We start from the raw sequence: 109804 nt of genomic DNA, 5'->3' as shown, positions 1-109804 counted from the left end.
AAGCTGGTTTTCTCCAAACAGGAGTGACAGGAGGAATGTAAAACTCTGCTCTCGACAAAACTAACATTGCATGATTAAATACGTATTTGTCCAGACCTTGGACTTGCCTATGAATAGATAAAGAGAAATGACCACAAACTCTGGTGTAAAAATAGCAGATAAAACTTAGACTTACTGTACATTAAACGTGAGGCCTGAAATCTCTCAACAGCCCAGGAATAAAATTATGAGGGGCGTTCAAGTCAAAATCGGGACTTTTGATTGTGCAGAATAACAGAACACAGTTATCAGAGTAAAAACTCCCTTAATTCTGTTATATAATCCCCTGCCACGATAATGCACTAATCCCAGTCATTCACTAGTGCTTGGATAGAAAAGTGACTCTGCCTGCCTTATGTCTGTAACGCTGGCCTCCCAGGAACTCCTATAATGACCCAACCATATGGATGGGAAATAAAACAGCCTTAGGCCTTAGGATGTGTGAGTGTTAAGAAATGTTTGAATGGACCAACTACCGCTCCATTATAAGTCAGTTCGAAGCAGGTTTTGTGTTCACACCTTACTAAATTTAACATGATGAAATTTTCAAATTACAATGCAAACACAGTCAAGAAACATCAGGTTTAAGATACCATGGAGTATGTTTTAATGATGAGAACAAAACACCCTAGTTAGCATCAGGAGATTAACACCAGGAGTTTCTTATGTCGGAACCGTGATTAAGGAGGAATAGCACCATATCGGGACGTGTTCGATGAAATTTGAAATTGTTTAAGTTTCGGGTTATAGTAAGGGGAAACGAAAATATGACAAAAAAAAAAACAATCTATAAAAGGTATAAAATCTTTAAAGAATGATTTACACATAGTATACACAGTATTAGTATACAGTCCAGAGTTAGCAGTTTTAGCTTTGTATTTGCCTTAATGAAAATCAACAAAATGGTCACAATTTCTAAAACATATTTGCATGATCTCAGGTTGTGTTAATAATAATAATAATAAAATAAAATAAAAAATCACAAAAGACAGCAACAAATGTACACAACACCAAGTTTAGGTCTTTACAAATCAGGATAAAAACTTCCAAACCATAATATCAGTTTCGATTTGGTTATGACTGAACTTTTTCACAGATGGATGAATTCATTACTGAGGGGGTGCACTGGAAATACATCGTACGGGTTACAGATTACACACAGGGGAAAGTCATTTCCAGAATCATCAGTGTTGAAATTTTCATGGAATTTCTGTGGAAGCTGGCTTAGACATGTGTTGCGTAACTTTTTAATGTTTTCCAGCAGCTGTTGTAAGGTCCCGGTTGGTGTGTTTAAAAACAGGCTTGGGAAATTATTGATGTTTAATTCTGCTTTGTATCAGCCATGATGTAATGTGTGGAGCATGTGATAGATAGTCATGTGATAATGAGGTCAAGCTTCAGATTGTCATGTGTCCAAAGAGAAAAACAATCGGTTTCACTTACACGGACAGTTTTAGGTCAGCAATGTCCTTGCTGGATGACAAAACACACTCACGTACATTCATTTTTTTTGTCATTGTGAGGACCTTGCATTGATTAAATTAAATGCAGCTAACTAATGCCGTCCTTAGTGACCTTTAGTGTCAGTATACAAAAGAAACATTGGGCTCTTTTAGTTTTTTAAAATAATAAAAACTTCACGTGTCCCCACAAGGACAAAACAGATGGATAATCCTGTTCTTTTGGGGACATTGGGACCTCGCCAAAGTGTAAAAACTCCTCCCATGTCCAAAACACACACACACACACACACACAAAGCCACACATTCTCTCTCTCTCTCTATCTCACTCTCAAACACAATTTTATCAGAAATAAATAATGTCAGTTTTTAAATTTACTTTACATATCCAGTTTTGAAACACGACAATTCCGTACACTGTTAATTCTGATAACAACAAAAGACTTTGTACCGTGACCTTCGACAGAACGCAAAACAAACCAGAGTAAACTATCAGAGAAAAACTGGATTTCTAGCGAAACTAAAGAAATACCCACAGTTTTTTTTGTGTATTCCTGGAAAAGTTGTGTTTTTCCCTACATCAAAGTCCTCATGTGGTCATGCCACACGATCAGCAGTGTGTGTGAGGAGGGAACGAGCTCGAGCTTGCTCACATGAAACAACCACAGTGACGCTAACATTTTCAGACGTGCTCGAACACTTAGCGGGTTGGGATTGTTAGTGCCTTCCTACTGAAAAGTGCAACAAAAATAACATTCAGTGTAAACGTAAAGCGCTTAATCCGAAAATTGCAGTAAAGTACGTACTGAGCAGCGATAATGCAAAGCAACACTTATAGGCCACCCGAACGTTTTCATTTTTATTCCCCTGTGTTTATCTGAATTTAATGGAATTACAGAAGTCTGGGCTGGTCCCTAAAATGACTCTTTCTATGTGAAACAGGGGACCGGCTCAGTTCAGATAAGTCCAGGGTTTTTTTTCGTTTGTGATGTAACAGGTTGAGGTTTGCATGCACACAATTTGCAATTGCTGGTGTTAAACTGTTCCAGTTTCAACCTGCCGTTTAAACAGACAGGCCCACAAGGTGCTTTGCATCTACAGGTAATAAACGTTAGTGAAAAGAAAGGTCTGTCTACGTGCCATCCAGCACATCGCCAATACACTCCACCCTGGAGATATATGCATCGTTTTCCTGGCAGTTACTTCCTGGTTCGGGATTGTATCTGAGCACTTGTGGGGTGAAGCACCTTGCTCAAGGATCCAACAGAGGCGACCAGGTGGTGTCAGGTCTGGTACCAGAGACCTCCTGAGCATCCAACACCTTAACCCCCGATTGAGCTAACCCTGCCCCAGTAAACGCTGGTAAACGAATAAAAAAAAAAACATTTTTATAATATTTATGGCAGTACACATGGATGGATAGTCTGTTACCTCCATAGTGTTGTTTATATTTTCTACATATTAGATATAAGCCTAAGTAAAAAAAACTTTTATTGTAGAATCGGTATTAACTCGAGGCTCAGTGCAGGGTTACTTTAGATGTGATCTAATATTTAGTTAAAGGTGTTGGAAGTAATTATGCACAGTATGATACAGTATGTTCACAGGTTAATATATTTACATATACAGTACTGTGCAAAGTCTTATCTTTAGTACAAATGTTTGTTTTGTCTATCATGTCGCTATTATAATGTACAAAACTATTCACTATTTCTAAGAATACCTTAAAAATTTATAAAAACATTATTGAACAATATCTGTATGGCTATAATAAAGCAACATGTTATATGACAGATCAGTTTTCAAATAGAAACCAAAAGTAAAAATAATGCAGATTCCTGGGTTTTGCATGAAAATCGAAAGGAGTGAATGTGACAAATTCATCAGAAGAACTCCATATTCTCCATCACACTCAAACCTAACAGCTGTTTTACTTAAAGTACTGTGCAAAAGTTGTATGTCTTGGGAACGTCTTGGGAATGTTTTGGGAACATTTTTGTTTATTGCCTTTGATAATACATCAACATATTGAAAAGAAAATTCTATAAAGAGCACGAAAGAGTAATGAAATGAACACAGTCGATATTTGGTGTGAAAACTCTTTGCTTAAAAATAATCAGTAGTGTTAGAGATTTGTGCAGTTTTATAAGTACAACAGCTGTTAGGTTTTACGAGCTTGCTAGAGAACATGCCGCAGTTCTTCTGGTAACTTTGTTACACTCGCTTCTTTCTATTTTCATACAACAAAAAACACGATTCTGCATTTTTGTTTCCATCTGAAAACTGGTCTGCTTTACAGAAAGCAAATATTTTTTATGTATTGTTATTATTTCATACATTTATAAAGAATATTTGGAAATAGCGAATGGTTTTGTACATAATAATGCAGACATGATAAACATATATAACATTTGTATTACATATAATATGGTGCTTAAAACTTTTGCACAGTACTGTACATGTATAAAATAGTATTATGTTAAAATACTAATGTACTTTCAGCTCCTGTTTACAACTGCATAAACCAGTTGGATTAAACTGTTTCGATGAGTGAGTGCAAAAGTTTGCATCCCTTCGCTTCAAAAGTATTTAAGAATTGTTGCTGTTTTTAAATTCATATATTCCTTCATTATAAAAGTTTAGAAAAATGAAGAAGTAGGCTAATCCAAGACTTTTTGCAGGCTGCTGGTGTTTGTTTGTTTGTTTGTCTGAATGATGCCATTTCTAATCTTTCAAAATTTTCCATGTCTGTGAAAAACAAAATATGTTCTAGGTCTCCTAAAGGCTTTTAAAGTTGTTTCATCCTGCACTTGGGTGTCTGTGTCCTGCAAACTGCTAGAGTTTGTTTGTCTACAACTTAAAGTGCACAAATTAAAGTACACGCCTTAATTAATTATTAAGCAAATAAAATAAATTAAACAAAGACCATGCCAGAGCATGTAGATATGTTTTCTTTAAAAAATAAAAAATAAAAATAAGAGCTGGATCAAGTGTTATAACAGGATTTGAATTAAAACAAGATTAATTTAGCAAAGATTTTATCACAGTGGATAAAACCTAGGGATGTGCAAACTTGCGCACTCGACTGGATCTCAGGTGCTGGTGGTGGATTCTCTGTGCATTTAGGATGTTTTGCATGCGAGGCAAAAGTTTTGGCCCCCTGACAGATTGTTAGTGTACTGAACCCCGTGTGTGTGTGTGTGTGTGTGTGTGAGCATCAAGTCTGAGAAGTCTGAGATAACTCGCACGTGCACGATCACCCAAATAAGTTAGACTTGGGTCTGGATCTGAAGGGGCCAGAAGTCTGACCGGAAGTGGCTCCTTCGAGCCGATCAAAATGAGACGTGCTGTGAACAATCACAGGTGCTGTGATGCCCGCGCGTGCCTTATTTATCCTTGGTTTTAGCTTGTTAAACGACGACTTCCGGCGAAGTGGCTTGATCGCATCACTGTCCCGGTCGTCGTCCTCGCTCGCGCTGCGATTCAGCAACCGCAGGTTGGCGTGGAGAACCCGGGGCAGCTTCCAGCGCGCGGCCTCGTCTCCCCCCGCGAGCTCCGCGACAGGGTCGCGCGTCCTTTCTGCGTCGGCGCCGGCTATGTCGAGGACGTCTCGCGCGACGTCGTCACGCAGGTACTGGCTCGCCTTCTTGCCGCTGTAGTCGCGCGCCTCGACGTCGGCGTCGCACGCGCCCACCAGCATCTTGATCACCTCGACGTGGTTGTGCGCGGCGGCCAGGTGAAGCGGCGTATAGCCGGCGCTCGAGCGCGCGTTCACGTCGAGCGCGACGCCGCGCTGTCGCGCGAAGTTCACGATGTGGGCGAGCAGCTCGTGCTTACCCAGCTTGGCCGCCCAGTGCAGGCACGTGAAGCCGGTCACGAAATCCCGCTTGGACACCAGCCCGGGATCGGTGTCCAGCATTCTCCGCAGACTGTCCCACTCGCCGTCGCAGGCGCACATCATCCACGCGTGCTCCACGGGGTCGAGGGTCGCGGTCGCGCTCTCATCTTCACCCTGCGCGGTCGCGGTGCTCTCGCCGTCGCTCTTCGCCGAGTGTCGGCTGTGCCTGTGCACCACACTGCGTCGTACCTGCGGAGAGCCGATCACCGTGCTCCCACGAAAACTTTTCCGCCTGCCCCTGGGTGTGTGAGATTCCGAGCGTCCCTCATGCGTCCCGCCCTCACGCAAGTCTCGACAAAGCCCCGGTGATCCTCCACTCCTCCCGTTCTCGCGTTCTGATCTGCTCTCGGTCGGGGAATCGGCGTGCGTCGTCGGTAAATCCTGGCGATTTAAGACAGCCTTAGGTAAAGGAGACGGTTCGCTTACTGGAGTGCATTCTCCGGTGGTTTGTGCATCATCTTTATTGGTAGTAGTATTAGACCTGCTGCGATTCCCAGCGCCAGCGTTTCCCATTCTCGTCTTATCCTCGGGTTTGACATCCGGATTAGTTTGCGAAATATCCCAAGGTGTGCGCTCACCTGCGCTGGCGCCGCCCGAGACAGGTGGTATTTCTTGTTTTGCGTCTTTGTTCTCTGACGGGACGTCAAGCGCGTGCCTCTGAGACGCATCAGGTATAACCGGCGCGAGGCATGCATCCCTCCGGTTGCCATGGGTAACCTCAGCGCTGAGGCTGGTTTCCAGGACCACGGCGGCGGCGGCGCTGCTGCTGTTGTCCAGTCCATCCTTCTCCTCCTCCTCCTGTCGTTTGACCGACCCTCTGAACCTTTTCCTTAGACACACGTATTTCTCTCCGTTCTCCACTCTCACCACCGCCACCCGGTCCACGTAGCTCTTAATCTCCCCTTTAACCGCGGCTCTTCTCTCTGGGTCACAGGAAACAACGGATCGGAAATGGTCGATCAAATCTGTGTTCTTCACTCTCCCTCCTCTCTCCGTTAGAAAACATAAAACCGCTTCTTGCGTGCATTCCGTCGCCATCAGATCTCCGCACCGTCGAGCATAATTATTGTTTATCAGGGCTGTCTCTATATAGAGAGCTGAATAACGGATAGCTCTTTCTTTGTAGAGACCTGAATAACTGATATCTGTCTCTCTCTTTCGTAGAGATCTGAATAAACAAATCGCCCCGTCTCAGGACCTCTTGTGTCTGCTAATCCCTGGTACTGCCAGTAAGCGGAGCAAACACTTCTTCATTCATTACTCACAGCCAAGCCAAAACACTCCCGCCCCGCCCTTTAATTCCTCCTCAATGAAACTGTCCCCCTGTCGACGCCATTTTGGATCTCAACCTTATGAGCATCCCCACTATATGCGGTCCATACAGAGCCAAAATGGACGCCAGTTTCTCATTTCCAATAATGTTGCCTTTTCCAAGCGGTTATCCGTTTCAGGGCGTACCATTCATTGTACACAGAGGGGAAAACTGCAACAGAGATAACTCGCGATATAACATGGTCGCACGAATAACCAATAATTATAACAAACAAACGAAATTTATCGTAATTTCAATTATTTTGTTTAATGTTAGAGTCAGAGTCTTTTTTTTTTTATAGAGGTACTTTTATGTGCTCTACTTAGAGATGTCCCCTGTCCGGGAGAGCAGTGGTACAGTCCTGCTGCATTCCAATCGTTTCTCCTGCAAACTTTTTCAATTGGCTTCACCCGCCTCTTCCATGTCGGTACTTTTTAAAACATAAATAATACTAATATAATAAAAAGTAATTTAATTATAGAAAACACAAAACATGGCTTCGTCTGATGTTGCTCGACAGGGGGTAAGCTTCTTATATATTCCTGTTCTTTAGTAGGTTTTAATGTTTAGTTTAGCTAGGTGGGGAGAGGGCTAGTTAGCTAGCAAGGAGTTCACTAGCAATGAAGAAATCAAGACTTTTAACGTCTGAAGTGCCAAATGTTAGGTACAAATTAAATTAATGTCTATGTATTCATTGACTTGAATGTAATTTTAATAAAGAACAAAATAGCTTTTTTTGTTGTTATAAATTAGTTCACCCTTTCCTATATCCTTTATAAACCTTTATACATTCATCTTACTTTATCTGATTACATGACTTCTAATATCAACAATCTTATCGTTTAGTCTCATTGAATAATACACTTTTTGATGACTCAACCTGTACTAATCTTAAATTTATCCAATCGCATGCTTAGAATATAGTATAAGTCCCGCCCCTTGTCCTGCTCTGTATTTAAAGCTCCTGATTCCTAGATTCCATCCATCCATTTAGAAACCTCTGTAGTTCAACTAGTGACTGTGTACGCCAATAGTGATTACCGTTGTATTTATTCCCCTTTTCATGACCTCCCCTTTATGGCATTTTCACTCGCACACTACATACAATTTGGGAATACCAGTTAGTTTAATCTGCATGTCTTTGTACTGTTGGAGGAAACCCACCAATCACAGGGAGAACATGCAAACTCCATGCACACAGACCCCGAGGCGGTAATCGAATCCCAAACCCTCTGTGCTGATTCCATTTGTATTGCGATTCTTTAAGGGTCAAGATTTTATAAATCTCATGATTCAGTGTTAAATTTGTCTCAGATTTTGTTAAAATATCAAACAAATTTTGTAAATAATTGCTTTTAACAGCACAGGATGAAGTCCTGCCTGTACTTGCGTGAATAGTTTAGATCTCTTTAGTTAAAGCAGTGAACAGGTTTTGGTTCCGCACACCATTTCCTTTTCTAGTTGTCTCTTTAGTAAGAATTAATATGTCATATTGAATCATTTATAACATGGTTTGGATTTTCGCGGTTATGTGTCCGGTGCTTTTTAGAGGAGTGAAGCAGTATTTGGTGCAGTCTAAGACTAGATAAGGAGGAGATTTAGGGGCTTCTTGCTCCGTAAGAGCAATCTCAGTTTTTCACTTAAGGCACATAAGGCAGTATTTCAATTTTCATAAAAGATTTGCGGTATATATACCGTATGTATCCAAGACCCTGGAGCCAACAAATCTGTAGCATAACATTTAAAAAAAAAACATGCCATTTTTTTAATTCATCACGGTTGCAGCATTTCGCAAACTCTATTGGATGTTGTGCAGATCACTCATGTCGTCTCGCCGACTTCCTGTTTGAAACACTGCTCTCATGCCACGATTCCATCGGGACTGTAAAATCTTGGTTGCTCAGCCTTCTTACATTCCTGATTTGCTTAAAAAAAACAACAACGTCACCCGACGTCTCTGGAATGCAGGGTTAAGCATGTCGTCCTCTCAAATAGCGACAAGCCCCAGAGTGCTCTGGGGTGTGTGTGTATATGTATGTATGTGTGTGTGTATATATATATATATATATATATATATATATATATATATATAATGTATGTATATGTGTATAAACTTAAAGCACAAGAGAATAGGAATAATTTTTTAAAGCTTGGCTAAGATCTAATATTTTCCCCTTTTTTTCCCCCTACTCTTGTTCCCACATGTGCAATGCAAATGTTGGCTAACGCTTAGGATGAATGAAAATAATGCCTAAGATGTTCTTTCCAAAATGACAAGGAGCAAAAATTGTCAGATTGTAAGTGTTAGAGGCCGACAAGCGAGCTAAGATTTTAGCGACCATGCAACAAGCGATATTTCTTTAAAACTGATCAACAAATTCAAATGGTTTGGCCAAAATCCTTCCTTAGACCAGTCAGTTACAGGTTGAGGTACGAAAGTGTGAGAAACTGGTCACAGTGGCTTCATCTTGGTCCGTCATTTTATTAAATGTCTCTTAAAACAAAATAATGTTTGGAAATGAGCAGCAGTAATTGTAATTATGTTAATGAGGCACATTTTGCTTGCTTTGCTAATTAATACAAAGCAGAAAACATAGGTTAATGAAACTTCAATACATTTTACATAGACTAGACTAGTTAGTTATAGACCATTGTAGCTATTATGTTTTATCAGTAAAAAAACAAACGAAAAAAAAACTCTGGACATGAGCAACAATCGTGCGTCATTGCGCGAACAGGAAACATGAACGGCGTACTGCTTGTCCCGAGCACTCCAAATGCAAGCATAATGTTTACTTTATATATTTTTATTATTGTTGCATGAAATGTCACACAAAAGAATCATGATATGTACATTTTTTATTTTTTTTTGTTCCCCTCCCAAACTTTAGTGTGAATGTACAGCTACACTGCATTAATTAAACCAGGTTGTCTTGTTCCAGGATAAACTCTCATTTGAGTCCACTTTAATATATTTTTGTACAGTACCAGTCCAACGTTTGGACACGCCTCCTAATTCGCCTTCTTTTTTTTTTTTATCTACATATTAGAACAACACTGAAGATTATTGCATATTTCGGATGCCTTTAGCCTTTTGTTTTTACACTGTAGAAAGAGAGAGAAATCTGAAAATGCCATGGAATTAAAAGGTGTGTCCCGACTTCTGACTGGTAGCGTGTGTAGGTTAAAATTGTAAAATTGAGACTTTCCCATCCATTAGGGAGCAGAAACTTTCACACACCTTTTTTGTTCTATATATAAACTTTCACTTTTCTACTTTTCGTTCCTCATCCCTGTTTAACATGAGACTGAAAGCTGTGTTTGAACTGTGCGACTCTTTATTCAAGGGTGTTGTCTTTATGGACCGTGTCCCAAACACAATCCACAAAAAAAACAAAAAAACACTGTGGCTAAGCTTTCCAGATTGTGTCCTTATTTTTAGTCGTCAGTTTTGCCTTCACAGCTGTCGGCTTCTGCTTTCCTCCGTCCTTTATATCAGACTTTATGTCCTTTCACTCAGACTCAGGCAAAAGAGTTAGGACCAAATTTCCTAACCCCGCTCTTATACATAGGACATTTTAAGTCCTAGCAGTGTTTTGCAGGGTTTCAGTTCTGAGATGAAACGTTTCAGTTGTGGTTACGTTTCATATCGAAGGCTTTGACATGCTTGTTTGTTTTTGTTTCAACAGGAGAGAAACACTCGTCCCTTGTCTCTGTCCGGTCACGTCGGCTTTGACAGTTTACCTGATCAGCTGGTCAATAAATCAACCAATCAGGGCTTCTGCTTTAACATCCTCTGCATAGGTGACTCGCAAGGATGATTCCTTTGCGTATCTATGTATCTTCTAACACATTTAATCTTTCTAATGACATAGAAGAGAATCATATTCACTTCTTACTGTTACCTAGTCATACAGTACATACGTTTCTTCTTCTTCACGGATGTATGATTGCCTTCTCAGGTGAGACTGGTATTGGAAAGTCCACTTTGATGGACACGCTGTTCAACACCAACTTCGAGAACTTTGAGTCGTCTCACTTTGAGCCGCGCGTCAAGCTGCGCGCCCAGACGTACGACCTCCAGGAGAGCAACGTGCGTCTGAAGCTCACCATTGTCAACACGGTGGGGTTCGGAGATCAGATGAACAAACAAGACAGGTGAGGGGGACAGTCGCTAAGATGTTTATACAGACAAGTCAGGCAGACTTTAGACAATAATACGCTATATGGTGAATTGTTTGTGGACACCGTTTGACAACCGCACCCATACATACTTGTTGAGCATTCCAGTCCTGATTTACAAACATTCGAGTTATGAATTTCTGCAGATACAAACGGACTGCGTTTCTACTTCCGGTTCAATCGCAGAAGTAGCTCATGTGCATTGTACAAAAAATACTGCACCAGATACCAATATTTACAATTGTATAAAATATTATCAGTGTGTAAGTGAATGTATAAAATGTCCAAAGTTCGGTATATTGTATGCACGTGTGTGTGTGGGAGAAATGAGTTTCAGTAAATCGCTCCAGAAGCACAATGATAAATGTCTGTCCTGTAAAGCTGTCTTGATGGTGAATAATCCTAATTTCGATAAAAATCCGAGTTTACAGTCCCATACAGTGGAAAAAAGCTCTGAGGCAAAATGGCGTCTGGGATTCCCCTCAAGATTTAAAGGTGCAGAGACACCACTGTTACATTTCACTGAGAAATTAATTCCTTAGGTGCGATTGTTTTTTGGCCAGATAATAACATTTTGCGGGAACAGAGACAGAAATGTAGAAACTGTGTGTGTGTGTATACCTGTATATAAATATATACACACACACAGTCGCAGCCTCAGTTGCTCGCGGATTTTTCCTCAGAACCGAACTAATAATTGTTTGCGGAAACCACAAATATCTTTTTTGTGGCATTATATCATTTTCCATGTATTTTAACGCTAAATTATTAAGACTAGTTTACTAGATTTGTAACATTGATATTAACATAAATTCAGCTCATTTCCCAAATAAAATATAATACTGTATACATTTTTAAGTACTGCAGAGAGAACTCAAAGCAACCTTAGAGGAAGACGCATCTTGGGATGGTGAATTATTATTACCGTATTATTACTTACTCGACTTATACCAAAGAAAACAAGCTTGCAAGAATTACAGTACATATAGGGCTAACGTGTGTATTTTACTGTACATTCTAACACTGCAGGAGACACAGCAGTACAGTACTGTATAGTATACGGGTTTACCTTTACATAATTTCTTTTTTTTAATGTATTAAACCGGGTTTAAATTAAAGGCGTTTTGGGGGCATATTTAGGGTTTAAACTATAATAATAAGCATTTATAGGCTTTTTTTTTTGAACTACATCCAAAATTCATGTTTTTTTTTTTTCCACAGTCTGTGGGTTCTTGTGGAACGTAACCCTTGTAAATTTCAGGGGTCGTGTGTGTGTATATAAATGAAGTTATGAACCACCAGGTCAAGCCGGGATTTAACCTAAAAATCTCTTTACCAGCTACCAACACGTGGTGGATTACATCGACACGCAGTTCGAGTCTTACCTGCAAGAAGAGCTGAAGATCAAACGCTCGCTGCACAACTACCACGACTCACGAATCCACGCCTGCCTTTACTTCATCGCCCCGTCCGGACACTCGCTGAAATCCCTCGACCTCGTCACCATGAAGAAACTGGACAGCAAGGTTTGTGCCGAATACATTATATGTTTACAGAAACGATTATGCTTTTTATATTTAAATAGACATGCTCTTTTTTTTTTTTTTTTTTTTTTTTCTTTTTGGATCCAGCCTGCATTGTCTGAATGTCAGAAACACAAGTACATTTCGGTGATTCAGAATGTAATCGGTCATGTAAAACTTCACTGTGTGGTTTACGATACGATGGAATACCTTGGCATCTTCTTTCTTCAAAATTACTTTTTATTTTATTTTTTATGTTTTTAAACCACACGATGCGAGTATATATATATATTTGTGTTTGTGTGAGATTGCAGTTGTTCTCTCGAAGGAAGGTACAAGAAGTTATTAGGTATAGGGTTTCTTTTTTTCACATATGGTCTGTCAGGTTTGGACAGTTGTTTTCCCTCCTTAATAAATAAAATCACCTTTTTTTTAATTTTATCTTTGTGTAATATTAAATTAGTTTGATGATCTGAATTATTTTATGTGACAAATATGCAAAAAAACAGAAATACTTTTTCACAGCAACTATGTTTAATGGTCATAAGTAAGCTGTAGAATCGCCCCGCTCATTACTGAGGAGAGTAAGTTCAGACAGGTAGCTAAAACTTTTCTGTAGTTACACACATTCAGCGCTAATCTACCACACCGAAAAGGAAGTGCCACCTTGTGGTGTGCTTTGGTATTACCGTGTGGCTACCTTATCTGATTGTTACAGTATATTGGATAAATTTTTTTTTTTAAATGGCCTGATGTGTTGGCATGGTGGCCCACTATGCCTGTACTGTTCTAGGGCAGGGCTCGGCAACCCTCGGCTCCGGAGACCCATGTGGCTTTGGAAAATAAATAACGAGTATGTAATTTAAATTAATTTTACTTTAGTTCCTCAGTTTTTTTTTTTATGTAACTGTTAATTTGAAGATTATCGTGATCTTGTAGCATTAAAATAAAACGTGTTTCATTTTTTTGTTGCTCAAAATATGCATCACACCAACTGAAGTGTGACACCCACCGGGACACGTGATTTTATATAAATAGTCCTTTTTTTAAAATTCAAGTTGACAGCTGACTGCACGCTCCAGTACATGCGATAAAAAAGGATGACGTCACACAGAAGTAGACGGCATTTATGGTTTGCTGCAGGTGGATAATTCAAGTCCGTATTTCATAAATATGAGGAGGATTTAAATAGACAGAGTATTTTATTTGAAAGTTTTTCAGAGTTCTAAATGTTTTTGTTGCATGGAGAAATAAGATTTTGTTTTCTCTGTAGCAGTTCATTGATTTCATAAAGGCAACACACTATAGTTTTTTTTTTTATACATAGCATAAGGGGGTAAAAAAATTATGTATATAGTGTTATCTTTATTTTAGATAAGAAAAGAGTTTTGTGGCTTCCGGTGTTTTTTTTTTTTTGTGTGGAAAACGGCTCTAAATGTCTCTTTGAGTGTTTAATGTTGCTGCGTTCGTACCCTGAATCTGCTAGAGTTTAACAGCCTCTTCCCCAGCATGTTCTCCTGATCATCACCGACCCTGCGCTCTAACTCTCAAGTAACCGAGCTGGAATGTGCGATTAAAATAATTTCTGTGCTGTAATGTAGGCTTCTGAAAAGTAAAAAAATAAAAGTAAAAGTGTTGCAGTTAAAAAAAATTTTTGGTTCTGAGAAGTGCCTGTGGCTGCATTCGAAAATAAAAGGGACACGTGAAGGCGTCACATTTTTAACATTTTTCCCCATCTGTAGGATTTCCTCTTCAGCTGCTTTGTACAGGCGTTTGTACAACGCAGCTGTGTGTGTTTGTAGTTTATACAAGGTCTCTGTGTACAGTAGTGTGGTGTAGGTATGTGTGTCTGGTTTCAAGCTGGCATTCGGTGGGTGTTTCCTCCTCCGAAACGCTGGCAGTAGGACTGAAGTTGTGTTGGTATCGTGGTTCACAGCTATCTGAGCTTTTCAGGAGGGTGACTTTCTTTCATTTTCTTTTCATTTTCAACTTGTGACTATGTTAAGTAATAACAAATCCAATTGTAAAACATTGCTGATGTGGCTGGTTCCTCACTGCACAGTTTAGTTTGTCTTTGATGCCGGTTTCTCATTCTTAAAACAACTTCATCCACCTTGCTCTCGCCATTGGTGTCGTCTCCGTGAAGTGAGACCGCGAACAACGACAAAGGGGATTTTCAAAGAGGAATCGAGCGTCGGATTTTACCATGGTGCGAATGCATGGCTTGTAATAGAGATTATACTGAGTTGATAAGAGGAGGAATTACTCCAATACCAACATGGTGCAATCTGAATGACCTCAGTGAGTCAATAAAAAAGATATGTTATCATATGATATGATCTTATCTCCCCCTGCTCTTTCTTCAGCTGATTGTCTAAATTTGGTGAATTTGAGCTCAATGAATGTTTGCTGTTGCTTGATGATGCGGATCTGACCGTATCCTGTACGTATTCCTCACGCGGCCCCGTCTCTGCGCCTGACCTCGTGCACGTTTCTTGTTTTCTCAAGGTGAATATAATCCCAGTGATCGCAAAGGCGGACACCATCTCCAAAAGCGAGCTGCACAAGTTTAAGATCAAGATCATGAGCGAGCTGGTGAGCAACGGAGTGCAGATCTATCAGTTCCCCACCGACGACGAGACCGTCTCCAAGATCAACAGCGCCATGAACGTGAGTCTGGGCTTAACTCTGAGCGGTGGGTTTAAACAGAAATGTTGTCAAATGTAAAAAATATAAAATATAAATCAGAGTCATTAATCGGGGTTGGAATCAGCAGTCACCTTCCAATAGGATATTATATATACAGTAATCATCACCAATTTGTACGTGATTGGATATTACATTTTCCCTGATTTTGTTACAGTTTTGAATGTTAGAAGAGTTTTTTAGCAAAAAAAAGCTACATTTTTACTGAACAGCAACATATTCACTATAATCATTATTACACAATAATTTACTCCTACCACACTGGATAAAAATGTGTGAATTGTTTAGAGTGCGTCATCTGTAGGATTATAAAGAAACAACGACGTTTTACCTCAGTGTCTGTGCTCGGTTCAGAATCCTCTCCGCTCATGGCCAAACCAAAACCAGCCAATTCTGCTCACTGACTGATCGACAGGTTCATCTCTATTATAAATGTAAAAAATAGTTTTTAAATAAAAAAAAAAAAAGTGATTTTGGAGTCTGTGTGTCGATACGTTAATCAGCACACAAAAGAATCGAGATTTATTAGTGAATTGTTTTTTTCTCCAGTGTCTAATAATTAGAGACGGATGGTAAAATGTATTCAGTTTAATATTATGATTCTTTTTTTTAATTTTTTTTATTTGTCTCCCTAATTTGGTCGTGTATAATTCCTCCCTGTCACTAGGGGGCTCCCACATTAAGGCTACTACTACCACTCAGTCGGGAGGGCAGAAGACTATCATGTGTTTCCTCCGAACCACGTGACGGCACATCTTTTCGAACTGCCCGCTCACACACCGTTGTGGGTGGTGTAACACACTCTGAGGACAGTGCTATCCGCTCCTTCCGCTTGCGTGAGCTCACAGACACCCCTGATTGGCTGTTGAGCCGTGATTAATGTGGGAGCACTAAGTATCCCTCCCCTCTGAGAGAGCTCGGCCAATCAGCTCTCTCCAGACCTCCGGCTGTGAGAGGGTTTTGTGTTTCTTTTGTAAAAGCGATTCGCGGCTCAAGGTTAAAAAAAAAATGTATATATGTTCGCATTTAAGGTGACAAAATGTTACCAATTTCTTTATTATTCTACAGGTGGCGTGCTTTAAAGTATTCGTGTGTGAGTGTGGTAGGAGCAGATTATATGCTGTTTGTTTATTATTAAAAATAATATTGAATCTGGATATTTATGAAATCCTGATACCTACAAAATCTCAATACAGAGGGAGTCTGACTCAGTGTTTCCTGGACTTTTCTTAAGTTGATACTCTGACTGACGTTGCAGATCACTGAACGTGTGTGTGTTGTTTTCAGGGCCACCTGCCGTTCGCCGTGGTGGGAAGCACAGAGGAGGTGAAGATCGGGAACAAGATGGTGAAAGCGAGACAGTACCCCTGGGGTGTGGTCCAAGGTATGCTGCGTGTGTGCATGTTTTTTTTCCTTTTTTTTTTTCTGCTGTTTACATGTTTGACACAGATTTGCTGACGCACAGTTGCCGGTGTGCGTTTCAGTGGAGAACGAGAACCACTGTGATTTTGTGAAGCTGCGCGAGATGCTGATCTGCGTAAACATGGAGGACTTGCGCGAGCAGACGCACACGCGCCACTACGAGCTCTACAGACGCTGCAAGCTGGAGGAGATGGGCTTTAAGGACACGGACGCCGACAGCAAACCAGTCAGGTAGAGACACACAGCTAGCAGAGTTAGTGTCTGTGTGTGTATGTGATTTATCTGAGTTTGTGTTGGGTTTACTGCAGTTAATGCCATGATTGTTTTTATTTAAAAAGACTTATTCAAATGCAAATTTCTAATTTTGTTTGTCACATATTGAACCATACACAGTATGATATGCAGTGAAATGCTTACACGACATTTCACGACTTTGAAATGCTTTTACGACCTTATAAAGGAAAAAAGAAGTAAGAAGTCCATATTTTAATAGGAAGGAATAAAGTATTGTATAAATATTGTATAAAATATATACAGTTTTGTTACAAAATAAAATTAAGTAAAAATACAGTATGTAAAGTATATAAAAAAAAGTAAGAATGTAAAAAAAAAAAAAAAAAAGTAAGAATGTAAAAGAGATTTTTTTCTTTTAATCCAACCTTTTGTTTGTCGATTCAGGTAATTGAATAAAAGGGTGAGTTTTAGATTCACACTTTTTAAATGATTGGAAAACCTGCAAACATGAAATGGTGCAAAATTTACGAACTCCTTAAAAACAGCTTTTACATAAATCGCAAACCTCTTGCATCATGTCGCCTTTTAAGTTTATCGGCGGTTTTTGCATCGCTGCCACCTACTGGACAGGAGTGTGGAGATTCTGGCAGGGATGTATGGAGGAATTATTAACATGGAAGTTAAACAGTGTTGCCGACACAAGTTGCACAGCATCTCATTGTTTGTAAAATACGTTTCATAGTTTTTAACACTGCTTGAAATACGTTTGTGCATCTCTCCTCAGCCTGCAGGAGACGTACGAGGCGAAGCGTCAGGAGTTCCTGCTGGAGCTGCAGCGAAGAGAGGAGGAGATGAGGCAGATGTTTGTCCTGCGGGTCAAAGAGAAAGAGACGGAATTGAAGGAGGCAGAGAGAGAGGTATCCGTTCTTAAACAGAGGTTAAACACGTACTGTGAGGGTAGCAAACGAGAGGAGTTCTCACGCTCTCCAAACATACTTTCATGTTTCTCACCAATTTGGGGTAACAATGAATTAAACCAGAGAATAAAAAATGTCTGTCCTGATGGTGAATAATCCTAATTATGGAAAATCCTTAACAAAACAGTGTTCACAGTCCAACACAGTGAAAAACAGCTCTGAAACAAAATGGCATCCAGGATTCCCCTCATGATATAAAGGTGCAGAGACAACACTGTATGATGTCGCAATGCGTGAGATTCAAAAGGACAGAGATTTAGTCAAGTGGATTGGTATGCTTTGCATTGTATATTTGGGTCAAAGGCGTATAAGACTCACTTTGTTAGAATTGAGGCCAAATCCAATTTACGAACATGTCCCGGAATGGAACTTGTTTGTAAGTCAGGGACTACCTGTAAAGGATTTATATAGTGAGGGAATTTTAATACCTTTGAAAAACTAACCGACAAATATAAACTCCCTAGGAAACACTTTTATAAGTATACTTAATTTAGAGGTTTTATAAATAAATACATTGTCATCTTCTAAACCACTAATGTTCTGTATTTACATAGAAAAGGTCATTTATCCAAATTTTTACAATAGACTCCTTACATGTCCTAAGGAAAACTCCCTTTTATATCTATCTGCATGGTCTGATCTGACAACTCAGTAGAGGCCGGGAAGAGACGTGCAATTTTGACAAAACTCAAAGTATTAACACTAGATTTAGGTTGTTTTGATGTAAATGGTTACTCAGAACATATATTCCTCCTATAAAAGTGCATGAGTATAACCCCAACGTTCCTAAAAACTTTGTTAAATGGAATAGTGGAATACGAGGTACACCGTTTTATTGTATGTGGGAGTCTAAGAAATTCTGAAAGTTTTGGAAGAAATCTTTCATTTAATTTCAAGTCTCGCAGAAACGCATACATTTCACCTGTAGATGCCAAATTGTGCATATCTGCATATCTTTCCAGCAAATCTTTAGGTGATGAAAGGACATTGAGGAACCTACTTAAGGTCAATGGATCAGGGAAATGTCTTGGCTTTGGAAAGACTAACTCATCTCGCAAAGAGGAAAATCAAAGATTTGGTGGACACCTTAACTCTTTTTGCAATTCATGATGCCTTTATAAACAACTGGTTCTTTTGTTTTGCCGACAGTTGTGTGTGTGGGGGTGTTTTATCGTAATTTTTTTTAATTGTGTAAAAAATCCAAACATGTCATGAATAAATTGTGTGTGTGTGTAGCTCCAGGGCAAGTTTGAGCAGCTGAAGCGTTTGCACGCTGATGAGAAGAGCAAGCTGGATGACAAGAGGAAGGCTCTGGAGGATGAGATGAACTCCTTCAGTAAGAAGAAAGCCGCCGCGGAGCTCCTGCAGGGACAATCGTTCAGCTCCAACTCCAACCTGAAGAAGGACAAAGACCGCAAGAAGTAAGTAGCACAATCACAGTCAGTAAAACAACAACAACAACAAAAACTGTCTAGTAGCTGTGTGTGATTATATTCAGCCTGTGCTTTGACTGAGGATGTAAACTGAAGATACAAAGTACGTAGTGTAAATGTCGGTTAAACTCGGTAGCGTGTTTACACACAGCTGGGCAACAACACAGACGTCTGTAACAATGAGCCTTCTTCATTAGACAGATATTTGTTTACAAAAGGGTCTTTATAGAAACGTAGTGCCACAGGCGGGGCAAAACAAGGCCTGCAGTGTTAAGGACACGCCCCCATCACCCGTAGTATAGAGTCAGCAAGAAACCATGAAAAATAAAAGTTGTATGATTAAAGCAGGGAGGCTGATTAAACCTGCACTGAAAGACGATGGCTTTTTTTTTTTTTTTTTTACATCCCTTATGTTAACATGTCCGATGTTCTGCCACTGTTTCTGTTTCCAGCTCTGGCTTTATGTGAAGAGGCAGCATGGGAGACTGAACGCATTCCACCCTGAACAGATCTTTCCACAAATCCTAAAGAGAAAGTGACTATTATCCAGCTAAATTTGTATCTCTTTAATGTTTTTATTATACAAGTATATCAGCAGGACTGCTGTGTGTGTGTGTTTGAGTATCATTTGTATAACTGTATTTTTTTTTTTATATAAATATATATATTTTTCTTTCACTTGATGTTTTAATGTAGAATTGAGGATGTCCACTAGGCGGCGACAAAACTGTATGTTTTCTATGTGGGGAACAAAAGTGCCTTTATAAAATGTTGTGCCTGTTTGTGCATCGAAAACCAGCAACAATTTATCAGCAGCTGTCAGTTTATTTTTAATGCAGAATTGCACAATGCGATGAAACGGTAAGCTGCCAGGATAAAACTTTGCGTATATTTAAAAAAAAAAGAAAAAAAAGTGATGCAGTATTGGAAACTATTTTCTCCTGAAGGTTAAAAAAAAAGACATGCCACAAGTTTTCTCAAATCAATGTCAATCATCAATGTGGCATTAATGCTCGGTTCTGTCTTCACCTTGTGCATGTTTTATTATTCAGTAAACCAATTACAATTAGACACCTGGTTTCGAACATTTTTGTGAGCGAAAGATCACAATCCCCTCCTTCCACTGTTTTTTTTTTTTTTTGTATTTGAAGTGTATTTATCTAAGCTGTGTATGGGGTAAAATTCATTAAAAGCATGAATAAAATTGAAGTGGAAATACTGCCACTTTGTCTCTCTCTAAACTATTAAGGACTGTTAAGATATCGTCTGTGGTGCATGATGGGAAGAAATTTAGTGCACAGAATGCAGAATAATGCTTTGCTGTAATGTGTATACATACAGTAGAGGATTTGTAAAGCATAAATGTCCGGTGCATTAAAATGTTTAAACTACACAAGCAGTGCAGGAGCTTGTAATGGAAATAAACCCATTTATCTGCTGTTTTATGTACTATTTAATGCTTCACCACAATGACCACTGGTAAAGGCATCATACAATCAAAATTAAATTAAAAAGAAAAGTAAATATATGCACCTCATACCTTTAATCTTCTGAGAAGATTAATCTTTGCCTCTTTAGTTCCTGTTTCTAAGTCGATCTGAATTGCCTGCATGTTTTATTCACGCCTAAAGCAACCTACAAAGCTAACTAGATTCTCACACAAGGCCGTGTGGAACAAGGGATTGTACACCCTACCTTTAAAACTCCTTTCACCCAGGTTAATTACACCAACTGGCGGTTGCCAGTTCTGTCTGAATTGCGGTTTCGCCAGGCGCAGAAGGATGGAGCAAAATAATGAAATAAATTATAATCTGTTAATAATAAATGGTGTTTGTGCAACTGTTGTATAAAACCAATATTACACTCGAGGTCATGCTGTTGTACTGAATATCAGCACAGCTGATGCCTATCTGCTGATGTTTGCGGATATGACAGCCGTGCTAATATCCAACACAATAATAACTTCGTGTGTGTTATCGCTTAACTATACTAGATATATTTTACTTACTATACTACACTACAATACATCAACTAGGTTAAAAAAATACAAATAAATAAACCCAACATCAATATAAATATCTAATCTTTTTTCACCTTTATTATAAGCTGGATGTGAAACGGACTTCCAAAGAGATGGGTCTATAAGACGCTACAGCATGAGCACATTATTTTTAAAATAATTTACAATATAAAACAACTTGAACATTTCACTGATTCAAGCAGTTCTAATTAAATTCACTAAGCACGATGATGATGCTGAGAGCTGTGATTCTCCCAGGAGACACTCTGATCACTTGGTTCAGGGGAGAGGTGGTAGAGAAGATGGCCGTCGTCTCGTTCCACGGCACCGGCAGGTTGCAGATGTTTCCTTCACAACAAGAAGTGCAGACCTGCAGTAAGGTACAAAGATGTTAAAGTGTAGAGTTACATTTAAACCACCTTTAAATCCCGGATTAGGCTTGAGAGTGAGCTAAACACACTTGATTTCTATTAGTTCAGACTTTAAATTTAAATGAGATATATACACTATACCTGGTTAAAGAAAGTCATCAGCTGGATTTAACTGAGCAAACTGAATAATTACGGCAGTGATTAATGGGGTTCAGCTGCCAACATGTTATTTAACCCTTACTGATGTAGTCATTCCTTAAACAACCATGTCAGAAGACATCTCTTAAGGTCAAGTTATTGTACTGCATTAAGCAAAGAGAACAACTAAGGAGACTGAATCAGATTAAGACATGTGTGTTAAAACGCATAACTAAATTCTGTAAGGACAGTCCATCCATCATCATGAAGGAGATCCATCATCTCTGAGGAAGAAATGTGAATGAAAAAATTATTTTCTTAATCGGAGTTCACTTAAATGTTTGATAAAATCAAATAGTAAAAAAAAACAAAAAACTGTAGAACTCTCGGCTATGTTTTATAGTTAAAGGACAGTAAGAGCATTTCCACACGCAATGTGAAAAGAATTCTAGGGGATTGGGACTAAACAGCTGCGTAGCCTTAAGAAAACCGCTTATACCCCTATCTTACCTATGCGGTTTCGCGCGGTGGCCGTAAGTACGGTTCATCATGATTCACCGCGAGTTTTTGGCGCTGTGAGTACGTTTCCATCTTTCTACGCGGAAAAATTTAACGTTTATTTTTTTTGCCAGTCCTTGCGGAGGCTTGCAGACCTTAAAGTTTAAACGTTTAAATTTAAACAATTGAAATTAGCTGAAAAATTCTGTTCCAACATTTCATCCTGTCTAATTTCTCATTTAAGAGTTTAAACCAAGAAAGTTGCCCTAAATAAAGTAAATGACCAGATATTGACTTTTGTACCAGAAAACCAAATATTTTTGATTCTACAGCAGAGTTTAATGACGTTTGATGAGCACAATGACGTCATTATATCACCAGGTTAATGGACTCTACCGTGTGGGCTTCGTGCTGCATGCAGCCTGTGGACACACACTCGTCCCGGGACACACAGCGCTTTGTGACAGAGACACTTTCACCATCCTCGTCCATATGATGGCGTGTGTAGCAGAATCTGGTGTCTTCATGTAATCAGAAAAAGAAAAAAAAAAGACATCATTCATATAATGAGAATTGTCCGTGGTCATGTGACTCATGCCTCTCTGTGAGACATGTCCTTAAACACAACGACAGTCGGAAGAGATCATATCGCACACCATCACTGAATCACTGAAGATGAATGTGATTAAAAGTTTTATACTTCTTAGCTTCATTTAATTTTTTGTCATCCCTAAATAATATCAAAGTTTTGTTTATTTTTTTTAATCTTTGATTCGTTTCATCCTGTTATTTTTTAATGTAAATGTACATTTGTGTACCATCACATACTGTACCACTTACCAAAGAGTACAAAATGAAATGTTTCCTCTACAGGGGGGACAGTAGATAGACATTTTTTTGTAGAAGTAGAAATCCTTAAAAATTCTTAAAGGTGCCAGTGTTCCTGGAAGCAAGGAACGCTTAACGAGTCAAAGATCCACTGAAGGAACAGTGTTCAGTTTAATTGTGTGCCCTATAACTATACACAAAAAATACAGACTAATAAGAATATTAAAAATATATGTTAAAGCATAAACTAAATGATGTTTAATGGTAGACAACATTTAGCTATCGAGTTGGTATTAATACATATTTAATAACATATTTCTTTTAAGGGGTATACAAACTATTGCACTCTTTAGCAAGTGTCTTTAGGAAAATTAGGCAAATTGTTTTTTTTTTTTTATATTTTCACCCACAAACCTTCATGCCTTTATACTACTGTATGGACACTGGTGTGTGTGCGTGTGTGTGTGTGTGTACCTTCAGGACAGTAGGTGTCAGGAGCCCAGCGGTTGCAGGAGTAGTTATCTTCAGCATCTTCACAGGTGAAGCACTTAAACCCTCCAGGATGTGGAGTAGCTACAAACACAGAGTCCATATGCTTTTTCAATAAAACACAGCAGTGCTGTTACACCAGCTGTAGGTCAGGAACTGTAATACAGTTAAAGTGTGGACTGCCAGCATAATTTGTTCCGGAAGCGCGTTTGTACATCAAAACACTCGTATATCAAAGTGAATCACCCCCATAAGAAATAATGGAAACTCCAATGATTCGTTCCACAATGCAAAAATATTCATATATACATGATTAATACAAGTTTTAAAGTAAAACTTAAAACAAATTAACCTGCACTTTACCATTTAAAACCTGCAAAAAAATCTGCACATCAAACATTTTTGTATACCTCAACTAAAGAGCCCATTTAAATAAAAAAACAAAAAACAAAGATTTCTAACGTGCATTTTAATGGATCAACTGCCTGAAAATTCAATTTCATAAACAAGTTAACAGAGCACCCTTAAAATGCTTGGTAATGTTGTAGTTAAAACACCCTTCAGAGAACCTATTATTTTACTCCTCCTCCAAATGCTCCAGTTTTACGTTCTATGTAAATAAGCTGCTGATGAGCACGAGATATATTCCAGGACTCAAGAGTGAAAGAGCGGTTCTGGGAGCACGAGGAACATGAACTGGACACCTCTTTGTGTTCTGTTCTCATTCAGGTTCCAGTTATCTACATTAATTTTAAGTTTCTCTGCCTCTAAATAAATGTGTAGAAATTACCAGAATACATTATATTGTAAATAATAATAATAATAATAATAATAATAATAATAATAATTCCTGGCACCTGAGAGATGGAGCTGAACGATGTCCGCCAGAGTGAAATCCCGGGACAGGACAGCAGTCAGCCAATGGGAAAGCAGCGTTCCTAGAAGAAGCCTGGTCAGTTTGAGGCAGACTTCCATGACTGGATCGATGTCATTGAGATTTTTGTTCATAACCTGAGAGAGAAAACTTTATGTTTAACCTACATATAAGTTGTAAAAATAAATCTAAAGCTTTTATCCATCATGAAAATGTTCGAGAACATGGAGGAACCAGATTAGTAAATGAGCTAGACAAAGCATGTAAGCATGTGTGTCTGTGTAGTGGCAGATGGACCCAGTATGAGCTCATTGTGAAAGGGCAATCTCTAATGGTTTTGCTTTTACTCACAGTGTGACTCTGCCTCAGCAGGAAAACTGGAACAAATCCTCTGCTTTTAAATATCATGAGTATTTCTGTAAGCATCCTCTTGATTATGTCTAGAAAAGCTGAAAGGAATACTTGTTTCTTTCCAGCTTAAAAGAATCTTATTTTTTTCATCTTTGATAAAAGAAATCTTACAATAATTTGGCGCGTTACAGGACACATACGTACTATTTGATTGAACATCTTTTTACCTTCAAAGTGTTATTTTCAACAGATGATTTTGGCAGCCGTAAACAAGCCTCCAGTCGAATTCTAATTGTCTGTTCTAATTGTCTAAGATCTTTGGACTTTCTCATTGTTCAACTGAAGTTGCGGTTCAAAGTTCGCGGCATCAGTCGTTCGTGGATTTTTCCTTAGAACCTCACTAATTCGCGGAAACACCCCCAACAAATATTCATGGTAATATATAATTTATTTCATGCTTTTGTAACATTTAATCATTAAGATATAATATAAATGACTAATTTTATAGCATGAATATTAACATAACGTAAATTCAGCTAAATTTCCATGTAAAATATAACACATTAGAACCTTGGATTACGAGCACAATTCGTTCAGGAAGCGGCTCGTATTCCAAAACACTCGTAAATCAAATAAAAATTTTCCATAAGAAATAATGAAAACTCAAATTATTCGCTCCGAAGTCCAAAAAAATAAATATATAAAAATAATTAATACAAAATACAAAGTAAAAAATAAAACAAATTAACCTGCTCTTTACCTATAAAAAAAAAAGGAAAAATAAATCCCAACATATAGGTGTTTCTGTTTATGCGCGGAATGTGTTTGTGTGTTTGGGTCTGTCGTTGTGTGTGTGCGCCCGTAATTTGACACTGTGCCGGTTCACACACACTCTCTCGCCTTTAGTGTGTGTGTGAGAGAAAATAGATTTTTAACTTTCTAATGAGACTTTCTTTTGCTTTACACGCGCACACAAATGTGTATTATAAAAAAACATTACACGCGTGCTGTACACACACGCATACAGACACAAACTAAAATGTTTTACACACACACACACGGTCACAGTGTTATAGTAAACAGTACACGCGTGCACAGATGTTGATTATACCAGTAAGAGACGCACACTGAGACCCAGCAGGGGAGACAATTACCCACAATTCCACAGCGCAAGAGAGGAAAAACATTGTCTCTGTTGTGATCACGTGACGCTCTGTGTCAAAACAAGAAGCGCATGTGTGATACCAAGACTTGCTCGTTTTTCTAATTAATATGTATTAAAAATCTTCGCTCGTCTTGCGAAACACTCGCGAATCGTGTTACTCGCAATCCGAGGTTTCACTGTACTGTATACATTTCTAGTGGTGTAGAGCGAACACAAAACCAAAGAAAACTTTGTTTGCATAAATTACAGTACATACAGGGGTAATATTGGTACTTTACACTGTAGCACTGCGGGAGACACAGCAGTACAGTACTGTACAGTATACAGGTTTACCTTTACATTCTTTTTTTAATGTATTAAGCTGAGTTTTAAATGAAAAAGTATTTTGGGGTCATATTTAGGGTTTAAATGATAAAAATTTTGATACTGTTTTGATATCAGAAAAAAAAGAAAACTTCTTGTGCTCCAGATTATTGGTGTTTACTTTTTAGATTCATATTGTACAATTGATGATCATGACCTCAGACCTTAAGTGTATATGGATAGAGATCTACATTCAAAAAATGGGGAAAAAAAGATGGCATGAAAGAACACCCAAGCTACTATGAGAAACTCAGGATTGGAAATTGAAAAAAAAAAAAGAGTAATCCTGTAATATATAAAAAAGATTAGGTGTTTACATCCAGAACTGCATTTTTTTAAGATGGTCTTTAATCTTATTATAATTACTTTTATTAAATTTATTATAAATGCAGTGTGGCTTTGTTTTTCCCTTTTTTTCTTCGAAGTGAACCTCAGGACTTCACAGAATTGTACACGCTCAGATTTTGTGCAACACATCACTGCAGAGCCGCACTAGTATTCAAGCAAGAGTTTAGATGTTCAGATGGTCACAAGTTAAACCTCACACGCTTCCAACACTCCATTTCCCCCCTCTTACTCGTTCACACAGACACTCAGCACACTTCCTTCATTCCATCAGACACTCATCCAGAGTGAGTGTGTGTGTATGTGCCTGAAGTGTGATGATATGGTAACTGGGTACGGCTCATATCTCAGCTCTGAGAAGAGATCTGCCATTTACATCTAATAATTCTTATAACAATAAACGTTACAGTTATTATTTAATTTATATTACATTGTGGCGTAATTTATGATTTTGATCAGGCAGAAAGTGTTGAGTAGTTTTCTAACAGCAGTTTACTATAACAGCTGCTATAACATTTTTAAACAAAGGAAGCAGTCAGTAAAATATATATATATTTTTCAGCTCATTAACAAGAAGCTGTCAAAAAATATATATTTTTTAATCAATTACATAATATAGCTGCAATAATGGAACAGAATAACAGAAACAGACTTGTTTTGCGGATTTTCCACACAGTTTTCTCCTACAGTCCAAAGACATACAGATTAGGCTAATTAGCGTGTAGTGTATGAATGAGTGTGTGCTCTGTGATGGATTGGCACCCTGTCCAGGGTGTACCCTGCCTCGTACCCAAAATTTCCTGGAATAGGCTCCAGAGGGTGTAAAGTACCTATCTTCTAGCTGCATGCGGTCCTATGACTAGGTCCTACTTCTGTCTCATCAGGATTAAGCAGTTCATTAGCATCCAGTCTCTTATATTCTTTATGCATTGGTCAACTTTAGCAAGCTGTTTTTTCTCGTTTTTACATCTCTGGTTTTGCTGACACATATAACTATATATATATATATATATATATATATATATATATATATATATACACATACATACATACATACATATACACACACACATACATATACACATACATACACACTAATATATATATATATATATATATATATATATATATATATATATATATATATATACACACACACACACACATAAAATACATACACTCTTACTGGTTATAATACTTAACACTTCCTGACTATATTGATCATTACATATAAAGAATAAAGTGATAACAGGCTCTTCAACATGATGTCAGTAATTAGTTTTCTGAAACTGCACAACATTTTTCTGTGCTTTACTATTTACTTAATTAATGGTATACATTTACAGTTATAATAAAGTACAGATCTGTAAATAAAAAGTATTTAAACTATTATTTTAGAGGTGGTAATCCTCTTATGCTCACATCCATACACACAGTATTTTGGGAATTTTGTTTTGTTTGTAAAAATAAATAAATAATAAAAAACCATCAAAACAGCAGGACAGACAGGAGTCTCCCTCTCACACAGACAGACAAACACGTGTCACTGCACTAACGAACACGAACGCGCGCTCCGGCGCGCACCTGCTGCATCATCCTCAGCGCATGCGCCGCATCAAAGCACATAAAGCACAAAAAACACAGAAAGGGAAATATGCTTTTCGTTTAACTACTTTCAAATGAGATAATTTCACTCAGACTTACCGGTTATGTTCCGTTATTAAAACCCCAATCATTAGAGTTTCAGACGTCCATCTTCCAGAACACAAACACACCGGAGTGATGATGAGAAGCTCAGAGTAAAGGTAATGAGATGCTGCAGTGGGCGTGTCTTATGACCGTTTGATCCGTATAGTGGGCGTGTCTCTAAGCCCACATCTGAACAAGTGATGGGATTTCTGAGTCTTTTTTAGTGAGTCGGACCTTTTTTACTCGACACACCGATAAGAGTCGACTCTTTCGGTTTCCAAAAAGCTCATGGCCAGGTTTGAACTCTCTACGTGTAATAAACAAAATAACATGATTTTGCATTGCATTGCAAATATGTACTCAAGGGAATAATACCAAAAATGAATCGAGTCAAAAGAACCGACTCTTCTAGGTGGATGTGTCTTCTTCTGAGGCTGTAAAGACTCTTTTACAGGCTGATGATTATATTTAAATAAACCTGGGGGAAAAAAATATTTATGTTAGGCAGCTGTTGAAGATTATGAACATCTAAATATATATATAAAAAAATCCTGTCAGAAGAGCTAGCTAACTAAAATACTGCATAATAGATTTTTTTTTAAAAGGAAAATGCACATGTGGCATGGTGGCTTAGTGGTTAGCACTGTCGCCTTGCACCTCAAGGTTCTGGGTTCGATTTCCTCTGGGTGCTCAGGTTTCCTCCCACAGCACAAAGACATGCCGATTAAGCTAACTGCCATTCTTAAATTGCCCGTAGTGTGTGAATGCATGTGTGAATGTTGGCTGAAGGTCCCACCACACGCATCTCAGCAGACCACACACGGCATCCATACGACATGATCTCCAACCAGAAGCGGGGCACCAGGACCAGCCTTCACTGGAAACTTGGTCGCCCATGACCATGTAGTCGGTTTAACGGTTTTCCTTCCTTGCATCACTTCTGGTAGGTCCTGGTCCTGACCACTGCAGCCTGGGAACCCATTTTTTCTGCTTCCAATACATTAGATTCACGGCCAAAATGTTCACTGGCTGTCTAATATGTCCCAACGACTTCCAGGTGCCATTGTAATGATATATTGTGACTGTACCACCTGACAAATTGTTATTGGTCAGAGCAACTCCAGAACTGTAGCTTTTCTGGGATGTTCCCAGTCTGCAGCGGACAGGGTGTACCAAGAGTGATCCAAGGAAGGAGAACTGGTGAACTGGCAAAAGAGTCATAGGCCCACTGAGGCACATGGGGAGCCAAGGCTGGCCTGTGTAGTCTGATCCAATAGAAGAGCTACTGTAGCTCAAATAACTGAAAAGATTAATGCTGGTCCCTAATAGTAAAGTATCACAACACAGTACATAAATGAGATGTGCCCACATTTTGCCACAATAACAGTTAAGGATCCAGTACGGCAAGTAATATTATATATATATATATATATATATATATATATATATATATACACACACACACACACATATACACACATACATACACATAATACACATAATCGCAGTCCAGCAACAGAGATATTTAAAATAGTGGTACTACCTAGAAAGTCAGTAAGAAGTTTCTGAAATACATTTAAAACATAATTATAAACTGAATCCTTGATTGGGTTTCAGATTCATGTCCATAAAGACCTACTGAAAAAAGCTTTAAAGATCGAACAGGTGTGACATCATGTAGCTTGGATTCAGTGCATACTGTATACAAATCTTCGTAAAGCTTTAGAATCTTTTTTCCCTTTAAACACGTTAAAATCGATTCTGTCGATTTCTTGCACAGGTACACTACAACAGTTTAACGGTGTGTCCCATAGCTTTAGAGGATATACAGCGTTAACCTTCCTCTCGAAAGAAAGAATTCAGTGCTGAAGGAGTTTATTACAGTATTTAAACTGACACATGCTGTGTTTCATTCTGTCCTTACACAGTACTGTGACCTCAGTTTTATCTCAAGTCTTAACGCTTTCAAGCGTAACAGTTCTCCTGAATTTCTTTCTGATCTACTTTCTTCTTATTGCATTTAACACACTAAATCATTCTACACTGCCCTGAAAACGTTTCTACAGTATATCTGAATAGGGCTATTGAGTGAACACTTGTCTGCTTTTCCCTCCAATATCTTTCTCTGAATAGTTTCTAAATCATACCGAGGATCTGATTAAATCTCAACCTTCCCAGAATGGCCTGCTTTCATGTATTAAAACACACACACACACACACACACACGTGTACCTGCACAGTCGCTCTTTGTCAAGCTTGGATTCGACACCAAACGCAAACTGCACGTGCATGATGAATGAACCTGGCCATACACATAGAGACACATATTTGTGGCGTGTGTTAAACAAACTGAATTATAAATAAAAGGTCTATATTTTAAGCACTTTTTAAAGGAATTATGGTGTAAACAGGTAAAGAAAACCAAAACCAGCTGTCCAAATACCTATGGACCGAGGTTGACTTAAAATTTACCGGATGTAGTCAGGTCTAAAGGACCACTTGTACTTTCAGGTGTTTAAAAACCAGACTTTGACCGTCTCATTAAATATTTTTTAGATCTGTGCCTGGTGATTCATTTATTAATTTTTTTAGATCATGTAACCTTTAAAGTCAGCTTTGATTAATCAGCACTGAGGAATGTGATGCAGTGTCTGGTTACTGTAGCGTATCACTGGTATTAACGCAGGATTAAAGCCTGACAGCACAGAGATCAGAAGCCTTGTATATCAAAGCTCTTAGCATACTGATCTACATAGAGGTTCTGTCTGACAGAAGTGTGTACAATTTCAAGTGAGAAAATATTGCCAGGATTAACAACCAAATGGCAGGCAAATGCGGCATATTAATTGGTCTACAGTACAACAGTTTGTAACTGCATGGATTAACAGTCTGATTCGACCTGACAGATTCCTGTGAAGTCAGTGTTTCAACCATTATCAGATCTTTTACATCCAAACAATGCACCGTACTATCAAAGCAACTATCCAAGCACATAAAAGGTTATTGGCAGAATCAGTACCTTAGGATAGGAATCGGATAATACGAAAATGATTAAAATAGGTCGCAGGCGGTGCCGTGACCGGGATAAAACACACTAATCCATGGAGCGAAGTAATTAAAGTGAGTCGTACAGGTTACCGTTAGTCCGTTATTGCAGATTCAGATAAAAAAAAAAAAAAAAGTGGATGCTGTTACACGATGGGTTCTCCTGTAATTGATACAAGTGTTCTCTTCTCAGGTAAAGCCTGAGAAAGAAAAAAAAATTATAAATAGGGAAAATCTACACAAGCCAGGAGACATTAAATTGGAAAAAAACAAAAACATTTTATTCGTATGTTCACGCAAACAACTTGTGTCTGCTTTAGTCATCATCATATATATATCATCATACAAGGGATGTTCAAGTCAAACCAGGACTTTTTGTTCAGAATAACAGAAGTTATTAGAGTAAAATCCCCTTTATTTCTCTATATAATCCTCTGCTACACTAATGTATCTATAACCACATTAGAAATTCACTGGCTTCCCAGGAACTCCTTTAATGGCCCAAACATGTGGAAACGCCTTGGAGATTGGCAATAACTCCCAGCCGAGTTCCTGTCATGTGAAAGTGATGTTGTTGAACAGTTGTGTATACAGTTTCCACAGACAGATAAGTCTCTTCCACAAGCCGGTGACAAGTTATCTGTCAATTCATAAGGATCAGGTGTTTCACGTTAGCGTGGAACAGTCACAGATGTCCTGCCTTCTTTAAAACGTTTGCACCATTCAAAAAAGTTTAACTGCAACCAAAAGTCTCATTCAAGCACCTTAATGTGCTTAAAGTCTGTAAATGTCAATCAGTTGTAAACCAAAAAGGTCATAAAGTCCCGGTTTTGACTTGAACACTAATCGTACTTTATACATGAGGCCCTCGGTACACAAACACAGGGGTGGGGGGGACCATAGACGCACGGTAGACATTGCAAAAAGAAACGCAGCCTATTTACAAAAGTTTGGAAAGCCACAGGGGTCAGAAGTAGTTTGGACAGAACACACATCCCAAAGAGATTCCACAAAACTACTCATTCTACACTAGCATCTAGATCTGACTCTGAATAGAGTTGTCAAGACACACCAAGAACCATTTACACAACGTCATCAGAACTTGAGCAGAGACACTTTAAAGCTGTCTTGTTTAGAGAGTAAAGAACAACAATGATGCTAATGGGGAGGGTCCAGGGATCACATTCACACTCGGGACAATCTGAGAGGTGAAGCATTTACTAAAGCAGGAAGCCTGGGAAAATAAATAAAAATCACACACCAGCCTGAAAAGTGCACAACGTCACACACAAGAGGTATCATACAAATAAGCAACCAGTGCACAGCCTGATCTCATGTCGTCTTTTTCACCAATACACACTTCTGGGAACAGGCTTTTCCTCCCATATCACACACTTCTGTCTGCCTTAATTCTAACAGACCTTGATTTGCAGTCAGATATTAGTCAAAGTGTTTTCTCTGTATCAGTCAAAGGTTCTACAGGATGCTTCCACTACTTCTGCAGTCTGTAATAAAAGAACACAAATCTGAAATGATAGAAAATATTTAATATTATTGATCGCACATTCAAAGTGAGAGTGCTGTAAAGAAAAAAAAAAACAGGAAGAAATCACTAAATCCCACAATTTACAGCAAGCCTTTAGTGGAATACAGACAACTGGAAGTGCAAACGAACACGCACACACGCACACAGTGGCAATGAAGCTTAAATATGGTAATAGCTGTAGACTGCTGGCCCGTCTCTTCCAGGATTTTCAGGGAGGGTGTGATGGTGGCCAGGACGAACAGACTTATCTGCAACACACACACACACTCCTATATAAACACTTTCCATGATTCAACATTCACTATTTATTAAAGAATAACATTATACATTTACAGTGATGCCTCGACATAAGAATGCCCCGCCTCACAAATTTTCGCCTTAAGAACTGAAATTTTGCAAGAAATTTGCCTCGGCATACGAAGCATTTTTGGAATGCGATCGAATGAACCTAAGCTAAGTTGCATGCATGTCCAGGAGCCGTTCAAAAAGTGTTTGCGTCAAGTGAAGCAAGGTTACATATTTTTGGTGTTTTGTTTTTTTTGCAGCTGGTGCCAAGAGGAATCATAAATTAAGGACATGTGAGGTTTAATGTCTATTTATTTCATATTTTACTTCATTTAAATGTTTTGTTTTTATATGCAAAAATACGATTATAGTGTTGGAAATTGGTAATTAGTAATATTTTGGGTGGCAAAAACAGATTTTCTGCATTTACATTATTTCCTATAAAAAAATGTGAAATCGATCTTTAATATAAATTTATGGCAAGGTACCACTGTATTGTTATGTTGCCTGCGGCCAAAAAACAAATAGCAATTTGTACTATAAAGCAAAATATACTTTTTTCATTATAGAAGGTTTTCCCTATATACAAATATAAAATTCGTACTTTTAATTATTGGCACCCTGAGGAGAACAAACTAAGACCTATTTTTTTCCTTACGTTACCATAAAAACGTGAAAGTGGTCCTTTCCCTTTCACCATACTGTAATTGTTAGGTGCCAATAGTTTGTGCACAACTTGAGGAAAAATATGGTTGGGTATGTTAAATATACAGTATAGAAATGGCTAATAAATTATTTGAGTTTATCATAAAAATATAGCACGCAGACCGCCACAGTTTTTTGATAAAATGCACGCAGTAAAATTTGGTTGATACAGTAATTATGACTATTTGTTACCACGACTCATATTAAGACAATGATTAGAAGAATTTTGTTTCTTTTCACTCGTCTCTGTACATGCTAATATTATAAAATTGGCTTCAGTTTGCTCACACACGTCTCTGCGTGCATCCGCATAAACCTAAGACTCACTGATGAGGGCGGCGTGTCCGCAGCAGGCCATGTTCATGGCTCGGATTGTGTCTTTGATGCGGTCCACCTCCTGCTGGTAGAGTCTGCGCTCTCGTGATGCGCTTTGTTTGGCCTCTCTGAGCGCGCACTCAAGGGCCTTCACTCGCTCCATCATCGCATGCAGACGCTTCTCACGTTTGGGAAGCTCACAGCGCAGGTCTGCTGTTTCTCGTACCAGCTGTTTCATGAAAGACCACACATCAGTCAACTTCATTACACACCTACTGTATATACAGTCGATGCTGACTGTAAAGCACTTGATGCACCTTTTTTTAACTGTCTGATAGTATATTAACTTCACATAATAATCATTTTAATACATCTGTGTTTTGTTATTTCAACATGTTTAAAAATTTGGTCATATTGCAAAAAAAATTATCAAGTAAATAATTAGTCTGTAATCAAATTGAGCTAGTTTCCGCTAAATTTAAACAATTACAAAAAGCCAAATATATGAATATTAAACTCAATGCTACTTACTGATTTATTTAATTTTAAGCAATTATTTCTAGCAAGAAATAACATCCTTCTGCAAGAATTACAAAAATAAAAGCTTTGAAATAGTGGTAATAATCTATAATCATCTTTAGCTAGTTTATGACCATTATATAATTAAAATAAATAAATAAATAAATACTATATGAGTACTTGAGATGTTTTCACATGCTACCTTTTCAGTGTAAGATTTGAATAGTTACGAAGAGGTTTATGCTCAGAAGATTATTCTGTATAAGGGTGAAGAATCCCTCCCCGACTCTACATTAAAACCTTGGCTTGTAGACTCCTTACATTTTAGTTTAGACCTTCTAAATACTGATATGGTACACAGTATTTAATTTATATACATTTATATACGTTTCTTTCCTTCTACAGCTTTGGTCCCAGTATTTAACATTTACTCATTTAATGATATTGAAGCATTTAATTAAACCCTTAAAAAAATTTTTGTTTTAATACCATCTATAAAAAGGTCTCATGGAAAATGTATACCAACATACGAGGTGGTATCAAAAAGTTGAGATAAGTTTTGTAACAGATGGCTGGATCCACAGTCACAGGAAGCATCGACCCTCATAAGTCAGTGTGCCAAAAGACATCGACCTGTGTACATTGGGAGCTGTGCAACTGGTGCTATTCTGACCATGTGTGTTACCACGTCTGCCATTTCATTATGGACAGCAAGTTAGAACGAAGAGCAGATGTGGAATTCTGGTTGAAACTGGGCAAATCTGCCACAGAGACTTTTGGCATGATTCAAGCAAACTTCTGGCGATGCTGCAATGGGTCGTTTGAAGAGTTTTGAGCAACACTTCAAAAGCAGAAGAACATCACTGGAAGATGACAAGGGATCAGGAAGACCTTCAATGAATTCCTCCAACCATTCAGCAACTTGTACATGATGATCATCAGAGAACAATCCACAACATTGCTGTCATTGTTGGTGTGTGATATGAAACAGTCCAGGCAATCCTCACATTTGAACTTGTGCTTTGTTGCTGCCAAGTTCGTCCCAAGCCTGCTGATCCAGGAGAAGAATGAACGTCGTCTCAAAGTCTGTCAAAAACTCCATCAGTGTGCTGTGGATGACCCGCCCTGTTTAAATCATTACCAAAAACAAAACTTGGATTTAAGGGCATGACCCTGAGATAAAGCAACCGTCTTCACAGTGGAAGAGCCCATCATCATCTCCACATCCAAACAAGGCGAGGCAGGACCGCAGTGCATGATCAATGTCTTTTACAACATTCATGCGATTGTGGATCAAGAATTAGCCCCCAGGGGCCAGAGCATTAATAACGAAATCTGCCGCTAGGATTTAAGGCATCTGAGGGATGACGTACTGTGAAAAAACAGAGCTTGTAAACAGAGCTAATCTCGTAACGTTTTGATACCACCTCGTAGTCCAACAAAAAGGACTGTGAGTTTGGATTTTAATTGACAAGTTGAAAGAAACAGTTTGAACACAAAACCCAAAATTAATTGAGTGCGAGAACATGATGAAAGAAACCCTTGTGTGCATAAATAACTGTATAACATACACACTTTAAGCGCGTGTGTGTGCTTGTTAAGACTCATCTGTTTACCTGTTTATGGACTTTGGTGAGTTGTTCTAGATTGTTCTCCAGGAAGGACAGCTTATGTTTGTGTAACATGTGGCTTCCTCCATCCTCACAGTCTGGTGTAACGCTCTGCAGTCAGCGACATCATCCTTACGTTAAAAGAGCCCTAATAACATGCTGATGAAGCACAAGGCCATACTGAAGAGTATGTTTTCATCTCAAAAAGATTTTAATACGGCACATGGCGTATTGTCCTACAAAGTACCACTATGGTCTACTTATTTAATGTAGTCGTCTGACCAGCTACCAAAACACCAGCAAGCAAAGACAGTCTACCAGTTTGACCAGATTTATGATATTCATATGGTACCATTTTCACACGTGTGGTCAGATCCTGCACAAACGTCTTCCGCAAATTATGTAAAGCCTGGAGCTGTCGGGCCTGAAACACAACACACATACAGAGTTGAGAGTTTCTGAGACACTGTGCTTGATATTAATCTTGGATACGAGTCTTACACTTTTAGTATGGAGTTCAGTGTCCTAAATAACATGCTTCACATTTAATTTTTAATTAGGAACACTTTAATGTACAGTGTACATTTATATATAAATACACAGTGTATAATTCCAGGATAAGAATATATACAATCAAATCAAGCAACATGAGAGAGAGACACCAGAAATCCCAATGCATCACAGCCTGCTGTATATGGGGCTCAGCAAGCAGTGAGATTCCCCAGATCTTAATCAGATCAAGCATCTATGAAACGCCCAGGACCGCAACCCACAGTATCAAAGAGCTTCGCAGAGTCATCCCCTGATGGGTGAGAGCTTCCCCGTGGCACAAGAAGAACAAACCCAGTGCTTAATATTTCACATTTTAATATTATAGCTGATCAGTGTTCTAAAAAAAAAAAATAATAATAAAAAATAAAATAAAAAAACTCACCAGTGTCTCTTCGAAGTCTCCCAGCTCATCCCTGGTGTGCTCAGTCTTCTCATTAGACACACTGTGTACAACACCACAGCGTTACCTTATGATTTGCTCATTTGCATCATGTGTGTGTGTTACTCTACACAAGTGTATTGTTTAACATAACGAGGATTACATCAGTTTCTGTAGTTGGATTTCCTTCTTCTGCTCTTGTATCCTTAAGCTTTCATATTCACATTGCTGCCTTTTCTGCTCCAGCACCAAATTCTCATTTATTCTGGGAAACAAAGTCAGACATTTAAAAAGGGAATACTAACGAATGTTTAAAAAAGGTATACGCGCGCGTGTGTGTGTGTGTGTATATATATATGAGCTCTTTTACTCCTTTAGGTCATCTAAAACCCTCTGTTTGTTGTTGAACTCCTCTCGCAGCTGAGCCAACATCTTCAACTGAGATTCTCCGACCAGAGCAGCCTACACAACACACACACACGTCTGGTTTTCAATCCTCAATTGAGCATTATTGTCATTATTTCAGAGATCACCACCGAGACACACATCACACTGCAAATGGGTCATTTTGATTCATACACATTTTTCACATTTCATAAAAATTTCTATAATTTATTTACAATTTATTTTGACTGTGTAAAGCTCCTTTGCGACAATGATCATTGTTAAAGGTGCTATACAAATAAAATCACACATTAGCTTATAAGACCAAGAACCACAGGTCCCGCAGGGGCAGCTTGGAAGATCCCAGGTTCAAGTTGCCCCTTGTTGGGCCCTTGAGCAAGGCCCTTAACCTTCCACAGCTCAGATGTATAATGAGAAAAATATAAAAGTCACTTGGATAATGGCATCTGCCAAATTGTTGTGAAAGTAACGATACAAAGTTGTGTCCTTTACATTCCTCATTAAGGGATTGGCTTTTTTCCCCTCCTTATGTCACAAATTTTATCTGCACTTGGTGGCAGTTTAGCTGAGAAAGGTTGAACGCTGTACTGTACTGTAGCAAGGGACATTATGTCATGGCTAAACCACAGACGTTAGCACTTCTGACTAAAGCACAATCGTTCCTCCGTCTAGTTGAAAAGAAGAAGTCAAAGTTGTTTGTCAAACAAGCATTCCTTGTATAAAAAAATAATAGGAATAATTCAGGAACATCATGACGGTATTGCACAGGCGCGTATACACTACCTGGCTCTGGTGCAAGTGGGTTATCTTTAGCAGCTCTTTCTGCTTCTCGAGTTCACACACATCCTGGTTGCTCTCTGAAATACGAAACCCGTAAGATGACTTCCTTTATTGCTACAGAAATCGCTCTCTAAAGAATATTTCAGAATTCATTTTAGACAGGATTTTTTTTTTAGGACCGAGCACGATGATTTTTTTTTTTTTAATATTACAAATTTAGTATATTACAAATATAGTTACTTTAAACCTGCTATGATATAAATGATTAAAGGAACTTTTTTGGTACAAGTAACTCATCAAGCTTTGATAGAATTAATTATTTTCCATAACATACCATAAAATGCAACCAACAATAACCAGCTCCATGTTAGGAGTTACCGTATGTGTGAAGTTTGGTTAACTCTTCGGCTAAAGTGCGTTGAGTGACCTCCAGCGTTCTCTTCATCTCCTTGGCTTTGTGCACACACTCGGTCAAAGACTTGATCTTCACCTGGTACTGTCGTCATGGCAACAAAAGGTGTCAACACATTAGTGCAGCCTGGCCTGCATCATCACTTATGGAAATTGTGTAAATGAGAAGAAACCGACCCCTATCGACACAATGCTTTTGTCAGAGTTTAAGCATAAAAGGGTCCCATATTTTACTTTAACATTCCGAGTTCCTTTCGAGTTCTAGCTGAAACATTCCTCAGATAATGCATCTTTTCATTCCTTGAACTCCCTTTATTTCACTCCTTCTTTAAATGTGCCATTTTAGTGTCTATGAAAATGAGCTCCGGCTGAGCCATGCCCCCCCCAGAGAACAAAGCTGAGAAACAAGCTTATATGAAGAAGGTCACATTAGGGAAAAAAAATCTAATTGGCATGTTTAAGTCCCATTCAGTGCAAAAATGGGAGGAAAAAAAAAACAAAGATTCTCTAAAGATTTTTTTGTACATGGACACTGGAAAATCTAAATGTCTAAAAGTGACTAAATAGTGAATTTTGTATAACAGGGCCCATATTCACCAAGCATCTCGTAGGAATCAGACATTCATTTAGGACTGAAAAGATTTCCTACCTCAGAGTAGGGCATAATTAGGGCGTCATAATTTATTTTTTTATTATTTCAGCGAGCAGTAGGAATGCCCTAATGAAAGCGCGTCATCTTTTTTGAGCTCCGTGTCAGTCAATGTTACTAAAATGTCTCCGCTCCGCGCATGTCTCCATCTGAACGCCATTTCCTCGCTACACCTAATCAGTTAGGACACCTCTGGAGCTCTTCTATGTTTTGGTAGAAATAGGAGTGATTTCCTATTTTAAGAATCTTGAAAAATAGCTCTTACTCCTACTCCTAAAAGTAGGACCAAAATGGCCTCGTTCTGAGAATTTTTGGCCACGGGAATTTTTTCCTACTCCGAGACGTTTAGTGAATATGGAATTTTATTGTCCTTTTTTTTTGGTGTCTAAACTTTCGAGAGTCACCATATGCATTCAACGCATGATTCATCATCATTATTTTTATTTTTTATATATGTGTGTATATATATATATATATATACAAATTTTAGTACATATGGAATGTGTTTATAGTATTTAATCACTTATTTTTTAGAAAGAAATTTAAATAGTGAAATTAAAAGTCTGTATTAAATTATGTGGTTTATAGTTTTCTTGGTTAAAATTAGATTTTATGTAATACATAATGAAGGCAATGCTTATGTATACATTTATTTCTTAAGCTCTGATTGACTTGCTCTTATTAATCTTAAGCATCACCTGAGAGACGAGTCTGTGACAGGACGCTAGCTCACTCTCGTTGTCCAGGATCTTGACAGAAGTGTGCTCATGGGCGTTCTCTAACTGTTTCATACGTCTTATGAGGCTCTTCAATTCAGTCTTCAGCTTTGTGAGAAAAAGCCGAACCACTGAGAACCCTTCGTCTATATCATCATCATCCTCACACACCTACAACACGAGGAGAGAGAAAGAAATAAGTAAAACTCAACAGCATGTTCAGTCCAGGACTAGACAGGATGTGGAGGACTTGTGTACCATGCTAATTTCATGAACGGTGATGACGGATCCCATGTCGGTCAGGTCCCTCAGCAGCACACGCAGGATGTCCACCGTCCTCTTTGTTTGGACAGCACTGAGCTCCTGCAGCTCTGCTAACTCTCTCTGAGTGACCCCTAGCATCTCCTAACACACAGAGTGTGTCCTGTTAGCTGGAACACATGTGCTTATGCAGTCTTGCCTTGTGAGTTTGTGTGTGGTGTGTACTCGGTGTAACCCGTGCGCTCACGTTCTTCACGGCGAGCTGCTCACTGAGCGTGTGATTTGTGCATTTTGCGTTAGAAGCCTGTTGACTCTTCCGGTCACAGTTAAGAGCGAGCTCCTCCAGTGCAGACAGCACCTCCTTCACCTCTCCCCTCATGTCATCGGTTTCTCTGTGTAGAGAACACAGCTCCTCCTGAACACGAGCGTTGTCCCTCTGCGACGACGCCAAGAACTACAAACAGCAGAAAAAGTTTGAACTTATGTTTTTACACATACAAATATTTACAGCATTTGGCAGATGCCCTTATTCAGAGCGACTTACATTTTTATCTCATTATACTTCTAAGCAGTTGACATTAAGGGCCTTGCTCAAGAGCCCAACATTCACAACTTGGTGGCTGTGTGGTTTGAACCTAGGACCTTCTGAACCGTAGCCCAATGCCTTAGACCTTTAGCTACCCCTGACCCCAAACAAAAAGCAGTCACAACATTTCTTCGACTGCAAGTGTCGCCCCAGACGATCTTTAACAGTATTATAACACATACACTGACTATCAGAAGTTGCCAGACAAAACTACTTTTTTAACGGGTTAAACAAGCTTTTGACTATGTTCACATTACCAGCCTGAAGTGACCCTAATCTGATTTTTTTTTTTTACCCTATTGTGACACAAATCTGATCTTAGCGTCGTCTGAATCCCCTAATCTGATGTTTGTCAGATGAGATCTAAGTCACTTTTGTATGCAGACAGAGATTGCTTTATATGCGATCGATACATGAGCACACTTAGGGTCCTGATGTCATCACTCAGCACCGGTAGCGTAGAGATTTCATAGCAGTGCTAGCAAAAAACTGCTAAAACAACTAAAGCAAGGTGGCTAGTTTTTTTCTTTTTTTTGGACTTTATTAAATCACTGCTTGCCGTCCACCAGAGCAAAACCAAAAGCATATATTTGCTAATTTTGTCTCCAGTTTTTGAAACAAATAAGCGGCACATAAATATGACGTGTTTTAACCTAGATGGCGTGAGCATAGACGCATCAATGCATGCATACCTGCAGTATAAGAGGACACACACAAGTCCACATTAAAGTCAGATAAAACTCTTGTAATTTTAAATGTGAACCATTCTGACATGCAAATCCGATCTGGCCAAAAAAAAAAAAAAAAAAAAATCAGAATTTACCAATGTGGCTTTGTAATGTTGACGCTGCTTTTTAGGAAATAGGGATGGAATCCATACAAGTGCACATCGACGGACGCACGGACGAACAGACAGATAGATAGACACAGACAGACAGACAGACAGACAGACAGACAGACAGACAGAAATAGATAGATAGATAGAAAGAGAGAACCTAGAACCTGCTGATCAGCAGTCCAACACCTAAACCACCGAGCTACCCTTTGCCCTCTTTCAAAAAAAAAAAAAACCCTCAAAAGAATTACTCTATGCAAGTGTAAATATCTTGACTCTTGAACTGGTCTCATTCTACTGGCATATAATTTAGCTTATTTCTATAATTGAATGCTTAAAATGAGCAAAATAATTTACTACTGGACAGGAAAATTTGTTAAATATGTCTAGATATAGGCATATTTATTTGAATCTTTTGTAAGAAACAGTACTTAAAGATGACTAAGATATCTTCACTTGTTAAGATTTCATTACAGCACTTTAGAAATTTCAGACTGAATGTCGATCTCTGACCTCTTCCTGCACCTCCATCTGTAGCCTCAGTTTCTCCACTAGCTGCGTCTGTAGATTAATCTCTTCATCCTACAGAGACACAATCACTTATTCACTCTAATAGCTCAAATGATCAATACATGCTTCATGTGTGTGTTCAATTCCACCGTTTTTCCACCTACTCTAGTATACAGTAGAGTATAGAGTCTAGTATACTCACCTTATCATCCAGGAGTTTGTACAGGTTGCTAATGTTCTTCTCAGGCTGACAGCTCTCCAAGGCCGGCGTTGAAGAAGCCAAACCGTTAACGATTTTTGTGAGCTCACAAAGCTCTTCCTGTTTTTCCTCCATCACGGGTACACACACACCTAAGATACACCACATATACAGTAGGGTAATTAAGGTAGATTCCCTATTCCGACAAGGTTGAGCTGCGAGATTCCATGGGATAGGATCATCTGAGATTTGAAACCTAGCCTTAAATTTAAACATTCCTACATTTACGGGAATGTTAATGATTAATCATTTATAATGTGCTCTACTAGATTTAGATCTGGTGACTGTGGAGGCAATTTGAGTGAAGGGACCTCAAGAAACCAGGTCTGTCTCAGCTTTGTGACATGGCGTGGCCATAAAGTGATGAAGATGGTCAACAATAATGCTCATTTAAACTAAATATCATTTGGCACTATGATATTAAAACCAACAACCATGCCACACGTAAATTCACTTAAAACCACCTTTCTTCACTGTTCTAATGCCGAGTTTGGACTTCAGCAGCTCGTCCCGACCAAATCTACATACTTAAATGTGGAATCCACCATTCAATCCCTACCCACCCAAACATTTCTTTCTCTCACCGCTCCTCCACTGCCTGAGCTCCGTCTGGATTTTGTCGATCAACTCCTTCATATGAAAGCCTTTCTGTTTCTCTTTGTCGTATTTCTTCTTCCACTCTGCAGCCGTCAGCTCCAAATTCACACACACTGTGTTTCTGATGCTTTTTGCTCTGTTCGGAAAAAAGCGAGAAACATTTTTTTCCATTTGATTAAACTCCCCCAACATGGAAAGGCAGTTAAGGAATATTTACGCAAAGTTTAATTACAATGATAGAAGATCAGAAAGTGTAAAATAGACTGGAACTACATTTACTCGTTTCCGCATAGACAGCGTATATAAACCAGAAACAACCGATTTGGGCTGTGGGTATTTTTTTTTTAATCGCGCTGGAGCTTTTTTGTGTGCCTTCATTGTCACCTTTGTCCAAAGAGGAGTGTAGATCTGGTCTCGGCCTCGTTAAAGGGAGACGGAGAGCAGCAGATGACGATGGTGGTCCTGCAGTTGCCACCCAGAGAATCCTGAAGGATCCGAGTCATCTTACTGTCACGGTACGGTACATGGGTTTTCTGCAACATACAAAAACACGAAGCTTTTTCCACTTCCTTAACATAGTACTTGTGTATCCATCCATCCGTCCATCCATCTAGGAACCTCTGTAGTCCAACTAGAAACCTTGGAGGCCAATGGTGACCAATGTATATTTCCATTTGTACGACTGTGGTAGGACCTCCAGTCAACATCCACATACGCATTCACACACACACATTACAGGCAATTTGGAAACATCAATTATTCTAATCTGCACGTCTTTGGACTGTGTATGGAATCTGGAGAACCCAGAGGAAACCCACCAAGCACGGGAAGAACATGCAGACTTCATACACACAGACCTGAGGCAGGAATCGAACCCAAGACCTGGAGGAGCACTTGTGTATACAGACCATAAATGGGTAAAGTTGTGCATCTACTATTAACTGTGAACATAGTAAAAGTCTATAAATTAATTATATTCGGTGTACATGTTCTATGCAACGGTGATGTAATGTCTTAGCATTTCATCATTTTAAAAATAGATCCATAACTAAACAATTTCCCTTTGCGTTTGATGAATCCATCCATCCACCCACAAGACTATTGCGTGGCTTTTATATAAAAATATTTAGTAGTGATAGCACATTAATAATACTGTTTATGCAGCTTTTATCCTTTAATGATTTTGGAGATTACTATAGATTTTAGTGAAAGAAAGCCCATTATACAGAATCTGGCAACCTTGCACAATCAGACTCCAAAAAGAGAGAGAAAGTAAAGCTCTTACAATTCCTTCTGCCAACGCGGAGATCACGTTGCCGAGAGCCGATAGGGACTTATTGATCATTTTTGCTTCGTCCAACACTGCACCTGCGGCACCGGTTTTACTGACCTGCAGGACGCCAGCAGAAGGAGACATACGCTATCAGATTCTCAGACAGCTGTAATAAAAACTGTGTCGAGTAGAGAGTAAAACACTGAGCAGTGTGCTGTTATAGAAAAAGTGATCAACATCAAGGATGTACGATGCAGCCTGACAAAGTGGACGTAGTGTTGCAACTATAAAAGTTAATTTATTTCTTATGACAAAACATCCTGAAGTGTTGTACATCTCACCTTCTCACTGCCAGCGAGGTCGACCAGGTAGAGTTTTCCTGTGAGTTTATGCGCCGTGTCCAGGTGCTCCTGTTTGATATTGATAAGGAAGATGCTGTGACTACGGGAGCTGTGCTCGTTCATATCTGACACACACACACATATAAATGATAAAGATTATATACTAACATTTATTGCACATCTCACATTTTCACTAAGCATGGTTGATGATCTGTAATTGCTACTACATGTTTATTGTCTGTTATGTTACAAGCAATAAATGTGATTGTTGAAATGTGAAAATTATGTGAAATTTCCTTTGGGATAAAAAAAGTATGTATGTATTCATCTATGTATCTCTCTATTACATGACACTAATCACAACGACACCAAAACAAGGACATGGCCAGGAAATCAATGTTGGCCGCAAGTGGTCTGGAAATCTTAAAAGAAATCTTACAATTGTAGTAAAAGGTGTTAATATAAAGTCTTATAGTGAGTGGTAAGGTTATGTTTGACAGAGGAAGGAACACTCACTGGTTACTGCTACATGTCTGTTTGCCTTTCCATCATCAATCACACCCATCATTTCCTCTGGACTGGAGACAAAGCGCTCGGTACAACCCTACCACACACACAGACAACATAAATGAAATGAATTAGGTTACCAAAAAACATTTGCAGTCATTTAAGTCAATTGTGCTTCCCCCCCATTTTTCTTCCTAATTTAGTGGTATCCAATTCCTCCCTGTCACAAGGAGGCTTTTAAATTTTTGGTACTACTACCACTCAGTCGGGAGGGCCGAAGACCATTATGTGTTCCCTCCAAACTGCTTGCTCACGCACTGTTGGGGGCAGCGTAACACACTCGGAGGACAGCGCTATCCGCTCCTTCCGCTTGTGTGAAAGACGCCCCTCACAGACGCCCTTGATTGGCTGTAGAGCAGGGATTAATGTGGGAGCACTAAGTACCCCTTATCCTTCTCCGAACTGACTGTAGTCTAATTTTTTAAACTGTTTTATTTTTATTTTAAATTATGTTTTTATTAGTTTTAATTAGTCTTTTATTTTTATTTTTAATAAAATTTTAATTAGTTTAAAGTTTTGTTGCAAACTGCATTTATTTTTATTTTAAATGAAATTTAAAAGTTTTTGTTAAAATGTCTTATTGCTATTATCTTTTATTTCATTTCATGTTTATTTTATTTTCTTCAATGTAAAGCACTTTGAATTACCACTGTGTATGAAATGTGCTATACAAATAAACTTGCCTTGCCTTGCCTGAGAGAGCTCCGCCAATCAGCTCTCTCTACACCTCCGGCTGCGAGAGGTTACAGCATCACCCAGGAATAGAACTCGCAATCTCCGGATGATCGGACGAGCACTTTACCACTACGCCACTCAGAGGCAATTGTGCTTTTAATAAATTGCCATTGCCACAAAACTGCTTTACAGGCACCTAACCGATAGAAAACTTGGGGAACAAATTGGTTCCCCGTCCTCTTCTGAGTCACACAAGACGGTGCGGTTATAAATAATTATAGTATAAGTGTAGAAGAGGTGTAGCGGCACGGTGGCGTAGTGGTTAGCTATGTCACATTGCACCTCCAGGGTGGAGGATTCGATTCCTGCCTCGGGTTCCGTGTGCACGGGGTTTGCTTGTTCTACCTATGCTTGGTGGGTTTCCTCCGGATACTTCGGGTTTCTCCCACAGTCCAAAGACACGCAGGTCAGGCTAATTGGTGTTCCAAGTCCTACCATAGTATTAAAATGGGAATAAATACAATGGTCATCAGCATTGGCCTCCACGGTTCCTAGTTGGACTACTAGTTGGGCTCCCAGGTGGATGGATGGAGAAAAGATGGTGCAGACAATCAGGATGATCAGGATGAGCATCATAATACTTATAATTATAGTAGCAGCTTGTAGGTGTATTAGTTGTATTTTTAGTCATGGTAATTGTATTTAGTTCCAAAGTAAAAAATTTTTTCAAATGATCTACTTAACATTAGCTGTAGTCAACCTTTAGTGTTACCTTCACATAAGGAACACGGTTTTTATTCTCGTGCACCGGCAGGTTCTTCTTCGACACTACAAAAACAAAAATGTGATCAGTGTAATACAGAAGAACATTCATAAATAAATGTTTGATGACATCAAATACTGGATGGTGTGGATTGTCACAACATACCTCAAATATAGAAATTTGTCTAAAACTGAGCAAAACTGACCAGCTATAAGGAATAATAAACTACTTCTCTTATCAGTAACAGCATTTAAAGCCTCACCGTCCAACAAATCCCTGATTTTCTCCAGATAGATTTCAAAGTAGGAAACCTGTACAAGTCAAGACACAAGATCATGAAATAAGTACAATGTGTGTACTACACTCTCCCAGGTAGCAGTGTGCATCAGGACCGAGATGTCATGTGAAGCAAGAAAAAGGGTAGTAATCTCATCAGTCACACATTTTGCTCATATTTTGTAAACGTATGTGTAAGTGTGGTTGCAGTTGCTAATTTGTAAGTGAGCTGAAGTGGGTTATCAAATAAATAAATAAATTTGGAGCAGAAGGTCATGTGGCCTGATGTTTCCAGATTGTCCATATTTAAAACATGATGAGGTAAAATGAAGAAGGTCATGCACCCATCATGCATAGTGTCCACTGTACAAGTCTCTGGAGACAGTGTTATGATCTGGTGTTGCTTCAGATGCTCAGGTCTAGACTCAGCAGCGTTATGTGGAAATAAAAACAAGTCCGCTGACGATCTGAATGTACTGCATGACCAGGTTATCACATAAATTGGGTTTTTTTATCCCCGATGACATGTGGCATTTTCCAGGACAAAGTGGTTCTGGGAGCACGAAGAATCATTTTCACACATGAACTGGACACCACATCAAAGCTCTCACCTTAATATGGAACTCGAGGTTCTCCTGCATGGAGTAAATGTGATTGAAAATATCATGAGCGATTCGAGGAATTATCCCCATCATCTGAGGGTCATGAAGCTTCCCCTGTAAAACAAGTGCGTATCTCGATCAAGATCTTACGGAGCCCCTCTGGTGACATTGGGGAGGGGAAAATTCTGTGGCCATGACGTGGGAACAAAATGGTGAAATGTGTGGCCACAAAATACTACGTTGTAGTCACAACTTGCGTGGATATGAGATAATATAACACGTCGTCATGAAATACTATCTAATATCTATGCATTAATAGGTTGTGGCTTTAACATAGTATCTCATGACCATGTGTTATACTATGTTATAGCCACAACCTATTAATGACTAGATATGAGATAGTATCTCATGGCCATGTGTTATACTATCTCATATTTACGCATTAATAAGTTGTGGCTATAGCATAGTATCTCATGGCCACGTGTGATACTATGTTATAGCCACAACTTATTAATGATTAGATATAAGATAGTACAACACATGGCCATGAGATATGTTATAGCCACATCTTATTAATGCATGGATATGAGATATTATAATGTGTGGCAACAAGATACTGTCATAGCCACAACTTAGTATCTTATAGCCACGTAATATATTATCTAAGCTCTAATTAGATAACATTAATCTAAATTAATGTTATGGCCACAACTTATTAATGTGTGGCCACAAGTTACTTTGCTATTTCACAACTTATTAATGCGTGGAGATGAGATAGTACCTTGTGGCCTTGCATTATACTATCTCATCTCCACGCATTAATAAGTTGTGGCTACAGTATAGTATAACATAATATAATGCTAGGCTACAAGGTACTACAGCATATTATACTGTACTGTAGCCACAACTTATTAATGTGTGGAAATGAGATAGTATAATGCTTAGCCAAGAGATATAATGTTATATCCACAACCTATTAATGTGTGGAGACACAACATACCATCTCATTCCCTCGCCTTAGTGAGTCATGACCACAGAATATTTCGCTCCATCCAATGTCACCAAAGGCAGAAGGGCTCCGTAAAAAAAATCCACACACACACACACACACAAATACTTACAAACACACTCATGCTCACCAGACTCACCTCCATGGTGTGTGTTTTTCCTGAAGATGTTTGGCCGTAGGTAAATATGGTGCCATTGTAGCCACCCAGGACGTCTAAACATGACGTGAAGATAATCACAGAATCAATTACGAAATAAAAAATTTTAAAAAAATGTGTGTGTGTGAAAGTCCTCAGTCTGTGTTGTAAGGTGATGATGTAATGCTGTACCTCTGACTGTGTCTTTAGCAGAGGAATCATAGACCTGCTCCTGTGTTGTATTTGGGGGGAAAACCCGGTCAAACACATACGGCTTACTCTGAATCACACACACACACACACACACACACATGGAGGTTAAATGCAACTTTCCAGGTAGAACAGGTGAGAATGAGGTATAATTAGGCAGAGAGACTTTATAGGGGAAAAGTGTATTTTGAGAAATAAAATGGAAATGATCAGAAAGCTGAGTAATGTCTCCACTCTTTAAGACTTTCAGGACATGAGGACAGGACTTACACACAGCACCACTGTCTCACTGCCTCGGAATGAGACGCTGTGTTTGTTTCCTCTCCTGACTTCTGACTCGTTCAGGGGTCTGAACCGACACAGCACTCTGACTCCGCACTCCTGCTCCATCACTGAGCCTCAACCGCACACTTCAGCGAGTATTTAACACCACACAGGGCTTAGATTCAGTCAAATAAACACCACAAACTCAGGAGGACCAGGCCTGGGGACGCCGAGAGGCGGGAAAGCAGCGCGCGGCCGGCCGCGCGCACGCGCACGTGCCGTTAATTAATTAACAGCGCAGAATCGCAGAACGAGTCTTTGATTCTTTGAATCGAATCCTTTGATTCCTTGAGTCGATTCTTTGACTTCCCTTGATTGTGGCGACTGTTTCATTTTTCAAATCGACACTTTGAATCAGTTTTTTTATTTTTATTTTTACTTCACTTTGATTTCTTGACTCGATTCTTTGATTCGTTCACTCAAAGATTAAAAGGAATCTTTGATTCGACTCTTTGAGTTTGAACCTCATATACAGTGTAGCTTTTCTCTGTTGTAGCTGTAGGTAAGAATGACTCTTTTTGTTTAATGTCATCAAAATGATCCACCTCAGACGCATGTGAAGATTCATTCATCTTCTAGGATGGCGAAATTAACCCAAATATGTGTGGGAGTAATGTGAAGGCTTTTGATTCGCCCACCCCCCCTGACTGCTTGGGCCCACCGGGGCCTTATAACCCACAGACCTGTCCAGTAATCCATCGTTACTAGCATTTATTAATCTAGGAACGAAACTGATTAATTTTCAATAAATCTCATCGTTGAGGTGGAAATGGAGAGTACAAGCCGGTGGACACTCTGCCTAACAACCATCACCATCTCAGGACACAGGACCGTGCACACACACACCATATGTAGAAATAATATAGAAGACCTATCTGTTTCTTAGATGGATTATTGAACAGGTCTATGGGTTACAGGCCCAGGGGCCCAAGCAGTCAGGGGGCCCCAAATCCAGAGCCTTCACATGACATCACTCTCAACAGAGATGAACAGAGTCAAAAGGTGAAATATCTCACTGCAGACTGAAAAAAAAAAGACCTACTTAATAACTCTGAAGGCAATTCCTGGGACATCGAAAGAGTAGGAGGCCATCAGCTGAATCCTCTGTATTTTGTTGACACGGTGAAGAATTTGTTGCATGTTCTTCCTTCTCTATTGTTTCACAGAGAATCTTGTATATAATCATTATTTTATTTAAAAACGGTCATATCTATTGTTAAGCCGTACCTTTGATGAGGTGGGAGATGGTGAGTGATTGCCAAGGGGGTGAGATGTGTGTCTAAGTCACGATAACTGCAGCTACAGGTTGTTCCAGACGTCTGGATCCAAAGGCATGTTTCCTTATATGAACTTTTTAAAATTTCACAACAAAGATGGTTTTCCAATTAAGAACTGAAAATAGAACCAGATCTAACATGACTCGACTCGAAAAGTCACTCATATATAGTGTAACATCAACAGTTCTGATGTGTGTATATATATATGAATTAACGTGGAAAAATGATTGACAGTAGTGGATCTTAACCACAGTCCAGTGATGAAACTCTTAGCTGCAGCGAAACATTTGAATGCTACAAACGTTTTTAAAAAAACTGTATCCGTGAATGATGATCCCAGATGAAGTGGAACGTCTGAACCTTGAAAATGGACAGATAATTTGAACTTGCAGAAGAAATGCATCTCTTTATGGGAACTGTACACACAATCTTTCATCAAGAACACTTGCATGTTACAGGATTTCGGCTGGGAGTAATTGCCACATCCCAAATACAATCCTGACCTTGCGCAAAGCCATTTCCACATGTTTGGGCCAAGAAAGGAGTTCCTGGGAGACCAGGGTTTCGGACAACCTAAAGCCGGCAGCCGATCATGGCTCCGGGACGTAGAAAACTTTCTATGTTGCTGGTGATAAGTGCACTGGTGTAACAGAAATAAAGGAGGTTGTTTTACTTTCATAACTCATGTTCTGTTATTCTGCACAACCAAAAGTCCTGGTTTGACTTGAACGCTTGATCTTGTAGAAAAATCTCAGTGAACCATTCGTAAGCTCAAAGAGACAGCGGTCACTTATGAACCGACACTTGTGATATGCAGAACATCGCTCTATACAGGAACCGGACAGAAATGTGCAGCAAACAACACTTTGCTGTACTGATATATTAATAGCAGATGTTTAAAACGTCCTATGAGACGTTTGAGAATTTTTTATAAACTTGTGCTAAAAGCTAGTGGGCCTTTTTATGACCACTAGATGGCAGCATTCTATTGAAAACTAGTACAGTATGAGCTTCTCCAGTTACATAATTTTAACTGCACTGTACATTTGTTTAGTCTAATCAAATAAAATTAGCCATTTTCGTCCAATCTGGCAACCTGAAAAAGGAGTCATGACAAAAACAAACAAAACACTTTGCATCCACAAGAATTTCAAGTATGAGTGATCAGTTTTTAATTGAAACATCGGTGCAACATTATTTCAATGTTACATCACAGTATGACCTGTAATGTTCACAATATTTACAAAACTGCTGTTCAGGACAACCCATAAAAATCTAAAAAACAAACAAACAGAAGCAAACAAAAAACATGAAAAAAAAAACAAGCAATAAGAAATGATGGACTTCAACAAACTATTCCTAGCTAGCTGAAATGAATAAAATCAAGTGCACAACATACTTTGCCAAGTCAACGGCTGTAAAGTATATATCAATGAGAAAATATATACTTAGTTACATGTTGGTTTAAGAGGGAAAGAAAAAAAACAACCCTCGGATACTGACAACGTAAAGGTTGGTCATACCAGTCAAGATAAAGAGCACGCAAAGTAAGACGAGAAAACAAAAGAAAAAAAGTTAGGAAACATGGATAAGAAGAAAAAGCCATGGACAACACTGAGGATCTGAACACAAAACTGGTTTTTGACCTTGAGACACTGAGTGAAAGGAACAGACGGCGGTGTTCTGTGCTCGGAGTGGACTTCACCAGAACCTCAGGACTCGCGCGGCGCAGGATTTTCAGCGACAGAGGGGAGAAAAAATGTAATAAAATAAACGAGTTGTAAAGCATCTTAGAGTTAACTTTAAGGAGAACGTTGATAAAAACAAAAACAAACAAAAACCTACAGGACATTCAGATGACACAACATGGCTGCTTTACGATCCATATTCTGTTATATTGCACTCAGAACTCTTAGTAGTGTACTGTATTTCCTATAAAGACGGAATAATAACGGCAGAAATTAAAAAAAAAAAAAAAAAATTTCCGGATGTGAAAAACACTCTGGGTGTGTAACAAAACTAAAAACAACAAATACTAAAACGCTTCTCTAGACGATATCGGTACATCATAATCTGACCTGTCTCTGTTCCACCAAGCAAGATGATCGAGTTAAATATAAAAAAATTTCGCATGATTCTTTGTTTTTAACCTCCCACACGAGTATAGTCTTAAAAGGACAGTTACATCTTACTGAAGCCACACCCCCAAAACATGCTTCCTTGAACTGACTGATTCACTTTTAAAAAGTGACTATTATTATTATTATTATTATTATTATTATGGTCTTGGCTACCAAACAGAAAGGGTGAAGACTAACACATCCTTCCTTCCAAGACTTGCACATCATTTTGAATGCTCCAGGAAGAAAAGTGCTATTCGCCCTCTTCCGCATACATAATCCCCATAGATGCTGCTGATTTCTTTCTGAAAGAGTAACATCATCGCTTTTGACACCAGGACGGCTGTCGGAGTCATGAGGAACACGGGCGCGTTAGTGGCCTCATTAGTGTTTCAGATAACTGTAGACTGTAGTGTTACAGCACTCTTTCTATCCTGTTATCACTTCCTCACTGACCTCTAGTGGTCAAACCTGATATTACACAGATCAACAATAACACTGCGTTACCAATAAAAATCGCCGCGCAGCTGTCTTCCCAAAAAGAAGTAAAATCTGACGAGATCTCGGCTCTCACTCAGTCGAACCGTCCCTAACACACTGTTGCAACATAGGAAGGGAATAAAAACAAACAAACAAACAAAAAATAAAGGTAACAGTAACACCGATATACAAACAGCTACGACACTGCACGGGGCAAAAAAAAAAAAAAAAACACAAATAAAATATATAATTATCTCTTAGAGGAATAATACTGAATACTATGAAGGCTGTAACTCTTTAGAGTGATACATAGAGATATAAACTTTATACATACACGTGTAAGGCTTTAACAGAGCGCTCGCTCAGGGTTTGCATTATTGCCAAGAACAATCGAACAGCTAAAATAAATACAGAATACTGTACAAAAATAATTTATAATAAAGAAAATAATGAAAGGAAAATAAAATAAGGCCCCTTAATTGCAAACCTACCCCACATTTGTACACGTCATGTAATAATTTTTTTTCCTCAAAGCATTCTGGAGGTTCATCATTCATGTATTAATTTTTTTTTTGGTTTTGATCGATCCATCGATCGATCGTCTGTGGTACGAATATTTTCAAAAAAAAAAATAATAATAATAAAGAGATAAACGACAAATACGGCCATGACGACGAAGTAGTGTTTAGTCAAACAGGAGCAAACTACAGGGGTCCAAACACTTTAGTCCGTCCTGCAACCTGAGGACGTCCTGTTCAGCTGGTGAAGTCCACTCGCTTAAACACACACGCACACACACACATACACACGCAGCTGTGAACAGCCATTCTGTTACTCCCGCTCTGAGTGTATGACATTGTTTAAGGTTATCTCCATTCCTGTCAGTTATAGCCACACACACACACACACACACACGTACACACACACTCCAAAAGAAGCACATAAAATCGTCCGACTGACTCTATTTCGTCCTATTCACACGTGGCCGTATGGGCCGAGAACTGAATAGAAACCAGCACACGTTGGTAGACTTTTTTTTTTCTGCTTTGATTCCTTTTTTTTCTTGTTTTTTTTGTACAACTGAAGATAAAGTATGCATCGTCTGCTTGTACATGGCATTATCGTACAATATTTACATTTCTTCGCAAGATTTCACCATGAAATTTCTGTATTGTCTATATACACATTGAAAATGTATCAGAAATATTTGGACTGTCTATTCTCTTAAATGCAGTATTTTTTTTTCTTCTTTTTTTCCCATATTTTCTTTGTATTCTAGAAAAAAATAGTTCTTCAGTGAGTTGTAGTCAAATCGCCACCATTTCTGATTGGCTTTATCCAGCACCTGTCAGTCACTTTGTGAGGGCGGGGCCTTGACGAGCCATCTGCTAGGACATAGCACCAGGTCTGAGTTTAACACACACAGAGAAAGAGAGAGAGAGAGAGAGCGAGAGAGAGAGGGAGAAAGAACACCAGTGTGTGTTTAGATTCTGTGAGGCTGGATCCCGTTCTGGTCACTTCCCTCTCTCTCTGTTATCTGGAGATCTTCCTCCTTTTGGGTTTGGGCAGTTTCATCTGCCGTTCTCGATCTCTTGAGGACATTGGATGAACCTGCGCAAAAAACAAAACAAAAAAAGAGAACATGAAAACTAAAGCTGTTGTCATAGTTACACTGGTGACACCAAGTGCTTCTTAGATTTTTCAGTTGGGAAAATGTTTTTGTTTGTTTGTTTTATTAGTGACTGAATAATCCTTGAAAATAAACAAAATACCTGTAAATAAGGTTTGAACACACCTTCTAATTCAACTTTTTTTTTGTGACTTATTTTCTACGTTTTATAACAATACTGGAAATTTTAATACTATTAAGGTTAAGTAACAACAACAACATTATTATTTTAGGGCATGAAGGTCAGCTGTTCTGGAACAGTTCTTATAAGAGCAGTATTGTTGTCCACTGCCATTTTTAAAACCCATCAAGCACCATGATGTAACTTGAAGGTCTCTCATGAAGACCTTCCCAGGAAAGCAAGACCAAAACATACCACTGCTGCAGAGGAGAAGTTCATTTAGAGTCACCAGCCTCAAAAATTACCAATTAAAAACCAGCACCTCAGATTAGAGCCGTTGTGAAGGATTTACAAAGCAGAAGTAACAGATACGTCTCAATATCATCTATGCAAAGAAGATTATTGTATATTTTGGATAAACGCCTTCAGTATTGATTTACAGTGTAGAAAGAAATAAAAATCATAACGACCATGGAGTTAGTAGGTGTCTCCAAACTTTTGACTGGTAATATATGAATCATTCAAGATTTAAAAAATAACTTGAGGCATGAACCAGTGAGAAACAGGTGCAGATGACAGATGATCGGGCCGGTGATTAGTACTGTATACTGCTAATGATGATTAATTGGAACAGATGAGAGGGAAAATGAGGTCGCTGCTGCTGAGGTTGTTACATAAACAAACGATTTATAAATGGTATCTTTAAGGCACTCTGCAGCCTGACTCAGTAAAACATTTTTTCCAATTTCTTTAATTTAATCTACATCATTCAATCTGTAATCTACTATCTATATTCAATTTAATCTACTCAATTGAATCTATAATTTATTGTAATTAGTTTAATATAAAGGAATAAACGTACTGTATGTAGGTAATTTAAAAAAACCTTTTCATTCACAAAAAAACTGAACATTGACTTTTTAGAACTAAAAAAAAAAATGGAGAAAATATTTTAAAATTCTGTTTTAAGTGGCGACATGTGGACAGGAAAAAAAGTGTACTGACATGCTTACTGAGAACTTTTTTTTTTTTTTGCCAACATGGCTCTGCAGTTATGGTTACATCAACACTTGCTGGTTTGTCAGGCTACGACAGTGTATTTTTGCATGTTGCATTGTTTTGAGAACAAATAAAAACCTGTTTAAATGTGGACTAGGACTTAAAAAAACAAAAACCACAGAAATCTTGTAAAACAACAGTTTGTTATTTTATCAGTAATGGGGAGATGAGCGACAGACACGACAGCTAACACTAATTATTCTAAAAAAATAAGCCGAATTTGGCTTTTCCTAGGCAAACGTAACTTCACTCTCACACACACACACAGGTACTTAATTAACTGTTTAATTTCTTTGTGAGATATTTCTAAAACGCCTCACAGACACTTCCTGTACAAAATTCAAATCCAGTCGTCTCTCGACTTCCTGCCCTTTCTTCATTCTCTCAAACACCGAAGCATTAACTCATAAAGCCGATAGAAACAGGAGTTGGTAGGACGCAATATCCAGTCACGTCGAGTCATAGCGAGCGGTGTGTGTGGAATCGCTGTGTAATGGATAATAAATACATCAGAGAGTTACTCACAGTGCCTGACATCTTGTCCAGCTCACTCATGGCTTCCTGGATAGCAGCTTCTAAAGGATTATTCAATTTCCCAGCTCTGAAAAAAAAGGAGATGAAGAAGAAAAAAATGAGACAGGAACAGGAAGTGTTAGTTTTCAAGATTCAAGTGCTTTTGAGAGATGGAAGAGAATCAGACAAAGTTCCTCTCCTCACCAGCAGATGGCGGGAACAGAATTTCAGCACTAGACGTACGACTACTGACTTTAAGACCATGTTCTGCTATCGTGTTTTTTTTTTACATTTACCTCATCGCATCAGTAAAAGGAACCAGCACAAGATTAGATTTGTTTCTTAGCGAAGCAGTGATGCTGATCCATTAAGTGCTGGTGTTTTGGAAAGTGTGTATTATTACATTCCAACTTTAACAGAAGCATATTAATTCATTCATTTATTCATTCCGAGGTGGGAATCGAACCCTTGACCCTGGAGGTACAAGCTTTACAGTGCTGACCATCATTTTTTTGGTTTTGGACCACCCAGGTTTATGGAATTATGTGTATTAAGCATCGTACAGTACTTTCATGACAAGATTTTTTTTTTTTTTGCAGGGTGGAGTTTGAAAACCCTAAACACACACACACACTGCTGTGCTATTATGTAAATGTCAATGAGAATTATCAATGCCACAACATCTGGCTTTTAGTGCTGCCTTTCTAGAGGGAGAAAAAAAAAAAAACAGAAAAGAAAAAGCATGCACAGTAACGGAGGAGTGAATCCAGATCATTGGTCCTTAAACCTGATAAACTTCCAGTGATCTGGAAGCGGACAGTAGCGGACAGTTCCCTCTTACGCTAGCAAAAAATAAACAGGTACAGGAGCGGTAGTGCGAGTGCTGGACAAATAATAATAAAAAAAGCTTAAATTGTACTGCTAACGGAATATGGGAATAACGCCGCAAAAATCTATATGGCTTTTTCACGGTTTTCGTGGGAGGGGGGGGTTGGGGGCTGGAGCCTATCCCAGAAGTCTTAGGGCACGATGCGAGGTACACCCCCGATGGACAGGGTGCCAATTCCAAAAAATGCCTTAACATAATTGGCTGCATGATTCTACAGTCTGGACAAAAAAGAAAACAGGCCCGGTCTTGCTCTTCGTTTCTTCATATCATTATTTGTACATATTTAGTTCAACCATCGAAATAATCCGCCTTGTACAGCCATTTCTTACACACAAAAATCTCAAATGGCGAAGAAAAGACCTTACGGTATACCCTGTAAAAGAAAAAAGAAAAAAAGCTCAGTAGTGCATGGCTCTGTGAAACTTTTTACATATTACAAATCAGCAGATGTTTTCACACTGTTCAGATTTTGGCATGGACAGGGTGCCAATCCATTGCAGGGTGCACACATACACTCATTCACACACTTCAGGCAATTTTGGGAACGCATCTGCAGGTCTTTGGAGTGTGGGAGGAAACCCATCAAGCACGAGGAGAACATTTTTCATATCAACATATTTTTAATTAAGTCATGTTTGTATAGTTGTTTGAAATTAAATAAAATTCAGTTCATCATACCTCCTAGGGTGTGCTGGAAACAAAAAAAAAAGAAAAGTCTCTCCGTACTGCACAATCCCGAGGCATTTCTATCTATATATAATGCTAATGCTATAAAGGCCCATCGGCGCACGCAGACCGCGAGTACATTTCAGACCTGTGGGAAACAGTGCGCGGATAATACACCCAGTCACAGAGACGAGACTTACTTTCTGTTCCTCTTGGCAGCTCTGTCACGTGCCTCCAGGTCCTGCGTTAGTGTTTTCAGCTTCTCGGGCTCCACCTGTAAGTGACATTTATAATGTTTTTTAGCGCAACGATACCGAGGGGCAGTGCAGACACCCAAGCGGAGACAGTAACACAAAAAAATGTGACACAGGCCCTTTCCGAATGCACACACTCATAATAAGAACAAGGTTTTCACTTATAATAAAGGGCGATTCACTCGAAAGAGGCCCTAAATATTCTGTAATACCTCTCACTAAGATGAAGCAATCTGAACGAAAACAACGTACAACTTTCTCCTGAGTACATGGAATTGACCGGGATGCCCTGATGAGTTGGAGCGATAATGCCATCGTGCCGTTTAGCGCCGTACCCCTTCTTCACTCGGTCACTGAACTCCTCATCAGGATGGTGGTGTACAGTAACGAGCTTCATAGCGCGAACCTATTGGGTCACCAATACATTTAAGCTCCGGGACGTTCAGGAACATGGACACCGGGGATCACTTCCTTCATTGATTACACATGCGTCAAAAAACGTAGCGTAATTTCTTTTTGCTTCCTCATAGGGAGAGTTATTACAGAATATTCAGGGCCTCTTTCGAGTATATCACTCTGTATGTTGTACGTTTTCGCCGCCTCACCTTGGCCTGATCGGACAGTTGCATGCTGGGATTGTGGCTGTGCTCCTCCCCTACTAGTTTGTTTGGCCAGGCAGGAAAACCCTTAATTGGCCAGACGAGATGCTTGACCCCCATCGAGTTCACCAATGTTTCACCGACGAGTTCACCAACGTTTAAGCCTCTCGGCCGGTAGTGCAGAAGCTCGGCAGAGGGCGAGTCCGGGTGGCGTAGCTCCTCCTCGCTGCTCAGGCTCTTGGTGTCCGAGGGGCTGGGTGCACAGTGCCCGTTAAAGTGCCCGTTGAAGTGGGCGTAGTCCTTCAGCAGCGGTCCCTCCAGGCTGGTGGAGGAGCTGGGGGACTGGTCGTCGCCCGTCAGCGGTTCGTTATAGCTGCCCCGTACGCAAAGAGGCGGACCGCCGTTTATGTGGGCGCACTGCTCCACCGTCTGCTCCAGCCGCTCTTTGAAGTTGACGTGGAGGGGGAGCGGGTGCAGCCGCTCTTTGAAGTTGATGTGGAGGGGGAGCGAGTTGTACCGGAAATTCCCGGGATTTCCGTCACCAGTCGGCTCGGACGAGTCGTGACACTGCAGGTTCAGATCTGTGCCGCTTGCCGTTCTCTGCTCGCCGCCGCCGTCGTTGCATGGGCTGCTGCGCACCTGTGCTGAACATTCCAGAAACTCCTCCCCTCTCCAGTGGGCGTGGCCAGGCTCCTCCCACTGCTTCCTGGGCGAGCGGAAGTAGTCATGTGCGTCCGTGCTGTCGGGCGTGCGCTTGCCATGCTCGGAGCTCCGGCGCGCGCGGTTGTTTCGGGGAGGGGGCTGAGGCCTGGTGCACTGCTGGACAAGCACGTCTGTGCCTTCGTGCCCACGTGGCCCGTGGATGACTGCGTTGACGGCGTGCGGCAGGCCATGTGGCTCTCCGATGGACGCGGTGAAGGCGGTCATGGCTCTGAGTGCGGGCACGGGGCTGCCCTGGGTTCCGCTGCTGCCCACCGTTGTCGTGGCGATGCCCGCTTGCATGCCTTTACTGGCTTTGTCCACTGCTGTCCGGTACAGTGCGTCCACCGCCTCCACACCCGGCAACTGCTCCGAGCCCTGTCCTCCGGCGCCTGCTCCCAACCTGACCTCGTTCTGCACCTGGAGCTCTTGCTGACCTTCCTGGAACATTCCTGCCTCGGCAGGAAGAGATGTCACACCAGGTTGCGAGCTCATCTGGTTGTGGGAGATGGGGGTCCCGTCTGGCATGCATCTCTGGAACAGAGGGATCAAAGGAATTAAATTCACTGATAAAACTTCTTAAAGAAAAATTTTCATGCCAAATGTACATTTTACACATTTCCCCAGCAGTCCCGTACGCCTCACCTGGTAGTCCTGGTACATACAGCCCATGTTGTTGGAGGTGCTGTTCTCAGGAAACGGTGTTTCTGAATAAGGGTGCCCCTGGGTCTGGTATGGGGAGACGCCATGCATGCTCTGGAGTGCTGGGTGCAGCTGGTGCTGCTGGTACATGTGCCCTGTGCTGCTTATAATGCTGCCCATCTGAGGATTCCCTATACTGCAGTTCAGAGATGAAGCATTACCTGTCAAAAAAATAATAAAATAAAAAAAAATTTAATATAGTTGTTATTTTCACACCAGAGTAAGACTAATTTCTAAGGCAAGTAACCTATAAACTTTTCTCTCTTTTTTTTAATGCCGCGCCAGCTTCTATGGCTATATTTTGTTTTGGCTATTAAGCATATTATAACCTTATAAAAATAACATGTATACAGTTTATATTTATTTACAGATATTTTATACGGTCGTTTAATTTTGCACTAACAGACTAATTGCATTTATTATCATTCAAACTGTTGTAACTTTTAACTACTCTGTGTGCCTTAAATTAATATCTAATAAGATAGATAAATAAATAAATAAATAAATAAATAAATATATATATTTTTTTATTGAATTGAAAATATTCACGGTGAAAGTCAGGTTTTGTTATTCGATATAAAAACTTGATGTTTAGGGCAAGGCAGGTTTATTTGTTTAGCACATTTCATACACAATAGTAATTTAAAGTGCTTTACATAAAAGAGAAGATGATGATCATAAAATGAGAGAAAATAATAGCAATAAAACGTTTAATTTTATTTAAAATTTGATTTATAATTAAAATAAAATAATTAAAAGTATAAAATAAACAAAATAAAATGCAGTCAGTTCGGACGTAGATTTAAAATGATTTTTTTCTAAGAACTAAACTAAATTTGGATTTATTTGTTTAAAAACTTTTTGAAAAGTGTCAACAGAATAAAACAAGTTTCTCGCAGAAGTCAAAGGATTATAGTAAAATAAAATAGATTTAACGAAGAGAAATGCGTTTGATTTACATGATCAACACTGCGGTGAATTTTCTCTTGATTGTAAACATTTTTTGTTCAAAAATACTTTTGACTGTCCAATTCTGCATCTTGTATAAATAACATGATCCCAACGATTATTAAAAGAATAATAAGTTTTGTTCCAGCAGCAGAATATAAGTAACCTATATGTTTAATTTAAAGTCAGATAAGAATCTTAAACGATAGGAAAAGAATGAAATACAACTTCATGGTCCATTTTTTTTTGTTACTTAATCTAAACAAAAACAAAAAGCTTATTTACACTTCCGTTCTGACTGAGAGCATGTGGCGTCGTCTAAATCCTGCGCAACAGCTATTATATTCTGTCTTAACATACAGTACATCCTCAATCCTAAGAATGATGTCAATATTCATGTGAACATGCGTGACCTGATCCCGGCCCCTAGAGGGCGCTCTCAGCACTCAGAGTTATGGCTGGTGTGATTAGCCCTCCGCTCTCCAGATGGCACGAAGTCTGCTGTGTGCGCTCTGGCTTTCTCTTAGCATGTACTCTTTTCTCTACCTCTGTCTTCCTTTCCCAGTCTGGCTTATGCTCTTTCTCTCTCTCTCAACCATCCCCCCTCCCCTTTCTTCCCCTCCTCCCTCGCGCTGTCTCTCTCTCTTTCTCGCCCTGAATAAAGAGAGCAAGGCTACCAGATGGCAGGGTAGGTGAGTGGATCTCTTCGGATGTCTGTATACATGGCCAACACCTGCCTCAAAAGAGATTAGCGGCGAACTTCATCCAGGAAAACGTTAATAATGAATAAATGAGCGCTAATAGAGACCGGTCGAGCTGAGATATATTATAGACTGTATATCAGGCGTCAATTACATCGTCAAGCTTTTTAAAAGTGGTTTTCACTTCAGGATGACACATCCACACTGTGCATGGCGAGTGTGTTTCTACATATGCATTGGTAATTAGACTTTGATCTAAAATACAATAAAAGCGAAATTCACACACTCTTCCTCAGGTTTTTGTACGATAATGAAGTTATTCAGGGCGTGTATGCCAAAATCTGATCTCTGACTAAATACAACATCCACGTAACACGTGACGTCCAAGCACAGTTCTCAAACAGCGCCACAGCGGCTAGTTCTCATAGACAACACTAAACCAGCGCTTTAATTGATTTATTTGTGGCAGCTCGGGTAAATATTAATACCTGACCACCACATTATGATTGTTTAATTTTTTTAAATCTAAATTCATGTTTTTTTTTTCCTTTAATTAAAAAAAGTATCTAATTAATCTTTGGAGTCTGTTTCCTTTCACTGTTTCATCCCCTTGTCATCTTAGAGGCATTTTCCTTGCCACGGTCACGTCTAGTTCGCTCATTAGGGCCAAACTGATGACTATGAGTTTAACATCCGGGATTTTTATTCCTGTAAATCATCATCGACTTCCACTGTTAACAAACACTGCTACGCAAATGACACCGGATTGAAATGAGGGCAGCGCATTGATTCTCTCTCTCTCCCTCTCACACACACGCACACAAAAGCACAGACGTGTTTGTGTCAGTGGACAACCCCTCCTCTCCACGCGCAGTCTGAATCGGCTACAAACAGGATGCCAGATTGGGTTGTTTTCTATCCAGATGGGCTATACTTTGCATAATTTTGAGCAACTTAAAGAAGTCTTTATAAACAGTTAGGCTAATTTTAGTGAAACAAAGTACAAAAGGTGTTCAGGTCGAACTGGTACTGAGTGAGAAAAGTGTTCAACCCTACAATTTGTTTGTTCGTTGCACAGTTCTCCCATTGTGTATCATGTAATAAAGAGCCGCGGCAGAAACAATTGACAAATTTTATATGACGTTTTAAAATGACGTTTCATATCGATAAAGATGCCCATTTGAGATGGTAAGAAAAAACTGCTAAATTCATGCACTGCTACATTTTAATTAATATACAGTACATTTGCGTTAGAGATGGTAACATTGCAGTTTCTTTATAATCCTACAAGTGGTGCATGCTTTAAACTATTCACACACTGGCTGGCAGGCAGGAAGAACCATGTCATGTGTGGTAGAAGCAAAATATATGCTCAATTTGCTGAAAATTATTTAAAAAATATATCATATTGAATCAGGATATTTATAAAATCGGAATACAGTACTTGCATAATGACAATACAAATGGAATCGGCACCTGGGTATCGTGATCATGTCATACCAGGTGGCCCCTGGTGATTCCCATAAAACCCGGTGCCAATATAGGTAGCACCGCTGGCTATATAACTGGTACGTACTAGAATCAAATTAGGACGCAGATTTCACTGCCTTACTTCGGTGCCATGCCTGAGTGATCGACTGAAATATTTATCCTCTGGTCCTCTAAAACGGATGTAAGAACAATCATCTCCCTCACTGCACGTGACAAATAGTTTCCCAACTAAAATAATACGAGTCCGAAAGTCCTGCTAATGCAAATCAAACTTAGGTTTGTAGTAACGCGAGTGTCCATGTTTTCACATTCAGAATAAAAAATAAAACAACAACTCGGGAAATGAGAGCTTCCCATCGACCTGCGTGTTAGCTCGCTAAGCTAAACACAGTTCAATTAAAATGCAAATAATGCGAAGCGTCCTAAAGTGATTATTTCACGATAAAGGATTTCAATTTCGACTCCGTAAAATGCAAGAAATGTCTTTCAACAATTCTAGTGTAAATGGGGAAACGCATGAAACCCAATGCGAGGACAGACGTTAAAAGCAGCAGGATTCACCGTGTTTAACAGCACGTGGACATCCTAGCAAAGTCAGGAGAGCTTTGAACTGCTAAAAAGAATTGCTAAAATTTGAAGCTGAATTGTAGCATATTGTAGCATAACAGGTTAGGTAGCTTGCAAATTAGTTACTACTAAAATACATTTTGTATTTACTTATATAAACATTTGTATTTACTTATATAAACATATTTATGTATAGTTGATACATTTAATATATTGTTTATTTTGTGTATTTTCATTCTATCCACCATTTCCTGTGGCTCTTTATAAAAAACAGTACTCAGTCCTACACACATCTGACCCCATAATTAACCAATAAAACACAACTGACCCCACATATGAAACACCGAAACCAAAAATATTTTTGCGCAGTAGCCTTGGCCCGTCTGTTAAACAGTACAAAGCAGTAGAAAAATATGTTGTTTCACTCCAGTATGATAGAAATGTGTAGAGCCGCACTGGACCACAGATCTGGCAGAAGTTTAAGACTAGAGTTCGGACTCCGGTTCACAGTGTTTCCTTCTAAACATTTCACTGCCCCTGGATTTAAATACCTTAACATGTTTCGTTTCTCTGTCTATCTAGGAGTATTTTTGTGTTTATGGGTGTATGCATAATTACCAAATGTATTATGCTACTGTACATTTCCATTTAAAAAAACCTGAAAAGCTCCCAGAGACCAAAAACCAACGAAAAATGACTGAACAGTGAAATCGCACAAGCATGGTCATGTGATGAATTTTTCACTAACACGGCTCAGCCACTGCGACGACCTCAGCTTCCAAAGAGGTACGCTAACTTTTTGTCTTATTCCTGCATGGGTGCACTTACTTTTGTCTCATCTGAATTGCTAGTATTATTATTATTTTTTTATTGAGTACAGTTTTTGCATATTGAACCATTTCATTTTAATACATTGATATTTAAAAAATGTTTGCTCCACTTCTGTTTTTGTTTGAAGCAAATAAGTTTACATTCGTACATTAACTGTAAAATTTACATCTGATATTTACATCAACATTATACAAATTTAAACAGGACAGTTAGTTTGAACCCGACCCATTCTTCAAGTGATCAAAAACACTGAAACGTGACATTGCTTGTTGCCAGATTTAAGGAATTATTTAAACATTTAAAACCGGTAAAACAATCTGATCATTTTTGTTCATACATATTTTTTACCTTTCATACACATTTCTATAATTTTCTTTTAATTTTGTAAAGCTGATTTTGTTAAAAGACTACTGTTAAAAGCGCTATACAAATGAAATTGATTTGAAAACAAAAAACTTGTTACAAAAAATAAACCAAGATTAAGACCAGACAGCTGTCTACAAGGAGAAAAGCAAGTGAAGAAGTGTTCAATACAAAAATAGCAATGTCCTAAAAATAATAATTTTAATCTTGTAAATGATTTGCAAAAAATGCATTTGCATTGAGCTTAGAAATGTTAGTTCGTTTCCATACGCACATTAAAAATTCAAGCATTTAGATTATATCAATGCTACACGACTACTCTGATAAAATCAAATTAAAGTACTCGCAGGCTTGATTCAAAAAGCAGTGATGCTACCTATTACTCTGCTAATGTAAAGTAAGTAATAGTTTTGCTACTTGCAGCAATGCTACAACGAGAAAAAATTAATTAAAAACTGGATTGATGCCCAGCTTGAGTTTTTTTATTATTATTATCATGATCATCATCATCATCATCATCAACCACGATAAAAACATCAAAGGGGCAAACCAAGACTTGCAAAATGAGATGAAATTTCTGGTACACAACGGCATAAAACTTAGACACTTGAAATGTGCAAACCTTTTAAAGAAGTCTATACGTCTTGTACGATCCCTCGATCGACTCGGAGTTGCTTCAATACTCGCTGAATGCTCACAGGAACGCCTTGTTCTTAAACTTGACTAATCACTATGATGCGGAAGAGATGTGTTGCATTAAATACATGATCGTCCACAATCATGTGCAACATCACCTATTCAGTCCTGACCTTACTTTGAGCCATTTCCACGTTAGGGACATTACAGGTATTCCTGGGAGGCCAGCGTTCCGGACGTTATGCCCGTCATGGCTCGGGCGTAGCGTCGCAGAGGATTATATAGAGAAATGACGAGTTATGAGTAAGTCTCATAATTGTGTCCTGTTTCTCTGAACAATCAGGAGTCCCGGGTTAAGTGTAAAAACTGGTTGTAAAATGATACAGCTTTTCTAAAACAATGCCTTTTACCACTGCGTGCCCTAGTAAATCCTAATTTTATACGACCTTATTCATGAAGGAAATAACGTTCGCTGAAAGCAATCTTTTATTAATAAATAGACAATAAATCCTGACCACGGTGAAGTTCCACACGGCCCAGCGATTTTCTCCTGAGTGCTAGCACATAAAGACGGCAATTGGAAATATTGTCCGCATGACTCAGCAATCTTCCATCCCCTTGATAACGCAGGACACTGACTCAGCATTTTGCCTGCTGGTTTAATAGGCTTTGACGTCTCAAAGAGCAGGACGCCCCAGAGAGAGAGAGAGAGAGAGAGAGAGAAAAGAGAGAGAGAGAGAGAGAGAGAGACGTAGCTTTGTATGATGAATCCCACCAAATATCATTCCTCCACCCTGACACCGGCCAAACGAAAGCCTCCGATGTTCAAGCCTAAAATGAAAAATCTCATTAATTTTTGGTACTACGTATGACTGACTCGCGGTGCGTGGGCGGCGAATACGATCTGCTCACTCTCGACTGAGAACACACACATACACACACACCAGCCTGTTTACTTTCGCACAGTATGAAACGTCCACATATTGCACCGATGGCCCGAGATTACTAAAAGCTTCTCGACATATCTGATCTGATCTCGGCGTTGAGAAGAAACCAGGGTTAGCACATGCGCCGTCTATACTTCACACACATGCACCGTCTGATAAACAGAACCGTTAAGAGAAGGTGGGAAGCCTTGAGCTAGGCCTTGTGCTGCGTTGTTTAATATTTCTTTTAGCGTGCGCATGACTCAACACCGACACGGCAGCCACGTAGAGACACACACACACACACACACACCGGGGGAGGGTATGCTGAGTGGCTGACATTCACGTTTCCATCAAAAGTCTGGGTAAAAAGCTGTGAGCGTGTATGTAATACGACCTGCCTGATATATCTGATGTGTCTCGCTGATTAAATGTGTCTGAAGGTCCACCTCTGTGAAGTTAGCACTCTATCCAAATGTACATTTGTACGCTGATGGCGATTAGCAGGTTTTTTAATATGTTTTTAACACTCGTGCGTTACGTAAGGGACAAAATATAAAAGGGGATAGTGTTGGGGCGAGACAGACCCTCTTTTACCACCTCACAGCTGATTATCTCCTATAGCTATACAACATCAGGTTTTAGTTTTATTTCTCTTTCGATTTGATTAATCACCTTCAATTACCTTTAGCTTTGATTACGAGGTCATGTGTGAAAATGATTCCTCGTGGTCCCAGAACCACTCTTTTACAATTTTAGTCCCAGAATATACCTCGTGCCATCAGGGGAAAAAAAAAAAATTCCTAGATGTGATAACCTGGTCGTTCATTACATTCAGGTCGTCAGCTGATTTTATTTTATTGCCACGTAACTTTGCTGAGTCTAGACCTAAGCAACTGAAGCAACCCCAGATCATAACATTGTCTCCAGAACCTTGTACAGTGGACACTGTGCACGACACTTCATGCGCTTCCCAATAGTCTCATCGGACCACATGACCCCCCCTAATAGTCCAGCCTATATGGACTAATAAACTAAAGTCTTACTAACAAGAGGTTTCATCAAGAGGACACAGCTTTTTAGTCCCAGTTTTGAGTTCTCATTACGTTGTATGTGTAAGAAAACGCTCCTACCTTTACTATTATACATAGCTGTGTTTTTTACTGTTAATTGTTTTGCCATGCAGCTTTACCAAGTGTTTAAGTGATCTCCAATCATGATTTTTTCCGACCACATTTCTTTCACAAAGTTGATGGTTTAAAGTTTTGATAAATGTTCCAAAGGGTTATTAACCCAGTTCCAGTCATTTTAATCCTCCTTAGTTGTTTTCTTTGCTCGATGCCTCCCAAGTCTGGTGCAGAGCATCTGCAGTGACCTCATCTCGAGTAAACAGCTTAGAGATGAGCCAGGGTTTCTCATGTAAAGCTCAAACTATACACACTCGTTAAGCAATAAACTGTAGATGGAGACTAAACCATATTGGACTCGATCTTAAATTCACCTAAATTTCCAATTTTGCACCAAATACATGGTCTAACAATGCTGCTCTGCACCCTAGGTAGCGCCCTCATGTATAATGCAGAATGCCATTTGAGATTCGTCCGGAGAGAACGCTTTGATTCCTAGCAAATTTTGTTGTAAGGTATGCATTTCATCTCATCAGCATTTTCAAAAGTAATGCCACCCCGGTGCGCAGACAGCCATTAAGTAAAACTTGCTCTGCTTTATTTTCAGTAAAGCCCAATAAGCGTAAAAAAAAAAAAAAAAGACAAATATAGTCCCGTTTAAAAATATTTTAAAGTACGATTTCAGTAAGTCTTTCTCCTGATAGAAATATTGTTGAGCCTGATGTCACACTACACTCACATGATGGTACCATAATTAGGTTTACCTTCATATAATACCGCGGAGTGAGTGAGTTAATGCTTTGATCAGAACGTTCTAGGTCCGCCAAACAGCCGGTTAATCCTTGAGCTAGACCGTTACATCCAAACCGCTCAACTCTGCCTCAGCTGTAAGCCATTTCGAGTAAAACTGGGAAAAAAACTGAGTCAGCCAACTATAAATCTGAGTAAATGCTGTGGATCTTGCTCGTGCATCATTTGCAGATCTACGATTGGATTCTTTCCTTCATTTGTCAAACCCTGAGTCAAAATTAAAATCATGGCACAATAATTGGATTTGGTAGTGCCCACATCAGCATCTCCAATCCAGAGCTTTCTTTTCTTTCAATGGAAGTACATAAAGTCGGTGACTGATGTGAAGAACATCATATCAGGGTGCAGTCTTGTCATAATCGGCTACAGTAGCCCCGAGACCTTGATGGGTGTCAATATCGTCAACAAAGAACAGAAATAACACCTCCAGTTGGGGCATAAGTGAAGTCCACGGTGCCACCGATTACTATCAACCAGAGGGAGCAGAGGGTGTGCACGCTTCCTGGGACACTTATTGACTCCTGATTTTAAAACTTTAGGAAACGCGTCAACAGCAGGGTACCTGTGATTAAGAGGACTAATGACTAAACTACTACACTTTTATATATTTAGGACCAGTCAAAAATTTGGACACGGGTGGCGCAGTGGTAAAGTGTTCGCCCTTTCATCTAGAGATCGCAGGGTTAGTTCCTGGGTGATGCTGTAATCTCTCACAGCCGAAGGTCTAGAGAGAGCTAATTGGCTGAGCTCTCTCAGAGGGGAGGGATGAGAGATACTTACTACTCCACATTAATCACGGCTCTACAGACATTTACATTACATTTAGTCATTTGGCAGACGCTCTTATCCAGAGCGACTTACATTTTTATCTCATTACACATCTGAGCAGTTGAGGGTTAAGGGCCTCGCTCAAGGACCCACCAGTGGCAACTTGGTGGTTGTGGGGTTTGAACCTGGGATCTTCCGAATCGTAGTCCAATGCCTTAACCACTGAGCTACCCCTGACCCCCAACCAGCCAATCAAAGATGTCTGTGAGCTCACGCATGCAAAAGGAGTGGATAGCGCTGTCCTCCGGGTGCGTTTCGCCGCCCCTAACGGTGCGTGAGCAAGCAGTTCAAAAAGATGCGTCACGTGATTCGGAGGAAACGCGTGATAGTCTTCGGCCCTCCTGGCTGAATGGTAGTAGTAGCCTTAATGTTGGAGCCCCCTAGTGACAAGGAGGAATTGCACAACTAAATTAGGGAGAAAATCAGGAGAAAAAAAAAAGAAAAAAAAGTTTGGACACAAGTTTGGATTCATTTTCTATATTCTAGACTAAAAACTACTCACATAATTTTATTGAGGTTTTCACGTGTATTTGGACGAGCTTAAGGCAACATATAGGCTTTGTTTCATCACAATCGGCCCACAGGAAGAAAAGATATCCTACTTTGAAATCTAAATGAAAAAAGAACGTCGTCGCAGGAACATCTAATCAATATTAATTAAAGACAGGTTTAGTTTGTACATTTGGTCAGAACTCGTGCTTTCAATGATGCCTCTATATTTATACATTTGAGGACCAAAAACCAGTCTCAAAAAAATGCATCACAAACAACTGGCTCAACAGAATTTAATGAAACTTTGCCGGTCATTTGTTATTTGAAAAACGATGTTACGAACGGTCATGTGCTGGACGCACTAATATTTGGTTGACCCATCAAGCACCATGATGGAACTCGCTCTCAAAGACCATCTCAAAAACAAAGACGTTAATTTAGAGTTTCCAGCCTCAGAAATCACCAATTAACAAACAGCACCTCAGATTAAAGCCATTTTGAAGGATTTACAGAGAAGAAGTAGCAGAGACTCAATGTCAACTGTTCAAAAAAGATTATTGTATATTTTGGACGCTTCACATTGTTTAGATTGTGTCTGTGAGACTTTTCTTTCTTCAGCACCCTGCACATTCCCAAGATCTTCAGCCCTACCGAGTATCTTTGGCATGAAAGTGAAGAGGAAGTTTGTGTGCTGCGTTCAGCATCGTCTCGTCATGCCTTATGAGGGCCAAAGGGGCGCTTTACAAACAACTGGCTTTGCAACTTCGTGTTTTGTGCGTATGAAGCCGGCAGTAACACTTATTGTTTATCCTGCTAGCAGTAGACTGTGGTGTGTATGCAGAAGTCTTCGGGGGCAGTACGTATACTGAGCGTACAAGAATGATAGCAGTCGGCCCGCTGAGCTTGAGGGGTCGCCCAGTACGGACAGCACGTATGATCTACTGATGCTGCTGGTTGCCGAGTAGGTTGCCATGGGAACCGTAGCGGGATGATTGGTGGGGCTGTCCACGGTTTGATTCAGACTGCAACCCCTCCCCTTTCCACTACTGCACAACAGCGCACACAACAATACACACACGCACACACTGTAAGGAGGAGGCCTGTGATTTAATGGGGCTGGGGGGGATTGTGTTGGATGTGTGTGTGTGTGTTGAGTGAAACCACGCAGTGTGTCAAGAGTGTTTGCTTACACATTGTTGAGAGAGAGAGAGAGAGAGAGAGAGAGAGAGAGAGAGAGAGAGAGAGTGTGTGTTTTTTTTACCCCTGCCAGAAAAGAGGCAGAAAAGTCAGAAAAGATTTATCATCATCTGAGCAGCTTTAGAGCGTTCACTCAGCCATTCCTCTGGAGTTAGAGCAGAAAAGCTGTTACACCCTTTTAGGACAAAAGCATCTCGATGTGCTATTCTCTCCCTTTTTTTCCCTCCCACCCTAGTGCATTTTGTAATACAATGTGCTTTTATGTGTGACCTGATCGTACCTTAGGTCCCAGCACATATTACGTCTTTGAAATCAATTCCAGATGAGCTTGCCGTTTCTTTTGGTTGGACAAGTCAAACTTTTAACACAGGATCCAGACCGATAAAACAATCAGAACAAGTTAATGTCAAATTTTAAAACCCTGACTTCTCCGCTGCACAATAAATATAAATACCTAGGACACGCCCCCTTCTCCAGAAATCATTCAGTCCATATTACAAGTTGCTCTGGACAGTCACATGGCATACAGGGGGAGTGATGGCTGAAATGGTTCAGGCTCTGGGTTACTGGTCGGTTCAAAACCCCAGCACTGCCTAGGTTGACCCCTTAACCATGTCTGCTCCAGGTGGCACTGTATCCTGGCTGCCCCAGCGCTCTCACTCCACTGGGACATAAAATAATTCACCGTGCTGTAAAGTACATATGGCGTCACGGTGGCGGAGTGGTTAGCACCATCACCTTGCACCCCTCGAGGGTCTGGCTCCGATTCTGCGTTGGGTCTGTGTGCATGGAGTTTCGTATGTTTTTCCCATGCTTGGTGGGTTTCCTTTGAGTTCCCTGATTTTCTCCCACAGTCCAAAGACATGCAGCTGAGGCTAATTGGCGTTCCCGTAACGTGAGTGTACGTGTGAATGTCAACTGGAGGTCCTGTCACGGTTGTACAAGATGTAAAAAACGGTGGTCACCTTTGGGCCCCACAGTCCCTAGTTGGAATACAGAGGCTCCTAGATGGATGGATGGTAAGGTCCATGTGACAAATAACTGAATAGAATCTTAACACGGCCCTTACGTTTATAACTTTGACCAAGCAGAATTTAGGGATTTAAGTTGTTTAGGGTCAGTAAACGTACGCCTTTTTTATTTCATAACGAAATTAACTTCCCATATTCTATATTTTATTCTGTTTCACTCCGCTTCCAAACGCACCCTTTTAGTGTTTGTAGCCTTAAATAGCCTGCATCCAACGGCCCTTTTGAGGAAGTGCATTTTTATAGCCAATTACAACACAGGAACAGGAAACATCCATGTTCGGGCATTCTCTAAGCTGTATTTTCAAATATACACTCACCTAAAGGATTACTGGGAACACCTGTTCAATTTCTCATTAATGCAATTATCTAATCAACCAATCACATGGCAGTTGCTTCAACGCATTTAGGTAAGTCTATCCCTTTATGACCACCATGTACCCATCCTCTGATGGCTACTTTCAGCAAGATAATGCACAATGTCACAAAGCTTGAATCATTTCATATTGGTTTCTTGAACATGACAATTAGTTCACTGTATAGAGCATCTATAGAACCAATAGAGCATCTTTGGGATGTGGTGGAACGGGAGCTTCATGCCCTGGATGTGCATCCTACAAATCTCCATCAACTGCAAGATGCTATCCTATCAATATGGGCCAACATTTCTAAAGAATGCTTTCAGCACCTTGTTGAATCAATGCCACGTAGAATTAAGGCAGTTCTGAAGGGTATAGGGGGTCAAACACCGTATTAGTATGGTGTTCCTAATAATCCTTTAGATAAGTGTATATATATATATATATATATATATAATATAAAATATATATAACCGTGTTCATTTATGATGGAACTATAAAAGTTAAGCTGAAAAAGTCTGGGTTAACCACTAGTAGTAAACTTGCTTGTTAGCAGTTAGATGCTTTTCACTAGAAATTAAATGAGATGAGCTGGGCTGAGCTAAGCATTGAGCCAGAACAGGGTCTCTAGGTACATGAGGTCATGATATGTGGAAAATCTAATTTGCATGTTTAAGCCTGAGCCAATACAAAAATGTCTAATGGAAGCCAAAATTAGAATTTTGGTTAACAGTTTGTACTGAATAGGAGGGACATCTAACAATAAGCGCAAACACATTTAAATATTTACGAAACCAGTCACATCTTAATCCGTGATAGCATTGTGTCATCACCCATATGAGAGTGATGTACCATGTGAAAAAGCATTAGTCCAGGACTGCACGATTTTCCTGATCTCATTTCTGAATGATGGCGATTCACGTGCATGTATTTCCCTACATTCAGATCAAACTGCAGTAACATTCACTTTTTTACTCAACTACAATCCCTAATTGCTCTAAGTCACACTCATTGGTCTCTCTCGCTCTCTCACACACACAGTGTAACACAAACGATATTAATTCACCAATCAGAATAGAGACTAATTTGTCAAACTAAATCGTTTTCTTCTGTTCCAGCGTTTATCAGCGAGTATATACCTTATTATCGCATTCGTACGTTTATGTTTGTTATTTTTATCCAGAATAAGGAAAATGTCTGGAAAAACATTCTACTGTCTGAGCAGAGACATTTCTAATTGGAATTTAACAAAGAAGTGTGTTAAAATTATAAAATTTTTGACGACGACAACAAACTTTACACTTTAAACTACCCATTTAATCTCACCCTACCTAACAAACATTGTGATTCAATTTATGCTGATGAAAAAAAAAAGAAAGATATAAACCAATGTATGCGATGATGAAGTACAGGATTATTATTCTATATTTGTTATAAGATTTTATTCACTTTCACTAGCTTTAAAATTATTCAGGCTCTAAAATTAGGTTAAAAAGTTTTTGTTTTTAAACTTAAGTGCAATAAATACTTTGGTGACAAAAAATAATTTGAAAGAATCACGATCTTAATTCAAAAAGAATCGTGCAGTCATCCAATTAGCTTTTTAGTCTTCATTTATATGACAATTGTAATATTTTTAACTTTAACAGCAGCAATAAAGTCGGTCTTACAGTTATATGTTATAACGAGGTCATAAGTTACCTGGCTGTACTAAATAACTCATGTCGATGAACCATGAATGGTTAAACCTGGTTCAATCGTCAGGTTGTTGGAGATCATTCAACTATGATCTAAAAGTTCTCTTTTACAGTGAAATACACTTGAACCTGGTGCTCAGACTTAACCCGGTGTAATACATTTTCATGTGTATCTAGCCACCTCACCCCTCCTGCTCCGACTAGCCTGCTGTCCTTTTGTCAACGTCTCAAAGGTGCCACGTCACCTTCTGCTGTCACTTACCTTCACCACCTTTCTCTCTCTTTGTGTAGCAGTTATCATTTTAGTCAACCTTAAATAGTCTGCTTACCAACCTGGTTCTGTTACATAAACTTAAACAGCATCTAGTATTTGCTTGATATAAAATAAATTTTTATTTTATAACGTCACACTAACACGTTTTTTTAATTTTTTTAATAAAAGGTAAAATTTTAACTCATCGGTAGCACACAATGCACCATGCTAATGCTGTGTATTAATAGCACAAATGCTCTGTTATAGTGAAGCATGTCCAATCTGCCTAGGTTTTACAGCATGTGTTAAAGCACATAAGATCTGAGGAACTTATGGATGATCTAGACAGTCAGCAAAATGCTAATAATCTCAAGGAGTGAACAGCTATTAGCTTTAACTGCCGTATCTCCAAACACTCATTTTACATCAACTATAAATCCTCATCTATGTTTTCTTCACTATGGTTTAACTCAGCTTTAATGCTTTCTTCACAGCAAACCCAAATGACTCATATGTCCTTCATCTGATTGATAGGAGGCTGATGGAGAAAAAAAGAAAAAAAAATATCCAGATATGCTAGCGCAGCATAAAAATCAAACTGGAAATAAATTCCAAATACATTCCATGGTGGTTCAGCGGCAAGAGAACTTTACTATGACTCACGGCGGGGCCGGATTATAGAAGTAGTCTAACAGTACAGAGTCAGATTTTTCCTTGTGGCATGTAGTTTGGTGAGCCAGATGAAGACAGATTGCTGATAGCTGGCTTCCCGTTCCTTCAGTGCCGTGGAGCAAAAGTTCTCCATCCCTGTCTTACGGTAAATGATGTGCTACACTTTTGTGGCCTAAAACGAGTGCTGAACCACAAAACCATATACTCCATGGACTTTTAAACTTCTGTCACAGTACAATACCAAAACTATTCCAAGAAAACTATCCCCCTAGAATTACTAAATCCAAAATACACACTACTGTAACCACTCAGGCATAAGTATATAGCAGAATCCAGTTCATAATCAAATCATGATAACATCCTTCTTTTTTTTAAACCTTACCTGTTTAACCCTCATTAGACCAAATCTACCAACACTTGAAACCAAGGCCAACCGATAAAGCAAAAGTATATGCTCTTGTGCTTACCTGTGTCGGACATGGCTTGGGCGCAACTAGCATCATTGCTATTGGATATTATACAGGACATGTTTGGGCGGATGTGTCCATGAGGAATGCCTTGTTGTTGTTGATGTACATGAGACAGCTGCTGTGGGTGAGCACTTGGGTGTCCCATAGGAGGATGTCCTAGAGGAACCTGTCCAGTTTGGCCAAGCGGGCCACAATTTCCCATAACTGTGGCTTGCATCTGGTTCATCATCCCCGGAAACGGAGTCTGAGGGCCTTGTGCACCAGGCTCCATGCTGGGACAGTGCATCCGGTCTGACTGACCGTGAAGTCGTTGTTGTAACTGCATGCTCTGTTGAGCCATATCAGGGGTCATAACACCCTCTCCAAAGTGCATCTGACTGGGGCCAACGACAGGTAATGGCCGACTACCCCTGGCCATGTGGGAGCTCTGGTTACCCATCGACTGGAGTAGCTGGGCCATGGAGGTGTTAGGAGGTATACCGCCAAGCCGGGGCATTTTCCTCATTTGCTCTGGAGGAGGGCAAGTTGGCCTGGGCCCACTCATGTCTGGTTTCATCACGTTGAAGACCATGTTGTCATGACTGCCAGCGTTTGGAGGTTGCTTACGCTTGCGGAGAGGGTCACGCTGCTGTGCCATAAGCTTGTCTCGCAGAGCTGCACGTCCACTTTGCCCCTCAGGCATGGACATTAGAATGGTTGAGGTGGGTGGTAACATAGGATTTAAAGTGTTGGGACCTTCAACAACCCTGCTTCCATTATTTCCACCGCCAAGAGAGCAGGGCATCCCATTGCCACCATTTCCATTATTACCACCACTCGTATGACTAGCACATCCGCTGCCCATGCCGCCAGTGACTGCACCCATTCCTTGGCCAACACTCATACCAGCACCACTGCCACCTATCCCACCACTACTACCACCAAGTTTGTTTTGATTTGCTAGCTGTGCTTTGGCTGCTGCTGAGAGTAGACTACTGGCAGGGAAAGATGCAGAGTTGTGCTGGTTGAGGATTTGGTTGAGGGGCATGCCCAATAGTCCAGGGTGGTTTTTCTGGGGGGCGCTAGTGCCTGAGGCTGGGGGAAACATGGAGTTGTGTTGACTGCTTATCGCGTTACCCATTCCTGACAGAACTTGGTTGGGGTCTTTGTACTGATGGAGTGCGTCAGGCTTGGAAGAGGGGCTGGAAGGCATGGTGGGTCTGGGCGAACCCATCGAGGATCGTGGTGAGCGTGGTGGAACCTTGATGCTGCCACATGGGGCCTGAGGCCCTGAGGGCATGGCAAAGTTCCCATGCTCGGACGAGGTGGAAGAGGAGCGGGATCTCTGCGGAGATGCTTCCATGCGGCCCATCGCGGGCCCAGACATGTGCACAGGGGACGTTACTGGTGAGGGGGAGATGGAGGTGGCTGCTCCATGCTGAGTCCTCTGCATGTGTCCACCATGGCCAACGGGCCCTGGCTTCACTGTTGGTAATGGAAGGTTACTTGGCAACGGGACAATGGCAGGAGGGATGTTTACATTCATCATTGGTACCTGAGAGTGAGCATTGGCCTGGAAGTTGGATGGGTTTGAATTTGTCATGGGACTTTGAATAACATGTTTGCTGGGAATAGGGTCCAGAATTCCCAGAGGATCTTTTTCCGAAGTCATCTGTTTTTTCTGGACTGCACATGTTGGGGGCATAACAGGGGGAGGCCCGGGGTGAGGTGCAGACTGGGCCTTGTGGTGAAATACTGCTCTGGTCATGTCAATGCTAGGTGGATAGCTGACATTACAGTGTGGCTTTTTCATAATAGGGCTTTTATTAGGGACTGGGGGAGAGAGAGGTGTGTTAGTCCTTCCAGCCATGGCACAGGATAACTGGGTAGCAGGTGAACCATGGACCATGACACCAGGAGGGGACATGGGTGTCCTACTGTTGCCATGAATTGGGCTGGGACTGCCAGCCCCCTGAAAGCCACAGGGATTGCTTCGTGCAAATCCGTCCGGACTACCCAAAGAGTCTGTTCTAGGGGACAGAGAGCCATCCCCGTATGCCTGCAAACCTGACGAAGGGCTCAACATGCCTCCAGGTCCACTGCGGTAGGGGGATTTGGGCCCTGGCTCATTACTGCCCAATCTTTGTCGGGGGTACCCGGAGTAATGCTCCGGCTGTTGAGCACTGCTCATGTCTGTAGAGTAGTGTCGCTGACCAGCTGCCATCATCATCTTGAAAGGGTTCTTACAGTCAGGTAGTGTTGAGTTTGACAGCCCATCGTGGGACTTATTCCTTATTGCTTGAGGGGTTGCAGACCGCTGGATGGTAGGGGCCATGGATGTCACAGCACCTTTAAAGGAAAAACAGATTTATTTAAAGGGAGACAAATACCTTCAATGCATGAAATGAAAAAGATTTCTAAACATTAGTACATGATCAAAAGACAGTAAGATGAAGAGAGCGTACTTGTGCCTCCACTGGGACCGGTCAGCGTTAGGGAGGGGTGCGGCAACTCCATACTTTTGTGCAGAGTGGCTACAGCTATGAGCTTTCTCTTGTGGATGCAAAGCTTTGTGACATCTTCATCAGCCTTCACATCCTCTGCAGTCCTCTGCTTGACAGCGGCCCCAGGATCGAAATTAAACACCTGTGAAAAAAAGTTGTTAACATGAAACCGTGGGCATACATTATCAAAATGTGCTTCTGTGCTGACCTTGTGTAATAATTCACTGACCTGCATATTTCCAGGTAATGCAAATGTATTAATCCGTTTTACAAGTGAAATGGGTATGCAGTAAGTAAGACCAGTGAGGAAAGACTGACCTTGGGGAGGATGAGTGGACACTCCAGGCCACACTTACAGGTGCCATCCGTGAGTAGGTAGGACTTCACCTGTTCAAGGCTGGACAGCACTGATCCACTGGGACTAAAGAACAATTTATTAGCATTACTCATATGCCTTAACAAAAAAAAAAAAAAAAAGGAAAAAGCTTGGATCCAGGATATTTAACAGCACCTCCATACATCCTTTACCTGATATAAATGACCCCAGCGGACTCCAACTTGCGCTGCCAGCCGATAGGCACCTGGGTAGGCGCAGACTGCCCCTCCACCTCCCCTCTCTCACTCTCCTTTCCTCCATTCATTTTTCTGGGTTTGCGCTTGACTCCGCTGGAGAGATCACACGTTCTTTAATGTCCCAACACTACTTGTCATCGTGTCTCTCGGAAACAGGAGGACGGAGCGCTACAACTTTCCTCTAAAGAAGTTGGCTGTGGCGAAATGTGTCCGGGACTCTGTGCACACGAGGCAAGGCTCACAGCGGGACCGGGCCTCTGATGAGCCTCATCGCGCTGCTACTAAATGCAGATGGGGATTCCCATAGCGGTCTCTGACCAATCAGAGCCATGAGAGTTGTGATAGAGTCCACGGGCTACATATGCAAAACACGAAAAAAAGCACCTTAGAGTATAAAACGCATGATTATAGGGGGGTGGGGGCAAGCGCGCTGCAAGCCGCCGTGCAGCACGCACATTCAGCGCAATAAGAAGAGGGGACTCTCCGGGTCACAAGATTGCTCCTTGGAGAAGTGGATGATTCTCATTTTCTTTTAGGCTGATCAGTTCAAACTGAAAAATCCCATCACACACTTGGCCACGACGTCAGAGCCGGTATGGTTTTCATGATTACTGTAAGAAAAAAAAGGGAAAAAAATATAGATTAATATGCTTAAACAGAACTTTCAAAACTTCTTTGTAATGTATGGAAAAAATAACAGTGGGAAATGGACTTCTTTTGAAAGCATTAAGAGAGTTTAGATATTTGAAATGGCGTTTGTGGAGGGAAAAATAGAAAGCGATCTTTTAGCACTCTGAATCCTTCGGTTCTGACAGAGCTTTGTTATGGAGAGAGGACTGCACCCTCCACAGCGCATACATTTCAGCACTGGGTGAATCATCATCTCTCTCCCTGTATTTCCTGTTGTGCATGACTAATACAGTAGAGCGGGACCAAACGGGAGAATATAAGGAGGAATGCATCTTTGTTCTCGTCACGTAAAACCTCCGTGCAAAATTAAACAGGCCGGCTGTAACGTAAACGATCATTTCACTATCCAATTCTCAGGGAATTTCAAATAAACCCGCAAAGCAAAATATAAACTGAAACCAAAACTCAAATGTAGCTAGGTCTTTGGGAGAGTGCTGTCCTTTGGGAGGTTCCCGGGGATGTTTTAGCTTTTTTTTTGTAGACCTAGAAACCTACAGCTTTTATACAGACGTTGGTAAACTGCAAAATGCATGCAAAAAGCATTTTAATATACTTAATACACACATTTGCAAACGTACAGGAGCATTAGTCTGGCAGCAGTCTGAAATATGAACCGTTTGTGCTTCCTTCAACACCACCTGCCTTCATACAGTATACAAATGCACAGCTCTCCCCCCCAAAAAAACAGAAAAGATGCGCCACTATTTGAATGCCCCAAACTCCAAAACAGCTAAGCTGTAATTTCTTCCCATATAAAAACGCTGTCTCATAATATGTTAAATAAATCAGACCAGTTATTCTAGTCTGAGCATGTAGTTCCCCTAAAAACACAAACGAACACAAGCAGCAGGTACAGTCCCGTACTGTAAAACCCCAAACTACACATTACGATGCTAAAAATAGCATCCCTCAAGTAATGAGTAAAGGCCAGTGATGCTTGTGCTGCGTAAAAGGTGCAGGCGCAGTTAAACGGCATCAGATCCAATGGTAACGATGTTGTTCAACCAGAGCAGTTTCCAATTCTAACACATGATACTGTATCACGCTTGTTCAAAATTAGGCTAGGGGGAATAAAAAAAAAAAAAGTGACACTTCATTTACGTCGGCCAATTTTATTTTCACCAAGTAGAACAACCATTTGTCTTTATAAAGAAGGGAATAAAAAAAGATGTCTGAATGCCTCCCTTTGAAACTGTTTTTTTTTTTTTTCGTCCACACAAATTCTTGCCTCTGTATCATACAAGCTGAATTCTTTAAATATATAAAAACAGAATACGTGATACAGATAAAATACATAAGACTTGTTGGCCAGCCTCTGAACAGCTGAATCAAACTGGTTATCATGTTGGAGTATTGATTAAAGTATCAATCTTTCTTCATCTTGTGCAACTAGGGCTCAAGTTAATAAAATATGCTATTTCTATAATTAGCCATTTTTACATGGACAATATTTCTTCTATCTGATCTACTCGTAACCAATCGTAGAGGAAAAGACTTTAAGGAAGGATTGAGGAATAAAAATAAGCTAGGAACCCTGACCTAAACTCAAAGTTGGGGAAAAATGCTACTTCTGATCCTTAGAAATGTGAAACAACAGTCACCACCCGATACGATATTATCATGATACATGATACGCCTGCCAATTCGATTTACATTGCAATTCTGTAAAAATCACAATTTTTTTTTTTACTGTTTTACAATTTTAAGACCTTAATTTTATCACTTTACAATTAACAATTTTAGTAATACAAACTAACTTCCAATATGAAAGTTTAGCTTTTAACTTTAAAATTCAATAAAAAAAAGCTACATTGTTACTGAGCGTGCTGCATTTCTTTCACTCCCCCATAATTATAATTTCTAAACAAACTGAGCAAATAATTCACTCCTACCACACGCAATGCCAGTGAGTGAAGAGTTTAGAGTGCACCACCTATAGAATTATAAAGAAACACGTTTGTAAGTTGGATTTGTTTGTAAGTCTTTTACGCCTTTGACAAACATAAATGAAAAGCATAGCAATCCACTTGAATAAATCTCCGTCCCCTTTCACCACACTGTGGTAAAAGTGAAATTATCACTAACACGCATCGACAGTGATCCAATATGGCATCGTGCCGACATTGGCTGGATGTGCGTGTGTGTGTGTGTGAGAGAGAGAGAGATATGTGGGAGCATGATTTTAAAAAAAATTTCCTTAAAAAAAAAAAATGGACCTTCTTGCTATGAAATCGACTCCGTGGTGACTTGTGCGTCCTGACAAAATAAAGGCAAAAGCGTGAAGTCGCTGCTTTACTGGAGAGAACGTGTGATATTAGAGACATGACAAAATAAACACGGCTTTAATACACTGCCTAACTCGGCCCTCTCTGATGCGTAGCTGCCATTGTTCTCAGCTACCGGTTAATGTGTGTACTCGTAGAACCGGCCTGGGTCCTTCATGTCTCGATGACAAAGCAGGCTAAAGTGGACAAAAAAAAAAAACCAAAACAAAACCCAAAAGCATTTGTCTAAACACAGCTGTTGAAAGGAGATGGATGTGAAAATGGACTCGCGCACTTATTTTAAATCTCTTTTAAACACTGCTTATTGAGATTTGATTAAAAATAAACACAAAGCCGGTTCTATGTTTATCTCTGCCTTAACTAAAGATTTTATGAAAAAAAGAAAAAAAAACACAACCGTGATTTATTTCTCAAATGTAATTTGATTCACGTGAAAGTATCATATCTGCAGAATTTGTACTCGTATGTGTCAAAAGTCATCTTTTTACAGCTTGACCAAACAGCATGGTCGCTGCATTACATCATCATTCTGCTTTACTTTAATATAACAGCTTATTTGCATAGAGCAGGAAGCAATTTGGCAATTTTAATTAAACGCAAGACATAGTGACTGTTCATTACTACACAAACGAATAAATGCACAAGTTTATCAAGAAGGATTTTTTTTTTTATCCTCAGGTTGTGGATTTGCTCTCGGCAGGAAAAAAAAAAGGACATCCCTGCTAAATCTCTAAACCTTTGCACAGCTGTCAGTAAGGATGGAATGAATCATAAACCTTATGTTCTGGAAGTCACAAATCAGCAATAAACTGAACATAAATACAATAATAACATATAATTTTTTTTTTACTGATAATTTTTGCATGTTCACTACGAGTGAAGTGATGAACCATCGATCCCTTGTTCCCTACACCAGTCAGTTTCCCTCAGACTGAGCAGTTTTACTCCCTGAGGTTTGGAATTGCCGTTAAATTCGCCAATGAATATTAGACTTATTTTAGAAAAAGAAGCTGCGTATGAATAGTCAATGACAGCATGCGTTCTGAACTTGATGTTATGTAGCTGGTTGCTTTTTTTAAATATTTTAAATCAACAAGTGGTTGGGATTTCAATGTATATATATTTTTATTTTAACCTTGTGATCTGGCAACCCTGGATGTTTTAATCAAAAACGCCCAAAATATGGAACAATGCAAATACATTATGCCATAAAGTTGCAGTGAAACTGTAATTCTGTATGGTGAAGGTTAAACTGTGGAATTTTAAACAAACACAGTTCACATATGCGCCAAATCGGACTACGGTCCATCACATCGTTGGATTTTTTAAATTACTAGATACAATAAAAATAATTGTATTTTTTTTTTTACTATTTGTTAAGATTGTGCAGCTACAAAGAAAAAAAACCCTTAATAATATGTTCAACTAATCTGCAGCCCTAATTCTGAATATCTAATCAATCAAAGTTCGGAGTTAAATCTGTTTTTTTGGTTACTTAATATCGTTCAGGAAGTTTGGCTTCTTCTGTTACTTTTTTTAAAAATAAAACCCACATCAATAAATAAATAAATAATAATAATAATTAAAAAAAAAGACACCAGGGCTCTTTCAGTTTTTTTCCTAATAAACCTAAAACCATTTCAGTTGAGTAAAATTCAGTTTAGATAAACATTTAGTTAAACCTTGTCATATATATTGAAATGCAATCTTGAACCAGATCCTCTGATTGCTCTTTTTGGTATCACTGGAGAGGAAGACAAGCATCTACCTCCAGCTAAACAGCGTTTGTTATCTTTTGCGACACTACTGGCCAGGCGTTCTCTTTTATTCAAATGGAAGGATGCCACGTCACCCACTCACGCCCAGTGGCTCAGAGATATTAAGTCTTGTTTGTCCCTGGAGAAGATCCACTACTCAATCCGTTATTCAGACTTAAAATTCCAACAGGTGTTGGGGCCCTTCCTTCGCTTTTTTCATATACATTAATAGTTTGAATCGCTTTTTATTTAATCGTTTGTTTGTTTGTTTTCTTTTCCCATTTTGTTGTTGTTGTGCGCAAAACTTAAAAACTTCCAGCTCCAGGTTCTTTTTTCGTTTCTCTTCTTTTTTGTTATGCTTGGCGTCTAGCCTTTCCTTATACATGTAAAGCTGGCTTGGAGTTAGGGTGGGGTGGAGTGGGTGTTATACGGATTTATAAGGAGGTTTTTTATTGAAACAATACATGTTTACCCTGTAATATCCCTGTTTTACAATCAATAAAAATATTGTTGAAAGTAAAGATAAACATCCAGTTAAGAAAACCAACAGACGGTTTTTTAGTACAATTCACTCTCAAATACCACAAAATAAAACCAATCATTCCGAGAGAGCTCGCGTTTTGTTTACCGCTCTGGACTCTGACCAGACGGTCACTTTGTAAGAGACGCCTCTGTGTCAAATTATCTTTAAAACCTCTGATTTCATCATTGACTTTTCTTTTGTCTAAACCGTGGGTTTCCTCACCGACACCCGAGAATGTGAATGAAATGAAAGATCCATGTGAGTCAGTGAAAACTGCGTCGTTTCAGAACGAGCCCTGAAGCTGGTCTCTGGTGAGTCTTGTGAACTACAGTACCTACAGCTTCCTAACCTCCAACACGGTGCCTGGTACAATTTCTTTCTAAAAAACATTAACAGTGCAGATATATTATTATTTTTCTTTTTTTTGCGAATGCTCGACCTGCCCCGTCGTTGCCAACTCCTGCTTTATAGCAACCAGAGTATTATCTATCAGGCTTCCTTCGGCTGTACTCTTCTTCTTAGAAACTGGACAAATTCCTTCCGTCTCGTTTACCTCCTATTCTCCTTTACCAGCTGTTGCCTCGTCTCTCTTTTCTACCTCTGTAGTCTCACGTCAGCTCTCCATATGACCTGCAGCCATCGATCCTCTGCAATGAGTCTACAAGTAGTTTCATCAATCTATTTTCCTTTTTTTTTTTTTCAACATTTGTTGTTTAAATCCTCTCACACAGCAGCAGCAACTTGCCAGCGATTATAATTACGTTTACCCCATCGACTGACATGATCACATGACCTGGCTGAAATGCACAAGTCTAAGTTTTATGATCGCAGCCACTAGAAGCTTCTGTAAAGCTTCTAGTGCTGCGTGTTAAAGTACTCGCTCACATGTTACCATCTGTGACCATGAGATGCACAGGACCTTCGTCACACAGCTACATTAAATGTCGATTCAATTAATCGTGAGTCGATTTCGGAGCACTGACGTTTATTGTCTCTGATTCGTCTCAAGCAGCCGCAAGTATTAAAAAACTACTAAGAGTACAAAATGAACACTCAAAAAATTGTTGCCTGTTTTTTTTTTTCGTGGTTTGTACCAAGCTCCAATCCACTAGGTGGCATTACTTCACCAACCAATCATAAATTCAAAAGAAGAAGCAGCGATATTCTCACCAAACAAGTATTTGTGTAAGATCTAAGTAGTTTGTGTTTCCTGCATGGACTTTAGACCGTTTAACTTCTGCAAGTTTACTTAGATAATATAAAACATGTGGATGGATTCTGCATTATAACCGGACTAACAAAAAAAAAAAAAAAAAAAAAACACTGCCTAAATTGATTAAACCTCCAGAGCTCGAAGGTGTCGATGGTCTTTCTGTCTGCGCTTTCTCATGGTCAGAGTCTCATGTGTGTAGCTAGCGATGACACGGACGTGTCCTTGCTTTTCCATATTTGATTAAAATTTGTTGATTAATAACATACATCACACTTTTTACCCACTTTACAGTTCCAGGTTGTGGAACAAACTTTTTAATGCTGCCACTGAAGACTCCTTACCTAAACGTCAAATAAACATCTCCTTCCTTTTTATTAAGCCTGTACGTGCCGCAACATTCATGCAAATCTCACAAGTGCATGTTGCTATGGAAACCATAACGCATTTCTTCTTTTAATATATATATATATAAATAGAATCTGGTGATTAGTCTTTGATCAGGTGGCATAATAAGAGCTGATTGGATAAATTTACTATGCATTTATTATTATTATTATTATTATTCCTGATTTTCTCAGTTAGGGCATCCGCTTATTGAGGCATCATCTACCAACCAGTGAGGGTAAAGGCCATCAAGTGCTTCCATCGAGACCCGTGGCCACGTCTTTTCAATCTGCTGCTTGGGGACGGCGTCACACACTAGGAGGAAAGCGCTATCCGTCCCTTCTGCTTGTGTGATTTTCACAGACGCCCATTTACAACCATAGTGAACCTCCTTAGAACTAGCTTTTGGATCAAACCATCATTACATCAGAAAGCGTTTGTGCTGCCTGTTATGTTCTGACTTTGTTTTCTTTATCTTTTTTTGTAGATTTTTGTGGTAGACACAACACAACACTACACAGTGAGACTACACTAATTAAGGTTTAAAGATGGAGGTCACTAACTTTTAGCGACCACTTTGATTTCTAGCACAAGAAAGACAACTTCTTTATTATGCAAAGATGTTTCTTCAATTAAAACCAAACAGCTAGTTTGAGATTTATATCTACTTGTCTTTTATGAACTACACTAGAATCCCCAATCCAACCTCCTCTGTTAAAAAAAAAAAAAAAAAAAATAAAAAATTTTACTCTGAGTAATTTTTTAATGAACTACTTTTTACTTGAGTAGATTTTTATAATGGTAACTTTACTTATACTTCAGTAAAATATTACTGAAGTAACAGTACTTTTACTGGAATACAAATTTTTATTACCCTCATCTTTTCACCTCTGGTATTATATGCATATATAGGATTGACGTGAGAGTGCGGCTATTTTATATTTATGAGCATAAAAAAAAAACCTAAATGAAAAGCAGCGCAACACATTTAATATATATATATATATATATATACACATACACACAGACATTTTAGCGGATCGCCCAAGCGTCTTTTAATTTCGTCCCACTTGCTTGTCGATTTGTCTGCGTGTCGTCATGTGCATCAGAAGCTCAAACGTTTGTTGACGGTGATATGAGGACGTCTGGTATTAGGATGTGTAACGTGTATAACAGGCATGATGGTTCGTGCCAAATGTATTCACTCCCCGACAATGCTTCGGCCCATTAGTAGTCCGCAAAGGAAATGACGGGGGATTGGGGGGGTCGCACAGACACGCAGAGGAAAGTTTAACTCGGTACAGCAATGACAAGCGAAGACGTCGTGTGTGTGCTGAACAGCTTTATGACCCACTTCCACTGGGTCAAAAGTGGGGCTTGAGACGTTTCTCAACTTCTACGATTAGAATATTAAGTTTCAGTTTACCTTTATAGAGTTTGTGTGTGTGTGAGAGTGAGAAGTGTACGTGCTAACAAAAGGCCAAGACACAGGCGTCTGCTTTCCCACTCACTTAGTAACTCGAAAGCATCAAGGTATAAAATTTATATACTTCGAACATGACCTCGAGCCTCTGGAATACTGAGATCTTGGATCTGATTGGTCGAGGAAGTTTCTAGAAGTTCTGTCTATGATTTAAACGTTTACATTAACGCACTCTTTAAAAAATAACATTTTAAGGGACGTGTATAGTCAAACCGCAAGCAGAACAGAGATTTAAAAATGTTAATAATGAGGTGTGGTATTTAATATATATGGAAGGAGACTCCAGTGTCGGCATCTGCACTTTGTCACTGGAGTAAGATTCTGGTTTTGCTCGGACAACACAAAAAAAAAAAATATAGAAAATACTGTATATAGAGTTAGCTAAAATAACGTATACACATTTAAAATAACTTATACACATTTTAGGAAAAGAAAAACAATATTATGTACATTATAACATCACAATATTATCATACACAAAGCAATAAATTTTGAATCAAAATATTTACACAAATTTTTCTTTTTCTGAAATGTGTATATATTTTTGGTTGACTTGGTATATAAAAAAAATAAAAAAACATGACAAAGGCTGGTTATAAACACATGCTATAACAACACAGCCAGTCGGTTAATAAAAGTGACACGTCAATTATGTGTGAACTATGAAGATAATAATTCTAGGTACCTGAGGATTAATTATGGAGGAGGAATGAAGCACCGTTTGTGTCAATCTGGTGGAAAAAAATCATCTGCATTGACCAGGCAGGGTTTTTTTTTTTAATCTAAAAACGAACTTAACACCAATGCGTTTGATAAATATAAGACCAAGGTTAACTGCGCGCGTGTGTGTGTGTTAGCCTTGAGCATGAGGGCCACCACGTGTCACCGGTTAATCCAGGTCTCTGTTGCTGACTCACAAGTGGCCTGCATGGAACAGAGGCAGGGCCAAGGACGCGTTTATCACTTCACTGTCTTCAGCACAGGTTTAACGCAAACTACAGGATACAGAGTGCCACGTGTCGACACGTCTTCATTTATAAAAGGGGGGGGGAGGAAGGAGGGAGATGGACAAGCGGCATCTAAGCACCCAGAGACACGCGAGCGCTATCAAGTTCTCGATTCTGATTGGGCAGACGGAGTCGAACACAACTTAAATGCGTTTCTATAGCAACCGCTATTCCCCAATGGAAAGTGCGTTAAAGCCATCTCTCTACTTAAAAAAAAAAAAAAACTCTAAGTGTGCGATGTTTAATACGACGAGTAAGAGATGGAGTCACCAGTGTCGGCGCTTTCTTACAGCCTGTCAAACAGCGACAACGTTCTTGGCATCTGGACAATCCATCAATAACCTCCAGGAGGTAGAAAGACAGGTACGTGCTTTTCAGATGTACGTGATAACAGGTCCAAAATCATTGTCCGAAATCACTGATGTCGGAAAATAACCAACATGAAATGGGTCAGGTCACGTAAAACGTATCCCAGGTCCGGAGTTTTGTTCACTGCGTGATTATTACTAACCTGAAACATTGATGTGACCTGATAAAGAAACTATTAAGAAAACTGCCAAATCCAACGCTTGTGCAAAATATTATTTCATTTCGCAAGCTGATTCCTTTGTAGGTATAATAGTAACGATTATGCCTAATAAATTAATTCATTATCAAATTCCAGCTGTGCTTTATGGAATAAGAGTAAAAACTTCATGCCTGACTGTTACTTCATCAGGTTGCAAAAGCTTAAAACTTTTTAATAATTAGTAACAGAGAAGAACGAGTTATTGGTGAATTGTTAATCAAGTTAAAACTAGCTTATACTAGTAACCTTAATCGAGCTGTAATTAAACGTTAGCTTAGCTGTATTTATTAGCCAGGAACCTTTTTTCCTGCTTATGATACACAAAAAAATTATCGCTGCTGCTCTAAAACACAATAAAGTCCGCTGTGTTTTAAAGATAATGTGCACAAAAGATTTTAACAATTTGACAAACAAAAATTATTATTGTTTTGGTCAGTGTGTCGATACTGTGGCAGACCAGCATTAATAAATCCTAGATTGTGTCGCTGGTATTGTTTTGGCGAGGGGAAACGTGAGCTTGGTTCTCAATAATAATTAACCTTCTTGACTAACGGTTAAGTAAAAAAAAAAAAAAGGGCAACATTTTTAACCCTTGGAGACACATTTACAGCGTCGCCTGTAATTTTGATATGGAGTGCCAAAACTTTTTAGCTTGATTCCTTTATATAGAATTGCAAAGGAAAGTTTCTCAATGGATCCAAAAATAGTAGCTTTTAAAATATATATATATAATAAAATACCTGCATTTTCCCCAAGTAAAAAAAAATTAATAGATAAATTAACTTTGCAAAACATTAAAAAAAAAAACTTCTATGAACTTCATTTAAAACGTTTTTCCCAGGTTAAGAAGAGAAACAAATTACAGAATTCACCTTCCAAGTCTTAACAATACGCAGTCGGCTAACAGACCTGAAGGAAACTTCGTCCCATCAAAGAAATCTGTCTGAAACAATGGGGGGAAAAAACCTCCTTTAAGAAGAAAATCCACTACGGAGTGGCCAAGTCCTGATCAGCTACATCTAAAAAAAGAAATATATAAAAATGATCTGGTTTAGACATAAACAGGAAAAAAAAAATGGGGAGGTTATATAGGGGAGGACCGAGGAAGATGTCAGAGAATCAGGATAAGACAATTCAAGCAATATGCATTAAAAATAATAATAATAATAAATAAATATTTTTAAAAATTAAATAAAAACCAAATGCGCCACAAAGCAAAAGAAAAACTAATCGGTTGAAATACGAGTCAGCGTTCGTTAGAAAATCAGCTACGATGTAGTGGACACGTAAAAAAGGAAGAAAAAAAATTGAAAACCTCCAAAAAAAAAAAGATAAATAAAATAAAAAAACAGCAGGAACGTCTAGAAACACAGGAACACAAAAGGTCCCAGCCAGTTAAAGAGAAGCAATGGTGAAGTCTGAACAACAGGATGAAAATTATTTTTAAGGGGACACGTCACTTTTTCAGATAAAACTTACTTAAGAGCCACATTCAGACTGGACTAGTTTTACACAAATACATCAGGGTGCATGACTGTCACCAGTGCATCTCACGCACACGAGTCCTGTCAGTAACTTTTCTGGGATGCGCGTCTGTATTTATACAGCCAAGGTCAGACGTTTCCATACGCTTATCATGAACATGAACTTCATGACAGTATTGAGAGGCTTTTAATGGAACTTGTGTCTTTCTGGGGCGGAATGATGTTACAACATAAAGCTTTAACAGGAAAAAATCCCCAAGATTTTAGAGCTCAAGGTTCAAAGATTTAATTTATTTCAGACACCCAGGGTCCGAAATTAACTTTTTGACTCACCGGGTCAAGTTGGTCGTGTTTGGTACAAAAATCTCCCCATCATGTGGGGGAAAGTCCTCTGAGATTTACTTGGCCAAACGGAAAACCCACTCGCATTTGGCGCTTAGTGCGTGTTAAATTTCAGCTTCTATGTACACCCGCTTAAGCGTATTAATTCGGTGCTGAAGGTTTTAAAAAGGTCGTTAAATTTTTCAAGACCAAGGTTTGTCACTTTCCTGTTAGTGATCCTAACTGACTCCAGCTGGCAGCTTCTCTGTTTCAACATACAGTCTGTATAGGGTACGTTTGACAACATTAATTGGTTTGACCCACTCACTGTACGGTACCCATCCTCGCCTGAGAGAAAACAGTTTCAGATGGTCAGAAAAAAAAAGCAGAAACCACTATGAACTGGAAGACGCTGGAGTTCTGTCCCAGCTCACTGTTCCAGCTCTTAGAAGCATGGTGGTGGGAGCATTGTGATTTGGATGACAGTGGACCTGGTGTATTGGAGGGAACCATAATGAAGTACGAGGAGAAAGAAACAACTATCAGAAGAAATCATCAGCTAGATGGTTGGGACCTTGGACAACATGACCGTGAATACAAATCTAAGCTGGCTGTGGAATGGGAAAAAAATAGGCAATCATTAAGCTTTTGGAGCCTGTTGACAGTTTGTGGGCTGGAACTTAACAGATGTTGGGTCTGTTCCAGGAAGCCAACGAATTTAATTGAACATTATTAATTCTGCCAAGAAGAGTGGTCGAATAACCAACCAGAATTCTGCCAAATGTGTGTTGATGGCTACCAAGGGACACTCAAACAAATATGAGGTGTGTCGTAGGTATATTTTTGCCACTATATCGCAAGGACAAGTGTGCAGACAAAAGAGAGAGAGAGAGAGAGAGAGGGAGAGAAGATATTAGACAAGAAGTTCTTTTTTTATGGCTTTTTGGCTTTTTTTTTTTTTTTAAACAGACAGTACAGTCATGTGACATGATGCTGCTACTACTGATTGAACTGATCATTTAAAGCCAGTTTAAACAATTGTCAGACCACAAAAAACAAGATCAGTATATGAGGTGTATGAAGTTTAGGTCAAGAAGTTATTACAGACGTCTTCCGGCCTCGTCATATGCATACACATCTGGAAACCCAACACCACAAGTCTTAACACCACTTAAAGTTATTATAGTTATAGTATATAGCCATTGATCTGGCGTTTGGACTAGAAACAAGATCATCAATAACTAAAATGATGGCACTAAAAGAGATAATGCTAATAAAAAGGTACTTGCCGCTTGTGCGGTATCATCAAGTAACATTTAATTAGCTGTAGGTTTGGATTTACCACAAGGTATACTGGTTCAACTCAGAGTTGGCATCGGGTTAGCATCTGACACATGTGGTCATAGGTAGCCCCCTTTATACCAAAGTGAACCAGGTGCTAGTTCATGTCTGGTGCTAGTGCAGGTTCAATATCAAACCTCCTGAGAACTGGCTGTTTTTCCACAGGTTAGAGAGTCACGTTATTACATCACTGTAAACGTCCGTGTACGTCTTTACTTTCTCAGTTAGGAAGAATGCTAGCAGCAAAAAATTACAAAAATTTTAGCAGAAAGAACAACAACAACGACAAAGAAATTCGACATGACTTTGCCAGCAGTTCTCCTGGGTTAACGAGTAAAGAAGGGAAACATATCTTCGTAGATATCTGCCGGTGTATAAACTCTCGTGGACGTTCATAGCGTTACTGGTGATACCTGGAGAGGTGTCGCATCAAAACTTCACATCAATGATGTGGCTTAAATCATTTCCAGGGTTGTAAAATACAGTATCTCGTGCCCGAGATAGCAGGTGATTCGATTATTTCTCGAGAGGGTCCGGGTTAAGCTTGTATATTTTGTTTTTTTTTTTTAAAGAAAGGGAAAAAAAGGGGGAAAAAGTGCTGAACAGAGCCCAGATTGATTGGTTTCTGAACCACTACTACTGAATTAAAAGTGCAGTTATTTTATTATTATGATTTTTATTGATTGATTAATTGATTGATTTGCAGAAGAGGAGACAGATGACACGTATATAGCTTTGCTCTGATATTAAACGTAGAAAGAACAAAATCAGAACAAAGTCAAGAATAAGGAAAACATCTTTTTTAACACAAACCGAGCTCAGAATATCTGACTGACAGAGACGAGCTAAAGCTGTCCTTTCTTTAAAAAAATAAAAAACAGAAAAGAAAAAGCTAGCTCACTTACCTAGATATTACATTTCATACATAAAAAAAATCTGATTTCTTAATAAAACATTAAACACTTAGGAAATAAATAAAATACTATATTAATGAAAAGAAAGGGAAAAAAACAGGATGAAATGTTGGAAAGATTTCTGGAAAAGGGTTTGGACACTAAGTAGAACTAAAAAACAAATTAAAACAGAAACGACTTAAAAATGAGGTGAATGAGGTAAAGAAATGAGGGACGACACGATCCAGACAGAAAGATGCGGAAAAACATTAAAAAGAAAGAAAGAAAGAAACTGCTTTTGCTAGCTAACAGGCTAACGTGCTAGCAGGCTAACAGTCATTATGCTAAATGTTAGCTTGCTAGCTAGCTAGATGGATGGATGGATGGATGGATAGAAAGCTAGCTTAGCTTGGGTGGCCTGACCCGTGAGGAGAGAGAGAGAGAGAGAGAGAGAGAGAAGGAAGGGAGAGAAAAAAAACCTACGAATATTCAACACAACAAAAACAAGTTAGCTTCCTCAGGGATGTACATACCGTATAGCGCTCCGGTCGCTGACACACACCACGGAGAGCTGCATAACACAATCCCGACCGGACCGAACCGAACCCACTCGGTCTCTGAGTCCGGTTTGAGCCACCAGGAACCAGAGAAATGTCTCAAAAACCAAGACAGGGCGCTAATGCTAGTGCTAATGTTAATGCGCTAATGCTAAGGCTAAAAAGCGCTAAAGCTAACGCGCTAACGCTAGTGCAGCTGAGAGGAGAAGAGAATTGACCAGAGGCTTCTTCTTCTTTCCTTCTCTCTCTTTTTTTTTAAATTCCTCCCTGATTAAAGGTGTTTTATTCTCCCAAACAGCGATTTCTCCCTCTCTCCCTCTCTTACACACACACACATCCTCCCGGTTCCTCCTGAAGTTCCTCACAGCTCCAGGATGAAGACAAAAATCCGTTTGTGGCTCGCTCGCAATTTGGCTCTGTCCCTTTAAAAATAAAAATAAAAAGCTTCCCCCCATCAACTGCCTGTGCTCTGTGTATGTGTGTTATGTGTATGTGCTTTGGGATGGAAAGATGGAGCTTGCGCCCCCGCCAGGAGCCCAGAGGAGATGTAGATGGACCCACAATGCACCGGGGCGTGACAGGGAGAAAACACACACACATACACACAGATCTCTCTCTCTCTCTTTCCCTCCCCTACAACATGTCCCAATGGTTAAATGAACAGTTCCCAGGTTCTCCAGCTGGTCACCGTGGCAACATGAGATGCGCCTTGATTGTTGTTACCTGTGAAGGTGTACCTGGAGAAGATCCGGGACAAAGATCGTTGTTCTTTTGGTGTGCGTATTCACTCATCGTACATACAGCTTACCCTCTGTACGGATCCTATCCCAGGAGACTTTGGGCACACGGCGGGGTACACCCTAAACAGGGTGCTCACACACACACACACACACATCTCTGGACTGTTGGAAAATCCCAGCATACCTGGAGGAAACCCACCAAACATGCAAACCACACACACACACAGATCCGAGAGGGGAATCAAACTCTTCACTAAATGGATACTCCACCAAGTGGATGCTTCACACCGTCGAGATACACTAAATGGGAAAATTTATTTGGCCAAACCTGTTAATTATTGAATAAAGGTGTTTCAATCAACCCTTATCCCCAATGAATCCCCAATATTAATGCTTTAGCATACCAAGACATCTTGGACAATGCTATGCTTCCCACTTTGTGCCAACAGTTTGGGTAAGGCCCTTTTCTATTCCAACGTGACTGTGCCTCAGTGCACAAAGCAAGGACTATATAGACATGGTTTGCACTGAAACCTGACCTCAACCCCATCAAATACCTTTGGGATGGACTGGAACAGAGATTGTCACAAATGCTCTACAGAATTCCCACAGAAAGACTCCAAAATCTTTTGGACAGCCTTCCAAGAAGAGTTAAAGCTGTAACAGCTGTAAAAAGGGGGCCAAATCCATATTGAAGTATACTTTATGTATTTGGATACAATGTAATTGCAGTTTTGGTCAAATACTTTTGTCAATACAGTGTATATCTATCATTTCTGTGGTGGGTAATTATGGAATTGGGTTCCCTGATTGTATCTGAGCACTTGAGGGTGAAAAACCTTGCTCAAGGGTCCAAAAGTGGCAGCCCAGCAGCTTAAAGACTTAAACCATGGACCTCCTGATCAGCAGTACAACTCCTTCACCACCAAGCCAACCCTCAGTGATCATATAAAGGAGGTTTAAATTGTTAATTTTTCATATGGATGAAGATTGGACAATGATAGACTGGACAACACCAACAACATAACCGATGTGATGACTGTTATTCTGTTTATTTATTCTTTCTTTCATTCATTCATTCATTCATTCATTATCTGGTCAGGGTGAAGGAGGGTTTCTCGGCACCCTGGATCTGTAAAAAGGACACTGTGCACACCTAGGGGTGGTTTACTATAACTCGAGTTCAGAATTGAACCACACACCGTAAAATGTGAAAAATAATAAATGACAAAAGAAAAAAACTTTCTGACTCAAATGAATGTGTAAGGGTGTTTTAATGATTGATTCGCATTAAAAAAAACAACTAAACACTAAATTTGTGAGCTGGCTAAATACTCAGAACAGCAAAGAGACTTTTTCTTGAACGATCTCTCACCTGCAGTCATATTACCCAGCAGTGCTGATGGTGATGGAAAGCCAAAGGGTCGAAACCAGGAGTCGTCTTTGTTGTTTGTTCTTGTCTTACACATAAAATGAGGACTAGCTTGCACTTTAAAACATGGACAATCACACTACTGACATACTGCTGACATACATACAAAAATACTAGAGGGCCCTTCACACCCTATGACATCATAGGGTGATGTAATAGTGCTTGGGCTCTAATGAGGACCTGGTCGTCCCTTAATAGGAACTTACATTTACTCATGAAAAAAGCATGGACGATTAATGCTCACTCCTGTGTTCCTCCAAATCCTCCAATCACACACATACCTCTGTCTAAAATGAATTCCAGTAATTTTTCAAAAGTTACAACAAAGTTACAACACTTTTTTAACAGGGTTAGAACAGATACTAGTCTTCAAGAGTGACATACTGTACTGTATACCATGTTTACTGCTAATGAGCAAGAGCAAGTCTCAACCATGAGGGCAGGACATATTCATATTAACCATCCATACATCTGTCCATCCAACCTCTGTAATCCAACTAGGGACTGTGGAGGCTAACGGTGATTACCACTGAATTTATTCCTATTTTTATGAAGGTGGTAGAGCACTCAGACAAGCATTCACACACAACGGGCAATGTGGGAATGCCTAATCTGCATGTCTTTGCTTTAACGTTGGACTGATGGTAGCGCACACCTTTATACATTTCAAGAAGGGCAGCAAAGAAACCACTTCTCTCTGGGAAAAACATCTGGAACAGACTGATATTCTGCAAAAGGTTGAGGAATTGGACTGCTGAGGACTGGGGTAAAGTCATTTTCTTTGATGAATCCGCTTCCTAATTGTTTGGGGCATCCATGAAAAAGCTTGTCCAGAGAAAAAAGTAAGCGGTACCATCAGTTCTGTGTCATGCCAACAGTAAAGCATCCTAAAACCGTTCATGTGTGGGGTTGCTTTTCAGCCAGAGGGAGTGGGATCATTCATATTTTTACCTAAAAACTCAAAGACTTCACCCATCTACCTAAGAACAGTTTGGTGACGAACAATGTCTTTTCATACCTAAGTGGACAAAACATCTAAATTTGGCCAGGAAACTCCTCAGACCTTAATCCTATTACGAACATGTGGTCAATCCTCACAAAAACCCACAAATCCTGACAAACTCCAAGCTTTAATTATGCAGGAACAGACTGCCACCAGTCAGGATTAATTGAAAGTTAATTAAAAGCATGCCAGAGGTTTTAAAATAAAAGGGCCAACACTGTGAATATTGACAGTTTGCATCAACTTAATGTAATTGTCAATAAAAGCCTCTGACACTTTTTTGAATTGCTGGAAGAAATGCTTTAAAAAAGCCTTTGAAATGTTTTTAATTATACTTCAGTATACCAGAGTAACATCTGACAAAAAGATCTAAAAACACTGAGGCAGCAGACTTTTTAAAAATTAATATTTGTGTCATTCTCAAAACTTTTGGCCCCTGCTGTACAGTACAGTACAGTACAGTACTTCACTCCAGCTTGCACTTTTTAATGCCTGCACTCAAACCGGAAGTGCGTGTTAATGACGCGACTCTGTGTTCCGGTTGCGAATCTACAGCTTTAGGGGTGTTTCTGTCTTTAATTGTCACCGCTGGGAACTTTAATAATTACCGATTAAAAAAAACTCTGTAAGTAATTAATTTATCATTAAAGGAAAATATATAATCCACGGTTGACTAAGCTATGCGGCTAACGGAGCACGCGCGCCTTGTTGGGTCTCGCGCGTGCGCGCGCGCCCTGTGATGCACCATTGCTTTGCTGTTCAAACTTTATCCAGCTGTTTTTTTTTTTCTTCACCCTAATGCACAAATATTCTGAGCTTGCTTTGTTTTCTATTGCAGCATCATGAGCAAACGGAAGTCCAGAGAAAAGCACTTGACTATAGGAGAATGTGTGACTCAGGTTAGTGCTGCTGCTCCTGGCATTCACAACACACCTGTACATGTACATGTTCAAGCCTCTTCATTAGGATCAACTGCTCCTTAATGCAAATATATAAATCAGGCAGCATGTCTGATCTGCTGAAGGTCGAACCGAGCATCAGAATGGAGACGAAAAAGGTGATTTAAGTCACTTTGAGCGTGGCATGGTTGTTGGGCCGATCTGAGTTTTAACAAAACTTTTGATTTACTTGGATCTTCACGCACACAATAGTGTCTAGGGTTTACTGAGAACAGTCTGGAAAAGAGAACTCTGAAATGACTTGGGCGGAAATGTCTTGTCGATGCCAGAGAAAGTTGAGACAGGTTCGAGCTGTTAAAAGGTGGACCACACCGGGTGCTGCACCTGTCCGCTAAGAACAGGAAACTGAAGCTGCAGTTCTCATGGACTCACCAAAACGAATTAATAGAAGATTTAAAAAAATAAAAACATCGCCTCGTCTGATGAGTCTCGATTGTGACATTTAAATAGTAGGGTCAGAATTTTGCCTAAAACAACATGAAAGCATGAATCCATTCTGCCTTTTATCACTGGTTCAGGCTGGGGTGGTGGTAGTGTAATGTGTGGGGAATATTTTCTTTCCCTCAATATCCCCTCTGAATAATATTGTTTTATGACCACACCATGTCTTTAAGCTAAAATAATTTAAAACTGTTTTCTTGAATATGACGGTGAGGTCACTGCAAACAAACGACCTTCACAGTTACTAGATCTCAATCCAGTAGAGTAGAGTGCCTTTGGCGTGTGGTGGAACGGCAGATTCCCATCATGGACGTGCATCCGAACAATCTATATGACACATGCTATCATGTCAATGTTGAGCAAATTCTTTAAGGAATATTTCCAGCACCTTGTTGAATCGATGGCATAAAGAATTAATGCAGTTCTGATGCAGGCAAAAAAAGGGGTTCAACCCAGTACTAGCAAGGTGCTTGATAAGTTTTGCAGTCCAAATTAAACAGGAAATATAGATAATGAGAAAATATAGATAATAATACATTACATATATATTTAATAATATTTAAAGGGAGAAGTTTAAAGGCTAAAGTGCTAAGTTTTTGTTTGTTTTATTTATCCATCATTTATTCATCTGTGATCATTTTATGTCTGTAGGTCCAGAGAGTCCTGAGGGAGCGCTTCTGTCACCAGCGTCTTCCAGATAAACCAGTGGGCCTGGAATCACAGTACAAGTCAGTTACACTTTTTATATTGTTAAGATTTTACTAGGAGAGCAGGCATGTAAAGTACATGTTGTAAATGTGTGTGTGTTTAGGCATTTGTTGGAGCTGTTGAGGAGGACAGCGGTTCACGGTGAGAGTAACTCGGTTCTCATCATCGGCCCGCGTGGATCTGGCAAAACTATGGTATGAACCATCATACAAAGACTAATAAAAAAAAATATATATATATATTTATATATATATACTGTAGTACCGAGCTTCACACATGCACACACACCCCTACTTTATCCTAATCCATATGTTTGTTTTTGTGTGTAGCTGCTCCGTTGTGCTCTCAGAGAGCTGCTCCAGTTGCAGGAGGTGAAGACGAACGTCCTGCAGGTTCACCTGAGCGGTGGGTGATGTTTCTTAACAAAAAAAAATAAAATCAACGCCGCCTGTTTAGTCGCGGCTCTGTTAATTTCTGCGTCTCGTGCAGGTCTGCTCCAGACAGACGACCGGATTGCTCTGAGAGAGATTACACGGCAGCTTCAGCTGGAGAACGTCGTAGGAGACAAAGTCTTTGTGAGTGTGTATGAGCATCAGTGTGATGTGGATGATTGGATTGTGGAGGAAATGGTCGTCACACCGTGCTTTGTTTTTGCAGGGGAGCTTCGCTGAGAATCTGGTCTTTCTACTAGACGCTCTGAAGAAGGGTCGGTTCTTTGATTAAATCTGAGTTTTAATGATCACTTCCTCATCCCTAACTTGGTGGTTAAAACCAAACCTCCGTGCTATATTAATCACAATTATAATACTTGGTTTTTAATTTTTCCTGTTTGTTTTCTTTTAATTGATTATTTAAAAGCTAGCTCTCATGTTTTACACAACAACTGCCATGTGCTTTCTCTAAAATCTTTTCCAAAAATACTCTGCACACTTTGAGCAAAGCGCTATCCGCCCTCTTCTACATACATAAACTTTTAGGTGCTTGTGATTGGGCAGCCTCGCTATATTCAATGAATCAGACTTCAAAACGTGTTTTGGTAACTTGCAGGATGTCTGGCTGATTAAGTTAAAAGAAAAAAATCTAAACAACAAATCAAGTTAATTGATATGTTTTGATTAATGTCACATTATTTTTCCCCAGTTAAAATTTTATTTAAAACGTTCTAGAGGTACTGTATAACACCGATACATAAGTCATATAAGACAAATTATATTATAAATTATATTAAATTAATTGAATCCCAAATATTTTAAACAAACGGAATAAAGTATAACGTAAAAAATAAATGTTGAAAATAAATAAAAGCAACTGCATTGCATGTGCGCCCTCTTGTGGTGTACAAAGTTATAGCTAAACAGTTAAAATCGGTTAAATTCTTAACGTCAATTAATTGTTTAGCAGTTAATCGTTAACATTGGAAGTTTTTATACTGTTTAGTAAATTTTCGCAACAACAACCATAAACAAATCACTTGTAATGATCAGATAATTTAATTACTTGCACTCATTTTTGTTTTGCGAGCAGAGAGATGCGAACGTTTGAGTTTCTAACAAATGGATAAAATATTAATCGTTCATGGTCCACGGTCTGAGAGATCACTTTTAACCCCGTCTTTTTGCTCTGTTTATTTTTCTAAACGCTGACGACAGGGTGTGTATAGTTTCGGTTTTTCTCTAATGTCGTCACATGCTCTTCTGAAAGCACCAACACCCAAAGAGTGACACTGAGGGGGGGAAAAAATTTAACTTGAGTGACTAAATGAGGTTATTCTTATCCTCTTATTTTCAAAAAGCTTGATATGACTGTGAGAACTGAGAAGAGATTTGTCTCTCGTGTAGGTGATAAAAGCAGCAGCCGGCCGGTGTTCTTCATTCTGGACGAGTTCGATCTGTTCGCCCATCATAAGAACCAGACCCTCCTGTACAACCTGCTGGATGTCTCTCAGTCCGCTCAGGCTCCTGTAGCTGTCGTGGGCCTCACCTGCAGACTGGTGTGTGTGTGTATATGTACACACACATTCACATGATGTCATTCCCATTCTGTGTGACAAATGATTTCAAACTATGTTTTTGTCTCGTTTCCCAGGACGTCCTTGAGCTCCTAGAGAAGCGCGTGAAGTCTCGGTTTTCACACAGACAGATTCACCTGCTGAGTTCTCTGACTATCAGTCAGTACCGAGATGCTTTTCGGGCGGAGCTCACGCTGCAGGACGACTTCCCGGACAGCGAGTTCTCTCAGGAATGGAATCTCGGCATCTCGGTATAACATTCTACTGGATTTAAAACACTTTCCTGTTTCATACGGTACTGTGCAAAAGTCTTGACGCCCCCCCAATCCCATTTCTTCATGGTAATTTACATTAAATTATATAAGTAAATGAAAGAAATGGGAACGAACACTTTATGACGGACTGCAACATTCCTTAAAGATAAGATTTAAATACAGGTTGTTTGCGTAACAACCTCGGCAGCGACCTCGTTTCCCCTCTTGTCTGTTCCAACCATTCAGCATCACCAGTATACTAATCACCGGTCTCGTCATCTGTACCTGATTTTCACTGATTCACGCCTTAAGTCATTCTTGAATGATTCGTAGGTCACTGTGTGGCTTAACAGACAAAAAAAAAACCTTCCTTTCTATTTGTTTGCTTAGGTACAGGGTAATTAAGAGTCCTGAAGAGAAGTGGAGGACTATTCCTTAACACTACATTAAAAATACAAGAACCTCTGATTCTTTGGCTCAATATTTTCGTGGAGTATTGTATATCGTCACATGCTTATTTATATTTCTTGTCTCATTCATAACCCGCTTCTATGAATCTCCATTCTCCTCACCGCTTATGATGATAATGATGAGTGGGGAGTTTTATAATTATCTCATTCTAAATTATCACTGTGGGCTATAAAAACGACCGTAATAGCGTTTATCCGGATAGCGTGCAGGTTTTTAAGACCCGCCCACTTGTTCTCATCTAAGCGAGGAGAAAGTGATAAACAAAAGTGAGGCGGATTAATGATCAAATAACGGTTATTCTGTTCGAATAAATTAAACATATACATACACTATATTGCCAAAGTTATTCGCTCGCATGGTTTCACATGCATATGAACTTGAGTAACATCCAATTTTTAATCCATAAAGTTTAATATAATGTTGGCCCCGCCCCCTTTGCAGCTATAGCTTCCACTCTACTGTGAAGGCTTTCCATAAGGTTTAGGAGCGTGGTTATGGGAATTTTTGACTGTTCTTCCAGAAGCGCATTTGTGAGGTCAGACACTGATGTTTGACGAGAAGGCCTGTCTCACAGTCTCCGCTCCAATTCATCCCCAAGGTGTTAAGATCAGGACTTTGTACAGGCCAGTCAAGTTCTTCCACACCATCATTTGTCATTATGGCCCTTGCTTTGTGCACTGGGGCGCGGTCATGTTGAAACAGGAAGGGCCCGTCCTCAAACTGTTCACACAAAGTTGGGAGCATGGAATTGTTCTAAATGTCTTGGTATACTGTACTTACTGAAGCATTAAGAGTTCCTTTCATTGGAGCTAAGACGCCGAGAGCCCAATGACTAAAAAACATCCCCACATCATCATCCCCACATCATGGCCCCCCCCTCCACAAAACTTTACTTTAGTCGGATTACCAGACAGAAAATCATGATTCCTCACTCCAGAGAACACATCTCCACTGCTCTTGAATACAGTGGTGGTGTGTTTTACAACACTACATCTGATGCTTTGCACTTTACTTGGTAGGGTTGGATGTAGCTGCTTGGCTTGCTTTTCTGTGGCCTACCACTTCATGGCTCTACAGTTGTTCCTGTCGTTCCCAGTCACTTCCACTTTGTTATAATACCACTTGCAGTTGACTGTGGAATATTTAGTAGTGAGTGAAATTTCATGACTGGTCTTATAGCACGGGTGGCATCACGGTACCTACACTGAGCTCCTGAGAGCGACATATTCCTTCACAAATGTTGGTTGACACGGCCTGCAAGGCCTTGCCGCTTGATTTTATACACGTGTAACCATGGAAGTAATTAACACCCAAATTCAATGATTTGGATGGGTGAGTGAATACTTTTGGCAATATAATTATCGCGGAGATTTGCTCTTTTTGTGTTCTTTAGTTTAAAGGCGACCCGTTGCGCAAAATTTACTTTTTACTTTTTTTTTTTTTTTTTAAACATTCAAGGTTCCCTGGACCTTTAACAAGCCAAATCAATTTCGCCCCTATTGTGACCTCATATGAGAAGAGCCTCCTACACAGTTCCTCCTGCTCTGTTCTCTGGAGGGGGGTGTGGCTCAGCAGTAGGTAATTTATATAGACACCGAAACAGAGCATTTGGAGTTGGACTGACTTAAGGGGAGTTTGAGGTGTAATAGCATTATAACAAATAAATTTATTAGAAGAAATTGTAAAATATAGGTCCTTTAAAGGTGCTCTTGCTCTTTCTCAAGTTAAAAATAAAATTTCTGCATTGAAAATCCTTTAAGTGAAGCGTTTCTACAGTGTGTGGATTTGCAAATTGTGGATGTTTTAGTAATCCTACCCAAATGGTAGTAATCTCTCTCTCTCTCTCTCTCTGTCTGTCTTTCATTTTCAGAAACTGTGTGAGGACAAGTCAGTGGATGAGATTTTACAGAAGCATTATAACTCCTGTAAAGATTTCCGCTCTCTACACTCGCTGCTGGTAAGATCACCATCACCACCACCGTGTTGTGTCTGCTCGTTTTACAAAGCGGTCCTGACTCGATGTGTGCGTTTTCTTTTTTCTTTTTTCCCAGTTATTGGCAGTGAGCCGTGTTTCTGTCTCCAGTCCGACTCTGAGAGCTGTAGACCTACTTGAGGCCAGTCGAATGAGCTCGGCTGACTCGAAAGGCAACATCCTGCACGGTGAGAGTCTCCAGCATGTGAAGTAGCCTCAAACGAATTCAACTTCAAACCATGCTGTTTGTGCTTGTGTACAGATTAAAAAGATTATTATTATTATTATGAAGGTAAAAATGCTTGAACAAAGATTATTTAACTGAAAACAAATAGAGAGGGCGCTGCTTCTATATACAAATAAAAACAATAAAGTCTTCCTTCACCTCACTCTTTGCTTTTTTCCCCGTGCAGGTCTGTCCATCCTGGAGTTGTGCCTGATCATTGCCATGAAGCACCTGAACGATATCTACGAAGGAGAGCCCTTTAACTTCCAAATGGTTCACAACGGTACCGTTTCTGTGACATGAGCACAAATACAGGACGATTTAAATAGAAATTCATGAGCAGAATCGTGTATGGATTAAACATCAGTTAAGGTTCTGCAATCAGTGTATCATGACACAACGTTGTGTAGAGACACCTGCGTTACACCCAGTGTGTGATCTTCATCCTTAAGTCAAGTCACACATGGATGTGAATGAAAAAAAACAGAAGGGACAGGAACTGTATTTTGTATAATTCTATTTTCTGTCAACTTTTCTCCTCAGAGTTTAAGAAATTTCTTCAGAGGAAGTCTCACTCCATCCATAACTTTGAGAAGCCGGTGGTGTTCAAGGTGAGAGTCTAAGATCTTAACTTATCTCGCAACAAATTTCGTCTTTACAGTCGAGATCTTCCTTTAACACGACCGGATGGATCGATCCATGGCTCGTTATGCCCTGACGACGATGACGGCGCTGTGAAAAATGTTTTTTTTTTTTTTTTTTTTTAATTACTTGATTTTATTTATTTATTTTTTTGCATATTTTGCCTCACATAAATAATCGAGGTCATACAACAAATTTTAAAAGTCAGCCGAAAAATTATACACAAAAAATATGTATCAATATTTTTACACTAATACATTATATAATGTTATAATAATATTATTAATATAATAATATATATAATGGTTTTTCTGTGCATACTTTTTTTTTTTGGCTAATTCTTTATAACTCGAGCAAATACAATATCAGTTTAAAATGGTGATTTCATTTATCGAGGTAAACGAGCTGTCCAAACCTACCCTTCCCTATGTGAAAAAGTAATTGCCCCCTTGATCAATCCTAAATAAACTAAAAGTTTTGGAAAGCGGAGTTAAATTTCTCATGCACAAGGGAAGCACACGAAAAGATAAAAAAAAAACCAATACGATCTAAAGCAATTCAAGAAGCGATTGACGTGTATCAGTCTGGAAAAGGTTACTAAAAGCCATTTCTAAGCGAATCACAGTGAGGGATATTACCTCAGTGTTGAACCCTCCCAGGAGCGACTGGCCTACCAAAATTACTCCAAGAGCACGACGACGACTCATCCAGGAGCTCATAAAAGAACACCGAACAACAGCTAAAATAAACTGCAGGTTTCACCTGCCTCGGTTAAAGTCAGTGTTCACGATTTAACAATAAAAAAAAAAAAAGATTTGGGGCAAAAATGGTGTCTATAGGAGAGTTCCCAAGACTTTTGGCCAAATATTCTGTGGACTGATGAGACGAAAGTTTAGATCTTTGAAACGTGTGCAGATTTTTATCGGTTATGTGTAAACTGTGACCTCGAGCTCAAGCACACATGCTGCACACTGCAGCAGGACAACGATCCGAAACACACCAGCAAGTTCACGTCTGAATGAACAAAAACATAATTAGGTTCTGGAGAGGCCTAGTCAAAGTCAGAATTTAAATCCGATCGAGATAACCTTAAACCCTCCAGTGTGGCTGAATTAAAACAATTCTGCAAGAGTGGAGCGGGTCAGGATTCCTCCACAGCGATGTGAAGGAATCGCTTCCTGTTAGAGCAAACGCTTTATTGCAGTTATTGCCGCCAAGGGTGGCACAACCAACTATTAGGTTTGCGGGACGATTACTTTTTCACATAGGATACGGCAGATTTGGATAGCTTTTTTGATTTCTTTAATATTAAAATTTGTTTGATGATCAAAAAGCAAGAAGGGGTTACATACTTTTTCGCAGCACATTTTTATTTCCCTGTACCAGAATGTCCGGAAATGTTTACTTTATCTCACGATAGAGCAATCGATACGTTTTTAATTACATTAAAGGTCCTGTATTTTTTTATTTTTTTATTTTTTATACAAGTTTACTCAGGTCTCAGAGCACCACCTATTTAATGCTTCACCTGAATTTTTTCTTATATAATGTATTTTATTATATCGGACTCAAAATCATGAACAACAATCAGAGTAGACAGTGTGAGCTGGAGAGTTAAAGGGGAAAATGTTTTCTTTGTGATTTCTTTTATATTGCTTAATATACAAACATCATCAAACCACTTTGCTGCCATCTAGTGGCCAAGTCCAAACATGACAACCCGGATGCATGGATTATTTTATACAGTCAGCCAAAAAATTTATACCCACTCAGGTAAAGCAAAATAGTATTGTTTATATGATATTATAAATAATATTAGCATATTATCATAATATCATGTATATCAATATATAACATATAGCAAAACATATAGAATTAAAATAGTTATACAAGTTTCTCTTTTCCTAAAATGTGTGTATTTGTGTGTGTAAACAAAAATAGCTTATGAGGTTTGACAGTGGCGTCTACACATGGTGGACACTTTTTTAGGTACAAATTTAGCAAACATATATAATCATCATTATAATAATACTGCTGTTGCTCATCTTTTATTAGCCTCAAACTTTTAAACGAATCTAACTTCAAACTAGAACAGCGGAAGCTTTGAGATGACGTTTACACAACGGCGCTCCCAAAGCAGACAGGTTTATTTATTTATTTACGGATTCACGGATGCTGATCACAACTGGATAGTTTTTTTCGTGTTGGTATTTGAAAGAGACCGAAGCGATGGAGGACAGAATTAGATGGTGAACTTTAAGCGTGAGAAGGGTATTAAAGTGAACGTTGAAGCATTTGAAGTAAAGAGTATAGCACTAAAGCGCCGCTGCATCAGAATCATACGATGAAGGATCTGTCTGAACCAAAAGGAATAAATAATTTGATTTGAGAGCATGCACGAATTAAACCTCTTGCACGGGAGCTGCATGTGTTTGAGTTCCAGCGTGCGTGAATCAGTTAATTATCAGGTTGAATCAGGTGTGTGTGTTCGAGCAGACAAAACACACAGCTGTGCGGCACTTCGGCGGCTCTTTATGTGGTGAGGATGAGAACCCTGATTTAGCTGATGTGATAATTACAGCATCATTACAGATAATACACTCCAATTGTGTTTCTGTGTGTGTGTGGGGCGCGTACTGTAGGCGTTCGAGCACCTGCTGCAGCTGGAGCTGATCCGGCCGGTGGACGGCGGTGTGTGTAAAGCGCAGAAGGAGTACCAGCTCATGCGTCTCGTGCTGGATCACACGCAAGTCATGGAGGCTCTGCAGAGATACCCACAATGCCCCACCGACGTCAAACAGTGGGCCGTGTCCGCCTTCGCGTGACCCCCACACGTGTTAACATCATGCACTCAATGTAAACCTTGTCAGTTTTTTTTCGTTTGTTTTTTTGTACACCTGTATATCTGTCTCATTCAACATAAAGACTTGAACTCACACAGCGAGAGTCTGTTAAATCATGTATTTAAAAAAAAACAAGTGCTGCTGGCATTTCTTATTCAGTGTGTGAAACCTGAGGGGGGAAAAATACCCTCAGAGACGCTCAAATGAAAAAAAAAAAAAAGTGCAATCTGCTGTTGTTCGATACAGGAAGCAAAGCCGATCTTTTAAATGATTCCACGAGCACTGTGGAGACTCGTTTATGAAGTTACAAGATGGGGAAAAAAAAAAACACCACAGAAAAGAGACCACGCCTCCGTTATCTAAAACCCTGAGGAGAAATCCGTCCATCATCGAAAATCTGTTAGGTTTAGTTTATTTATATAGCACATTTACAACAGTAACGAGACTGACTAAAGTGCTGTACAGTTAGAAACATCATCATAAAATAAAAGTACACGATTACAACCTAAGAAACAAAAACAGAAAGAAAAAAAATAATTATTTAGATAGGCAAAGTAAAGCCTAGTAGGCCAGTGAAAAAGAGATTTCTTAAGGGATTTAAGTATAGTCAAACTAGGAGCCATTTGTATTTCAACTGGCAAATCATTCCAAAGACGAGGCCCAATTACCGAAAAAGTACGGTCACCTCTGCTCTCGAGTCTGGAATGTGAAATTAACAGGAGGTTTTGGTCACATGGTCTCAAACTCGGGGGGTATATTGGTGCAGCAATTTAGATAAATCGATGGGTGCTTGCTGGTGTAACGATTTAAAAACAAATAAAATTTTTAAATGTATTCTGAATTGAACAGGCAACCAATGAAGGGCCTTTAAAAGCGGAATCACATGATCCTTTTTTTTTATTTTTTAAGAGAAATTTTGCAGTGGTGTTCTGGACCAATTGAAGACGTGCAATTTGGGATTTAAAGATGCCATAATAAAGAGAATCGCAATAGTCAAGATGGGATGTAATAAAAGCATGAACGGCCATCTCCAGGGTCTTGTCAGTGAGAAAAGTTTCAATTTTTGCAAGCGTGTGGAGCTGATAAAAGCTCGATCCGATCACGGTAGAGTTTTAATGTGTCATCTAACAGGACGCCCAAATGAACAGTTTTTTTTATTAAGAGCTAATTAACAGGCTAACTCATGCTCAGTAATTTTAATATTTGGGTAAATGCATAGAAGGTGAGTACGTGTATATTTTTACACAAGTACATAGAGGACTTCTACTTTTACTTAAGTCACATCTGCCCGAGTAAAGCTTTACTTTTACTCAGGTGTAGGATTTTTGCACTTTAAAAGAAATGAACCACTACAGGATGTGCAGTTATACGAGGGGTGTTCACGTCAAAGTGGGACTTTTGATTGTGCAGGATAACAGAACACAGTTATGAGAGTAAGAACTACCTTGATGTCTCTATATAATGCCTTGCTGCACTAATGCACTCAACACAGTGCTTCACTAGTGCTTGGATACCATATCAAGGTAGAAAGTTTTCTCATGGCCTCCCAGAAACTCCTTTAATGGCCCAAACATGTGGAAATGACTTGGAGCGAGGTCAGGACCGTACAGGGGACCCCCAGCCGAGTCCTTGTAACGTGCGAGTGGTGGTGTTGAATGATGTTCCCACAGACGGATGCGTCTCTTCCACAAGTTATCTGTCGATCGCCAAGGCTCAGGCGTTCCACTCGCTGAACGTTCACATCTGGTGTGCGGATTTCAAGCTAAACAGAACCGCGTATTCATCCAGAAAATCCTCTAAACGAACTGGCGATATCTGTTCTCTATGCACACACAAGCCTATCCAGGTCTTTTACTCCCCCTCGTCCCCTGTTTTCGCTCTCCCCCCTGTGTCTCATTAAGTGGACTATCAGTGTCCAGTGAGTAGTGTAATGTGTACGGCTAAAAAGAGGCCGGCGGGTTTTAATGTGGCGGCTCGAGTTACCTTAAACGCTGATGGCCCAGGCTAATGCTCGGCCCTGAATAGAGACGATGTCATTCGTTTGTTCCTGGCCGCTTCTTCTGGTGTCCTCGTCCACACGGGCAAGAGAGAGGAAATTGACCAGAGCGATACTCTGCACAGGGAAAGGAGTCTCACGTTACACACCAAGCTGGAGATCTTTAAAACGATCAAACCTCTCTCCGTCCCTCTTACACACACACACACACACACACACATGGTAATGAACTTAAAAAAAAGACATCATACAGCTGTTGAAGACTTGAACCGCGTTTTTATCCTACTGAACTACAAGTTAAACCTTCTAGGACATGCTGCTATAGAGAAATAATCAGCCTGTGAGATTATAATTATATACAGCATGTCATCGTTACACCATGGCAACTTGCTCTTATTAATTAAATACCGACAATTTGATTAAATTATAACCATGGAGAAGATATCCTCTGTATATAATGCTGTAGGTCGGACTTGAGAGGCTATTTAAAATGGATAAATAAAAATGTTTGGAAATAATTCTGAAAATAGTAAGTCAAGTACTTAGGTTTTAAAAAGCAATGCCTCAGTTATCTTCTGTCTCGTGTGTCGTTCAGAGTTTAAATCGAGTCTCGTGTCCTTATGTTTGGGAATACAAGATCCTACT

The 109804-nt window shown here is 39.6% G+C and overlaps 6 protein-coding genes across 8 annotated transcripts; 2 read left to right on the top strand and 4 right to left on the bottom strand.

Moving 5' to 3' along the window:
• Positions 1-622: 622 nt before the first annotated feature.
• Positions 623-6634, bottom strand: LOC128526919 (ankyrin repeat domain-containing protein SOWAHC-like). Its single transcript, XM_053499142.1, has one exon. It carries the CDS (start codon positions 6433-6435, stop codon positions 4756-4758), a length of 1680 nt encoding a protein of 559 aa, XP_053355117.1. The 5' UTR covers positions 6436-6634; the 3' UTR covers positions 623-4755.
• Positions 6635-7098: 464 nt separating this feature from the next.
• Positions 7099-20406, top strand: septin10 (septin 10). Its single transcript, XM_053498619.1, has 10 exons — positions 7099-7232; positions 10399-10513; positions 10672-10867; positions 12231-12417; positions 14923-15084; positions 16408-16504; positions 16605-16773; positions 17561-17693; positions 18990-19174; positions 19639-20406. Exons 1-10 carry the CDS (start codon positions 7203-7205, stop codon positions 19652-19654), a joined length of 1290 nt encoding a protein of 429 aa, XP_053354594.1. The 5' UTR covers positions 7099-7202; the 3' UTR covers positions 19655-20406.
• Positions 20407-21360: 954 nt separating this feature from the next.
• Positions 21361-24641, bottom strand: LOC128526607 (ly6/PLAUR domain-containing protein 6-like). The gene is made up of 4 exons (XM_053498620.1): positions 24388-24641; positions 23516-23614; positions 22610-22734; positions 21361-21576 (listed from the first exon to the last, which is right to left on the bottom strand). Exons 1-4 carry the CDS (start codon positions 24536-24538, stop codon positions 21412-21414), a joined length of 540 nt encoding a protein of 179 aa, XP_053354595.1. The 5' UTR covers positions 24539-24641; the 3' UTR covers positions 21361-21411.
• An 8403-nt stretch (positions 24642-33044) lies between these two features.
• On the bottom strand, positions 33045-49524 carry LOC128526620 (kinesin heavy chain-like). 2 transcript variants are annotated; one of them, XM_053498657.1, is made up of 25 exons: positions 49405-49524; positions 49117-49204; positions 48928-49001; positions 47789-47893; positions 47164-47212; positions 46911-46966; positions 45413-45500; positions 44897-45021; positions 44568-44672; positions 43667-43815; positions 43270-43418; positions 42629-42777; positions 42430-42498; positions 40743-40949; positions 40493-40639; positions 40217-40405; positions 38837-38954; positions 38462-38535; positions 37644-37735; positions 37437-37538; positions 37277-37337; positions 36695-36766; positions 36349-36453; positions 34226-34442; positions 33045-33156 (listed from the first exon to the last, which is right to left on the bottom strand). In XM_053498657.1, the coding sequence occupies exons 1-25, from the start codon at positions 49522-49524 to the stop codon at positions 33068-33070; spliced, it is 2799 nt and encodes a 932-aa protein (XP_053354632.1). In that variant the 3' UTR covers positions 33045-33067. The 2 variants fall into 2 exon arrangements, with proteins under 2 accessions (XP_053354632.1, XP_053354633.1); XM_053498658.1 differs by lacking the exons at positions 33045-33156; positions 34226-34442 and having other exon boundaries at positions 36422-36501.
• Positions 49525-51883: 2359 nt separating this feature from the next.
• LOC128526344 (methyl-CpG-binding domain protein 5-like) lies at positions 51884-93944 on the bottom strand. Its single transcript, XM_053498111.1, has 10 exons — positions 93441-93944; positions 78914-79569; positions 78704-78806; positions 78347-78527; positions 75900-78230; positions 60450-60667; positions 59112-60338; positions 58453-58526; positions 56710-56785; positions 51884-54946 (listed from the first exon to the last, which is right to left on the bottom strand). The coding sequence occupies exons 2-10, from the start codon at positions 79024-79026 to the stop codon at positions 54869-54871; spliced, it is 4401 nt and encodes a 1466-aa protein (XP_053354086.1). The 5' UTR covers positions 79027-79569; positions 93441-93944; the 3' UTR covers positions 51884-54868.
• Positions 93945-97168: 3224 nt separating this feature from the next.
• orc4 (origin recognition complex, subunit 4) lies at positions 97169-107263 on the top strand. 2 transcript variants are annotated; one of them, XM_053498112.1, is made up of 14 exons: positions 97169-97264; positions 97478-97538; positions 98691-98767; positions 98851-98941; positions 99077-99152; positions 99237-99322; positions 99405-99453; positions 100586-100737; positions 100833-101006; positions 103351-103437; positions 103532-103640; positions 103866-103961; positions 104222-104289; positions 106963-107261. In XM_053498112.1, the coding sequence occupies exons 2-14, from the start codon at positions 97482-97484 to the stop codon at positions 107143-107145; spliced, it is 1305 nt and encodes a 434-aa protein (XP_053354087.1). In that variant the 5' UTR covers positions 97169-97264; positions 97478-97481; the 3' UTR covers positions 107146-107261. The 2 variants fall into 2 exon arrangements, with proteins under 2 accessions (XP_053354087.1, XP_053354088.1); XM_053498113.1 differs by lacking the exon at positions 97169-97264 and having other exon boundaries at positions 97466-97538; positions 106963-107263.
• Positions 107264-109804: the final 2541 nt, after the last annotated feature.

Source organism: Clarias gariepinus, chromosome 6 (genome assembly GCF_024256425.1).
Source record: "Clarias gariepinus isolate MV-2021 ecotype Netherlands chromosome 6, CGAR_prim_01v2, whole genome shotgun sequence".
In the NCBI taxonomy this organism is placed as follows: domain Eukaryota; kingdom Metazoa; phylum Chordata; class Actinopteri; order Siluriformes; family Clariidae; genus Clarias; species Clarias gariepinus.
The sequence above is the reverse complement of the archived record's forward strand: the minus strand, read 5'-3'. Positions and strand labels throughout refer to the sequence as shown.

Bases quoted from the DNA above. Each gene is read 5' to 3' on its own strand.
- LOC128526919 (XM_053499142.1), bottom strand. From the start codon at position 6,435: ATGGCGACGGAATGCACGCAAGAAGCGGTTTTATGTTTTCTAACGGAG.
- septin10 (XM_053498619.1), top strand. From the start codon at position 7,203: ATGGCTTCGTCTGATGTTGCTCGACAGGGG. The intron at 7,233-10,398 runs GTAAGCTTCTTA...TTGTTTCAACAG, and splicing joins CTGATGTTGCTCGACAGGGG to GAGAGAAACACTCGTCCCTT. The intron at 10,868-12,230 runs GTGAGGGGGACA...TCTCTTTACCAG, and splicing joins CAGATGAACAAACAAGACAG to CTACCAACACGTGGTGGATT.
- LOC128526607 (XM_053498620.1), bottom strand. From the start codon at position 24,538: ATGAACAAAAATCTCAATGACATCGATCCAGTCATGGAAGTCTGCCTC. The intron at 22,735-23,515 runs GTACACACACAC...GATTACATGAAG, and splicing joins TGACACCTACTGTCCTGAAG to ACACCAGATTCTGCTACACA. The intron at 21,577-22,609 runs GTAGAGTCCATT...ACCTTACTGCAG, and splicing joins TGCAGCACGAAGCCCACACG to GTCTGCACTTCTTGTTGTGA.
- LOC128526620 (XM_053498657.1), bottom strand. From the start codon at position 49,524: ATGGAGCAGGAGTGCGGAGTCAGAGTGCTGTGTCGGTTCAGACCCCTG. The intron at 37,736-38,461 runs GTAGTGTATACG...TGTGTTGTGTAG, and splicing joins CCCACTTGCACCAGAGCCAG to GCTGCTCTGGTCGGAGAATC. The intron at 33,157-34,225 runs GTGAGTCTTAGG...TGTGTGTTGCAG, and splicing joins CGGACACGCCGCCCTCATCA to ATAAGTCTGTTCGTCCTGGC.
- LOC128526344 (XM_053498111.1), bottom strand. From the start codon at position 79,026: ATGAATGGAGGAAAGGAGAGTGAGAGAGGGGAGGTGGAGGGGCAGTCT. The intron at 60,668-75,899 runs GTAAGCACAAGA...TTTTTTTGACAG, and splicing joins CCAAGCCATGTCCGACACAG to GTAATGCTTCATCTCTGAAC. The intron at 58,527-59,111 runs GTGAGGCGGCGA...TGTCACTTACAG, and splicing joins AACTGTCCGATCAGGCCAAG to GTGGAGCCCGAGAAGCTGAA.
- orc4 (XM_053498113.1), top strand. From the start codon at position 97,482: ATGAGCAAACGGAAGTCCAGAGAAAAGCACTTGACTATAGGAGAATGT. The intron at 98,768-98,850 runs GTCAGTTACACT...GTGTGTGTTTAG, and splicing joins GGCCTGGAATCACAGTACAA to GCATTTGTTGGAGCTGTTGA. The intron at 99,153-99,236 runs GTGGGTGATGTT...CGTCTCGTGCAG, and splicing joins CCTGCAGGTTCACCTGAGCG to GTCTGCTCCAGACAGACGAC.